At 46.6% G+C, this 143,682-nt stretch overlaps 6 protein-coding genes across 9 annotated transcripts; 2 read left to right on the plus strand and 4 right to left on the minus strand.

Annotated features, from left to right (window-relative positions):
- Positions 1–21,160: 21,160 nt before the first annotated feature.
- ARAF (A-Raf proto-oncogene, serine/threonine kinase) lies at positions 21,161–29,348 on the plus strand (the record flags this gene model as incomplete). Of its 2 annotated transcripts, none has more annotated exons than XM_084259113.1 (15): positions 21,161–21,256; positions 21,428–21,531; positions 22,287–22,389; positions 22,477–22,631; positions 22,748–22,855; positions 24,232–24,373; positions 24,474–24,501; positions 24,579–24,724; positions 24,819–25,021; positions 26,686–26,862; positions 26,953–26,999; positions 27,506–27,624; positions 27,853–27,984; positions 28,869–29,003; positions 29,214–29,348. In XM_084259113.1, the coding sequence occupies 15 exons, from the start codon at positions 21,161–21,163 to the stop codon at positions 29,346–29,348; spliced, it is 1,830 nt and encodes a 609-aa protein (XP_084115239.1). The 2 variants fall into 2 exon arrangements, with proteins under 2 accessions (XP_084115239.1, XP_084115240.1); XM_084259114.1 differs by having other exon boundaries at positions 22,757–22,855.
- Positions 29,349–30,708: 1,360 nt separating this feature from the next.
- On the minus strand, positions 30,709–73,466 carry SYN1 (synapsin I; the record flags this gene model as incomplete). 2 transcript variants are annotated; one of them, XM_084259111.1, is made up of 13 exons in its annotated part: positions 30,709–30,844; positions 31,839–32,430; positions 32,538–32,625; positions 32,962–33,114; positions 34,392–34,494; positions 34,592–34,666; positions 34,752–34,894; positions 35,630–35,692; positions 60,271–60,360; positions 60,531–60,687; positions 62,236–62,327; positions 62,433–62,490; positions 73,090–73,466. In XM_084259111.1, 13 exons carry the CDS (start codon positions 73,464–73,466, stop codon positions 30,709–30,711), a joined length of 2,127 nt encoding a protein of 708 aa, XP_084115237.1. The 2 variants fall into 2 exon arrangements, with proteins under 2 accessions (XP_084115237.1, XP_084115238.1); XM_084259112.1 differs by having other exon boundaries at positions 30,779–30,806.
- TIMP1 (TIMP metallopeptidase inhibitor 1) lies at positions 40,330–44,481 on the plus strand (the record flags this gene model as incomplete). Its single annotated transcript, XM_084259118.1, is given in 7 exon segments — positions 40,330–40,408; positions 40,411–40,468; positions 41,258–41,385; positions 42,437–42,516; positions 42,678–42,804; positions 43,277–43,401; positions 44,216–44,481. Coding segments are annotated over 7 exon segments (768 nt in total). The 3' UTR covers positions 44,387–44,481.
- A 4,099-nt stretch (positions 73,467–77,565) lies between the features above and the next one.
- Positions 77,566–82,612, minus strand: CFP (complement factor properdin; the record flags this gene model as incomplete). The annotated part of the gene is made up of 9 exons (XM_084259116.1): positions 77,566–77,774; positions 79,097–79,208; positions 79,333–79,524; positions 79,772–79,945; positions 80,082–80,273; positions 80,391–80,561; positions 80,973–81,148; positions 82,310–82,460; positions 82,534–82,612. 9 exons carry the CDS (start codon positions 82,610–82,612, stop codon positions 77,612–77,614), a joined length of 1,410 nt encoding a protein of 469 aa, XP_084115242.1. The 3' UTR covers positions 77,566–77,611.
- Positions 82,613–88,502: 5,890 nt separating this feature from the next.
- ELK1 (ETS transcription factor ELK1) lies at positions 88,503–100,034 on the minus strand (the record flags this gene model as incomplete). The annotated part of the gene is made up of 6 exons (XM_084259117.1): positions 88,503–88,601; positions 88,685–88,786; positions 89,474–89,920; positions 90,576–91,025; positions 92,932–93,143; positions 99,983–100,034. The coding sequence occupies 6 exons, from the start codon at positions 100,032–100,034 to the stop codon at positions 88,503–88,505; spliced, it is 1,362 nt and encodes a 453-aa protein (XP_084115243.1).
- Positions 100,035–101,380: 1,346 nt separating this feature from the next.
- Positions 101,381–108,830, minus strand: UXT (ubiquitously expressed prefoldin like chaperone; the record flags this gene model as incomplete). Of its 2 annotated transcripts, XM_084259119.1 has the most annotated exons (6): positions 108,528–108,830; positions 107,497–107,578; positions 107,309–107,376; positions 106,936–107,043; positions 101,648–101,711; positions 101,381–101,434 (listed from the first exon to the last, which is right to left on the minus strand). In XM_084259119.1, the coding sequence occupies exons 1-6, from the start codon at positions 108,623–108,625 to the stop codon at positions 101,381–101,383; spliced, it is 474 nt and encodes a 157-aa protein (XP_084115245.1). In that variant the 5' UTR covers positions 108,626–108,830. The 2 variants fall into 2 exon arrangements, with proteins under 2 accessions (XP_084115245.1, XP_084115246.1); XM_084259120.1 differs by lacking the exon at positions 106,936–107,043.
- Positions 108,831–143,682: the final 34,852 nt, after the last annotated feature.

Raw genomic sequence — 143,682 nt, forward strand, 5'->3', positions numbered from 1 at the left:
GAACCTGCGCCGCAGAGGCTGCGGGCAGCTTCCCAACCCAGCGCTCAACCGCTGCGCCACCGGGGAGGCCCTGTTTTAATTTAATGTTAAATATACTTTATATCTTAGAAATAAGCTTAAGAATACTCCAAAGTCTTCTGAATATACAAGTTTAGATATAAATTATGTATTGTCTGGAAGTTTGATAGTCATTGTTTTAGATAGTTGGATTTTATGTTGTGGTAGTCATGCTGTTATATTAGTATTGCACAGGTATAACTGATCATTCTCCACCACAAGGATAAGTTTGGAGTGGCGTCACAAAGTAGAGTCTACAGGTCTCAGTGTCTAGAGAGTTTTAAAGCATAATAGCCACATGTATTACAATAAGTCTTAAATTAAATTTTGAGGATTGTTGTAAATATTTGAAAGAACTGGCAGTGCGTTCTACCTGCTTATTAGAAGGTTTTGAGGGCCTCCCCGGTGGCGCAGCGGTTGAGCGCTGGGTTGCGAAGCTGCCCGCACCCTCTGCAGTGCCGGTTCGATCCCCGGCTGCTCCCCAACCACCGGAGGAGTGTCCCGCATGGCGCGCAGACCTCTCCTGCCGCCCGCTGCTCCCCTCAGCAGTGTACTTCGGTCCTTCTGCCTGCTCTGCTCCCTGCTCTGGCTCTGGTGAATTCTCTCACCCTCCCGCGCTTATGACTGTACCCAGTGCTTGTATGTATGTATGTATAAACCAATAAATCAACCAATCAACAAATAAATAAATAAATCTTTAAAAAAAAAAATTAAAAAAAAAAAAAGAAGGTTTTGAAAAGGTTTAAATAATTTCATGAACAACCTTTTATATTTCATTGAACATAAAGCTGACAATTCCATAGCAGGACAAAAACTTTTTAACAAGGCTACCATTTAACTTAAATGTGTTCATTCTGGCTTTCACATGCATAGAATTTTATTCTTTGAGCTGCAGTAATAAAACCTTCTGCTCCTAAAAAGTCCTAAGAGGGTATTCTGTATACTCTGCCTTGTTCTATTTTCTGTAAATTGTGTAGGTAAACACATGCACAAAAACAAATTATTTATTTATTTAAAATGTGAAGTGAAAAATAGACTTTCTAAGGTAAACAAAAACACAGGAAATTTGATATTTTTTAAAAGATTTATTCACTTATGCATATAGGAACTAGGGTGTAGGCCAGAGGTATGGGGGGAGGTGAGATGATTCACCAGAGACAGAGTGGGGAGCAGAACAGATGGGTCTACTGAAATACACTGCTGAGGGGAGCACTGGGCCGGGGATCAAACTCATGTTGGAGTGGCTGGCCATAGTTTGATAGCACTGTGTCTTTAACCCCTGCATCATCAAAGAGGCCCCCAAACACAGGGAATTGTTAAATTTACAAGTTCTGCAGAGAGAAGGAAAATAATACAGGTCACAAATTTGGCTATACGCAAGAAAGGAAGAACATTAGAAAAAAATAATTAAAGCAAAAGAAAATCTTTATTTTTCTAATTCCTATCTGATGTAATAATTAACTGTACAAAGTGGTAATGACAACAATAGACTAGATGATCATATCATATGGATAAGTGAAAGGAATGTTACAAGGTACAGGAGGGAGGAATAGGGAATACTCTTATAAGGTAGCTGCAGTGCCCATGAAGCAGTATAGCATTATTTGAAAATGGACTTGGATCAGTTGTGCTCTAGAATAACCACTAAAATCTTTTTTCAAGAAGCATAATTGATATGCAAAGAGAGAATGAATCATACAAAATGCTCAACTAAAACCAGAGAAGGTAGAAAATGAGGGGAAGATTTAAAAGGAAGAAATAAAGAACAAGTGCAAAGAATACAATTACAAACATAGTAGATTTCCAGTGATAATGATGTTGTCCACAAATGATGTCCAGTGACATCAACACTCACTCTAACATAAATGGTCTATAAATATCAATTAAAAAACAAACTGTCAGAGTGGATAAAAAGGCAAAACCAAACTATATGTTGCCTACAAGAAACCCATTTTTTGAAAGATGTATTTATTGGGCCTCCCTGGTGGCGCAGGGGTTAAGACGCAACCTATGAAGTAATCCGCAGCCACTGCAGCATGAGTTCGATTCCCAGCTGGCGAGACAGACCTCTCCTGTCTCGCCCGCTGCTCCCCTCAGCAGTGTACCTATTCTGTTCCCCGCTCTGGCTCTGGTGAATTCTCTCACCCTCCCGCGCTTCTGACTGTACCCAGTGCTTGTATAAATAAATAAATAAATCTTTTAAAAAATAAAAGTAAAGCGATGAAGAAAGATAAACCAGGATAACATGAATCAAAAGAAAGGTATGAGTTATATTAATTTCAGACAAAACTGATTTAACAGCAAGAAAAATTATGTGGGATAAAGAGTGGTGGGCCTCCCTGGTGGCACAGCAGGTTGAGCACAGCACTATGAAGCTGTCCGCAGCCTCTGCAGCACAGGTTCGATTCCTGGCCAGTCAGGGAGATACCCACATGGCGCAGCAGACCTCTCCTGTCTTGCCTGCTGCTCCCCTCAGCAGTGCTTTCGGTCTGTCTGCTTGTTCTGCTCCCCTCTCTGTCTCTGGTGAATCCTCTCACCTTCCCGCGCCTCTGACCTCTGACCCAGCTCTTGTATAAGTAAGTTTAAAAAAGAGTAGTATTACATAATGATGAAGAGATGAATTCTCTGAGATGACATTCTTAATATGAATGCTTCTTACAACAAAACATCAAAACACATGAAGCAAAAACTGATAGAACTTCAAGGAAAAACTAGACAAATCCACTATGATAATTGGAGACTTCGACACCCCCTATCAATAATTGATCCAGCAGTCAGAAAATCAACAAAGTAGAAATCACTGTTTGCTCTCAGGTCACAGTGGATTGAAATAGAAGTCAATAACAAAGAGATGGCTAGAAAATCACAAAGTATTTGGAGGTTTAAAAACACACTTCTAGGGGTCTCGCTGGTGGCCCTAAGGGTTAAGTCTCAGCACTATGAAGCTATCAGCAGCTACTGCAGCACAAATTGGATCCCTAGCCAGGGAGCTACCCACATGGCTCAACAGACCACTCCTGCCTTTCCTGCTGCTCCCCTCAACATTGTATTTCAGTAGATCTGCCTGTTCTGCTCCCCACTCTTGTCTCTGGTGAATCTTCTCACCCCCACACACACACCTCTGGCCTCCACCCGAGCTCTTTTATGCATAAATAAATAACTTTTTTTTAAAAGAATTTATCTCTTTTTTTTAAGATTTATTTATTTATTTATACAAGCACTGGGTACAGTCAGAAGCACTGGAGGGTGAGAGAATTCACCAGAGCCAGAGCGGGGAACAGAACAGGCAGACTGACGAAGTACACTGCTGAGGGGAGCAGTGGGCGCAGCAGGAGATGTCTGTGCGCCATGTGGGACCCTCGCCTGTGGCCAGGGATCGAACCGGCACTGCAGAGGCTGCAGGCAGCTTCGCAGCCCAGCGCTTAACCACTGCGCCACCAGGGAGGCCCAACAAAATAACTCTTTAACCAAAAAAAAAAAAAACCTCTAAATAACACATCAGTCATAAAGAACTCTAAAGAATTTCTGAAAATTTTTGAAGTAAATGAAAATTAAATAAAACTTATCACAATGTATAGGATACAGTGAAAGCAGTGTTTAGAGAGAAATTTATAATATTAAATGAATATATTAGATAAGAAAGATCTAAAATCAATCATCTAAGCTTCCAAATTAAAAATAAAGAAAGGCAATATAGACATAATGCAAGTATAAGACAAGGAATAAAAAATTAGAGCAGAATTCAACGATATTGAAAATAGTACAAACAATAAAGAAAATCAACAAAACCAAAACCTAGTTCTTTGAAAAGATCAATAAAATTGATAAACCTCTAGCCAGGCTGACCAAGAAAAAAAGAGAAGACACAAATTACTAGTATCAGGAATGAAAGAGGGGCCATTGCTACTGATGCCATGGACATTAAAAGGGCAATTAAGGGCCTCCCTGGTGGCGCAGCGGTTGAGCGTTGGGTTGCAAAGCTGCCCGCGGCCTCTGCGGCGCCGGTTCGATCCCCGGCTGCTCCCCGGCCACCGGAGGAGGGTCCCACATGGCGCGCAGACCTCTCCTGCCGCCCGCTGCTCCCCTCAGCAGTGTACTTCGGTCCTTCTGCCTGCTCTGCTCCCCACTCTGGCTCTGGTGAATTCTCTCACCCTCCCGTGCTCCTGACTGTACCCAGTGCATGTGTAAACAAAATAAATAAATAAATAAATAAAAAACATGCCTCTATTAAAAAAAAAAAAGGGCAATTAAAATGTTACAAATAACTAAGCTCACAAATCTGATGACTTAAATATATGGACAAATTTCTTAAAAGACACATAGTTATTAAAGAAATTGAATAATTAATAAACTCCCAAAAGGGAAAGCACTAGGCCCAGATGGTTTCACTGGCAAATTTCACCAACATTTCAGGATGATACCAATTCTCTACAATCTCTTCCAAAAAATAAGAAACGCAGGGAATACTTCCTAATTCATTCTGTGAGGCCATCATTACACTAATAGCAAAACTAGATAAAGACAGTATAAAAAAGGAAAAGTATAGACCAATGCCTCTTATCAACAAACATGCAAATATCTTCAACAAAATATTACTAAATTGAATACAACAAATGATTATACACCAAGACTACTGGGATTTATTGCAGGTATGTAAGAATGGTTCAACATTTGAAAATGAATTTATGTAATCCATCACATCAACAGGCTAAAAAAGGAAAAATCATATATCACTAGGTGCAAATAAGCATTTGACAAAATTACTGATAAAAACTCTCAGCAAAGTAGGAATATAGGGGAACTTCTTCAACTTGACAAAGAATATTTACAAAAAACCTATAGCTAACATCCTACTTAAGGGTTAGAAGCTAGAACTTTACCATTAAGATCAAGAACAAGGCAAGGATGTCCCCTCTCAACATTGTACTGTAAGTACTAGGTAACACAATAAGACAAGAGGTATACTGATGGAGAAAAAAGAAGTAAACTTTTGTTTATAAATGACATGATTATGTAGAAAAATTTACAGAATAAACAATTCTCCTAGAATTCATAAGCAATTAAGCAAAGTCACAAAATGTAAGATTAATATTTAAAAATCAATTGCTTTCTCATGTATGAGCAGTGAACAATTGTAATTGCAACTGAAAACACAACACCATTTACATTAGCACCCAGAAAACCCCACTTAGTCATAAATGTGACAAAATACATACAGAATGTATATGAAAATTAAAGATGCTCTAAATCGAAGAGATATTTTCTATTCACGGATTGGAACATTTGTTATTAATATTTTGATTCTCCCCAACTTGGTCCATAGATTCAATATAATCCCAGTTAAAACCTCTGAAAGTGGGCCTCCCCGGTGGCGCAGCGGCTGAGCGAGGGGTTGCGAAGCTGCCCGCGGCATCTGTGGCGCCGGTTCGGAGGGTCCCACATGGCGCGCAGACCTCTCCTGCCGCCTGCTGCTCCCCTCACCAGTGTACTTCGGTCCTTCTGCCTGCTCCGCTCCCTGCTCTGGCTCTGGTGAGTTCTCTCACCCTCCCGCGCTTCTGACTGTACCCAGTGCATGTATAAACAAAAAACAAACAAACAAACAAATAAATAAAACATGCCTCTATTAAAAAAATAAATAAAAAAAAAATAAAAAATAAAAAAAACCTCTGAAAGTTAATCTGTAGATATTGACAAACTGATTCGAAAGTTTATATGAAGACACAATCCCCCTGAATAGCCAAAGTAATACTGAAAAAGAGGAATAAAGTCAGAGGATTGACTATCAAATTTTAAGACTTACTATTATAAAGTGCCAGTAATTAAGACAGTGTGGGACTGATCAATAAAACAGAATGAAGAATGCAAAAAAGAAATCCACACAGGGGCCTCTCTGGTGGTGCAAGGGGTTAAGACGCATCACTATGAAGCTATCCTTAGCCACTGCAGCACAAGTTTAATCCCTGGCCAGGGAGGTGACCCATACTGACGCAGCAGACCTCTCCTGACACGCCTGCTGCTCCCCTCAGCAGTGTATTTCAGTCATTCTGCCTGTCCTGTTCCCCACTCTGTCTCTGGTGAATCCTCTCACACCCCCCCTCTGGCCTGTACCCCAGTTCCTGTATGCAAAGATAAATGAATAAATAATAAATAAATAATCCATACAATTATAGTCAAGTGATCTTTGAAAAGGAGCCAGAGGAATTCAAAAGAAAAAGAGGCCCTCCCTGGTGGTGGAGGGGTTAAGATGCAATCTATGAAGCTATCTACAGCCACTGCAACACGAGTTTGATCCCCGGCCAGGGAGCTACCCACATGGTGCAGCAGACCTCTCCTGTCTCGCCTGCTGCTCCCCTCAGCAGTGTATTTCAGTCAGTCTGCCTGTTCTGTTCCCCACTCTGTCTCTGGTGTATCCTCTCACCCTCCACACCTCTGGCCTGTACCCCAGTTCTTATATGCATCAATAAATGTTTTAAAAAAAGAGAAAAAGATTGTCCTTTCAAGAAGTGGTACTGAAACAACTGGACATCAGTGAGAAAGAGAGAGGGGTGGGGGAGGGGGCACTCTAGACACAGTCCTTACAACTGTCACAAAAAGTAACTCAAAATGAATCTTAGACCTAAGTGTAAAATTCAAAACTATAAAACTTACATAAGATAACATTGGAGAAAAATCTAGGTGACCTTGGGTTTGGCGATGAGCTTTAATATATAATACTGTGCGGGCAGGATGGGCACAGGACAGGTTCTTTATGATTTGTCAGACCAGGTAAAGCAGGAGTGCTAGAGCCCTCGGTGGCTGGCTCAGGCTTTTATTGAGCCTTTACATGTAGTGCAGCAACCAGGTACACGGCATACAGGGGTGCGGGGGGAGGGGCAGGAGCAAGCCCCCGGCCTGTCTTCACTCTGGGTTTTGGCTTCTTTCTCCCCTTCCCTCTCCTGCTTCTCTCTGTGGCTATCTCAATACTCCTCCCATGGCCCACAGAAGTAAATAACACAACAATGTAACAACTGCAGGTGCCCTATCAGGCACGGCAATCCTAATTGCGGGAGGGCAGAAAAGCCTGAAAACCATTTACCCTACAAATACCAAAAACAAAATGCATGAAAGAAAAAAAAGAATATGTTGAGCTTCATTAAAATGAAAACATTTGCGCAGTTCTTTTTCTTTAAGACTGCCTGTCGGTGTCTATACGGGACTCTCTTTTTTTCCTTTCCTCAATAAACTAGCTGTGTGCTGATAAAAAAAAAATAAGTTTGCTTTGAAAATGAGTGAATGAAGAGACAAGCCACAGACTCAGAGAAATACTTGCAAAACACTTACCTAATAAAGGACTTGTATCCAAAGTACACAAACAACTCTTTAAGACTCAACAATAAGAAAACAAACACCCCAACTAAAAATGGGCAAAATAGAGGAAAAGAACCTAACCAAAGAAGATATACAGATGACAAACACGCATATGAAAAGATACTCAACAGGGCCTCCCCGGTGGCGCAGTGGTTGGCTGCGAAGCTGCCTGCAGCCTCTGCAATGCCGGTTCAATCCCCGGCCGCTGGCAAGGGTCCCACATGGCGCACAGACCTCTCCAGCTGCGCCCGCTGCTCCCCTCTGCAGTGTATTTCATCAGTCTGTCTGTTCTGCTCCCGGCTCTGGCTCTGGTGAATCCTCTCACCCTCCTGTGCTTCTGACTGTACCCAGTGCTTGTATAAATAAATAAATAAATAAATAAATATCATTAAAAAAAAGAAAAGATACTCAACATCACATATCATTAGGGAAACGCAATTTAAGACAATAATGAGATACCATTATATAGCTCTTAGAATGGCTAAAATCCAAAACTGGTAATACCAAATGCTCACAAGCATACATAACAACAGGAAATCTCTCAATCATTGCTGATTGGAATGCAAAACGGTACATCCACTTTGGAAGACAGTTTGGCAATCTCTTAAAAGCTAAACTTCATCTTACTATACTAACCAATGGAATTGAAAACATGTCCATACAAAAACCAGCACATGGTTTCAGAATCCTCCTTCATAACTGCCAAAAAAATGAAAAGGAAATTTTCTATAGGTGAATAGGTAAACCATGATAGTCATATGATGGATTGATTATTTAGTAATAAGAAGAAATGAGCTATTAAGCCATAAAAGACATGGATAAATTTTAAACGAATATTGCTAATATTCTTTCATTGCTAATGAAAGAAGTCATTCTGAAAGTATATTTACTACTGTATGGTTTCCAGTTTGTGACATCTTGGCAAAGGCAAAACTATAGACAATAAAGACCAGTGGTTGCCTTGGGTTCAGGGAACCGGGGAAAGGGATAAATAGGTGAGGCATAGGAGATTTTTTTAGGATGGTGAAATTATTAAGTATGAGTCTGTAATGCTGGAGACAGGCCATTGTGCATTTGTCAAGACCCATAAAACTGTAAATTACAAAGAGTGTAGCTTGTTGTAAACTATGATTTTTTAGTCAATAACAACCTACCAGTATTGTTTCATTATTTGTAACAAATGTGCCACACTAAGGTAAGGAAACTACCAGTTGTAGGGTAAATGGTTTTCAGGCTTCTCTACCCTCCCACCACTAGGATTGCCCTGCCTGATGGGGCACCTGCAGTTGTTACATTATTGCAAACTGTCTTGTTTACGTCTGTGGGCCATGGGAGGGAGTATTGAGATAGTCACCGAAAGAAGCAGAAGCAAGAGAAGAATCAGGAGAAGATGCAGGAGAGAGAAGGGGTGAAAGAAGCCAGAGAAGCCCAGAGTGAAGACTTGTGGGGAGGCTTGGAGGCCTCCTGGCTTCCCCCCCCATCCCTGCCTGCTGTTTACCTGTTTGCCACACTACATGTAAAGCTCAATAAAAGCCTGAGAAACCCAATGAGGGCTCCAGGACTCCCCCTTCACCCATCTGCTGCATTATAGATAACCTGCTCAGTGGCCGGTCCTGCCCCTACACCAGTGCAAGAAGGTTATGGGTGTCATGGGTACATGAAACTCAATGTACTATTTGCTCAATTATTCTATCAATCTAAAACTAAATTTTTAAGTAAAAAATAACCAACCAACTATAAGGTTTGACCATATTATTCTCTTAGCCATTATGAAGTCTGTTTGTCAAGGCAAGAAGATACAAGATATTTATCTGAGTTATTAGCTTGATAAACTATAACTTCTAAGTATTGCTATGTATGGGATGCAACCTGTATTTGCATTCTTGCTTTAGGATCCGCTAAGGGAGGGCTTGGATTGTATAAATGTTCTTGTTAAAGAAAACTAAGTTTGAGGGGCGGCCTCCCGGTGGCGCAGCAGTTGAGCGCTGGGCTGCGAAGCTGCCCGCAGCCTCTGCAGCGCCGGTTTGATCCCCGGCTGCAGGCGAGGGTCCCACATGGCGCGCAGACCTCTCCTGCCGCCCGCTGCGCCCCTCAGCAGTGTACTTCGGTCCTTCTGCCTGCTCTGTTCCCCGCTCTGGCTCTGGTGAATCCTCTCACCCTCCGGCGCTTCTGACTGTACCCAGTGCTTGTATAAATAAATAGATAGATAGATAGATAGATAGATAGATAGATAGATAGATAGATAGATAGATAGATAGATAGATAAAATAGTAGGCTGGGGAAGTGTGCCAGCATCCAAAAAAAAAAAAAAAAAGAAAAGAAAACTAAGTTTGGGAGACCTGTTCTACCAGACATCAGAATATATGCAAATTAGGCCAGTATGGGAATGGTGCAGGGATGGACAAGCAAATGGATGAAGTTGAATGAAAAGCACAAAAGCCTACCCAACATGGACCCTGGGTCCAAGATTCAAGGTATTATTACAGAGCATTTGGGAAGGGTGAAGTGGTGTGGGAAAATGGTTCTGGGTCCACCATATATCTATATTAAAAAAACTGACATTACATACTAAATATCAACTCTCAGGGCATTATAGAGCTGAATAAGGAAGGCAGAACTATAAGGCCTTGAACAGATAAGACAAGAGAATGTCTTCATGACTTAGTGGTAAGGAATTCTCTGTAAACAAAGATGCCAACTCACAAATCTTAAATAAATGTGATTATTTTATAGTATTTAGAGATTTTTGTTCACCAACTTATACTATAAAATTAGAATGAAAAGACAACATTAAAAAATATTTGCAACCTATATAGTTATGAAAAGTTCTATTATCCAGAATATGAAGTTTTTGCAAATCAATATAAAAACAGGCAACCCAATGGAAAAGGAGCCACATAGGCAACTTGTAATTGAGGAAATTCAGATAGCATGCAAACATACGGAAAAGGGCTCTGTTTTACTAGTAATAGGACCATTGCAAATTAAAGCCACAGTATTACTGCCCTCCCCACAGATTGTCAAGTATTGTAAAGTTTGCCAAAAACGTAAATAGGTGCATCTTCATTGGAAAGAGATTAGCATGAGGGATAGCACTCTCCAGCACCCAAAGATGCAAAGACACGTCCATCTAGCATAGGGAGACATCCCTCAGGATAAAGGGTAATGGGCTGGCTGGAGCCTTATATGTGGCTCATGTGAGTGCAGGGATTTCTCTAAATGTTTCATGTGGTGCACATATCTCAAACCCCAGTAATTGACCAGTGGGTGCCCTTTTTTAAAGGAAATTTTGCAAAGGAAAGACATTGAAAATATTCAGTATACAAATTAGCAAAGCCTGGAGTGTTGATCAGAGATAATGACAGATGAACAGCCAAGAGTTGCCTTTACGGGCCAGCCTAGCCCCAGAGCTTTCCCTAGGGATCGGCCAAGGCTGTCCTAGTGCCTGCACAATAGACTTGTCGCTCTGTCCAATCTGGCCTCTCCCTCTCCTCTCCATGTGCACTCCTGCCTAACAGCCTGAGCATTAAACCCCATCACAGGGCCTCCCTGGTGGTACAGGGGTTAAGCACAGCACTGTGAAGCTATCCACAGCCTCTGCAGCACAAATTCGATTCCTGGCTGGCCAGGGAGCAACCCACATGGTACAGCAGACCTCTCCTGTCTCACCCGCTGCTCCCATCAGTAGTATATTTCAGTGGATCTGCCTGTTCTGCTCCCCACTCTGTCTCTGGTGAATCTTCTCATCCCCCACACCTCTGGCCTGTACTCCAGTTCTTGTATGCATAAATAAATAAATATTTAATAAAATAAAATAAAATAAAATAGGGCCTCCCTGGTGGCGCAAGGGGTTAAGATGCAACCTATGAAGCTAAAAACAGCCACTGCAGCATGAGTTCGATCCCTGGCCAAGGAGCAAACCAAATGGTGCAGCAGACCTCTCCTGACTTGTCCGCTGCTCCCTTTACCAGTGTATTTCAGTCAATCTGCCTGTTCTGTTCCCCACTCTGTCTCTGGTGAATCCTCTCAATCCCCCGCACCTCTGGCCTGTACCCCAGTTCTTGTATGCATAAAAAAATCTTAAAAAATAAAATAAAATAAAATAAAATAAACTCCATTGCAGGGTCTACTTCTTAGTCAATGCAATCTGCAATATCACCTTTCTCTCTTGCTGCCTACGTTGTCAAGTTTTAAAGGAAATAACAAACATTGCAACTATCTGATCAGATGGATGGGTTTAAGGCTTCAAATTCTTTCAAGGAATTTGAAGCCACGGCTTACTGCAAAGGTAACCTGAAGGGCTCCATACCTATCATTCAAATTGAAATTGTAGTTAAAAATCTTCCTTTCTACAAAGAAAAACCCAGGCTCAGGTGACTTCATGGGTGAATCTACCAAGTATTAAGGAGGAAATAATAACGATTCTACACAAACTCTTCAAAACATTGGGAAGATGGAAATATGTGCCCACCAATTTTATGAGGTCAGAGTCACCATAATACAAAAAAATCAGACAAAAACATTATCAGAAAATTAAACTATAGACCAATATCCCTCAGTAACATGGACGCAAATATGCTTAACAAAATTCTGGCAGATCAAATTCCATAATATGCGAGATATATTATAATATGTTATGACCATGTGGGGCTTATCCCAGGAATGCAGAATTGACTTAACATTGAAAATCAATCAAAGGAATTCACCACAATGACCACAAGGACAAATTAGTAAACCATGTGTTTATCTAAAGAGATGCAGAAAAGCATTTCCACGAAATAGAACATTCACTCTTGATAAAAAATTCCAAAAGATTAGGATAAAAAGAAACTTCATCAACTTTCTAAAGGGTATCTGTAAAAAGGAAAGGGAAGGGAAGGGGTGAAGGGCTTTTCAAGACCAAAGCACTGGCTGAGCTGGTAGCTGTAGGCCCCCAGGATTGTTAAAACATCTGTCAGCACTGGGACTGAGACTTCTGAAATGAAACTAGCCTTCATATTGAATTCTTTGAGGTGTTTACTCTTTCATACTCCTGTTAGTGTCCTTGAACTTGGATTATACAAGTCTGCCAAGGGACAAAGATCTTTACTTTGATACTTTAATAATATCAATGCTGATTATAGTGGTAGCAGGAACAGCTAACAATTATACAGCCATTAATGCGATAGGCATTATGTGAAGTTTGATATAATTAGTTCAGAGAATCTTACAATAGCTCTATTATGGAAGTACTTTTATTAAAGATAAGAAAACTGAGGCACCATGAAGGGAAACAATTCATTCAAGGTCACACAGTTAAACACCATGATTTCAGGACACTCACACACTCTAAGTAGACAAATGGTCCAGTCCTAAGGAATTCTGGGTAAATTCAAAATTGATTTTTCTCACAGCACGTGATTGTGCACAATACTTATATGGGTGACACAAAAACTATGAGGAATTCTTTTATATATACAAAGTAATATATATACATATAATAGTACAACATACATCTTATCAAGAATGACATAGCAAAGATGACGTGGGTCATTTATCCAGAAATTATGAAAACTTATTTTGTGTACATTTGTCTGAAACCTCATTTACAATGGCTTTATAAATGGATAAAGATTTGTGGAATATATGTGATATAAACCAACACATATTTAAACTTTTTATTCAGCTATGAAGAGCCTCTGGGTCAGTGTATATGTGATTGGAATAAATGTGTCAAACTTGACAACATTTCCTACCTAATGCATTTCTGATGAAAACCAAAAGTATACATTTCAGAATCACTTCTTTTGAGAAAATTACTTTTGGGGTATTAGTTTAGTTGATTAATTAATGATCTGAAAATGATGGCTGACATTATGGAGTTTTCTACCAGGTGGGGCCAGAAGTGCTTGTCACTGTCCATGGCATCTTAAAGGTGGCCCCACTGCTAACTTTGCAGGTTTATATTGATTCCTTTACTTGACAATTAAATATTTTCATGCTTGTATTTTGTTTTCTTTTTTTTAAGATTCATTTATTTATACAAGAACTGGGGTACAGGCCAGAGGCGCGGGAGGATGAGAGGATTCACCAGAGACAGAGTGGGGAACAGAACAGGCAGATTGACAAAATACACTGTTGAGGGGAGCAGCCAGAGAGACAGGAGAGGTCTGCTGTACCATGTGGGTCAGCTCCCTGGCTGGGGATCAAACTTAAGCCACAGTGGCCTGGGATAGCTTGATTGTGCTGAGACTTTAACCCCTGTGCCACCAGGGAGGCCCTGTTTTATTTCTAAAAAATAATTATACTCACCAGAAGTTTTTCTCCTCAGGGTAAATCTTTGAAAACAAAGTTGCAGGGTTATTATTTGGTTTAGTTCTATTTTTCTTTTCCCCTAGCTTTATTGAGAAATAGTTGACAATTATTTTTTTCTACTCATCTGATCTTGGGTTTGGAAATTGAGAACATACAATCCTGGACATTTGTTTCACTTTATGAAAAATGAAAGTAGTGTATGCAGTATATGATGTACTTTTAAAATAGTAACTTAAAACAAACGGACCCTGTCTGTAGGTTCAATGGTGTGTTTGTCATCAACTTGGACGGTAGGGATAGCAAGTTCAAATCATTGCTCAACGCATTTTGTCAGAAAAAACTTTTTAATAAGGAAAATTACTGTTAAACATAACGCTTAGGTTCACTTACTTGTGAATTTCCCGCACTTCTGACCTCAGGGTTGTGTATTAAAAATCTCTCCAAGAAATATTCCTAAGTGGAAATTTCCAGGCTCTTCTTTGGACGGAACAATACAGTTGCCTTGCCATTAATTTAAAAGTAGCGTTAATAGCTGGTTAGTCGCAAGTGTCAGGCCCGAACCACCTCCCATTGGCTGAGACAGCCCAAAGCCCACCTCCTCTGCATAGCTATTGGTCTGTCGGTGGCTCCTTGGCGTCTGAAAGGCCGCGCTGTGCAGACTCCTAAACGCCGGTTAGGTAGAGCCCATCAAAGTCGGCGGCATTTCAAAGCCCTCTGTCGGTGGCATTGCTATTAACAGATCTTGCTGCCGCTCGCTGAGGCCTGTAGTGCCGGGTGGCTCACCATAGACCGCTGCAGTGGCCCAGGGGAGTCAGACCCGTGCGGCACCCACCTAAGTCTCGGTCAGCGCCTCAGTGAAATGTATATGCCTGGTGGTCTCTGAAATGTGTGGATGAGAGGGAGGCAGTACGGTGGGGTCGCGGAGAAGGCCTTCTCTTGGCGACTAACTGCAAGGGCTGCCCAGGGCGGTGGCGTTGGGAAATGGGAGTGGCAGATTTTAGAGGAAAGCCCAATGCACGCAAGATTGTTGGGGTGGCTCCAAGATGCCTTAAGGAGGTGCCCCTGGCCTGCAATCTCTCTTAATCCTTTCTACCAAAGCTGAATTCCTGGAGCTCTTTCTTGCCTCTATCCCTCCCATTAGAGCAACCTGAACCTCAATTTGCTCAGCTCTGAAATGGGTGGCATTACAACAGCGGGCTGTGAACGCTTCAGATTTTGAGTATATATTTTTGGGACATGTTTCTAAGAATTTTAAATCAAAAATGAAAATCAACAACCACTTTCAAAATAATTTTAAAATTCCAGGCTTCCCTGGTGGCGCAGAGGTTAAAGTCTCAGCGCTATCAAGCTATCCCAGGCCACTGTGGCTTGAGTTCTAGCCCCGGCCAGGAGCTACCCACATGGTGCAGCAGACCTCTCCTATCTCCCCTGCTGCTCCCCTCAGCAGTGTAATTTCAGCAGCTCTGCCTGCCCTGCTCCCCACTCGGTCTCTAATGAATCCTCTCACCCCACCCCCACCCCACTGCACCTCTGGCCTACACCCCAGTTCTTGTGTGCATAAATAAAATAAAAATCTTAAAATCATTTAACAATTACTAGGTGGATAATTTTGAGGAGGGGGAGTGTCCGAAAACTATATAATCATCTAGTTCCATTTTAACTTAAAAATACATGGTGCGGGCCTCCCTAGTGACGCAAGGGTTTTTTTGTTTGTTTGTTTGTTTGTTTTTGTTTTAAAACCATTTACTTACAAACTTTAATTCAGCAAAGGTCTGTGTGAGAGGATTGGGGAGTGGACACCCTCCCACCTCCTGGAGTGGACAAGGACCCCCATTGTCAGGGGAGGGAAGCTGGTGACCCAGCTGGCTTGGCACAGGACCCAGGGTCACCACAGGTGTATAGGTCCTGCTGGTGGGCAGGGGCAGAGCTGATCTGCCTGGAGTTGTTGGTTGCCAGCAATGGACCAAAGGGAGGCCAGTTCCAAATGATATGGCCTAGGAATGATGAGGTGGAGATAATCTTTAACATGGGGGAGAGAGCAGAGGCTCAGTGAGATGCATGACTACCAGACAGACAGCAGAGGACTAGTTTAAGCTGGTAGAGAAAAGCACCCAAACCTGGGGGGGGTGGCGGGGTGAGGAAGGGAGGAGGAGGGTAAGGAATGGTAGGGTTGCTGGGCCAAGACCAAGGCTTTGGCCTTCTGTCCCTAGGGTGGGGACCCTGGGTAGAAAGGTCCTAGGCCAGAGCTATTTGGTCCTGAGTCAAGCTTCCGGAGCTTGGCATCTGAGAGGCTCTGGCCAGCAGGGCCTGGGGCCCAGCTTTAAGGCATCAGAAGGCCAGGGGACTGGTTCAACCTATGAACCTATTGGCAGCCACTGCAGCACGAGTTCGATCCCCGGCTGGCCAGGGAGCTACCCACATGGCGCAGCAGATCTCTCCTGACTTGCCCGCTGCTCCCCTCAGCAGTGTATTTTGTCAGTCTGCCTGTTCTGTTCCCCACTCTGTCTCTGGTGAATCCTCTCACCTCCCGTACCTCAGGCCAGTACCCCAGTTCTTGTATGCATAAATAAATAAATCTTTAAAAAAATAAAAATACATGGTGCTTCTGATGGTTTTAATGTGGTGATGATGAGGAGGAGGAAGATGAGGACGATGATGATGATAAAAACCCAAGTCAAAAGTTCCTATGCCCTTCCCAGTCATTCTCTTGCAAGGCAACTAATCTGATTTCCTTCACTATGCATTAGTTTTGCCAGATTGACAATTTCACACAAATGGAATAATACAGTATTTCTCTTTTGTACCTGGCTCCTTTCACTCAGTCATATGTCTATGACTCATAGACATAGTTTGCTCCTTTTCCTTGCTCAGTAGTATTCCTTTACCCACTTGTGTGTTTCTTGGTCAATTCTTTTGTGGTTGGGCACCTGTTTCCAGCATTTTGTTATCGTGAAATAAAACTATTATGAACATTTCATACAAGTTTTTGTGTAGCATGTGGTAGCATGTGGTACATATTTCACCCAAACTGATTTCGCAAATCCTTTTCAACTCTTCATTGATGTCATATTAGCACCTTGAAATAAACCATGGTGGAAGAATTTACACCACAGTTGGTGAATGCTATGAATTAGACCTTTCTTCCCCTTGAGAGCTGGTTGTTAAAGAATTACCAGTATACCATTTTAATTTCTTTTTTTTTTTAAGATTTATTTATGTATGTATACAAGAGCTGGGTATAGGCCAGAGATGCGGGGGGTGAGAGGATCCACAAGAGACAGAGTGGGGAACAGAACAGGCAGACTGACTGAAATACACTGATGAGGGGAGCAGCAGACGAGTCAGGAGAGGTCTGCTGTGCCATGTGGGTTTGGATCTAACTAGTGCTGCAGAGGCTGTGGATTGCTTCATAGTGCAGTGCTTAACCCCTTGTGCCACCAGGGAGGCCCACCATTTTGATTTCTTTGGAGTAAATACCAGCAGTGAGATCACTGGATTGCATGGTATGTCTATGTTTAACTTTATGAGAAGCTGTCAAACTGTTTCCAAAGTGATTGGACCATTTTACACTCCCAATAGCAATGTAAGAAAGTTCCAGTTGTTCCATATTCTCATCAATAGGTGGTATTTCCATCTTTTTCGGTGTAAGCCATTGAACGGTAAAGATACAAACAGGAAAGAGCAATGGGATATGGAGTTTATATGACAGCCCAGTGAGCATAAGTTTGGACTTTGTACTGCCAGGATGGGCCACAGAGCAGGTTATCTATTATCCATCAGATGGGTAAAGGAGAGTCTTGGAGCCCTCAGTGGTTTTCTCAGGCTCTTATTGAGCTTTAAATGTGATGTGGCAAATAGGTACACAGCAGGCAGGGATTCTGGGGGGCCAGGAGGCGTCCTGGCCCCCCAGCAAGTCTTTACTCTGGGCTTCTCTGGCTTTCTTTCTCCCCTTCTCTCTCCTGCCTCTTCTGCTTCTCTTGGTGACTATCTCTATACTCCTCCCGTGGCCCACAAAAGTAAACTAGACAGTTTACAACAATGTAACAACTGCAGGTGCCCCATTAGGCAGGGCAATCCTAATGGTGGGAGGGCAGAAAAGCCTGAAAAACCATTTACACTACAGTCTTTCTCCTTAGAAGCAGAGAAAGCACTCAATAATACTAGTTGAATTATGTTGCAGCCCCCTCACCTAGGGACCTTCCTCACATCTTTCCTATTTCATCACAAAGGGATGCTGAGCTCCAAATATTAGAATGCAGTCACTTCAAACACAGCAGGACAGTCATACTGTTGGGGAAATAATTGAAAATAAAATCTCATGTCAACCCAGTTGTATCCTCTCCAAAAGAGTAGAAAAGAATGAAACAGATTTATTATCAAATAAGCAATAAGCCAGGTTTCAATGCAAATCAGAAACAATCCACAGGAGATTGCGGGGACAAAGGACTTTCATCCTTTTATATAGCCAGACAGAGACAAATCCTTCCTAACATGTTCCCAAGAAAGGTAACTTGTCCTTAAGTTAAGAAAAATTGATAGCACCGTTTGCTACACAGATGCATCTTACATGCAGCTAGTAATTGGGGTAGCCATCTGCCCTTATCCAAAAGAAAAATAAAGCTCATATCTTTGACAAACTGATAACAACTTGGAGCCAGTTGCCTAGGTCAAATTCCTAGAGACGCAGAGCCAGGGCACTATCTGTATTGCTATTTACAGTTCGGAGATGGTTCCAAGGCCTTTAGAACAGCATGCCCGGGTTGTAAAACTGGCAGGAAGGTTATTTAGCTTTTTTTTAAGCCTCATAGATTTTTTTTTAATGAGGCAATGTTGGTTGGTTTAGAAAACTATGTAAGTTTCAGGTATACAGCATTATTATAATTTGGCATCCATATAAAGACATGGAGTATATATACAGCCAAACAGTGCTTGATGACAAAGATATGTTCTGAGAAATGCATTTTAGGTGACTTTATAGTTACAAGAATATTACAGCGTGACTACACAAACCTAGCTGGTATAGCTGATGACACACCTAGGCTACAGTGTATAGCCCATCTGGACCACTACTGCATATGTGTTTCAGGTCATTAAGTGATAACACGGAATACTACTGGGCTAAAAAGAAAGATGAAATCTTGTCACTTGGGAAAACATGGCTGGGCCTTAAGGGTACTGAGTTAAGTGAATTAAATCACATTGTGAAATACAAGTATCACTTGATTTCATTAATATGTGGAATATTAAGAGACCACTTAACTTTAAGAGATTTTCATACATCATACAAAGAGACAGAGGAAAAATTAACAATTACAAGTGTCTACTCCATGACATCAGAGAAAAGTCAACTTCTAAAAACTTTGTTTTGACCCTACAATACTTCTATACGTTTCCATATGCTTTGCCCCCCTGCAGGTCCATACTTTCCTCCCATCTTCACCTGACCATCTTTGACTAATCTTTCAAAAACCCTTATCAACACTATTCCTAAAGGAAACCTAGCAAAACAGCAGGCCACTCCTCCTAGGACTGGAGCCCAGTCCCAGTCACATCACAGACCCGCTGTTATTAAAGGCTGTGACTATAGCCTTTTGGAATTGGAAGACGTTACAGCTAATTTAGTTTGATTCCAACCCATTTCAAAGATGGTTAAGACTTTTTAAACACAGGAAAATCCTAAATGGGTACTTAAGGGTCTGGAGCACCCACCCCAAAAGGGACGCTTAAGGAGTTTTCGCCTAGATTCTTTAACCCCTAAAGTCAGCATCAAGAAACCAAAACAAAAGTCTGCTTCATTCCGCCTTGGTAAGACCGAGGTTAAAGCCCCCGGTACGGAGGTTTCCTCCCGACAGCGCCTGCGCAAGTCAGGACAGGCGAACTTGCCCCGACCCAGACGTTTCAGGTAGCCCCTCCCAATCCGGAACACAACGTGCAGTCAGCCAGTCCTGCCTTGACAGGCGTGACTCTGATCCAATAAGAATGGAGGGTTGAGTGCTGCGGAGCCAATGGTGTAGACGTGCCCATGGGACAGTGGAGGCGGACTCTGCCAGGAAACAAGAAGACAGGCCCAAGATGGAGGCAGCGGCAGCCGTAGCGGCGTGACAGGTGAGGGCGGGCCCGACAATGTTAGGATTTTGGGGCGATCGCCGGACACCTGCAGGGGGCAGGGGCCGAAAGCTCAGCTCCAGGGTGGCTGCGCTTCGGCCCCGTTGTCCCCGTCCGGAACCGGAGGAGTGGTTTGACCCGGGGCGAGACCATCGTCGACAGCGGAGGGGGGGGGCGGTGGTGGGGAGACAGGGATAGAGGTGTAAGGTCGCGGGGGATGGTTTCGCCCGTCGCGTGTGGCAGCGCGCCTGCGCAGAGCCGGGAGGCCTTCGGTGGGCGGGGCCCAGCCGAATGGGCCCTGGGTTGCAGTGTGTTTTGCCAATGTTTCCTTTTAACCTTCTTAGGTATTTCGTGACCCTGCCTTACTCACTCACTCCAGGGAGTGCGTGAAAACGCGGCTCACCCCGCGCTCCCCTTATTCTGGATCAATGGCCAATCCACTAGGAGAGTGTTTGAGGCTTCTCCCATTACCCCTCAATGATTAATATGTCTGTGGACTACCCCCCCCCCAATTGGTTGTCAGGGGGAGTTTTGGAGCCCTGCTACTTTACCCTCATTTATTTCACTTCTTCCATTACCCCTCACTGATTATTATGTCTGAAGCAGCCCCCCCACCATTGGTTGTCAGGGAGAGTTTTGGAGCCCCACCACTTTACCCCCATTTATTTCACTTCAACAATGTTTGGTGATGCACCATTATCTCGCTTTTCCCCATGACACTATCTGGTGCACCCGGTAATCCACTCTTCTCCCCACCATAGACCATACTGACTTCTTTTACATCTTCCTTGAGCATAGTGTCTGCTGAGCCCCTAGAAACTCCCATCACAGTCTGGTGACTCCCATTAGGCACCTAATACTTTGTGGGTCCACCATCATTACAGACAGGACTTTGGGATGCAGTATATGGTGCAGTCCTCATTTTCTCCAAATTAAGGGAAATAGCTCATCACCCTGCCTGTGACACCTCCCTCACCACAGTCTTTGGTAAACCCCTTTGCCATTAAAAAGCCAGGATAGCCTGTTTGTGTCCATTATATGCCTGACAGCCCCTGAGCAGTGTGCTCACCGAGTCTCTTATATTCCTGTGTCCTCCAGGTCAGCACATGCTGCCTCCCCTTGTGTATGTGAATTGTCTCCCCATCCCACCCCTCCTGCGGTGAATGTGAAACCTTGACACTTGGAAATTAGGCTACAGTGGGTTTCATGAAGCCTGAAGATTGACTTTTTTTCTGTCCCCTGCCATTTAGCTTTCAAACTATTGGTTTTGGTCCTTTGGATTCCTTCCCTTTCTTCTAGGGCCCCATGGCACCTGCCCAGCCCCGCCTCAGCCCATCTTGACAAAGTCCTAGGCTCCATGGAGCCACCACGGGGACCCCCTTCCAACGGGGCGGAGCCATCCCGGGCAGTGGGCACTGTCAAAGTGTACCTGCCCAATAAGCAGCGAACAGTGGTAAGTCTGATGGGGGCAAAACTGGCGGGAGTGAGGATGGACCCAGTTGTTAAGTCCTGAATCTGAAGGGTGACTAGGGCTGGGAGAAGGCCTTCACAGAGGGATGGGAAAGTTGTCTGGGGTTTCTGTTGGGCACTGAGAATCCCCACATGTGCATACCCACACATACAGGTGACTGTCCGGGATGGCATGAGTGTCTATGACTCGCTAGATAAGGCCCTCAAAGTGCGGGGTCTCAACCAGGATTGCTGCGTGGTCTACCGGCTCATCAAGGGGTAAGTGTGGCATCCCTACCCCTGTGGGTGCCCAGCCTTCCATCCCCTCCTCAGAGCCCTTTGACGCCTTCTCCACTGCCCTGGAGTCTCCAGTGGTCTTCCTTTAGTTCAGAGAATCAGTGAGTCTCTCCAGCCTTTGTTTCATTGCTTCCTTAGTTCATTAACCTGTAAGGTCAGCAACTCATTCTCTCCTTACCCCCACTAAGGCCTCACCCTGCTGCAACACTTCCTCCAGGAGTTCACCTAGTTTGTTCCTTCACTACTCATCAGTTTGTCAGCCCTCTCCTTTCTGTTTCCCCATTCTCTGCTGAGTTGGACCTCCTGACCTTCCATATAGTCCTCTGTTCTGGGCTTCCTTATTATTTTTATCAATTCACACATTGCTTTCTGTTTGTTGTTTCAATGCCTGTTTCATCAGCCATCTTTTCAAGGACCTGCTTAGCACATCTGAGATTTAGTTATTTAATGCCTCATTTGCTCCTCACCTTGTGGTTAGGAATGTGGACTCTTCACATCGTTCTGCCATTTATGATCCCCTGTGGCCTTGGTAAAGTCACTAGCCCTCTGAGCCTCGGTTTCCCCATCTGTAAAGTGGGGGCAAGGACAGTAACTAGTTCCTAGAGTTGCTGTGAGGAGAATGAAGCATGCCAGAGATTACTGCATGGATGGCACGCTGAGAGGGAGTTTGGGGGCTTCCCTCCTTCTTCATGGCCCCTGTCCACACTCCCACTCACTCCCTTCCATGCCTCCTATAGGCGAAAGACTGTCACAGCCTGGGACACGGCCATTGCCCCCTTGGATGGTGAGGAGCTCATTGTGGAGGTCCTCGAAGATGTCCCACTGACTATGCACAATTTTGTGAGTACAGGATGGATGGGGGGCCAGGTGGTGGGAGCAGGGGGGGTCCTTAGCCAGGCCTCATCCTTTCCTCTTCTGTGGCAGCAGGTACGGAAGACATTCTTCAGCCTGGCCTTCTGTGACTTCTGCCTTAAGTTTCTCTTCCATGGTTTCCGCTGCCAAACCTGTGGCTACAAGTTCCACCAGCATTGTTCCTCCAAAGTGCCTACAGTCTGTGTCGACATGAGTACCAACCGCCGACAGTGAGCCTGGCCTGGGGTGGGTGGGGGGTGGGTGGCTGGGGGGGTGGGGCGGCTGAGGCCCAGTCATAATATTCTTACAGACAGCTGACCCATTCTCCTTGTTCTACGCCCTCAACACACTCAAGGTTCTACCACAGTATCCAGGATTTGTCCGGAGGCTCCAGACAGCAAGAGGCTCCCTCCAGCCAACCCCTGAATGAGCCACTAACCCCTCAGGGACCCAGGTAGGGATGTCTTAGCCAAAGGGCTGCTGTTGGGAGAAAAAGATCTGAAGGCTCCTATAGGCCCACAAGCTATACATTATTCATTAGTTTACTCAACAGTTATTTATTGAGAACCTGCAAGTGTGAGTAAGGGGATGGAGCTGTGGGATCTTGGGCAAGTCACCTAATCTCTCTGGGCGTAGGTTTTCTCATCTGTAATGAGGGGAAAATGATATTCCTTACCATGTAGCATTCCAGTAAGGATTAAATGAGTTAAGATGTATCCAGATACATGTGTTACAGAATAAATTCCTCTTATTAATTATATATAGGGATAGATAGATAGGTGTTAATATATGATATAGATACATTAACTATATTACCATATCTGTATGTATACTGTAGATATCCAGCTTATGAATTCTTCCAGTATAAGCAGGCCTTTTAATTTTGAAATACATATTATCAATTTCCTTTTATTACTCCTTTATCATAAGTATTCTAATACTACAGTATTTCTATTTGAAAATATATGAGTGCTGTAAGGTATCATAAGTTTATAGAATATACATTTTATATGCCTATATTATATATTTTATAATGTCTGCAGGGTGTGTTTATGTTGTTGTATGCATTTTGTTTAAAATATTTTCATGTAATATAGAATATACATTTTTATGTAATATATAAAATAGTAAAGTAGGACATTATGTTATTAACTGGTGTGTCATTACCCATGAATTTCATTTTTTTTATTCTATGAATTTTATTTTAGGACAGTGAGGGGAACATTAAGAAATACTTTTATAACATTTTAATATATATAACATATGTATAATGTGATATAATAATATATGTAACAGTTATAGGTTTATTTTAAAACACTGTCATTTTAATATCAGTGACATATATGGTGTATGGTTTGAATAGTGCACACAGCTATGCAGTATCATGTATTTTCTTTCCCTACTATCCGTGTGACTTGCTGTCCCTGCTCTAGGTCTTTGCTCAGATATCACCTCTCAGAGGATCCATTGACATCTCCAGTGACGCTTTCTGTCTCCTTATTTTGCTTTTTGTTTCCTTAATCGCAACTGTTCACCACTGAACATACTAAAGAGTCTTTGTTTTTTATTTCTCTCTCTCCCTTCTGGAACATCAGCCCACAAGGGCAAGAACTTTTGTTTTGTCCACAGTTTTATTTCCACTACCAAAAGTGGTACTGGGCATGCAGCAGGCACTCAACAAATGTTTCCTAAGGGAATGGATAATAATAATGACAGTGGACACTGGCTCTGTGTGGGCTAAATACACATTTCCCACAGGGCAGTGGGAGGGATGGCTTGACTGGTTCTCCAGTTCCTGGGTCAGTGATTTCATGGCCTTTCCCCTGCCAGCCCCTGCACCCAGCACTGTGGCCCTGAGCACTTTCCCTTCCCTGCCCCGACCAATGCCCCCCTCCAGCGCATTCGCTCCACATCCACCCCCAACGTCCATATGGTCAGCACCACGGCCCCCATGGATTCCAGCCTCCTCCAGGTTGGTGTTGAGGGGGGCTGGCCTGGGGGTGCCCTGGGCAGAGGGGAGTGCCTTTCCTGTTGGCCCCCACATCCTCTCTGATACCTCCCTCTTCTTCCAGCTCACTGCCCAGAGTTTCAGCAATGATGGTGAGCATCCCTGCCTGCACCCTGAGCCCCCCACCCTGGCCCACTTGCCTCCACTCACATCCTTTCCACCACCGTAGCTGCTGGTGGTAGAGGTGGTGGCGATGGAGTCCCCCGGGGGAGCCCCAGCCCGGCCAGTGTGTCCTCAGGGAGGAAGTCCCCACATTCCAAGTCCCCATCAGAGCAGAGGGAGCGGAAGTCCTTGTCTGAGGAGAAGAAGAAAGTGGTAAGCTCCAGGGGGATCTTTTAAGGAGGGGCACCACAAATGGTGTGATGAGGGATATGGGCAGCCCCTGAGATACTGCCCATGTGGCCCACAGAAAAATCTGGGGTACCGGGACTCAGGCTATTACTGGGAGGTGCCACCCAGTGAGGTGCAGCTGCTGAAGAGGATTGGGACGGGCTCCTTCGGCACGGTGTTTCGCGGGCGCTGGCATGGTGACGTGGCCGTGAAGGTGCTCAAGGTGGCCCAGCCCACAGCTGAGCAGGCCCAGGCCTTCAAGAACGAGATGCAGGTGCTCAGGTGAGACTGCGCCTGGGTGCAGAGGGGGATGGGCTGGGGAAAGGCCGAGCTGGGGACTTGCTGCACTTTACCTGGGCTTGTGTTGTGCTCTAACCATCCTCCTAAGTTGTTTCCGCATCAAGGATGCCCCTGCCCCCTGGGAGATAGGTATGTGTAGAGGACCTCTGATGTTATTGTTTGTGTTTGGGTTAACATTGATATTAATTAATGACTCTGCTTCCAAAACATGGTCTTCTTGTTGGCCTGCTGTGAAGTGGGTGTGACCAACCATAGGACATCTGTGTCATTGCATGCACTGGCATGTTAGCTACCCCACCAGTAAGGCTGGCATCCTCCTTCACCCTCCCACTCCTGCTGCAACCGCATCATCAGCACTGTTAGTTGCATTGCATCCTTGTTACTAATCAGCTATAATAATGTCATCAATTAAAGAATCATAACCATAATTTAGTCATGGTTTGATGATTGTAGTTGCTTTGCTGAATATATTGTTAATACTGTATTAATGCATTTGCGCTGAGAAGCCTGGGTGTTCCCTTCTGAATACTGGAGTTACTCTTCCTCCCCAGTCCCCCATGTGGGCTCCCCCTGGCTGGTGGGTACAGCTGTGTCACACCGTTGATGTTATCATAATCTCTTGTGGTGGTTTCATGTTTATCCTCATAATGGATGCCACACTAAGAAAACTCTTCCTCTCTGTTCCCCTCTGTGAAATGGCAGTGACTTGAGCGTGCCATTCTGTGCCTTCCCTGATAATGTTAACCTTGGCCTTACCCCTGGAAGCAAGTGCACGTGCTCTGTTGTCAGTTCTGACAGCAAAATGGCAGAGCAGCGTTGATGCCACCTGCATCATAACTGTAATTAATACTTCTACAAGGAACAAGGGCTCTCTTCTAATCAGGGTGGCTCTCCTCCTATGCAGTGGTGCCGTGAGGTAGGCCCAGCTACTTAGCAATAAAACGGAGAGTGAAACTGTCGGTGCTTGTTTGTGTCTGGTACTGTTGTAAGTGCCTTGCAGCTGATTTACTCACTCCTCCCAACACCCCTCTCAGGTGTTACCAGATAATTATAATTAATATAACTTTCCAAGTTTTATAGCTGGGGAAACCTGAGACACAAAGAGGCAAAATGTCCTCCTTACGGTTGTGCAGTGAGTACCTGGGAAAGCCTGGATTAAAACCCAGGATCTAACTTGTAGCCAAACCCCAAGCTTTTTACACCTAAGCCCCTCATGATTAAGAGTGGATTATCACATGTCACTAGTATTTGTACCTGGCATCTTGTCAATATCATGCTGATACATCTGTGAGGGGGGAAGTTTGGCATTGTGCTTTCTCGCCTATAAAAGGGTCACAGGCCCAGGTCATGGTCAGGGGTAGCGGTATGTGGGTGTTAGATGGTAAAGATACTGTTGGTGGCAGAGTGACAGGGACCTGCTTGTGTTGGGAGACTTCGATGAGGAAGCTCGAGACATAAGCCCCCAGCACAGAATCAGCCCAGCAAACATATCCTACAAATACATTGAATCTGACCAGTCTCACCCTGAGCCTCCCCAGACAGAGTAGAAGTAATAGCAGAGGCAGCAGTAAATGGCGCCACAGCTGAAGCTCAGAAGTTGCTCGTCCTCCCCAACTCCCTCCCTGACACTGCCTTCCCTGCTGCAGGAAGACACGCCACGTCAACATCTTGCTATTCATGGGCTTCATGACCAGGCCGGGATTTGCCATCATCACACAGTGGTGTGAGGGCTCCAGCCTCTACCACCACCTTCACGTGGCTGACACACGCTTTGACATGGTCCAGCTCATCGATGTGGCCCGGCAGACTGCCCAGGGCATGGAGTGAGCAGACTCCTGGGCACTAGGGAGGGGGCTGGGGTGGGGAAATGAGGTAACCCCCGGCCAACTGGCCACCTGCTTCCACCCCCACAGCTACCTCCATGCCAAGAACATCATCCACAGAGATCTCAAGTCTAATAGTATCTACCTGTCCCTGCAGCGGGGTGGGATGAAGGCCTGGAGCAATGGCTCTTGTGAGAAGCTTTCTGGAGACCAACAGGGAGGGGCACGTGTGGCATAGTCCCTGCCGGACGGCAGAGCTGTGGCTGGTGAGGGGCTTTAGTGGGGGGTCTCTTGGGCAGGAGAGTCAGCTGTGGCTGGTTCAGATGCTGTTCTTGGGGAGCTCTGGTCAGGGTCTGAGGTGTTATAGTTTAGAGGGCATACAGGGTGTTCCTGATCAGGGTCACAGGTATGGTGGGCCTGGGTGCTATTAGAGGGGCTGTCTGGCCAAGAGTCACAAGGAGGCCAAGTATAGGGACATTCATTAGAGCTTTCTACCCGAGTCTAGGTTGTGGCTAGTGTAACATTGGGGGCTTCTGGTCAGGGTCAGAGGAGTGACTGATGGGGGAGGGTTGATGGGAGCCTCCTAGTCAGGCTGAGAGGCATGGTTGTTGGGAGACCCTGTACTGGCCCTTGACCCTGGTGGACATCTTCCTACACGAGGGGCTCACAGTGAAGATTGGTGACTTCGGCCTAGCCACAGTGAAGACGCGGTGGAGCGGAGCCCAGCCCTTGGAGCAGCCCTCGGGTTCTGTGCTATGGATGGTGAGTTGTGCCAGGGTGGGCCGGGGGTATTTAGGGATGTGGGCTGCTGGGCTGGGACATGGTGGGCTGAGAGGGGATGGGACTGCCTGTGCTGGGTGTGTCTCGACTGCTTATCTTTTGCCTCGTGAGCATGGCCCTGAGTTGCACTCTGTTGGCCAGTGGTTCTGAGATGATGGGCTAGCCATTTGTGACCACTGCTGTCTCCTTGTCTGGTCTGACCTATTGAAGGCGGCTGAGGTGATCCGTATGCAGGACCCGAACCCCTACAGCTTCCAGTCAGATGTCTACGCCTATGGGGTCGTGCTCTATGAACTCATGACCGGCTCGCTGCCCTACAGCCATATTGGCAGCCGTGACCAGGTGAGCCACACACCTTACCCACAAACATTCCTCAGCCTCTTAAACCCCAGATCTTCTCCTTTGCCAGATGAAGAATGCCATACTTCCCCCAGAATCCCCACATTTTCTGGGCTGAAAACCCAAAGTTCCCATAAAGGCCAGAATCTCCTGAATTCCCTTACCCAAAGTCCCTCTATGTCCCAAAATTCCCAGAAGGCCTCTGGACCCCTCGATACATGCAGTCCTCTGGCCTGGGTATACAAAGTCCTCCAAGTCTCCAAAGCCTAGAATCTCATTTCTTCCAGAAACAGACTCCCTTGATGTGTCTGGAATACTCACAGGTGCCTGCAAGCGTTAGGCCTGGGGCATCCAGCAGGTATCACACTGCTCCAGGGCCCAGACTCACTTCTCTGGATTCAAGGCCAGCATTCTCCCAGGCTTTCAGAAATCTAGGCTCTAGATGGTAATAATCTTAGGTCCCTGAATACTCACGGCCCTATAGGACCTATGAACCCATAGTCCTGTAGGTCCCAGACCCTCACAGAAATTTAAGTGCTTGAGGGTCATAATTTAGCTCCCCCCAGACCTAGAACTTCGTGTTTCCTCCAGACTTGGTACTTTCCAGGCCTTTAAGCCCCTCAAACCCCCTAGAAACCTGTGGACCCATAATTTTCTGGGCACCAGAAAAGTCCTTTACTTCCCCAACCTTAAATCCCTCTCCTAGCAGAGAATCCTCCCAAGTCCTCAGAGACCAGATTCCATGGATCCACAAGATATCCACAATTTTCCAGACCTCAGTACCCAGAATACTCCAGTTCCCAAAAGGAGCTACCCAAGACTTTGAAGACCCAGAATTCCCTGGGCCTCCCAGCCCAGACCACTTCATTTCTGTTGCCCTTCCCCAGATAATCTTTATGGTGGGCCGTGGCTATCTGTCCCCGGACCTCAGCAAAATCTCCAGCAACTGCCCCAAGGCCATGCGGCGCCTGCTGTCTGACTGCCTCAAGTTCCAGCGGGAGGAGCGGCCCCTCTTCCCCCAGGTGGGCTAGGGAGGAGGGCTCTGGGATGATGATTCCCAGGTGCGAGTGTGGAGGACCACGTGTTCTAAGGCCCAGGAGGGAAATGGGGGGAGCAGGGAGAGTGAGTGAGTATGTGTGTGTGTGCACGCACGCGCATCCCCCCCATCAGGCTCTGGTGTTGGAATACCGGTAGGGCTCCAGATACCCCACCTCACCTGCCCCTGCCCCCAGATCCTGGCCACGATTGAGCTGCTGCAGCGGTCACTCCCCAAGATTGAGAGGAGTGCCTCGGAACCCTCCTTGCACCGCACCCAGGCTGATGAGTTGCCTGCCTGCCTGCTCAGCGCAGCCCGCCTTGTGCCTTAGGCCCTGCTCCCGGCCACCAGGGAGCCAATCTTCAGCGTGCTACAGCTAGGAACCCTGCTTACCAACCAATCAAAGGCCTGTTTCTACCCTGATACTGCCTCAGGATAACCCCATCCCCACCCTGGGAGATGAGAGGGTTCCTAATTGCTTTTCTAGTCCCTCTGGAATTGGGGGGGGGGCCCAAAACTGAGATTCCCCTGCCTCCACAATTTGGTTTCCTCTTGCCTCTGAGGATACTTATAAATTTGGGGTCTCCTCCATCTCCAATGGCTGTGATTTGGGGCAGCCAGGTTCCACTCAGAACTTTGCCTGATGTGCCTTCCACTGGATTTTTGGGGTCCCCAGCACCCCATATGGATTTGGGGGCTCCTGCCCCACCATTGAAGGACTACTCTGTTAAACAAATTCTGGGCCTTTGCTTGTTTATTTTGCTTCCCGACTCTTCTCATGGGGTTCAGAGCCGCTGAGGGATGGGGGTGTGTCCAGGCAAGGAGTGGGGGGGGGGAGTGCGGACCACACAAACAGCGCCACTGCACGCATCACCACAGGCGGCACGATGAACGAGGACCACATATGCCAAGCACGGCACAAAAGGAGGCCACGTCAGTCACAGACACAGACATCACGGCAAAGGTGGGAAGTAGGGGACCACTGGCCTTCCATGTGCAAAGGACTTTGGGAGGATGGTTGGGGTTTGCATATTTAAAGACAGCTGTCAAGAGGCAGGAAAGTGGAATGGGGGTCCCTGGGAGAACTGAGGGGTCCTAGCAGTGGGAGGAGCTCCTCCCTGTGTGTGGAAAGGGGGTTGGTGTGTGTGTGAAGAGCGATCCTGTGGGACTGGGTGGTGGCATCTGAAGAGGTGGATCTCCAGAGGGATGGGAGATCCATGGAAAGAGATTCAAAGGTGAGGGCGTTGAGGATTTGGGGACCCAGTGTGCTTGAGAGATCTGGGACCAGCAGTAGGAGTTTCCAGGGACTTCAGGGCTCCAGGAGGAGACTAAGTGGTGTTAGTGCCAGAATGGGTTGCCTGGTATTTAGGAGCTTCCAGGAAGGAAATTCAGCTGGGATTTAGAGTGGGTCTGTAGGAATTTGGAGGTTCTAAAATTGAAACTGTAGGTCTAGGTCTTGAGGTGACCAGGAGTGGGACGCTAAAGGACTTGGGAATTCCAAACGTGAGAATTGGATTTAGGACCAGGAGTGCGGTTTCCCAAGGGACTTGGGCATTCTGAGGAGTGAGAAGAGGGATCTTGGTGAACCAGGAGAGGACTTCTCAAGGGATTTGGAGATTCCAAAAGTGAGAAATGGATTCAGGGCCCAGAGAGGGTTTGCCCAGGGATTTGGGGGTTCTCAGGGTGGGGTGTCAGTCGGAGAAGAGGCTGGCGAAAGACTTCCTCAGGCTGCGGATGGTCTCAGCTTTCACCTCGTCCTGGCTAAGGCTGGGCCTGGGCGGGGCTGGCTCTGGAAGGTTGAAGGCATTGGTCAGAGACTGGGATTTGCTAGAGAGAGACAAGGTGGAGGCATGGGAGGAAGGGGGGGAAGAGGAAGGGAGGAAGGGGAGAGAAACACAATGTTACCCCAGGCCCGGCCCCAGCCCTGCCCCTCTGGTCCTGGGGCTGTGCCTCTGACCCTCCCACCCACCAGTGGAGGGTTCTGAAGGGTTCTGAACTCTGAAGGGTTTTTAGACTGTCGGGGACACCCTGGATCAGGCTAGGAGAACTTGGATCCAGAGTGAAGAAGTCTGGGATTTAAGGGAAGAGTCCTGGGCTGAATCTTCTCATCAACCTCTAGGCTAGGCTGCGAGGAGTCTGATAAAGAAGGTGAAGATGAGGGAAGAGGTTTCCAGTGTGAGGATGAGCTACCTAGAAGGGAGGTGTGGGGGGCATATCTAAGGGAGCACCATTGGGTGGGACAGGAAGGACTTGAGCTAGGGTGGGGGGAGGTCTGGAATGAACCAGAAGAGGCAACGGTGTGATGATTTGGGAGGAGGCTGAGATGCACCAGAAAGGACCCTAGACTGAGAATAGGATGAGGGCTGGGGAGGGTGACGTGACAAAGAGGACTGTTAATTGGGCCAGGAGGAATTTGGAGGATCAGTTGGGAGGAGTCAGGTTGGGTGAGTCTGACAGGGAAGCCTCTGGGATGGGCAGAGGAGCCTTTGGTGGCAAGGGAGATGCCGAAGTAGGGCCATGGGATGCCTGGTCTGAAAGGAGGGGACTTCTCAGGGCCTAGTGAGAGGAATCCGAACTGATTTCTTAGGATTTCCTTGGGATTCTGGCATGGAATGTTGGATGGAGGGAGAAGGGCCCGGGATGGAGGGGAGGCACCTCTGGATGGGAAGGATCATAGCCTGGGGAAGGGAGGACTCTGACTCAGACTGGAGAGTGCCCCCTCGACCCCCAGTCTGTGGAGGCTGGGACTTGAGGCTGCCTTCCTGGTGCAGGAGCCGGCTTTGTGAGCAGCTAGGAGAGGGCTGCTGTGGAGTCCCCTTACTTGAGCTGGGGGTGCGGGGGTCCCCCGGCAGCAGCGGTGGCAGGTGGCGGCACATCCTGGCTGGGTTTCTGGGCCAGCTGTGGCTTGGCGGGACGTCCAGCGGGGCCTGGGCCACTGGGCCGCGGCTGCTGCGTGGTGGGTGGCCCAGTGCGTGGCATGGGACCCGCCTGGCTAGCCTGGCGAGTGGGGCCTGCAGGACCAGGAGGCTTCTGGGGCGGGCCCTGGCGCTGTTGGCCACCAGGCGGCGCTCCTGAGGCCTTTGGCGGAGCCTGACCGGAGACTGAAGTCTGGCGTGTAGCCTGTGGGGGGCCCGCCTGGCGCTGGGGTGATGGGGAGGCTGGGGGACGGGCTGCAGGAGGTGCCCCGGGTCCTCCCGCCACTGGCCGGGATTGGCGGCCTTGACCCTGGGTCAGCTGTGGGGCCTGGGATGCAGGCTGCTGAGGCGCTGATGTGGGACTTGGTAGGCGCTGGGGCAGGGGGCTGCCAGCTGGGGGTCCAAGACCGGAAAGGTGCTGCTGGCCCTGTGGGGGCGGGCGCTGCTGCAACGGAGGTCCTTGGCGTTGGGGCCCTGGGCCAGGCTGTGGAGGGCCGCCTGAGGGAGAGAGAGAACACACACAACGCGTGTGAGAGAGCAGCTGAACGGAGGGGGCAGAGGGGGCTGCTGCGAAGGCGGGGCGAAGGAAACCGTCCCTCACTTACCCTGTGGAGGGGGTCGTTGCTGAGCCAGGGGCCCAGCAGACTGCTGGGAGGTCTGGCGGCCCAAGGGCAGGGCCCCGGGGGATGGAGTCTGCACCAGAGAAGGGGGCAGGAGAGGTTAAAAATAGTTACCAGCTGGAGCATCAGCCAATCAGAGCGGCAGGGTGTTGCCACATTTGTGGCTGAGCTGAGGGGACATCAAGGGGTGGGGACCAGTTCCCAGGGTAGGGATGTGGAGGCACTCAGGGGAGTCAGGGTAGCAACTACTTATTTTTTTTTTTTTAAACAATCGGTAATTGCCATCACTTGGGTGATGGTGAGGCTTGGCTGCTGATCAGCTCTGATAGAGCATGACCTAGGGCCGCTCATCTGTCACAGCCCCCTCCCCCAGGGCCCACCCCAGGCCCAGGCTCTGCCAGGGGCTGACCTGGCTGTGAGAGCCCCTGCCTGGGGAGGCGTCCCGCTGCTGCTGCCGCTGCCTGGGCAGAGCCTGGGCCATCTTGTTGATCACCAGCTCTACAATGAGCTGCTTGTCTTCATCCTGGTGGTCACCGATGAGCGGCATGGAGGAGCCCACCACCTAGGGGAGGACAAGAGAGCCATTTAGGAGAGAGGCAGAAAGGACATGTGATGTTGACAGTAACCAAATGTTTTAAGTTGGCAAAAGGCAACATCCTGGCTGGGATGGATGAGCTGCAGAGGAGATGATCTTCCGTCTGAGAGGCGTTGGTTTTTGCACTGGGAGGAAGGCTGGTCTTTTGCAAGATACCTGACAGTCTAAGAGGTGCTCAGAGCAGGGCTCTCGTTAGGGCCTTCCACCAAATCCGGCTGCCATCCCTTTTTACGTGGCACCAAACTAAGGATGAGTTTTACACTTTTTGACAGTTGGAGATTTCATGATACTTGAGATGTACATGAAATTTAAATCCCTGTGTCCATAAGCAAATGTTTATCTAGTAACACAGCCGCGCTTATCTGTTTACATGTTGGCTGTGGCTGCACTGGGGGAGTTGAATAGCTGCAGCAGAGACTACATGACTCACCCAGGTAAAATGTGTGCTGTCTGACCCTTGACAGAAAATGTTTGCAAAACCCCGATTTATAGTTTGCTAGATGCTTTATCCTTTACAAAGAACTTTGTGGTTTACATGGTACTTTACATGTAGTTTACAAAGCCCCCTGCCCTTTACAAAGCGCTGTGGGATATATGGTGTGTTTAGACTTAGAAAGTGTTTTTCAAAGGGTGCCTTTGTTTACAAATGGTTTACCATGGATAAAACAGTCCTATTTACCAATCAGTCTGGATTTTCAAGGCATTTTACAGCTGATAAACTGCTTACTGTTTACCAGGGGCACCACTGTTTACAAAGAACTTTAGAATGTTGAAAGTGCTTTGCCTCCATAACAAGGACTTCCCAGTTTAGAGTTCCCTTTTCAGTTTATAAAGCCCTTTGCTCATCACCAAACACTTCCTAATTTATAAGGTACTTTACAGTTTACAGAGTGGTTTGGTTTCAATCGCCACTCTTTATTATAAAGTACTTTATAGTTTAGAAAGTGCATTGCCATTTGCCAAGGACCTTTCAGCTCACACAACACTGTAAAGCTTGCTGAGTGCTTTGCCATTCGCCAAGGCGTCTCAGTTCACAGAGCACTTTCTAGTTTACGAAGTATTTTGCCAGAGCTGTCCCAGTTCCCAGGCACTTTACAGTTTACTACAGACTTTGCCATTTGCTAAGAACCTTCTGGGCCAGAGGTTCCTCTGAAGAGAGTGCTTGACAGTTTACAGAGCATTATTGCCACGCACCTGCACCTGCTCCTCCCTCTGTGCCCCCACCAATCCCCGGGTGCACCCACCTCAATGATGTGGTCCCTTCCATCTTTGCCATGCAGTGCTTCCACTGCGCAGATGTCCAGTCCCCCAAAAATCTCTGAGCATGTATCCACCCACAGCTTGTACCTGCCAGGACATGGGACAGGGAGACCTGTCAGTTCCTGGTCTGGGTGGCCACACTCCACCCTCACTTCCCTGCCCAGCCTTAGCTCAGGCTGCCCACCTGTCAGACATCGCAATCTGCTCCAGCATTGCAGAGCCAGTGTTGGTCTTCCAGTTCCCTGACACTGACGTCCTCCTGGGGGACAAAAGAAGAGAGGCTCAGGGGAGCCTGGGCTGCATGGTGCAGCCCCCCCACCCCGGGCGTCATTCTCTCCACTCACATGTAGGCCTTGTAGTTCTGCCCTATCTTCTGGACACGCACGTCATATTTGGCATCGATGAAGGGCTCGGCAGTGGCATACGTCTTGGTCAGTGCCACAACGCTTGCGATGTCCTGGAAGTCATGCTGGTTGTCCACTTTGACCTGTGGGAGTGGGGCGGGGATCAGGGCCTGGTCATATGGGGCAGCAGTGGGTAGCGGGGTACCTCAGGGTGGGGGTGCATGCAGATGATGCAGGTGAGCTGAGGACTCAAAACCTTGGCATTCAAGCATGCATAGTGTGCGTCTCCTGGTGTTTGTTTGTACACACACAATGCTGGACGCATACACTTCCGCAGCATACTGAAGGCCATTGACTCACTTTCAGTGGGTAAGTCGTATGGTGTGTGACTTACATTTCAATAAAGCCATGGAGAAGTTGAGTGTCTATACAGACAGTACATACAGATGGGCACCCAGACACAAAATCAGCTGAACACAGTATACAAACATACACAAGCATGGACACATATGTACAAATTACAAGTCTGCCTTCTACATTAGACAGTGAGAAAATGAGGTAGGAGGTATACAGGGCCCCAAGACCCTTGAATGCAAAATATGTTGTGTGTGCCCAACATAGAGGTGTTCAGGTACACACACACACACAATGCAACAGGATGCATAAAACTGGCTGAATGTACAGAGGAAATTGGGCCAACAAAGTCAACTGAATGTAAGGGGGGAAATACAAAAAAGATAAAGAATACAACAAGACGCATCCTACAGGATTACCGGTGTGCACTGGTGGGATATATAGGCACACCTCCGCATGCACACGCCATGGCAGGAGCATGCGCCCTTTACAAGTGCACATGGACACCCCGCCAGGGAACTCACCTTGCCCATCCCAGAATGCGCATGCCCCATCTTCACAACCACAGGGTATGTTGTGCTGCTGAGCTGATAGGATGGAAAGGCAGTTGATCAGGGCAGGAGGGCCGATTGCCAGGGTGGGGGTGGTGCTTAGGGGCACCCGTCCAGCGGGAGCCACATTATGAGCCATTTCCCAGAAAAGGTGGGTCAGAGACAGGCTGGGACTGGGGCTCACACAGCACCTCTAAGGCCAGAATTGAACCCAGAGCTGTGCCTGTCCCTCCCTCTACCACCCAGACTTCCCACCTCTGCTTTCCCAGGCAGAGACATGTGATTGGGCGGTAGGAGGGGGACTTTGCGGAAAAGGGAAAGTTTGTTTTTACAATGATGGATGATAGAGGAGTGAGTGTGTGCATGTTGCATGCACAGGGTGTGGTGGTGAGCATGTAGCAACTGGATCCCTCAGCTAGCTTTGTATGTAAGCCTCGTCTGCATACACATACAACACACACACACACAGAACTCAGATCTATTCAGCCAAACCCAGAGATACTCACACAGGTTGAGACCCACAGGACGGAGACAACGATGAGCAACACAGGCTGCAGAGCCCAGCTCACTCTGGCTGCAGAGACCCACCCAGTCATTCATCCAGCCAGGTACTCAGGCACACGAGCCCCCTCTCCTAGCCCAAACCCATACACCAGTTAGAGGGAAACACATCACGAAGGCTCAGCCACGCATACAGAGGCATAGCCCTCAGTGGCACACAATGGAATTGGGCAGTGTCCACACTGCACCCACAACACTCAGACACACACGCAACACTCCTGGCACACGCACAATAGACAAAAAGGCCCACAGCACATAGAGTGGTACCCACACTCCTACATATTCGCATGACCCCAGAGACCCACCCACGCCCCTAAGCAAGCTAAAAGTCCATCTAGGGAGACATACCCCCTGCTTGCCGTGCTCCATCTACCCGCCACACCCACAATCCTCCGCCTACAGACCACACTCCTGGGTGTGTGCACATGCACATTCAGGGGACATACCTCAAGTGTTTGCCCAGCCTGAGCCAGGGTAGAGGGGACTGAGTTAGCCGAGCGCAGCCCCACATCACACAGGCACGTGGGGCTGCATCCCTCCTCCGCTGTGGGGTAGAGATGCCATTCCTTTCCCGGAGGGGCGGCTGGGGCGGCTGCAGTTCCCGACAGGCACAGGAAGCAGGCTTGGGGGTGACCGACTGACCTTCAGACCTCGCCCTCCCTCTGCACTCCCACCTTCCTCATTTCCCAGATGACTAGCGTCATGATGGGGCACTGTTGGGACAGGGGATCCGGGATCCTCTCGCTGGCTTTCCAGATAAACAACACTGAGGCTGCGGTGACATTAACTCCCGGGCACATCGCCTCTGACTGAGGTGAACAGCACATCCGCGATCGCGTGTGGAGCCCAGAGCTGCTGTACGGGAGCAGACACACAACTCCCACAAGCAACACAAATTGAGAAAGTACTTTACAACTGACAGACTGCTTTGGAATCAATCACGCCACTCTTCATCATAAAGTACTTTATAAAGTGCCATTTGCCAAAGACCTTTCAGCTCACACACACACTGTAAAGCTTGCTGAGTGCTTTGCCATTCGCCAAGGCGTCTCAGTTCACAGAGCACTTTCTAGTTTACGAAGTATTTTGCCAGAGCTGTCCCAGTTCCCAGGCACTTTACAGTTTACTACAGACTTTGCCATTTGCTAAGAACCTTCTGGGCCAGAGGTTCCTCTGAAGAGAGTGCTTGACAGTTTACAGAGCATTATTGCCACGCACCTGCACCTGCTCCTCCCTCTGTGCCCCCACCAATCCCCGGGTGCACCCACCTCAGTGATGTGGCCATGTGATGCTTCCACTGTGCACATGTCCACAGGGCTATTCAAGACCCTCAGGGCACACATACCCCACAGAGAGGAACATGTGCCACCTCCTAGCACACACACAACTCTCAGAGGCAAAAACATTCTCTCCCCCAGGTTTCTGGGCACCCCTTTTCATGAATCCTTCTTTTCTCCTCTCGACCTGAGCCTGAACACAAGCTGTTTGTGTGTGTGCCCCATGTGTGCATGTAGAGTCTGCACCCTGGGATCGCCTGGAACCCAGCGTTTCCATCTTGGCCTCTCTTCCTAAGGTCAAGCAGGGCCCCAGGCAGGTCACTTGAGCCTGCTCTGGGTCTCAGTTTCCCGATCTGTACAAAAGACAGAAGCAGACCCATGCATTTGGTGTGGAGGGGGCACTGTCACACTCTGCACACCCCAGCTGGGCTCACAGCAGCCCCGATGATAACGCACACAGCCGGACACTCTCCATGAGACCCAAGCACTTTCCAAACCTGCACAAGAACCCAGACCCACACGTCCCCTCACAGGCAGACAGGCAGCAGAACTCTGCTGACTCAGGTTTCGTAGTCACGGAGTGGCGTCAGAGCAGGGTCAGTGAGGGGCTGCCTGAAGCAGGACTTTCCCTTTTACGCCCACTTCTCCTTGGCCCTGCCACTGACTCAGCCCCTGTCTCATTCACTCTTATTCCCCGACTTTCACAATCACCTTGGAATTTCTGGCTTACTTGCCCCCCACCTTGGCTAGTGCCCCCATCACAGTCATTTCTTCACTGTCATTCCTGGGCAGGTCACTCACCCAATGTGCGTGTCTGGGTTTCCTTATCCAGATAATGAGAATAGGAACAGTCTCAATTCACAGCGACATCACCAGAAACAGATCAGTTACTTGGGGGAAAATGCTCAGCACAGTGAGTGTCTGGCATGCAGGAAGCATCAATCTTCAAAAAAGTGTTGGGGGGCCTCCCAGATGGCGCAGCGGGTTGAGCATGGGTTCGATTCCCAGCCAGTCAGGGAGATACCCACATGGTGTGACAGACCTCTCCTGTCTCACCCGCTGCTCCCTTCAGCAGTGTATTTCAGTAGATCTGCCTGTTCTGTTCCCCGCTCTGGCTCTGGTGAATCCTCTCACCCTCCCTTGCCTCTAACCTGTACCCCAGTTCTTGTATAAATAAATAAATCTTAAAAAAAAAGATGAGTAAACTAACACATGAATAAAAAAAAGAATTAAAAAAAGTGTTGGGCACCTGCGTGAGTATCTGCGGGAGGGTGAGAGAATTCACCAGAGCCAGAGCGGGGAGCAGAGCAGGCAGAAGGACCGAAGTACACTGCTGAGGGGAGCAGCGGGCGGCAGGAGAGGTCTGCGCGCCATGTGGGACCCTCCTTCGGTGGCCGGGGAGCAGCCAGGGATCGAACCGGTGCCGCAGAGGCTGAGGGCAGCTTCGCAACCCAGCGCTCAACCGCTGCGCCACGGGGAGGCCCTGGGCACCATTATTTTTATTGGTGTAGCACCCTTTCATTAGCCAACATTTATTACCAAGGAGGTCATGGGACTGACTGTGATATACTTACAAAGATTTTAGAACAGTGCCCCACACCTAATGAACACTCTCTAAGCGCTGCTGGTTTGGTGGTGGTGGTGGTGGTGGTGATTAGGCTGACTTACCCGAGATAATGAAACTAATTAACAGGAAGGTCTTAGAGACTGAATAAGATAATTTACACAAAGTCTTTAGGCAGGGTACACAGTACGTGCTCAATAAGTACTGCTATCATTGCTGTCACCATCATTATGGTCCGTCCTCCCTGAACTAAGAAAGGTATCCAATAACCCTCAGAGCCCTTTCCCAGGACCCCAGGAAGATTCAGGCAGCATCTGGAAGCTGGTGGGCAGGGATTGCCTCACCCCAACCCCCACTAGGGCCGTGGGAGTGTTGGTGGGGAAGGGGCAGGGCAGGATGGGAGGGGATCCATTTTCTACTGACTCACTGGCCTCTTTCACCACCATTCAACGCCCCCCCTCCCCAACACTCACCCTTCCCGCTTGCCAGCACTGTGCCCTGCCTGGGTTAAGATTCTGGTGCCAGCTACCCTAGGTTCAAATCCCAGCCATACAGTGTGAGCCTGGGAGAGTACTTCAGTGCCTCTACACCTTATATTTCCTCATTGGTAAAATGGGCACCCACCTCAGAGACTTATTGTGAGCTCTAAGTGGGAGGTATTATGCCAAGTGCCTGGGACACAGCTGTGCTATATAAATGCTAGCATTTGCCTATATCTTTGTCTTTGAGGGGGTTATGACCCACACTCTGGCTCCAGGCCTCCTGAAATCAAATTCCAGTTCTGTCCCTTGTTAACTTGGATCTTGGATAAGTAAGTTAAATTCTTCCGCCTCAGTTTCCTCACCGTGTGTTCCTCCTCCACTCACCTGCCTTATCTCCCTCCACTGCCTCTAATTAATTTCCTCTCACCTCCCCTACTCTTCGCCAGAATGCCAGATCTACCAGGAGAGAGATTTTTGTGGGTTTTTGGTGTGTGCTTGGCACGGGTAGGTGCACAATAAGTGTATGTTGAGGGAATGAACAAATTCAGGCTTCAGCCATGAGGAATTTGGGGGATGCGGGTGATTGGAGAGATTTTGGAGACTTCAGGGCAAGGCCCTGGGGGGAATCCAGCCTGCTAGCCCTCAGGGGAAGCTGCCTGGAAGGACGCGTGCCTGGGCGTGGGGGAGGAGGATGGCCCGGGAGGCCCAGGAGGAGGGGGAGGAGGAGCGCAAAACTCCTTTTCGGTGCAGCTCTCAGCCCGCCCCTTGGCGTCCACTGTTGGTGGGCGGATGAGTAATGCATCCCGGAAGCCTGGAGGCCTGTGGTTTCCGCACCGCCACCCCCACCCCTTGAGTGGACATTTATCCTCGCTGCTCAGGCCCTGCCGCCATCGCCGAGGACCCATCGCGTGGAGAGGCTGCAGCAGAGGTAGGCAGGGGCTTGAGGCCAGGCTGGAGCCTGTGTGCCAGACATCTGGCTGCCCAGCCTGGCCGGTGGGTACCAGGGCCCTGGGCTGGTCCAGGGGAAGTTGGTGGGGGCCTGAACTACCCCCATCTTCACACTCCAAACTCCTTGGAACCCTTCACATCCATTCCCAATCCCCCTAAACGCAGGGAGTTCTACCACCACAGATGCATCCGAAGCTGCAAACTCCCCTAGATTCCGTCATTGCCCCCAAGTCCCCCACCTCCAAATCTCTGCACTTCCTCAAACTCCCCTAGCACTCAATCACCCAGACTCCTAAATGCCCAACTCCCTAACACTCAGAACTTCTTCTGCTCCCTTATCCCTCAAGCACCCCAAATTCCCCAAACCCCCAACATCCTCCAAATTTCTCAACCTCCCTAATTCTTTCATCTCCTATATCTCTCAATATGCACAACCTTGAAATTCCCAAACTCCAGCTCCGCAAACCCCAACTTCCTCCCTCTAAACTCCTCAAACTTTTGATTTCTCCAGGTTGGGGGGGTGGGGGCCTAAATCCTCAAACTCTCCCTGCTCCTTTATTCCCCGACACCAAAGTCCCACAATCTCTTAACTCACCCATAATTCTTCAACTCCACAGGCCCCCTGACCCCCAAACTTCTCCAGGCTCTTCAAACCTTCAAAGTCCTCAAGCCCAAGTGAAGTTGCCTAACCCCCCTCCAGGCCTGTGCAGAGGCCTGGTGCCCAGGCCCTCAGATCAGCTGGACTGACCCCTCCTCTCCACCTCTGCAGAACCACCATGGCCCTCTTTGCACCCCTGGCCTCCGGCATTCTGATGTTGCTGTGGCTGACAGCCCCCAGCAAGGCCTGCACCTGTGCTCCACCCCACCCTCAGACAGCTTTCTGCAACTCCGATATCGGTGAGTCTGTGCCCCACTCTGCCCACACACTCTGTGCCTTGGTTTCCCTCTCAGTCCAGCAGGATGCACGATGTACTGGCCTCTAGAACAATTCCACTTGGCCCTGCCCTGACTCTGCTTTAGCCACAGTGGCATCCTCAAGCTTCCTTGATAACTTCAGACCCAAACCTGCCTCAGGGCTTCTTCCCTCTGCCTGGTACCAACACCCTTCCCCACAGCTCCACCTGGGTGGCTGTCCCAAGGTGAGGGAAGGTCACCTTCTCAGGGTGGCCTTCCCTCGCCACCCTGTTTAAATTTTACTCCCTGACTCTTGGTACTCCTGATCCCCTACCCAGCTGTGAAATTCCCCATCATACCTAATTCCTTCTAGCATCCCATATACTTATTGATTTTGCTTGTGTTTTGTCTGACGAGTGTGTGGTCCACCAGGGAAAGGACGTCTGTGTTCCGTTCATTCTTGTGTCTATAATACTCAGAGCAGTGCCTGCTACACAGAAGGCGCTCCAAAATACTTGTGGAGTGCATCAAAACATCATGAATATATGAAAAAGGCTTAAAGCACTATCTGGCAAAGAGCAGGCACACAGTATTAGGGTAGACCAATTACTGAATTAACAAATTCACGAATTAACGAATGTGTGCATTGCTGTCTAGCATCCAGCGACCCCTATTTAAGAATGGGGACTCCCTGGTGGCCTAGGGGTTAAGTCTCAGCGCTACTACCATGAAGGCCCACTGCAACTGCCCAAGTTTGATCCCCAGCCAGGGAGCCACCCACATGGCGCAGCAGACCTCTCCTGACTAGCCCGCTGCTCCCCTCAGCAGTGTACTTCAATAGATCTGCCTGTTCTGCTCCCCACTCTGTCTCTGGTGAATCCTCTCACCACCACGAACCTCTGTGCTGCGCCCCAGTTCTTCTACGCAAATAAAAATTTAAAAAATCCTTTAAAAAAGAAAAGAATGGGCTTTGCTATTATTGCTATTATTTTTATTTTATTTCACTGGCTCATGAGGTCCATTTGACTCATCCCTCCCTTCCTCCTCCCCCCAGTTATCAGGGCCAAGTTCGTGGGGACCTCAGAAGTCAACCAGATCACCTCATACAAGCATTATGAGATCAAGATGACCAAGGTATCTCTCACGCTCCCCACCAGCAGTTCCAAATATCTTCCTCCGAGTCAAAACAGAAGCCTCTGGCCACCGGTTGTCAAAAGGATGCCATGAGAATTTAGGGGAGAAAGTGGAGTGGGAGGATTGTGTCAATGAAAAAGACTTCCCCTTATCCTTGACAGATGTTCAAAGGCTTCAATGCCTCGAGGGATACCCCTGACATCCGGTTCGTCTACACCCCCGCCATGGAGAGCGTCTGCGGCTACTTACACCGGTCCCAGAACCGCAGCGAGGAGTTTCTCATCGCTGGTGAGGCCCTGCCCTCCCCCAGTGCCAAACCGACCGGCCCCCCAGCCGCTGCCTGGCAGCCTGGAGGGCGAGGCGCTGAGGGAACGGGCCCTGTGGAAGTGGGCACCGCCCCAATTTCAGCCTATCAGAGGATGGGGGGGGGCTTCTCCTAGCGGGGTCAACGCTCCAGGGTCATCTGTTAGACTCCCTGCCCCCCATCAGAAACTGCATGTCGCATCTCTCCCCTTCAGTCTCTCTCTCTGCCCACCCTCCACTCCCACTCCCTCCTCCTCCCCCTCTCTCCTTCCGCTCCCCCTCCAACCCCCTCCCTCCCTCCCTCCCTCCCTCCCTCCCTCCCTCCCTCCCTCCCTCCCTCCCTCTCTCTCTCTCTCTCTCTCTCTCTCTCTCTCTCTCTCTCTCTCTCTCTCTCTCTCTCTCTCTCTCTCTCGTTGTCTAACCCCCTCCTTTTTCTCTCTCTCCCCTCCGACCTCAGGACAACTGTGGAAGGGGAACCTGCGCATCACCACCTGCAGCTTCGTGGCTCCCTGGAACAGTCTGACCTCAGCTCAGCGCCGGGGCTTCACCAAGACCTACGCTGCGGGCTGTGAGGAATGCACAGTGAGTGCCCCGCCCTGACAGCAGGCCGTGGGCTCTCCCCCAAACCTTGGCTTATTTCTTGCTCCCCCTGGCTACTCTCTGCCCCTGAACCCCAGGGATGTCCCTGATAGCTCTTGCTGTTACCCCCAACCCAAAACTCTTCCCCTAGAATGTCTGGTTGTTCCCTTGGCCTGTGAGACCATGTGTTTCCTCCACCTCTGGCTGCTCCTGTGCCTCTAGCTCTCCCTTGTGACTATATTCTGTCGTCTCCCTGTCTGCTTTTGAGCCCCTGAGATTGTTTCTTGCTTCCCTGGAATGTTCTCCAAGAACCCAAAGAGCTGTTTTCCAAACCCACCGACTCCCCCAGCACGCTGGGTTGCTGCTCTGCATCTCTGTTCCTTCCGCAACCAGGGCCACCACACCGATTGCCCTTCTGGTTATTCCAAGGCTGTTCCCTGATGGCCCCCATGTTCTCTGAGCCCCGTGACTGTCTGAGTCTCCCTGACCCTTCCTTCCCAGCCACCAGCTGCTTCCTACTAGTGCTAGTTGTTTCCTACTGCTATGGTGCAGTTCCCTAAGAGGCCTGCCTACCTGCCCCCACAGTTGTTTCCAACCTCCTTTCTGGGAAACAGATCTTTTCCTGGCCAAAGTCATCTTGCTGAGCCCAATGACTGTTCCTTCAACGGGAGGGGCTTCTAGACTCTGTTCCCTGATGGGGTGACACCAAGTCTTCCCAGTAGCTCAATATTGAAAATTGAGGAGTGGAAAGTTCTGCTCTGTAGGGGAGGGGCAGGAGGCCAAGCCCTCAGAGATGTGCCTCCCTCCCCTCTTCTAGGTGTTTCCCTGTAGATCCATCCCCTGCCAACTGCAGAATGACACTCACTGCTTGTGGACAGACCAGCTCCTCCGGCGCTCTGAGAAGGGCTTCCAGAGCCGCCACCTTGCCTGCCTGCCCCGGGAACCAGGCCTGTGTACCTGGCAATCCCTGAGATTCAAGGATGCCTGAACCCTGCCCCCAGGGGGAGCCGCAGCCTGTGCAGTGTTCACAATGGGCTCTACTCTGGGGCTCTCTTCCCCCCAGACAATGAAATAAAGAATTGCCACCCAGCAGGCAGAGTCCCTGTGTAGTGTTTGCGAACAAACTCATGTGACCTGGTGTGAGCACCCGGGGACTAATGCTGAGGGGGTGAGGGATGCAGATTTTTTTTTAATTTTACACAAAATTTGAGGTTTTGGCATTAGCAGTGGGGACCTGCAACATCAGTAATGCTAATTTAATCTGCATTGTCAACTTCAACTTATTGGCTAATCTTTCCACACAGAACTTTAGCAGTTTACTAGGGCTCTCGAATCCATAATTTGCTCCATTGCTGGCTTGGGCAGATCCCTCTACTTGCAAACACTTCCAGTGGACAAGTTCACTGACAAATGCCCTGTCAGCTGGCAGACAGCTTTCCCGCTTTCCCCAGGTATTGTCCCTTGTTGTCCTGCTCCTTCCAACCCAGGTGTAGGTGTCCCTACCCTTAGGCTTTGTACTTGAGTGAAAGAGGAACCCCTCAGGTGATCCAGAGCCCTTCCCCCCACAGCCCAGCCAGGGACTCTGGAAGAAGGGGTAGCCCTGGCTCCCCACTCACAGCCTGCAGGAAATTCCCTAGGAGCCAGGAGCGGTTGGGTGTTTGGGGAATAGGAGAGATGGGAAGAAGGTGCAATCTGGAACTCTCCCAGCTCTGCCCTCTCCTCCTCTCCTCTCATCCTCGCACTCTTCTGACCAGCCCTGAAGGAAATACTGACAGCAGTGAAGTGCAGTAGGTTTAATACCCAAGATCAGCCAGGCACACCAGCCTCTTCCAACATGCTGTCTCCTTACCAAAACTGGGCCCTCAAGACCCACACCTCATCTTTCTGGGTCATCTTCCCCATAAAACCTTGAGTGACAGACATCTCCCCCCTCCCCCAAGAACTCCCTTCCTTTGCCCTTTCTGCTTCCATAGCTGAGGCCCAGGCCGGGCCCTTCCCAGGCCTTGGTTCCTGCCCCTTACACTCCAAAGGTCTTGACTCAGGGGAGGTCCCTGGAACCAGAATTTTAGATTGGTGCAGTCACTAGAACTGTCAGGTGTCCCGCTGACCTGCACTGCCTGGCAAAGGGCTCCAATCCATCTTCCTTGGTGAAGGAAAGGACCTCAGGCTCCCTCCCATCACACTAGCCACTGCTCCTACCATTACGAACCCAAGTCTCCAGAGAATTCTGGGTTAAAAAGCATAGGCCCCTAGAGCCCATGTTTCCCTGTCTCAGAGCCTTTGGCACACTTAGGAGGTTCCCCCTGGGTCCAAGAATCAGGATGGGTGGAGGTGGGCACACAAGTGCAGGAGACACCCACTGCAGCAACAATTCTACATTAGTGTGTCACTTTGGTGATGCCCTGGGAGGAACTGGACCTCACGGACGCAAAGAGCAAATGGAAGCCCTTGCTAATGGGTACAAGTGTAGGGGCAGGGCCTGGGCTCTGGCTTGGCCCTAGTGGCTGTGTTGCTATTGCTTCAGCAGCCTGCAAGAGTGTGACAGCTCCTGGGGCTTCCCTGGTGGCGCAAGGGATTAAGTATCGCCCTATGAAGCAATCACAGCCTCTGCAGCACGAGTTCAATCCCCGGCCAGCCAGGGAGCAACCCACAAGACTCAGAAGACCTCTCCTGACTCACCTGCTGCTCCCCTCAGCAGGGTATTTCAGTCAGTCTGCCTGTTGTGTTCCCTACTCTGTCTCTGGTGAATCCTCTCACTCCTCACATCTTTGGTCTGTACCCCAGTTCTTGTATGCATAAATAAATAAATCTTTAAAAACACACACACTCAAAACTCACCATTGGAGAAGCAAACAATCTAATTAGAAAATGGGCACAAGTCCTCCCTGGTGGTGCAAGGGATTAAGCACTGCACTATGAAACAATCACAGCCTCTGCAGCACGAGTTCAATCCCCAGCTGGCCAGGGAGCAACCCACATGGCGCAGCAGAGCTCTCCTGTCTCACCCACTGCTTCCCTCAGCAGTGTGTTTCAGTCATTCTGCCCGTTCTATTACCCACTCTGTTTCTGGTGAATCCTCTCATTCCCCACATCTCTGGCCTATACCCCAGCTCTTGTATGCATAAACAAATAAATATATCTTTAAAAAAAAAAAAAGAATGTGACAGCTCCTGACAGTTCACTAAACCCTACTACCAGCTCCCTGCACTGTTTTTTTTTTAAAGATTTATTTATTTATGCATATAAGAATTGGGGTACACCTATGTTTATAGCAGCACTATTTACAATAGCTAAGCTTTGGAAACAACCCAAATGCCCAAAAATAGATGACTGGATCAAGAAGATGTGGTACATATATACCATGGAATATTACTCAGCAATCAAAAAAGATAAACACATGCAATTTGCAGCAACATGGATGGCGCTGGAAGGGATCATGCTCAGCGAAATAAGCCAGAAAGAAAAAGAAAAATACCGGATGGTCTCACTCATAGCAGGAATCTAGAAAACCTAAATAAGGGACCAGGAAAAAGAATAACTATAAGAAAGAAAAAATCAAAATCAACAAACAACTATGAACCAGAAACACTCTACAGGGGGTGGGGGGCGGGGAAAGGAGGGCTTGGGGTCAAAATAAGGGGGTTGTAATTATAAGAGGAATATAAAAATAAAATTTAAATAATAATAAAAAAAGAACTGGGGTACAGGCCAGAGGTGGGGGGATGAGAGTATTTACCAGAGACAGAGTGGGGAGAACAGCGGATTGACTGAAATACATTGCTAAGGGGAGCAGCAGGCGAGACAGGAGAGGTCTGCTGTGCCATGTGGGTCACCTCCCTGGCTGGGGATCAAACTAGTGCTGCAGTGGCTGCGGATAGCTTCATAGCGCTGAGACTTAACCCCTTGTGCCACCAGGGAGGGCCCTCCCTGCACTGTTTGCTGGGCCCACCTGTTCCCTGAACTTCAGCTATTTTAACTCCTGAGAGGAAGGTGTAGTAGAAGATGGCAGGGAAGGATGGAGCCCAGTGTTGAGGCCATTTGCCTGCTGACCTGCCCACCTGCAATTGGTACCCTGACAGGGTTAACCACCAGGCCCGTCCAGGACAGGGCATAAGGCACCCCCTACCCTGACCCTGGCGGGATCTCCTGGCAGAGTATCTGTAGTCCTGGAGTCACTACACTTCCTCCCATTTATCCTTCTAGAAAATACATTAAAGTGAGCAACCCTGCCCCACCCTCACCCCAGTGTTTCATGAGTCAATGTGTAAGTCTTTGCTTGGAAGACACAAATGGCTGAGAGGAAATACTTGGGGGTGACAGCCCTGTGAGGTGTGCGGAATGGGGTTCAGCTCGGACTTTGCTGTCCTTACCCAGAATCCTTCAGAGGACTGCACTAGGGTTGGAGGGTACTGGATGGGTGTGCTCGCCCCTGGCATATTTTTTCAGGTCAAAACACATGAGATTCTCATAGCAATAACTTGATGTGTAATATTTGTAACAGTGAGTTCATCTCTAGACACGTAATGTAGTAACATGAGGAACATGAACCTGGAACCAGGCCATCAGCACTCAAATCCTGCCCCTGCCATGTCCTAACTCTGTGTCCTTGGGAAAATAATGTTGCTCTGTGTACTCCTGTTGCTTCAGTTTCCACTTCTGTAAGATGGGGATAAAAGGTGCCTAACTCCTGGGACCAATGTGAGCATTAAATGTCCAGAACAGTGTTAGGCACCTAACACTTAAAAGGTATTTATTGTTACAGGAAATAGTTGTGGCAAATATAGTTTAATGTACAACTCTAGTAATGTTCATTCTTAGCAGTGATTATTTACAGTATTGCAGGTACTGTTTAACATCAGGAATACTTTACAAAGCTGAAAATAACGGATAACGTGTAATGATACGTACAGAACATGTAATACTGTAATAATGTCACATATCCTGGAAACCTTAGTTTAACTTGTGATCCTGATAGTATCTCCCAGAGACATTATAAATATTTAATATGCTCATTTGTAATGCTCTTGTCACTATGGTACATGTACACTGCTTTCCAGGGTGCAAACCTCCCCACTGACAAAGACTTCTGAAAACACCCCTCCCTTGCCCCAGTCACAGCATTCCCCGCTGTGAAGTCCTTACTGTGGATTTACAAACCACCACGTTTATAAATCTCTACTGCTGTTAAGACTACAGGTGACAGGTCTCTTGGTAAATCCTTTCTTCGAAAAGTCCTCTCTCCTCATTGTACAAATTCCCTCTTCCATAAGTGTTCCACTAACAAATCTCTGTTGAGCTACCTCTTTTTAAATAAATATCCCTTCTACATATCCCCAATGATGATCCCCACTGACAATTCTCCCCATTCACCAATACCCAGCAGCACTCTATCACCCCCTCATGGAGCCAGTGAAAAATACCTCTCTTCATAACTGCCCATTTATTAGCATAGCCCCAATGGACCACTCATTGACGAATCTCTCTGTTCATAAGTAGGTTTCTGTGACATAATTCCCATTGACAAATCTCCCCATTCACACACCATGACCCACTGGCACACTCCCCCATTCAGAAACGCCTAACAAAATGTTCTCATTGATGAGCTCGCTCGTCAAATCTTCCCATTCAGAAATACCCACAATTGATATCTATCTCATTTGATAAGCCCATTTGAAAATATCTTCATTCATAAAACCCCATCTGGGGCCTCCCTGGTGGCGCAGGCGGTTGAGCGCAGCGCTGTGAAGCTGTCCGCAGCTTCTGCAATGCCGGTTCGATCCCCGCTGGCCTTGGAGCAACCCACGTGGCAAGCAGACCTCTCCTGTCTCACCCACTGCTCCCCTCAGCAGCGTATTTCAGTCTGTCTGCCTGTTCTATTCCCCACTCTGTCTCTGGTGAGTCCTCTCACCCTCCCGCACATCTAGACTGTACGCTGTCTCTTGTAGAAATAAAATAAAATCTTCAAAAAAAAAAAAAAAACCACCCATCCATATAGGCCCTATTGATTGATGCCCACTGATACATTTCTCCATTTTTAATATCTTCAGTTGGAAAAATCTCCTTGTTGGAACAGCTCCTCATGTGTTGAAACATCTCTCCCCACGAATGAGACAGATGAGGAGGTAACTTTCTTTAAAAAAAAATATTTATTTATGCATACAAGAACTGGGGTACAGGCCAGGGGTGTGCGGGATGAGAGGAGTCACCAGAGACAGAATGGGGGGCAGAACAGGCAGACTGACTGAAATACACTGCTGAGGGGAGCAGCAGGCAAGACAGGAGAGGTTTGCTGTGCCATGTGGGTAGCTCACTGGCTGGGGATCGAACTCGTGCTGCAGAGGCTGTGGATAGCTTCATAGTGCGGTGCTTAACCCCTTGTGCCACCAGGGAGGCCCGGAGGAGGTAGCTTTCTATAATAAGACCAACCCTTTCTTTTATCAATAGTGACTGGCATCTGCATCTCACAGTCCACCCCGAATGCCTCCTGTGCCAGTGGTGGTGAAATCCCCCATTTCACTGCAGAGCCCACGCTAAAGGAATGATGAGGGCACATGTTCTCTCTCAATGTAGGGGTAAAGGTAGAGGTGTTTTTTTTTTTTTCTTTTAAAGAAGACTGAACATCTGCACCAGAAACTGTTGGGACCCCAGATACCCTCCCTAATTGCCAAGCCCCACTCCTGTAGAAGGCTACAGGTATGATCTCTTAAAAGAGTAAACTTAACATCCACATGCCCAGGTGTATCTCCCTGTTGTTGGCTATTTATCATCCACTAGGCTTGGGCCTCCTGCTGAACCTTTGTGGAGAGCTGCAGCTCTGGATGGAGATGGGCCTATTGGTGCCAGGGGCCCCGAACTCAGTGTCCTTAGCTCTCACCACACTGCAGGGCCCCCCCACCCTGACCCCAGGCTCCTGGAAAGCAATAGTGTTAGATAGATGTTCCTTGAATCCTCTCTTGATTGGGGGTGCACTGGACTGGGGATAGGTAATGCTTCCCCTCCTGTGGCCCTCAGGCCCCTGCCATGAATCCTGTCTTCCTGATGGCCCTACTTTGCTCCTGGCTCTGTCCATACCTGTCGCTGGGTGAGCCTTCAGGTGCTACCAACCACACCTCTGCATTACTTGTATCTCAGACATAGGTAAATCTGCGCCTATGTAAGCCTCCAATATAGGGGTTCACACTAAGGTTCCAGAGGGTTGATAATGCCCCCTGAGATGGTAGAGTCTGGAGGGAAGGTGCTCTGCAGACTTTCACCCCCAAAAATTATGGATGCAAAACAGCTTGTTTGAGTGTCTGGACCCCAAGCGTTCCCTGATAAATTTCTCCTACCCTTAGTCCTTGTGGCTTAACCCCTGGGGTACACGTCCTCACTGAGATCATGCAGCATTATGAGTTCAAATCACCAGGATACCCTCCCCATTCTTTCCCTCACTTGTCTCGCCACCAATATATAAGTCCTGACCCTGCTCTGGAGTAGAGTGGGTCTCTGAGATGCCAAAGCTACTGATAGGACACTTAAGACCCCAGGCCCTCACTCCACAAATTCTCCTCAGTTCCAGTGTCCTTCTCTCTCTCCCTTCCTCATAATCAAGAACCTAAATAGAAAGAGCTCTGTGGCCAGACCCACCTACATGACCACTGAGAACAGCTGTGGTAACACCCATGTGGACAGGAATTCCTTGCCACAGGGCAGCCAGCCTGTCTCCGCCCAGGTACACTCCTGACCCTCAGGTCTCCTCCTGTCCCAGCCCTGGAACAAAGTACCCCCTCCCCAGGACATTCTCCCACCAAGGGCCTCCCACCCGAGAATACTGCGCTCCCATTTTCAGGCAATCACAGCCAATCCTGCCCTCACCGTACAGGGCTGTGTCTCTGGGATGGACTACTTGGGGTCAGTCTGTCTTAACCAAGGGAATCCAGTCACATTCTCGCCTGCCAGGGTCTATGCCCTCTGGGCTCTTTGAGGGACCGGAAGTGAGCGGTGGGTCCCTGCAAAGGGCTGGGGAAGAGGACATGAGTGAGGCTTCCTGAGCCGCTGTAGGAAACTGTGCCCCTGGGCCTTGAGTGTGCCCCTTGGGTATTCCTGCAGCCTCGTGCTCCGCCCCTTCCCTGTTGTCCCTGTTCTTTCTGCCTTCTGCTTCCTCTCCCCATTTCCTGCCCTCAGTTCCCCTGTGTTCCCTACATTCTCTCTCACCCTGCTCCTTACTCCTTGTGCGCTGCACCTTTCCTCATCCCTTTTCCACGCCCTGGCCCCTCTGCCTGTCCTTAGTACCTGTTGGCCTTTTCTTCTAGGAGCAGAAACTGTGAGGAGAAGCTTGTGGAGCACTTTGCCAACCACCTCCAGGTGCCCTTGTCACCCCTCCAATGCCACATCCCAGATCCAACCTCCATAGTGGCCATGGAGCGAGACCCGTTTGTCTGAGCGCTGGCAAGAACATGCAGCCATGAGCTTGGCCACCCTCCTGGTGACCCGATACCTGCTGCCCCATAGCCTGTTGCCTTGGCCCCAGACTCTACTTAGCCACAGTGAATGGGGACTTTCCACCTTCTGCAAACTCACAAACCTCGCTAAGCCCATCAACCTGCCCCACCTGCCCCCTCAAGCCTCCCAAAGAAAACTCTGATCAAATTCTTACATGCTGGGGATCCATCTGGTCATGTCTATTTCTTGATCTAGGGGCAGGTGACAGAAATATGTTTGTTTTATGAAAATTCAATGAGCTGTACACTTAAGATATGTCCCCCTTTCTGAACTTGTCATATTACAATGAAATTAGCCCCTCAAAAGAAACCTCTTGTGGGCCTCCCTGGTGGTGCAAGGGGTTAAAACGCAACCTATGAAGCTATCTGCAGCCACTGCAGCATGAGTTTGATCCCCGGCCAGGGAGCAACCCACATGGTGCAGCAGACCTCTCCTGTCTCACCCGCTGCTTCCCTCTGCAGTGTATGTTGGTCAATCCGCCTGTTCTGTTGTCCACTGTCTCCAGTGAATCCTCTCACCCCCACACCTCTGGCCTGTACCCCAGTTCTTGTATGTATAAATAAAATCTTTTTTAAAAAAAAAGAAAAAAAAGAAACCTCTTGTAACCTATTGACATATCTCCCCTGCTCCTGCCTTTACTTCCTCAGTCACTCTTGCTCTCGCTACTTCCCACAGTCGCCACATCCCTGACCTTGTTGATCCTTACCCTGAGGAGCTTTCTCGATCCTCACTGCACAGGGACCTTGGATCCTGGGCCCAGAGTCTTGGGGTCAGAGTCTACTTGTCACATTATGAACCCTCTAGAAATATTTGCTGAGCCATAAATTACCTGGAGTGCAGGTAGCAAGGGGGGTGGAATTTCCTCCCCACAGCACCCCCCCCATCTAGGTCTGCACAATATAAGCAGATCACTAGATGAGTAGATCACCAGATGAGTAGATCACCAGAAGTGGGAGAGAAAAGAAGTCAAACTGAGCTTAACAGGGTCTTGCCATGTGCCCTACCCCTAACTGGTACCTATTACGAGGGCTGACCAGCCCTGAGGATTCCTGGACGTCTGCAACCTCGAAGGGAATAGCTGGGGTAGCAGAATCAGAGTCCTAATGTGTCTTGTGTCACAAGACGGAGGCTGGGCAACCTTTCTACCAAAGCTTCAAAGTACCAGGTGGGGGAAGGTTGTTCCTGCAAATCCAGACCTAGCCTTTTGCCCCCGTATGCTGCACAGTGGGGTGGGGGACAAAAGAGGAAATGGAGGCAGCAAGCTGGCCGGTGAGAAGTCTAACCCCTCTGACACCCTCCACCACCATTACCCACCATTAACTGTCTTCTTTCTGACCTCTGAAGTTCTGTTCTTTCTGTCCCTGACAAAAATAGCCTCTACACAGCTAGAGAACAGCCAGGAGGTATAACTGTCCTACTAGATATCAGGAATTAATGAGAAAATATAGTTATTAAGATTGTACTGCAGCGGTACAAGTATAGAGGAAGCAACCAAGGGACTAGGACAGAGAGTCCAGAATCTGTTCCACAGGTATGTGCATTTTTAGTATATGACAAAAGTGATATAGGAGATCAGTAGGGAAAAAAGGGTAGCCTATAAGGAAAAAGATGAAAGTGGATCCCTACCTACTTCACATTGTATATGAAAATCAATTTCAAAGAACACATAATAAAGTTACCTGCTTGCTATGTTGAGCACAGTGTTATGTAAGTGGGTGGAGGTGATGACTGTTCTGTAAGGCATGTAGGGAAACGTTAAAGGATGCATGTACCTAAGATGTTTGTAAGAGGGCTTAAAAAAGAGGAAATCAATTTCAGACAGATGAAGAATTTCGCTGTCAAAAATAAAGATTGTTAATTTTGTCATCTACTAAATGTCTATATGTACGTGAATCTATATTTGGATTTTTCCTTTTTCTTGCCTCAGTTTGTCAGTCTGTCTATCCATGTGTCAACATTTTACTGTGTAAATTGGAAAAAAAAATTGTAATATGTTTGCTGGCAGAGGCTTTAGATTGCCTGCAGGCTGGCCACTCCCTCCCCAACAGTCCCCCAATACCCCCCCACCAGCTTTTCTTTTTCAGGGTTTTCCTGGTTTTATTCTTGCATATTCGCTTTCCCATATTAACTTTATTAATAACCTGTCAAGCTAAAGATAAAAACTTATAGGTATATTTTTGGGGATCACATTAAATTCATAAATAAAGGACTAAGAAGGGGAGCTGACATCTTTATGATGTTAGTTCATCCTATCCAAGCACAAGGACTGTCTTCCCATTTGTTAAGTCTACCTTTGTATTTATCTTTGTATCTGTATTTAAAATGTTTCCTTATTTATTGCACTTATTTGTTGACCCAGCTTTTTGTCTTTTTTTCCTGTAATAATAAATGGGACTTTTTCTTCCATTAAATTACTATCTTGTTATTTGTGTATGTGAAAACTACTGATTTCTGTGTTTATTTTGTATTCTATATTAATGAATTTTTTTATTATTTGAATTAGCTTTACTATTGGTTCTGTAAGGGGATTTCCTGGTACGCTTTCATATTATTTATAAATAGAAATATTTTATGTCCTCTTTACCATCCTTACTTCTATAATTGCTTTTCCTAGACTAATTGTGTTAGTCTAATACCTCGTAGTACAATGTTGGAAAAGAATGGAGAAACTGGGCATTTTGCCGTATTCCTGGTCATAGTGGAAATGCTTTTAATATTATCCTATGGACTTGATGATAACTTTAGGATTGAGGTATACAGATTTCATCATGTTAAAGAGGTATCAGTTGATTTTTAAATGATTTTTTTATCAGACTGGGTATTGAATTTTTTCAAAGACTTTAAATATGGGAAAGTGCATAATTTTCTCCTTAGATCTAATAATACATTGTATCATATTAGTAAATTACTTATAATGAACCATCCTTGCATCCCCAGAAGAAAACTCACTTAGTTGGTTATTAATGCAGTTTTGAAGTCACTTGCCTATATTTTATTTAGGATTTTTGCATTGCTATTCATGGATGAAATTGTCTATGTTTTCCTGCTATCAATGTTATAATTATTTTAGAAAAATAACATGGAGGTTTCTCTTCATTTTATGTTCCCTAGAACAATTTATATGACATTGGGATTAACTGGTCTCCAACAATTTGGTAGACTTCCCCTGTGAAATGATCTGAGCCTGATGCTTTTTTATGGGGTAGCTCCTTAATAACTTACTCTACTAATTTTTTGTAAATTGATCTGTTAAGTTCAAATTTTGGTTAACTTTGCTTCTCACGGAAATTTTCCATTTTACCTAGGTTTTAAATTTTATCAATGTATTCCTTTTTATATTTTGACTTTTGGAGTCATGCTAATGTTTTACAGTTAAAAATATAAAATTAAATCAGCATCAGAGGGACAAAACTAAAATTTCATAGAAAGAGAAAAAACTATATTTGAAATAAAATGAATACTGAATCAGAAATAAAATGAACTAACCCAAGTAATTTTTTAATATAGTACTTTGACTGCCCTCATCGAAAGACATAAAAAAGGCAAACAAACCTCAAAGTCTATGTTAGTAGACTTGTTTTTCACATGGTGTGGTTCAGATTCCAAAAATACTTTCTATATATTGTAGAATTGAGCGAATAAATAAATATATTGGTGTTGCAGGTTAGGATTGTTGCTGTTAGAGAAGAGAAATATAAATATAGAATGTAGGAAGGCTAGGAGGAAACCTATGATGTGTTAGATTAGAATCAAAGGTATTAGCATAAATATATATATATATATATATATATATATATATATGAACTTCCCTAGTTCTGCACAGTGAGAGGTCCTAGAAGAAACAGGGACATTCTAGCAGTGATGAGTATATCTAGCTCTCAGATCTTCACTTTGAAATGCCATTATCCTAGGTCTGGGGAATGGGGAAGAACAAGGTATTCCTGGAGGTGATGTCAGCAAAAATGTCAGAGTCTATAAAAATTCTCTCCTCTATAAAAGCAACGAGAATACTGGCAAAACTTATCAAAATCAATTTTGTCAGAACTCTAGAAATTGATCAAAAGGTTACAATTCAGAAAGCATTTATTTTTAAAAAATAGTTGAATATCAGTAGGAACAGCAAATTTTGTTGTATTTGAGCATACCCTGTTCCCATTCCCTTCTCCCCACATCCACAATAGCCTATAAAATCAACAGTCTTGCAATTTTTATGAAAACCAGCAGCCTAGCAACCACTGGAGGAGGTAGAACAGGGTTAAAGTTCCTCAGAAGCACCATTCCTAGGGTATTATCATTATTTGACCTTTCTGATATTTTTCTAGAAAGTTCCATCATGAGACTTTTGCCTTTTGACCTGTCTCAGAGTCCACCCAGTATGAACAGCTTTCCTTGGGGACGCTTTCCAAAACTATTCAGCAGCAATTGTTTAACATAGAATTTATTTGAGCCAGCAACTACAGATGGGACCAAAAAAACAAACAAATAAAAACCAAGGTAACCAAAAAAATTAACAGGAAAAGTTGGGTAACAAGATTTCCACAGAAGGCTTTGTAAAGTTCTGAAATATTTCTAGGAATCTAGAAAGCCACAACTATGCATAAGGTTGTGTGCATGCCAGGATCTCTGACTGAACTTGAGGCTCTGCATAAGCAGGAAGTGAGGACTAAAGCAAAGTTGTAAACAGCCTGCCTAAGCATTGAAGGCATGCGCCAGCATGTACACAGAGCCCATCAGCAAAGGTTGGGGGACTTACTTGTTACAGGCATTTTAACAAATATCTGTCCAATGTTAGCTGACCACTAACTCAGGGAGCAGAGATTTCAGTGGCCATATATGACAATTATTTACAGATTCCGGAAAGTCACTAAAAAAAGAAAAACAAAGAGCAACAAAGAGCAACAAAAACAAACGCCAAGGAGTGGGAAGCATCTGATATCTAGAGTTGCCTATTATATTAAACAGTTCAGTTTCCAACAAAAATCTATGAGATATGTAACGATGAAACAGTTCCCAAATACAGAAACATAAAGCAGTCAATAGACATTGCCCCTAAGGAAGCACAGATTTTGGAATTAATAGACTATAAGTGAGAATTTAGAGAATTTTCAAAGATCTAAAGCAAACCTTGTCTGAAGAACTAAGTGAAGGTATGTGAATAACGTTCTAACAAATAGAGACTATCAATAATGAGATAGAAATTATAAAAAACAGAAATTTTGGAATAGAAAAACACTAACTAAAATGAAAAATTCACTAGAAAGGCTCAACAGTACATCTGAGCTGGCAGAGGATGAATCAGCAATCTTGAAGAGAGTTCAACTCAGATTATCCAATCTGAGCAACAGAAAGGGAGAAAAAAAGAACAGAGCCTTAGAGACCTGTGGAAGATCACCAAGCATATCAACATACACATAATCAGAGTCCCAAATGGAGAGAGGAGAGAAAAAGGTGCAAGAGAGAACAGGAGGAAATTTGGGGAATTCACAAATATGTGGAAAGTAAAGCAACATGCTTCTAATTCCTAATGGCTCAAAGAAGATATTAGCAGGGAAATCAGAAGATACTTTGAGATGAATGAAAATGAAAACACAACATGCCAAAACTTAAGGGATGCCGAAAAAATGCTGCTTAAAGGGAAATTCATAGTTGTAAATCTGTATGTTTAGATATATAAAATCAATAATCAATTTTCAATCTTGAGAAACTAGAAAAAGAAGAGCAAAGTCCAAGAGCAAGAAGAATGAAAGAAGTAAAGATTAAAGTGGAAAAAGGGGAAATAGAGAATAGAAAACTAATAAAGAAAAGCAAACTAAAAGTTGGTGGGGACTCCCTGGTGGAGCAAGGGGTTAAATCTCAGCACTATGAAGCTATCAGCAGCCACTGCAGCACCATTTTGATCCCTGGCCAGGGAGCTAACCCACATGGCACAGCAGACCTCTCTTGTCTTGCCTGCTGCTCCCCTCAGCAGTGTATTTCAGTAGATCCGCCTGCTCTGCTCCCCACTCTATCTCTGGTGAATCCTCTCACCCTCTGCACCTCTGGCCTCTACCCCAGTTCTTCTATGTAAAAATAAATAAAATCTTTAAAAAGTACAAAAATTGGTAGCTTGAAGATAAATAAAATTGACAAGGCTTTAGACTAAGAAAAAAAAGAGTAAATTAATTATAAAATCAAGAATAAAAGAAAGGATGTAACTAATAATCTTACAGAAATAGAAAGGACTATAAAAGAGTATTTATAAACAACTATATGTCAAGAAATTAGAAAAACCTAGATGAAACTGACAAATTCCTAGAAATAGAGAAATTACCAAAACTGACTCAAGAAGAAATGGAAAATTGGAACAAACCTATAATAAATGAAGAGATTGAATAAGTAATAAAAAGCACTTTCTGCAAAGAAATGCCCAGGATTGTGTGTCTTCACCAGTGAATTTTATCAAACATTTAAAATGAATTAACACCAATCCTTCACAAACTCTTACAAAAGATAGAAGAGGAAGGAATACTGTCCAATTCATTCTATGAGTTTAGTATTGCTCTGATACCAAACCAGACAAAGCATGCTGTCTTATGACTACAGATACCATGATTCTCAACAAAATATTAGCAGATGGAAAGATTCTGTCTCATGACCAAATGGGGTTCATCTCGGGAATGCAAGTGAGTTTCAACTGGCATGAAAATCAATTAATGCAATTTCCTTTCTCCACAAAATAAAGGACAAAACCCACACAATTATGTCAGTAAACATAAAAAGCATTTAACAAAGGCCAACATCCTTTCATAATAAAAACACTAAACAAAGTAGGAATAGAAGGAAACTTCATCAACACTTAGATATCAGTTAATATATGCCAGATGCACTGTTCAAACCATTTTACATTCATTAAATAATTTAAATCTCACACCAACTCTGTGAAACAGGAACTACTGTTAGTCACATTCTACAGATGGGTAAATTGCAGTACAGAGGATTTAGGTAATGGTCCCTATATTAAAAAGCTAACAAGTTATGGAGTTATGATTCCCATACAGAAATTCCAGCTACAGAGTCCATGCTCTTAGCTAGCCAACTGTACTGTCTCTCAAAGAGTATGGAATAATAATAATGATAAATTGGATTCCAAAAAACAAATTGTTTGACCTTTATCTGTAAAAAAAACTTATAATACCATGAACTTCTATCGGTTAACATGATATATAATACTGGTAAGACTTTTCAGCATTAGTAGCAATGTTTACTTAACCAAGTTGATAATGTTGGGTCAATGTTAGTATTTAATTGCAATTAAATTCATAAAACTGGTGATGACATTATATATATATGTAAACATAATTTGTATCATTTGTAAAATTTAGTAAAATTGGATGGCACTAGTAACAGTGGTTCAGTTTCTACTTGAAATTGTGGCACTCATAATTTATACTCATAATCATTAACTTTTATACTAATATTATTTATAAATTTATTGGAATATTAACCATGTTAATAATGATTTCTATGAGTAACTATGATATAATTCAAAACAGAGGGTTCATAATTTATATTAGCAACCTTAATTTGTAACAATGGTAATAATTTACAATAATATTTTATAATATTTGTACTAAAGTTTAATTTCTTTTAGTAATATAACTTAATTTACCACGTACATACTAATCACTTATATTGATAATCTTAATTTGTAACATGGATAATAAATTGTAATATTAGTCATAACATTTGACATTAGTAATGATAATATAATTTCTATTATTTAGTACACTATAATTCAAAACAGACACTTGTATTGAGGCATAATTTGTAATATTGGCAGTAATTTGTAATAATAGTTGTAATCCTCAATGACACTAGTAATGATTATCCAATTTCCATTAGGAGTTAACATTTAATTCATAACACTGGTACTCATAATTTACATCAGTAATAATAATTTTTAATAGGGATAATTTGTAATATTGGTGATACCATTTTATGATAAAAGTAACCAATAATCTAGTTATTTGTAAACAATTCAATTTATAACACTGTTACTGATAATATTTATTGTTAATCTTGATTTGAAACATAGGTAATATTTCTACCAGGAAGAATATTTCATTATGTTGGTAACAATGACTTGATTTCCACATGCAATAGAATGTGATGTTTATTTACATTAGAAATCACTTTTGAATACTGGTGAGAAGAGGTACTATAAGTAACAGGATCAATTACTTAAATCACTCTTGTAACCACACAAGTAAATTCATGGCACTAATAAGCCCTCACACGACCAGCTTCACCCTCCACCCGCATGTGGCCGTGGTGACCAACCGCCCATGGCAATATTACTGCAATGGGCGTGATGTCTTTCCCTCCTCTCCACTCTACTTTCCCCAGACTCACCATCTCTTTGTGATTGGGGTAGAAGGTCTGGTCGATTAGAGGAAATTCCTCTGTCCCCAGTTTCTTGTGCAGTCGAACCATCTGGGCAAACTATGAGAGGCAGTAGACACAGGTCAGCAAGTCCTTCACCTGGAGGGAGTCTACAAACTGGGACTCCAAGCTGCAAACTTCCTCCGTTCCCCCAAATCAGAGTGATTTCCAAATCCCACATCAGTACAGGAACTCTTCCCTTTGCCAGCAGCGCGCTCCCTGTCACTTACCACCCAGGGCTTGTCACAGAAGTTGTAGACAGAATGCAAAGAGTTAACGCTGGGGATTCCCGCGTACTGCAGCCCGATCACTAAACTGCGGTAGTCCCCATTGCGCGCCATGCTGAAGGCGTGCTGGCGGATCAGCACAAAGTCCGGCTTCAGAGACCTGGGGTGGCAGGAGCAAGAGTGTTGAGGGTTCCTCACCCCCCAGAACTCCCCACCATCCTTAGAACAAAGTCCGAGTTTTTAAATCTCAGCAGCTCCTAGACATTGTAAGGCGATTGCCCACCTGCTTGCACCTGCACAGGCTATTCCCAGCGTGCCTCTCCTCTCTATTCTTTCCCCATGTGGTACCCCCTTAAACCTTTCCTATGTTCATTCTCTTTTCCTCGCTAAGGTCACCTTGCAGCTCACCGGCTCAACTCTCACAGTTCCCTGGTCACAATCTCTCAGACGACCAGCTGTCCTCAAAGCATGCTGCCCAGAGGAAATTCTAAGCTCAGGACCTGGACAGGGGCTGCTCCCTCTGCCTGAAACACTTCCCGCCTAGATACTGCACGGATCACTCCTTCACCTCCTTTAGATTTCTCTCCCAGTGCCTCACACTGCCAGAGTCCCCTCTCCGGATTGCAGGCAAGGCCACCATCCAACAGTCCCTACATCACTTTGCTGTTATGTATTTTTTCTTAGCACGTTTACATTTCTTATTTGTTTATTGTGTGTGTCCCACGGCAAGTAGAATTAAAGATTCATGACAGTAGAGGGTTTGTTGGGGTTTTTTGTTGTTGTTCTTATTTTTGATCTTTTTTGTTCACTACCAGGTTCAGGACATACATTAACTAAATATGTAATAAGATATTTAGTACAGTGCCGAAAGCAGTACCTGACATGCAACAGATGATCAGCAAATGTGATGAATAACTGAAAAGTTTGGCTTGTGGTCAGCTGGGATCCTGGGCTCCAGGAATTCTCAGAAGAGAAACAACTTCCCCACATTCTGTGCTTAAGTTCTTTTTTTTTTAAGTTGAAATATATTTGATATATAACATCAGCATGCTGATTTGATACATCTATAAATTGGAGCACCCCCGTTGTAGGGCTAGTTAGCACCTCTACCGTGTCACCTAATCTTTTTTTGTGGTGGGAATAATTAAAATCCAGTTTCTCAGCTGTTAAATAGTTTCTTAGCAAGTTTGATGATTCTAATAGAAGGCTGTCTATACTCACTACACTGTGCATTAGATCTCCAGGACTTTTTTATCTACCAGTCATAAGTTTATACCCTTAAGTGTTTCTCCTGTTCTGCCACCCCTCGGTCCTGGTAACCACCAATTTACTCCTGTAAGTGTGGCTTTTTTAGAGTCTTCCCTAACACGATATCATCATAAAGCAGGTCCTCGAATAACATCTCCTTCTACACCACTGAAATTATAATGATGAGAAAAAAACAAATCCAGGCGGTGGTGAAACATTATTCAAGGGCCTGCTTTCATCATGTGTAGTTTCACTTAAAGTTGACGTTTCCAAGAATCTATGAACCACCCCAGTGAGGACTTACTGTATTTGTCTTTGATTGATATCTCACTTAGCATAATGTCCTCAAGGTCCAACTATGTTGTGGCAAATGGCAGGCTTTCCTCCCCTCTCCTGGGTGAATAATATTCCACTGTCTTGATGCCTCTCCCATAACACCACGTTGCCTTTTTATACTCACCGCACGACCTTCACGCCATTCCGGAGAACTTCCATGTCCACAGAGAATCCCCCATTGGCGTGAGCCACAAGGTTGAGATCAGAGAATTCAGCCTGGGAAGGACACAAAAAGGTGATTCGTTCACATCACATAAAAAACGACCACTCAGCTTGCAGTCCGGACAGTTGACCCCCCCAGGCCTACTTGCCCCAACTAACCTGTTCTACTTTAATGTCAATTTCTCCATGGATCTTTTTCCCTTTGAAGTGTTTCGCCCTGGAGAAGAAAAGCAGTGCACATCCATCAGTGCTCATATCTCAGGGAAACAAAACCCAGGCCAGTCCTTCCACCCCTTTGCCACCTAGAGAAACCATAAAGCACTTATAATTGTTGAAATACTTTGAAAAACTCATTCGTGTTTGTGAACAATCAAGTCGCTTCAATCCTCATGGGGATGCAGGCATGTCAAAGGCCACCGCAACTGTTAAATAAGCCCTTAAGTCGGAGAGCAGGCGTTTCCTGAGTATAGCTTTCGCGTCACCCTGCTATTGTAGATGTTTTTGAAAAGCTTTGCAAAATGAGGAGTGCTCTGTGAACTGCAGCATACTTTCCCACTGCATGGGGGTTTGTAAATGGCAAAGAACTTCAGGGAATGTGTGCATAGGAAGAGTTCTGGACCTGGCTCCCTGCCCACATCTGCGCTGCCTGAAGCGCCTCTGCCCTGGCCCTTGCCGGGGAAGAGCACGTTCGCCTCTCGTGGCTGCGTGCAGTGAAGGACGCAGCGGTCGTGGGTGGGCAGCTGTATCTGAAAAGGACGAGCAGATTGATGGGTGCAGGCCGGCTGTGGTTCTGAAGAAGGCAGAGCTGGCAATGGGGGAGGGGAGGAACGCCGTTGAGGGTGAGAGGGAGCTGGGAGAGGGAAGAGCTGGGAGAGGGAAGAGCGGTCCAAGCAGCAGCGGCAGGCGAGTCACAAACTGCTCTGTCACTGTCCCTGAGCCCATCCCCAGCTGGGCTCAGTTTCCTGTGGCCTCATCCCCCAGGCCCAGAGTCCTACCTGACAGACTCCTCCACACACAGGAGTCCACCCCCAATCAGGTTTCTCCTGGAAGGGGGAGGAGGGGAGGCCCCACTTCTGGGGCCACCTACACGCACACAATCAGGGTCTCTGCCATGCCCAGAAGGCGTCAAGCACGGCTATTTCCCTCTCTCCATGTCTCCCTCCCTCCTTTCTCCTGCTCTCTCAATCTCTCTCTCTCTCTCTCTCTCTCTCTCTCTCTCTCTCTCTCTCTCTCTCTCCCCTCTACACATACAGACACACACCACTGCAGCTGACACTCTCCTCACAAGGGCTGGAGAGAATTTGCCTCATACCCGCACATTTTTCACGCATAAAATGATGAGTGTAGAGTATATCACTATTTTACAAGCCTTTTGGGACCATGGATGTAGTGGATACTATGGTGCTGTGCTCAGATGGCCCCTTGAAGGCCAGTGCACCCTGACTATCAGCTGCCAACAACTCACAGCTGTGTCCTACTGGGAAGTGTCTTCCGTCACGGGAATTGCCTTGGCCAAGGTTAAACCTACTTCAAGCAGCCCATGATCTATATTTGGTCTATGTGTGGGTACAAAAGTCAGCCTCTTTGCCTCAGTATGGGCTGACTCTGAAGGACCTCCCCAGCCCCAGAGCTCCCCCTAGGATCAGCTGAGGCCTGTGACGCAAGCACTTTGTGGACCAGCTTCTCTCTCTGCCTGACCCTGCCTTCCTTACAGGTGTCTAACACAAAGGCACTCTCCGATAAGCCTCCCTCATGCAAATCTCTGCCTCAAATCTGTTTCCAGACAATAGTGGGCTAGAGAAGTCAGAATACAAAGAAGACTCTAACGCAGTTCTGGAGCTGGGTCACCCAGCAACCAGCAGGAAATGAGGAGACATCATTGGTGGGGGGGGGGAGGTGGTGGTGGGGGCACAGCAGAGAGACATGCTGTAGCAGCACAGAGCACTCTGCAGCAGGTCTGGGCTGTGGTGCAAGCGAGATGCCACTGGGGCCTTGTGATCTGGCTGATCCCGTGATACTGGAGGTGTCGGTAGTGGGAAAAGATGCAGCGTGGAGCTTATTCTCTGGAGTGGGAGAACTATGGTGCCAGCCCCTGGGGTTTTGGAGCAGCAGTGACTTACTGATGGTGGACTCTAGTGACATACTGGTGGAAGGGGATGTGCCAGCTGGTGACATATCCCTGGTATTTGAGAGTTGTGAGGGAAAGGGTAACCAGACTTAATTGACTATTCACTAAGTATCACTGATTAGCAAGACCTGACACCCTCAACGTGGATAATCACTGATTCAAGGCAAAATGTAAAAGACAGAAGACTTCCCTGGCTCTGTTTCGGGAAACTCCAATGTTCTGCAACCAGAGGGCAGACAGAGGGGAGGGCTAAGCTTAGGACTTAATTATAAGCATAAGCAAGCTTCTGAGGAGGCTGAATTCTCAGCTCCGTCATTTCCCATGCTAGACTCAAGACTCTAATAAGACAAGAGTGCGACCCTGAGATTGGGATGGGAATATCTGGGGAGATACATGCAACAGCTTAAACTTACAGATTCACCTGAATCCACTAGGCCTGCAAAAGTAGCCCACTCCTCCTTGCCAGACTATAGACCTCTCTGCTTGAAGATAATGCAGAGACCTCAGATGAAGCAGGTGACTTAGAAGACAATGCTTGCCCCTTTCAGAACCCAGCCCCTCTTCCCTCTCAGCAACCAGATCAACAACCAGAGTCAAATCCTAGCACAACCAACTTGAGGTGTTCGAAGCTTGCCTAAGGAAGGAGAGGGATGACATGCAGAAGCAGCTAAATTATCTGGCTAATACAGAGGAAAGTACTCATGGGACTGGATCCTGAGGACAATGGGTCGAGGGGGCAGAGTATGAAGTTGGAGCACTCTCCTAGGAACTTAAAACTCTGGCACGGACCCTAGATGCTGCTGCTGACACACTTCTAGATGATTTATGGAAGCTTGGGGGAACAATAGCCCACAATAAGTGAAGCAGCAATGCCAGGACACCCATGGCCAGCTGTGGAGCAAAGGTTCAAAGGGCTGAGAGAAGCGAACACATTACACTGGATACTTTACTCCCTGGAAAACCCACCAGCTGACTATGTTCTGTGGGAGGGCCCAGAGCAGATTCCCAGCTTGCAAAATCAATAAGGAATATGCACCAGCCATGTTGAGAAGTACAACAGAGGTAAGGTAATACACGAAACCCTGGCTCAGGTCCCACTCATAGTGGGTCTGCAGATTCACCCAGTGGTCATGTCTCCAGTTCACAAACATGTAATTGGAATGGACAGATCTGTAGTTGTCAGAACCCCTCCATGTGTTTCTTGGCCTGTGGGGTAAGAAATGTTGTACTAGGCAAGTCCAAATAGACGCTTCTGAAACCACACTTCTGTCCCCTGATCAAAATAGTGCTGCATCTATCCTATGGGTGATGGAGGAAATTAGTGCCACTCTGACAGATTTCAAGGATAGAGGGGTCCCATCTTATCTCCACTGAATGAACTAGCTCAGCCCTTGAAGAGGCTGGATGTGTCCTGGAGAATGTTTGTAGACTGCTGCAAGCTCAACGGACTGTAGCTAGTGCTGGACAAGCTGCATTATTTATTGAAAGACCTCAGGTATGGCAGGTGGCTGCTGATTAAGTGAATGAGTTCTTTTCGATTCTGCTCAGAAAAGATCAGAAACCGTTCACACTCGTGGGACTGACAATATTTGTTGATGGGTTTCCCATAGGCCTAAGCTAGCTCTTCACCCTGTGTTGTAACACAGTCCAAAAGGGGCTGGACCATCCGGATGCTCCAAGGGGCCTTACACTGGACCATTGTATCAGTTGCATCCTGCTGCCTGGCCTGATGAGCAGGAGATGGCAAGCACATTGTTTTGATAAGACATGAGCATTCCAGAGGGTGGGAGATAAACACTGCAAAGTCTCAAGAGCTTGCCACATGACTCGAATTTTTAGGGATCTGTCCAGGGCATATCCAGGCAAAGCCTGAACAGCTGGTCCAAAGAATAAAACAAAACATGGCACCTTGTGCCACCCACCATGAAGAAAGCAACACAACACCTGGTAGGTCTCCTTAGATTCTGGAAACAGCATATTCTATACCTGGAAAATATTGCTCTGATCTGTATTTCAGGTGACATATAGGCGGCCATACCTGAGTGGGTGACAGAGCAGAAAGGGGCACTGCAGCAGGTTCAGGCTGTGGTATAAACAGTCCTGCTACATAGGCACAGATCCTGTGATCCTGGGGGGTGTCAGTAGTGGGAAAAGATGTAGTGTGGGTCTCTCTCCTCACTCTGGGTTCTGGAACAAGGTCATGCCATCTGCAGCAGAGAATTGCATGCCTTTTGAGAAACAAATCCCGGTGCAGTCCTGGGTCCTGATAGAAACAGAATGTTTGACAATGAGGTGCCAAGTGACCATGCATCCAGAAGAGTCTGTTACAAGCTGGGTCCTACCAGGCCTACCAAGTAAGAAAGTCAGATGGGTCCAGCAGCCAAGAGGGAGCCCAGGCAGAACCACGCAAGCTGCCTGAACAGGGAACCCAGGTGCCTTGTCACCTACACTGTTGCTTTAGTGCCTCCCTCACTTCACTGAGTGGAATTCTTACAACCAGTAGATGAAGGAAGAAAAAGCCTAAGCATGGTTCACAAATGGCTTGACTTGGCATGTGGGTGGAAGCCAAAAATGGACAGCGACTACATTCAAGCCCCTCTTGGAGTGGCCTTGTAGGACAGCAGCAGAGCTCTTGATTGGCAGAGCTTTGGGCTGTGTGCCTGCTCCTCCGCTTTGTGTGGAAAGAGAAATGGGGCCTCCCTGGTGGCCTAGGGGTTAAGTCTGAGAACCAGCACCACAAAGGTCCACCGGGACAACCTGAGTTCGATCTCCAGCCAGGGAGCTACCCACATGGTGCAGCAGACCTCTCCTGCCTCACCTGCTGCTCCCCTCGAGTGTGTTTCAGTAGATCTGCCTGTTCTGGTCCCCACTCTGTGTCTGGAGAATCCTCTCACCCCCCGACACCTGTAGCCTGTACCCCAGTTCTTCTATGCAAAGATAAATAAGTCAAATCTTACAAAAAGAATGTGAAATGGCCCAAGATTGGAATATATATTCCCCCATGAGCAGTGATGAATGGCTTGGCTGATTGGCCAAAGTCCTGGAAGGAAAAAACATTGGAAAATCAAGACAAAGAAGTCTGGGACACAGAACTGTGAGTTGGCATACGGGAGAGGGCAAAAAGTGAGCAGTGAAGATCTATGTATTGTGTGTTAACCCCTGCTGGGCAGCATCTATCATGGAAGTGGCACTAAGCAACAGGTAGACAGAATGAGTCAGCCGGATGATGTCAGCCAACCTTTCGAATTAACCACCACAGTGCTAGCATACGGGCACATGAATGATGTGGCAAAAGTAGAACTCAAGTCTATATATGGCCCCTAAGAAGTATTGTTGCATGTCCAACCTGCCAGCAACAGAGAGAGCAACACTGAGGTGTCAGTAGTGGGAAGTCAGCAGTCAGTTACTGACACGGCACCACCCCTCAAGGAAACCTACCAGCCACTTTGTGGTAGCTGACTATATTGGTCTCCTTCCACCCTGGAGAGAGTAATGATTCATTCTGACTGGAATATTCTATATATGGGTTTGCCTTTCATGACTGCAAAGCCTTAGCCAGCATCACTGTTGAAGGGCTCACACAATGTTTAATCCACCAGTATGGGATCCCACATAACATTGCACCAAACCAGAGAATGCTTTACAGTAAAGGAGGTACAAAAGTGCACCCGATGTTGGAATCATGTGATGATCTCATCCACCACCCAGAAGCTGCTGGCCTGATAGAGTGATGGAACAACTTGTTGCAGCCACAGCTAAGATCCCAGCTTGGAGAGGATACAGTGCAAAAATGGGGCATCGTCCTCCCAAACATAGTATATACCCTAAATCAATGACCATTGTTTATACTGTGTCCCTAAAAGGTAGAATACATGGGCCTGTACATTCACAGGTGAAAGTAGGAGTGGCCCCAACTAACCATCAAACCAGTCATCAAATTTTGGAATGTGTGTTTCCTGTTTCATTAGGACTCTGCAAGGTTAAATGTCCTGGTTCTCCAAGGGGGAACCCTGTCACCAGGGGACACAGCAAGGATCCCAGTAAATTCTAAGTTATGACTGTCATCTGGACACTTCAGGCTTCACATGCTAATGGACGTGAAAAGTCACTGTCTTGGCAGGGGTGCATGACCTTGAGCTTCAGAAGGAGGTGGGGTTGCTGCTGCTGCACAGTGGACAGGGAGGGATAAGTTTGGCATCTGTTGATGCTCTTTGCTCAACTTCGATGGCACATGCACAAGTACCACAGCCGCAGTCTGAGAAGGCCATGGGTCGTCTAAGGGCTAGGGGCTCAGGGGTCACTCAAGGATGAGGGAAGGGGCCATTCACCAGGTAAGCCACTGAGACCCAGAGAGGTGCTAGCTGAGGGTAAAGAATCTAGAACACATAGTAGAGGAAGGAGACAATAAATAGCACTTACGGCCTTGACATCAACCGAGGCCGTGGACGTTGGTGTGCGCTTTCAGGTTACTCCCTGAAAACAAAACCAACTAGAACCCTGGACATGCTGTTCCCAGTTGGGGCAAACACTCTAAGAAACAAGTGAATCTGAGCAGTACAAGGGGTGGATGGTGTGCTCCATCCGGATCCTTACCACTGCCCTTCGAGCCTTCACAGCTCCCCCTTAGCTCCTGGGAGTATCTGTCCTGAGGGCTCGCAGCGCTGTTCCTGACTGGGCACTGCCCTCCGCAGCAGGTGTTTGTCTTTCCTAAGATGACACCTCCTCCCAGGGGGCAGTCTGACGTCAATGACTAAGCAAGAATCCAAAATCCTGCCCCCCCCCAACCTCAAGTGTAACAACTCTGAAGGGTCATCCCAGCTCCAGGGCCCCCAGAAGCCTGGCAGCAGCCTCTGTTGTGGCTGTATCATAGCTCAACCTTTCCTTCTGCCAAATCCTGCTTCCCCCACTCCTCCCCCGCAACAGGTGTTGTTCCCAAGAACTCTCCCCAACAAATCTGCACATAAATCTCAAAGTCTCAGGGTCTGCTTCCAAGGAAGTCTAAGAAAAGAAGCCACAATAAGAAATATATTTTATATAACCCACTACATAGCTATTTACATAATAACCCACCCTATATATGTAATATATATTATATAAGACACATATACCAAAAATGCAGGATCCTTATACAATATATAACATATTATATATCACATGTTATGTGTAGATGCATGTAGAATGCATACAAATATACATATTTAACTGGAATGAAAGTTTCAGTAAATAATTACTCTTACTATGTGCAATGGAATACAATATTTCCTATTCTTTTTTATTCTATTTCATGAAGAAAAACATATGCATGCATATATCTCATAGGCTATAAATCTATTATCTAACAGATGCACTACACATGCTATATGATGTACAGTCTTGATTATCTCTCTCATTGGAGTAACAGTTTCGCTAAATAAGCCTTCTAGTCACTATGTGCAATATTTTCTGGAATCTTCTATTTTCACATATCTTAGTTCGTGAAACAATGAAATGCTGATCACAAGTCATTAGGGGACCCACAGTCTGCAAAGCATTGGGTTAGATTATCTGTAAAGAGGCGAGATGAACCTCCACTCAGAATGTATAACTTTAAACCACGGAGGACTTGCTGCCCAGGAGAGAATGAGAGTGGTGAGGGAGGCAGACTGTCCTGAGGCGTGCAATTGATTACAGATTTTGCACAACAACCCCTTTATTCCAGGCTGAACCCCCTAAAGCCTGCGTGTTGCTGGATGCCTGTGAACTGGGGATGTAGAGGCCTCTGTCCCCATGGTGGCCATAGGTGCTCTCCCTTCGCCCATCACACCCCGCCTACAGTGGACACTAAATAAATGTTTGTGACATCGACTAGAAGAAACCTTTTGAGGAACAGTTGGACAAAAGGGGGCTTGTGGGATGCAGAAGGGGGAGGGGAAGAACCTTTCACTGAATCAGCAGGTGTTCATGCTTGCTTGCCCAACATATTACAAGAAAAAAGGGTAAACTCTGGTGTTGTGATTATGGAAAAGGGGAGGTCCTTGTCGGTATGCGGTAGATAACTAATGTGCTTGGTGGAATGACGGGAAAAGCAGCAAAGACTCTACCTGGAGGGGTGGAGTAGAGAAGGGAAGTCTAAAGGAAAGTGCTTACCAATATACAGCAGGGGTCTCATTAAGGTTTGTTGACTTCAATGGAGCAAATTTAGCCAGAAAGATAACTCCTGAGCGAGTGGATCTTATGAAGGAACCACAGCGTGTGTTCAATAAATGCTTCATGGATTGATGAAGGAAAGATGGATGTAGTTGTCTGAACAGAATGCACTAAGAGATTAATAAGTGCTTTTTGGATTGAGGGAAAAAAGGGTTGTTGGGAAGATGGCAAATAAATGGGGGCAGAATACTTGGCCAGAAGACAGTAGGTGCACATCATAAGCTTTCAGAATCGTGTGGTGTGACAGGCAGGAAGGAGGTTGTTCAAGGGGGAATTAGGCTACAACAGGGAAAGGAGAAGAGACACCTAGCATGGGATTCTTGGCAGTATACAGTAAATGCTCATTAGATAGTTGTGGATTCGAATGTAGGAAAAGGTATACCAGAAGAGAATCCAGTTGGCAGTTGGGATTATAAGGGAGGGAAAGCAAAGGAACGGAAGGGTTAGAAGTAGGGGAATTACAGCGGGGCTTAACAAACGCTGGCACAGAGTGTGCAATAACTCTGTGTAAAATGAATAAATGGCTCCAAATAAGAGAAAGGCTGATGGTTTAGGGCTCCTGGGTATAGGGGTGAGCTAACCAGTAAAGAACTGGTACCCAGTAAATTCAGGATGAAATACACCCCTCAAGAGAGCTCTTGAGACAGGTGACACTCAATAAACTCAAACCAGGAAGAAGGACGTTGAGAATGGCTATTACAGAGTAGGTGCTCGGTCACTGTTTATTGGCTTAAATAGAAGGAAGGCCCTTTGGGATGTGGACTTAAGAGTGGGAGAGGACATTGTAGGGACACTAGAGGGAGTGGAAAAGAGGTAGCCCTTATAAGTTGGGCTCTGGATTTACCATAGGAAAAGACCCTGGGGAGAGAAAGGCCTTATGGTTGATGCAGGTTCTTCTATGGCTGATGAAGGGGAGCACCTACATACAGCAGGTGCTGCACACATGCTCACTGGATCCACTGGAATAAAAGGATATTGCAGGTGTGTGTGTGTGTGTGTGTGTGTGTGTGTGAATATAGAGCACACAGAAGGTATTCCAAAAATGCTCACAGGAGCCACTGGAGGACAAGGTCTTTGGGGGAAAGTGATTACAATTGAGTACCCGGCTGCTAATGAATAAATGTTCACTAGACTCATTAAAAGAGGAGGGGGTCAGGGGTGGGGGCTAGAGATGGGCTGCAACCACTGGATCCGCTGGAAAAAGGGGAATAGGGACACCAGAGCTTGATCTATGTAAGCTTGATTGTCTATCCGTGGGAGGAAAGACCTGTGTAGAAGGCACAGAATCAGGCACACAACAGGTGCTTCACAAATGCTTCTAAGGAGTAATTAAAAAGAAATGGTCTTTGGAAGGAGATTGAAATGGTGTACACAGCAAGTGCTAGGTATCTGGTCACTGTATTCATTGGAGGTAAAGGCCTTTATGGAGAAGACGGAAGGTTGTGTCATGCAGAAGGTGCTCAATTCATGCAGACTGAAGATGAAAGAGCACTGGGGAAAGGGTTAAATGATTGGGGTAAAAGCAGGCACTCAATAAATGCTTGCTGAATACACTGAAGGAAAGTGCCTTTAGAGGTTTACACAGCAGGCGGTTGATTAATGCTAGGTGGGTCTACCAAAGGAACAGTCTTTGAAGGAGTAGCTTGAGAACAGATGATAAAGGAGACATTCAATAAATGCTTTCTAGATCCACTGTAGGAAAAGGATTTGGGGGAGTGAGTCTGAAGATGAGTCACACACATAAGGTTCAAAAATGCTCATGGAAGTCATTTGCGGAAAATGGTATATTTGAGAAAGGGGTTTGAGGATGGGGCATACATCAGTCACTTAATGTGTCCTACCTCCTTTGGAGAAACAGGCCCTTGGAGAGGGGGCGCATAGAAGGTATTCAATAAAGGATCACAGGCTCCATTAAGAGCAATGCTTTTGGTGAGATGCTGGGGTGGGATACACAGCAGGCACTCAATCAATGTTTACTGAATAGTTTAAAAGGTCTTTCCGGAGAGGGTTGGGGTGGGGCACACAGCACACGCTGGATACATGCTCACAAGATCTATTTGGGAGAAGGCCTTAGGGCAAGGGTTAAGGAGAACAAGACACACATCAAGCTCTTAATGAATGTTCACAAAATTCATGGACGCCAAAGGCCTTGGGGAAGGGCTCTGTGATGAGGCACACTGCAGGTACTTGATAAATGCTTACAAGATCCATTAGAGGACAAGGTCCTTGGGGCGAGGGCGGGGGAGGGGGGTTGAGGCAGGGCACACAAGGCTCTGAAATGCTCACAGACATTTGAAGCAAAGGTTTTGGGAAGGAGGTAAACAGCAGGCGCCCGATAACTGCTCCCAGTACCGATAGAGAAAGCGGGGTTAAGGTGTGGAATGGGGGCAAGGGCGGAGTACGCAGAAAGCACCCAGGAAAATAATTTAAAGGGAAAGGGTATATATGGGCAGGGGGCCCAGCTGCCGGGAGCACGGGGAGACGTCCATGGCGGTGGCTTACCAGTCGGTGTGGGGCTCGTCGATGACCAGCAGCACCCTGGCGGCGGCGCCCCCGCGGCCTGAGCCCCCAGAACCGCCGCCCACCTGCTCGCTGAAGGTGGCGGCCGCGGCCGCTGTGGTCTGCTTAACCGCGTTGGACAGCGACGAGAAGAAGCCACCGCCCCCCGACGACCCGGGGCTTGGGGCAGCCGGAGAAGCCACCGGGGCGGCCCCGGAGGCCCTCTCGGCAGAGGCGGTCGCGGGACTGGGTGTGGCTCCGGGGCTGGGGGCAGAAGGCGGCGGCGGGGGCGGCTGCGGGCGCTGCAGGTCTGTCATGTACCCATTTGGCAGATTGGCCATGAAGTTGCTGTCCGACAGGCGGCGCCGCAGGTAGTTCATGGCTGCGGCGCGGGGCAGGGGGTCCTAGGAGCAGTCTGATCAGGAGCCGCGGGGGCGGACCGCGCGGGACCCGGGAGCACAGCTGCACTCTCAGGCACGACGCGACTCTTCGGCTGCCCGCTGCAGACTGAGGCAGCGCTGAGTCGCCGCCGCCGCAGCGCGGATGGTCGCGCCCGTACCCCCCTATCTGGCGCTCGGCGTGGTGCAGTCCGGCTGGGCCGGCGGCGGCGCGGACGCGACCAAGGCGACCTGGAAGGGGAGTTTGCGGAGGAACGGCCAGTGACGTCAGCGCGCCTTCAGTGCTGGGGCGGCGGTGGCGCGCGTCGGCAGGCGGGGGCGAAGGCACTGTCCGCGGTGCTGAAGGCGGCAGTGCGCACGCGCCACGCCGCATCTTGTTTCCCTCTCGCCCCCCCCCCCCATTGGGGATGCGCAATTTGGGGAATGGGGGCGGGGTGGGTGCTTGTCCAGAGCGTTAGGATGGGTGGTCAGACAAGCCCCCCCACCCTGCTTCATCCTGGTCTTCACACTCGCCCTCATGCAGGACCCTCGGTAGATACTCGGATTCCTGTGTTGATATTCACCACAGAAGGCATTTGGGGGGGGGGATGGGAATGGGGGCACACCCGGTGACACAGAAGTAGAGAAGTAACCCCCTCACAGAGAGGGTTGGGGGGAAGGTCACACTCAGTACCCCGCGGGGAAATCAGTCTCCGACGTCCACACAGGCTTGAGCAGAGAGAAAGGTGCGTGGGCGGTGAAGCCTGCATCAGACTGGCAAAGGTGAGCACTTGGGCGGAGTACACACCCTTGCCCCCCGGGAGCTGGTAGACAGGAGGCACACAGGGAATTACACACACGTGGGGACACAGACACACACACACACACACGTAGGGAAACACACAGAGCCATGTACATAGAACACAAGGATCCTGGCATCTACACATACACACATAATCCCAGGGTAACACACATGGGCATGCATGCATATACACAGTATAGGCCTGCATATGCACACAGCTACACTGACACAGAGACCCAGGGGAACGCACACAAGCGTGTGCACCCCAACAGAACACATACCCACTGACAATCCTGGACAAACCTAGGGCTGCTACACAGACATATTTCCTGAGGATCTAGCCTTGATGTGTGCCCATCTCCCTTTCCCATCCCCCCACATTTGGTCCATATGCCCCATCCCTTCACCCTGGACACAGTCAAAACCCACAACCACCTGTTATTTATCAGTGCTCATATTTGCCTCCCCCTACACCCAAGAAATTTACACAGAGGGACAGCTATCCAAGGATATGCCTGCAGCAAGTGCCAAATGTTTGCCACATGAGTGAATGATCTTTATAGTCCAGGCAGAGATAAGCTGTGGAATCCATCTGTCAACCCCTGTAAGATTCTGACCACTATGAAAGCACTTATTTTTTTTTTATAAGTAATCATTTGTTGACAGTACCTAATACTTGACTAAGTTGTTTACAAACATTGCCTCATCCAACCCTCATGATAATACTATTGGGCGGGCAATATCATTTTCGTTTTATAGATGAGGAAATCTGAAAACTCAAATTTCATTCCCAAAGGGTCATGTTCATTTTGTAATTTGTGCACTTATTTTTTTTTTTCTTTTAAGAAGTGCCAGGAGTAAGTGCCAGTGCAGCTGAAACAAGGTGAGAAGATTGTGGCAGATTGAATCAGAAATGTTAGCAGGGACCAGATTGAGCAGGGCCTTGTGGGCCGCGGTGAGAGATGACTGTGGACCAAGTGAGGTGGAAGAAGATAAGGCAAGAAGCAGGCAGATTTGGAGTCTCATCTACCTGCAGGATTTTCAGAGTTGTCATCCACTTATCTGTTCATTCTTCATTCATTAAACCATTGGCCTGTTTAAATGAGGCAAAAATAGTGTGGGGTCTGAAGTCAGAGTGCCTGCATTCAAACTTGGGCTCCATCATGGCATTGGGAAAATAACTCAGCCCCTCTGAGCCTTGGCTTACTTCATCCATAAAAATTATCACCTTCACCCTCTTCAGAGGTGAAGGGGAGTCACCCTCTATCTTTGAATGTACTGTAACTTCTCAGGAATCCATTTCCTCTCTTCTAAGGATGATCTTTGGCCAAAGTCTACAGGAAATCCTCTCCCCCAGGACTCAGATTCCATCCCCTCTTCCCCTGGGTTCCCACAGTTCCAAGACAAATATTTTCAAGCCATCCTCCATGCCTTCCTCTACCCAGTCAGCTTCAGTCCCACCTCCAGGCCTTTGCTTTGGCCACCCTCTCTTCTGGATGCCCTCTCTGGCATTCCAGCTCCCAGTATTCCTCACAAAACCAGTATTGACCAAGATTTCAAACTACATGCTCTCCAGTTTTTTGCTCAGTAACTGAAGCAAACAAGCTGTGCTGGGCCCATGGTGCCCTCTCTGGGGGACAGGAGCAGCTGCAAGTCTACAGACTTTTCTGGCTTCTCTGGCAACCAGAAGTCGGGATCTTCAGGAATCTGTCAGACAGTCTCTTCCCAGGGGCTCGGTTCCTAGTATTTGTAGTTCCAAGTGTCATTCCTTTTCTCCAGACATTTTTTTGGTAGACTGTTTTGCAGAAGTGAGTATTCCCCCCAGGAGTGTCTAAACTCCCCAAGGCAAGAGTTAAGGCTCTCCGGTACTGTCTCTATCTTCCCCAGCAGGACTGAGTGTATAGAAGGGACACCAAGAATGATTCTTTGTTGTGCATCAGTGAGCCACAACTCTGAAACACATCCTCTGACATGTTCATAATCAGCACTGTCCCCACGTTTATAAGATATCCATAATATCCATGCCACTTTAATATGCATGCACATAATACATAGCTATGGTGCACACAATTATAACTTCATGTACACTCTACATACACTCAGTACCTCCCAGACAAGAGTGCCCTGACAGTCTGGGTGCTGCAGATCTGCCATGCACAAAGCAGAAGTCCGAAACCTTGCTCCTGACATAGTGCTTCAGGAATGTCTAACCCACTATCTTTCTGTGCCTGTTTTCCTTTGTAAAATGGGGATAATGATAAAACTGGACCTTCTAGGTTCATTGTAGATGAAAAGAATTTATGCTATGGAAAGTCTTAAAATACTACAAAGGCACCGGGCAAGTACTGTCTCAGAATTAGCATTACCATAATTATGATTTTTATGATTTGTCTCATCACAAGAGGCCCTGTTTTCAGTAAGTGCTAATTAGTGCTCAATAAATGAGCAAATGCTAAGAGCATTAGTGTCTGGGTTTGTTCTCTTGGCTGTGGAGACACTACCATGCTGACTCTTCTCTATTACCTATGATGTCCAGCACTATTGTTAGTATACAGTAGGCGTAGATAAGTGTCAAATAAACGTTTAAATGAAAGGATCACCCATTCTGAATCTGTTCTCTTGCTCAGATGTCCTCTCCTTTTAACCGTCCTCCACCACCCTGATGCCCAGACTTAGCTGTAGTATCCATTAGATGCTAATTAGTGTTGAAAGAACAAACGCTAGAGGAACCTGTGTCTGGTTTGGTCTCAGGGCTCCTCCACGCAAATGCTGACTTTAGCTTCTCTCAGCCCCCACTCCAGCTCTGAGCACCTCATAGGCACTTCTTCGGTCCGCCCCCCCCTTCCCCCTCCCGGAGCTATTTGTCGACACTAATTGCAGCATTGGAATTGGGCTGTTGGGAGTGGGTGGGTGCAGGTGCTCTCGCAGCGGGGTGCCAACTTCAGCCACGCCTCTGCCGCCATTCAACTGTGGATTGACAGGCCAGCCAAGAAGCTCCTGTGGGTGGGAACCTAGGGAGCTCAAGGAGGCGGGGAGACAGAGAATAAGCAAGCCAATCAGGAAGCCCGGAGCTCTGCAGAGGGATGCGCTGGGTGGCCCCAGGGCATTGTGGGTGGGGGGGGGGGTGCAGACCTTGGGGATAAAGCAGCGGAGAAGGAAGTTGGAGCTGGTTACTTGCCTGCCAAATTGTGGTCACATTAAAAAATAAGAGTTTTCCACAACAGTCCACTGTGAACTTAGCTTACACTGTGCCCTTTGCCCTAGAAGATGCTATGGCCCCACTCCTGGGGAAAAGGCTGGTTTATTGAGCTCTAGGAGGTTGGGGTCAGAGTGGAAGAAAGGGGTATTAGAGCTTATCTTCGGGGTCTTTGCAGGCAGGCACGTGTAGACATGGCCGTTTCTCCTCCACCATCATCTTCTGCCCCTGCAGCTCCTCACACAGTGTTGCTGGTTTCCCCCAGAAGGTTAAGTTCTTCTCATCCTGCCCTTCCACGGTGGTTAAGGTGAGCCTGGGACATTGGGAAAGATGGAAGGGAGCAGCTCAGAAAAGGCAAGGATACATTCGGCAAACTGTGCTCAACCCTATTTGCTTTAGCTGTGAGATACTGGGTCATTTCTGTATCTGCGCTTGCCTGTTTCTCTCATCTGAAAAATGGCAATAATACCTACCTCACTGGGCTGAGCGAGGATAAATGAGCTCATTCTGGGAACATGCTCCAAGTGGTGGCTGGTACACAGCAAGTGCTGGTAATTATTACCTGTTGACACGAGCTACCTTCTCTTACCTCCAAAACCCTTTATATCTCTCCCTACTGCCCACTGGAAAAAAAAATCCAAGTGCCTTGCCCTGGCATTCGAGGCCTTGTTGAGCCCAAATTCCTGCCCCAAGTCAATCCCTCCCTTTCTCTTCCACTAAATCCAGACTCGGTCCCATGTCCAGAAGGCTCTTTGCCTGGATTATTTCTCCCACTAAGAAAGCCCTCTATTCACTTCCACCCTGACTCTTTCAATCAGTCCCTTCTTCATTCTTTCCCTCATCCACTCAACATCCCCAACATCTTCAGAATCTACTCTAAACTCCACAGCTGGAGATCACTGCCCAGATGGCAGCCCTTCGAGAGTTGGAAATAGTCCACTCAATCTCATAGCTTGACATATGTGGAAATAAGGAAGGGATGAGTGCTTTAACCCTCTCCAACACATGGGTCGCCCTGGCCACCTGGAGACACTTTGGGCAGCTGGCACCTATATCCAGGATAGAATGCTGTTCCCAAGCTCGTCCCCCCAGGGATACCAGGTCCTCCTCCTGCATCCAGGCTGAGGCGGCAGTCAGTCCCCTTTCCATGCACCAACCATTCCTCATATGCCCTCAAGGCCTTGCCCACCTGGAACCCCTGGGGGGTCCATGGGATCTGTTGTGCATCTGCATCTGTTGCCAAAAAGGGTTTAAAGTGCCCTGGGGCGGTGAGATGGGAAGTGAGACATGGACTCATCCACGGAGGCATGAAGGACTGAGGGACTGAGTGAGCAAATGAAAGCTGGGGTAACCGAGAGTGGAACAGATGGTCACACAAAGGACTGAGGGAACAGGAGAACGGCTGAGGGAGCAAATGCATGACTGAGGGTACAGAGTCTAATTTTCCCCTCAGTATCTTCTTCCTCAGCTCCTTTCATCTCTCCCCTCTTCCTGCAGTGGAGCATTTTCAGCTCAGCAAGGCAGGCCCCTTAGACCCAGTGGTGGGAGCTCTGGTTGGAGGTAGCTGACTCCCCTGCCTTGACTGCTGACAGTGATATCACGACCCCCTCCTAGGCACACTGGCCCCACACTCACGAGAACTTGGGGAGTGGGGCTGTGCAGAGGCGCTGGCGGCTGCGGAGGGGGTTGGGTCCACATGGGGGCATGCACAACCCCCAGGTACTCCACTCTGCCCATGAGCCTTTCCCTGCAAGGAGAACGGGTTATAGACTTAGTCAGACTTAGAGGTGGTGAAAGGCTGCAGGAACTTGGGGTGCACGGCAGAATAAGAAAACTGCTGTGCTGGTGTGGGCTGGCCCTGGGGCACTCACAGCGGCAATGCTGGATATTGTAGCAGTTCCGGATATCCTGTTGTTGCCCAGTACATCGCTGTCCATCAAACTTGCGGCCCTTGCAGCTCCTGGAGCGAGACTGTTGGCCCTGGATTTCTTGACAGCTGATGTATTTCATGCCTGGGCGGGTACAGGTGCTCCACTGCCCCCAAGGCCCCCACTCTCCATCCACTGCAGAGACACAGGCAACAGGGACTCACACCAAGGCAGGGAGCCAGTGTGGGGGCTCAGAAGAATGAATGGGGAGGGGGGAGGAGGTGGGAGTGATCAGATGAGAGAGTGGGGGATCAGGGGCAGAACCAAGGCATCAGGGCCAGGAATGGACAGATGAGAGTCAGGAACAAGGCAATGGCAGCAGAATGGGATAGAGGAGAACAAGGGAGCTCAGGTAGGAAATGGTGCATCTGGAGGTTCTGACCAGGGCAGGACATGGTTGTGTTGCAGAGGTGAGTCCGGGTGGCAGCACCAGCACATAAGGGGCCCCCATGCTTGGGCACAGGGTGATCACACTTTCGTTGTTCCATGGTCTGGCCCAAGCCGCAGGTCACAGAGCAGGGGCTCATGGGACTCCATTTTCCCCAGCCCCCAGCCACTGTTGGGGAGGGGAAAGGAATTAGGAGAAAGGTCACCTTGATCCTCACCCTCAGCCCGTAGAGCTCCACATTGGCAGGGCAGAGAATTTGTGCTCAGATCAAGAGCTGCATGTCAGAGGTCTTATTTCTGCATACCTGGGCAGGGTGGCAGGCCGCTGCAGACTCGCTGCTCATAGGGTGATCCTACGCAGGGGTTCCCAGGAGGCTCCTTGGACGGCTCCGGTGCAGAACAGGTGCGGCTCCGCCTCTCCATAGGCACCTGGGGTCCACTGTGGCAGGAGCCCGAGCAGGGGCCCCAGGGGCCCCAAGCAGCCCAGGCCCCGTGTACTGTGGTGGGGTGGGGGTATGCCAAGTGTGGGCACGTGTGTCAAAGTCCTCCCATCCTGACAGTTCCCTGCTGTAAACCCCCAGCACCACCAGTGCCCCATGGCTGCCCTCACTCACTCGGGCAGGGCTTCTTGGTGTCACAGGCCTCTGACTCATGTGCTTCTCCTGGGCAGTGTCCCCCACATTTGGGGGTGGGGCGATCACATGTTCGACGTCGGGTTCGGGTCCCTTTGGAGCAGGTGACAGAGCAAGGGGCCCAGGGCCCCCAGTCAGACCAACCGCCCATTTCTGTGGGGGGAAAGAGGGGCATGGGATGGAGGTGTGGGAGTCACTGGGGTCCCAGTCTGCTCATTTCCTTCACGTCAGTTCATCCTGTCCTCCGCCACACCTGGTTCACCATCACTGCTCATCTGGACTATTGCTTCCCCCCTCACACATAGTCCGTCGTCCTGACAGGGAGAGGGAGCTGGTAGAATTTGAGTCGGATTATGTTCCTCCTCTGGCCGCAAACTGATCACCATGGTCCATGAGGACCGGCCCCCTCTGATCTCATCTCCCACCACCCTCCTCTGGCCACACCAGCTTCCTCCTTAGCACCTCATAAACATCAGGCACAATCCCACTCTCTGGGCCTCTGCCCTGACTGCTCCCAGTGCTGGATGATGGGCAGCCCTTGCCCGCTGTGCTGATCTTCCTCACCAGGACAACATGGCTGGTCCTCACAGGCCTGAAGCTGCCACTCGAGAGTCCCAGGCTCCACCTTTTCAGGGCACTGCCCACCCCAGCCTATGCAGCGCCGGTGCCGCAGCTGGGAGCCCTCGGTGCAGGTCACTGAGCAGGGGGCCCACGCAGACCACAATGACCACCGTGGAGATCTGCAGAGAGGAACGCATTGTGTCCCATCCAAGTGAGAGCTGGCGAGATGGTGCATGGGACAGCAAGGTGTGGGCAGGTATGCAGGGCTGCTGGATAAGTGTTTGTGGAATGGATTGATGATACCTGTTCCTAGGGGTACTGGAGGATTGAATGGGAAGAGGTGGGCATGCAGTAAGTGTAATAAATGTCATTTACCTTTATGATGTGGAGTTACACTTTGAAGACCCCAAGGACATTGCCAGGCTCACAAATGTGAAGAGTAGGAGCTCAGAACAGCTGTTAGATACCCACCAGGCCACTGCAGTACACAGTAGCAGGCAAACAGAAAGTGCTTTATAAATAGAAGCCATCATCCCAATGTGCTCAGAGACCTCCTCAGAAATACCCCAGATGCCAGATCTACCCCCAACCTCTACATAGCATAATGCTATGGAGGTGAACTGCTAACACGGACAGGGGCCCCACCCTATGATGTATCTGGGATACACAGCAAAGCAGTTAGAAAATACATCACGTATAGAGAGTGGGGCTCAGTACATGTAAAGTGGCAACACGATGAAGAGACTAGAGCTCCCCTCGGAAGTCCTTAGCTGGCCCTCACCCCTGTGATGCATCTGCTATGCTGGAAGTGCCCAATGGATATGAAGTATTATCAGTATTAGGGGTCTGGAGCTGCCCTCAGAATTCCCCAAATTCTCCCACCCCACAATGTGTGTACACAGTAAGCACACAATAGAAATACCTGTGCTGCAAGCCACCCACAGTGCTTGATAAAGAGGAAGTGTTCTATCTCTGGTTTCAACTTGGTGGGGGAGGGGCATTTTATCCTGCAGGGTGCATGTGGTAATGTCTGCAGGTATTTTTCCTGTGGCAACTGGAAAGGGCGGGGGGGGGGGGGGTTTGGAGGGAGTTGCTACAAGCATCTAATGGGAAGCCAGGGATGCCACAACACATCCTGCAATGTACAGGTTAGCCTCCCCACAATGAAGAATTTTCTGGCCCCAAATGTCAATAAATTTGAGGCTGAGAAGCCCTGAGCTACAGTCATGACAAGGGCCTTGGAGCCCCCCTGGGAATTCACAGAGAAGGAAAGAGCCCAGTGCCGGGTTGCCTTATAGACAGTCCCTTTTGCCTCCCCCCAAGCCCAGGCTCCTCCTAACCTGCATGTGTGGCAGAGCTTGCTGCCGGGCTCCTGGAAGGCATAGGCAGTGTTGAGACAGCAGTCTTCAACACGGATGTTTTCCCCCAGGAGGCCCTTGCACTCGCCCGAGGATTCCTCATACTGGGTGAAGCAATGTACAGGACCCAAACCTGTAACAGGGCAAGGGGTACATGGTTAGGGATGTAGTAGATCCGGGGGTCAGTAGGGCCCTCACTCACTCACCTGTGGCTGGTAGCGTGAGCAGCAGTAGGAGCAGCAGTGGCAGCAGTAGCAACCCCAGGACGTGCGCTCCGGCGGGCATGTTGAGCACTGCGCCCCTGCAGCCTGCCTGGCTTTATGTGGTCTGACCTGCACCGGAATCAGTGGGAAAGAGGAACCAGGGGCAGGAGGAACTGGGAGGCTGAAGGGCAGGCAGCAAGGGGGAGGGGAGGGCACCGTGCAGGTCTCTTCAGCGCACACCTCTGCCGTCACCTCTGCTCCTGAGCCGCCTCCTCCCCTCCCTACTTCCCTGCTCACTCTTGGTCCCGTTTTGTTTGTCTCTCTATCCCCAGTACCCTGCGCTCTGCTCAGCATCTCTTCAGCACTCAGTCAATGCTCCTTGGACAAATCTTACTGAGGGAAAATGGAGCAGAGGCGTTTGGAGCAAGACGGACTTCCTGGCTGACCTCGGGCAAATCACTTCCAACCTCTCAGAGCCTTAGTTTCTCCACCTGTAAAATGCATAACCTCTACCACAGGGACAGGGTGAAGCTCGTGGGGGTTTTGAACAAGGGTGGAGTGAGTGTGGCGTGTTCCCCCTCATGGGGTGGAGCAGGCATTGAAGTAGTTGCTTCATTTTCTATTCTGACCTAACTGCTGTCCTCTTTCCTGAAAGTGAGGTTCTCTGCGGTCAGCATGTGGAGGGAAAGGCAGCACAGGGAAGTGAGAAGGGGAAGTGACAAGAGTGTGGGGAAGATTGGGTGAATTGGGGTTACCCACTGTCCTGCCCCAGCTGGAGATATCTTCAGGGCCCTGCCAGGGTGGGTTGGCCAGGAAACCACTCGGTGATATTTCATCAGAGTCACTTGGGGAGATGACACCTCCCCCCCTGAGCCTACATCACAGTGCTTGTTGGGAAGATTGAGAGCTAAACTTTTAAAAAAGTCTCTAGTGCAGTGCCTGGCATGAAGTAGATGCTCTGTGTCTGTTAAATACATTTATTCAACATTTACTGAGCATCTATAGGTGCCAGAATCTCTTCTTGGCATTGGGTGGAACAGAGAACAAGACAATCCCAAATCCTGGCCCTTAAGGGACTTAATGATCTAAAACAGGAGACAGATGAGTGGCATCTCCCTGACAGAGGCATTCCCCAGCCATTCTTTTGGATGGGGTCCCATCACCCAGCGGCTCTCAAACCTCAGTGTGTATCAGAATCATCTGGGAGGTTAGTTACATCAAGGGTTCCTAGGCTCCACCCATTTCTGATTCTGTGAGTCTCAGGTGGGGCTCAAGAACATGCACTTCTAACAAGCTCCCAGGAAATCGCCCAGATGCCGCTGGCCAGGGACCACCCTTTAAGAAAGGGTCCTTCTAGTCCCTGATCTCACTTTACTTTTCTTTGGGGGTCTCACCTGGAAAAACGTTTTTATGTATTCCTTATTTTACTGTTTTTTTTTTTTTCAAAAAAAGATTTATTTATTTATGCATACAAGAACTGGGGTACAGGCCAGAAGTGTTGGGGAGGGGTAAGAGGATTCACCAGAGACAGAGCAGGGAACAGAACAGGCAGTCTGACTGAACTACACTGCTGAGGGCAGCAGTGGGCGAGCCGGGAGAGGTCTGCTGTGCCATGTGGGTTGCGCCCTGGCCAGGGATTGAACTCGTGCTTGCAGTGACTGCGGATAGCTTCATAGGTTGCGTCCTAACCCCTTGCGCCACCAGGGAGGCCCGATCCTTATTTTACTCTTAATTCAGCCCATTTTCCATGCAGTTAAAACTGAGCTCTGCAGACCTATTTTCTTTTAATAAGCCCTAATGAGTGAAATTCCAGAGCCTGTTTTAAAAGCAGAAATCGTTGTAATTAACAAGAAGGAGCCTATAAAAGATAGGGAGACAATTCCCCTAAATTCATGGAGGGAGAAATAACATCCTGCAAATTAAAACAAGACCAAAGAGTTTGATTTGGTCAGGTGTTAAAACAACTTTCCCAAGAACACTGGTCTTGTTTTATTGATGATAAAGTGTGTTGACATTGGTGTTCATTACAGATGTATTTGGTTTCCCGATAATATAAGCCTGTTTTTGAGAGTGTGCTTTGAACAAAGAGGTCTTGTTGATTCTAAGACTTCAAATACCAGCATTGTGTTATCTTGTGAAAATGAACTTCCCAAGAAATCTGTAATTCTAGTTGGCTGCTTTATCTAATCACCTGTTGCCCTGGTAATAATGTTATCATTGATATTTTCTTTGTTCCTAAATTGTATAAATACTCATTGGATTCCCTGTGGAAGAGGATTGTGTTCCCTTTCTCCCACACATTTGGGCAATAAAATGACTCTGCAGATTTCTTATTTAAACAAAGACCAGGAGAGTCTTGTCTCATTTAATGGTGCTGCTACCACCTGATACAATGCATTTGTCTGTCTGTTGACTGCTGCCCTCCCTAAAACACCAGTTCCATGAGGGCAGGGATTTTTGTCTGGTTTGTTAACTGCCATGTTGGCAGGGTGTAGCTGGGCACCAGCAAACAGTAAGTGCTTGGTAGAGATGTGCTGAGTGAATAAGTAAAATTAACAAAACTTTAGAGATTCTGGTAAGGGCCAAAAGGAACAGTCTGGGTGGGAGGTAAAAATATGGGCATCACTGTGGCGAGGTGGGGGATAATCAATGTCTTAAAGAGGGAAGGAGCCTAAGGCAAAGTTCAGGGGAACTCCAACATTTCAAGTTTTGGAGAACTGGGAAAAGCCAGACCTGGGGACCAAGGAGGAAGGGCCTATGGGGAGGAAGAGGATAAAAGGAAGAGGACTTTCCCCCTAGGCCGGGCATAGTTGATCTGTGGTCTCTCATTTGGTCTCAATGTCGCGTTTCTTTCACAAAGTTACATACGCAGCTCTGGATTTACAGCCTCTGCGATTATCTCTTACCAAGAGGCTCACATACATACTGGCAACAGTCTCGCAGACATTTCTCCATCACTCACTCGGAGTATTTTCTCTGCCATTGACTCCTGGCCTTACCACAGGCTCCTACTAACAGTTTCACATTCATAATCATGTCTTAGAGCCTGCTTCATTCAGCAAATATCACCAGTATTTACTCTCACCAGCATTTTTCACATACACACAGTCACACCCTTTGATGTTTCAATCACTCAGTCAGGCTACCATTTTCTCACAGGCTCCAATGGTCCCTGAGTTAAAGGCACCACTAACTAATCTCTCATGAAGTTTACCACACACACAAAATCACCATCTCTCCTACCTCTTCTCACTCAAGCCCCCATTTCACACACCCACAGTCCCTGGTTATAGCTTCACACTCATGCACAGCCACATAAGTACCTCAGACACTGCCACAGACACCTAATCTCACAGTTCTTCTCAAGTGGCTTCCAACATAGCTGCTCCTTGATGTGCAAACTTTAAGAAAGTGTATTGCAAAGAGTTTTACACATACCCACACGATACATTTCTCAGACACGTGGTCAGTCACCCATGCACGGTCACCATCATTTTTATCTCAGTCATCTTCTGTCATTCACAGTCATTCATTCACAACTGCTACTAGGCGTTTAATAAGCTCCACACATTATGTCTCACAGCCCATCTCAGTTGTCCACACCATTGTTTTCTTCACACAGTTTATCAAAAATGATTACAGCCTTGTTGATTTCTTGCACACACTGACACATATTCTCACACTCTCTCACAAAAATAAGAATCTGATGTAGTCTCCAGTGAAATGTTCTGCAGACCCACATACTCACACAGTGCTCAGTGGTCCATTCTCTCTCACACAGCTGACTTTGTTATTGGTATAATAGTCTTTCACTCACAGTTACCTGACCTCTAAAACTGTTTCAGTCACTCTCACCATCGTTTCTCTCATACTTTCATAATCCCTGAACCTGGGGGCTAGACTGTAGTAGTGACTGAAAATCAACGTGCTGCTAGCCTCAGGCACACATACACAATTACAGCCTCTCCTATCCTTCCAGTCAAAGCCTTTTTTCCTAATCATTACTAGTCTCCCATGAACACTTTTTCACACAATCATGTGTCTTGTCTCAGTCACCCATTTGGCCTCACAGCCCCGTGCTCTCAATCAAATTCTCACATATACACACCCATCACCTTTGTTGATACAACAGCCTGACATGAAATTTCATGATTCCAGCAGTCACCTGTTTACATATAGTGATGTTTCTTACCTCCACACGGTCCTTAACAATCTCTACCACACTTTCATGTCCATGGAGGCTCTCACATGTTATTTTTGGTCATTCAGTTGTTTTGCTCATTCTCAGCCTGTCAAGCAGAGACTGATGTGCCGTCCCTAATGCCTTCCCATAAACATGATTTCAAACACATGCCACCATTTTCTTAACGGTACCTTAATCACTCATTCAGCCCTCCAGTGATTTTCTGACATAAGAGTCGCAATTTCTCACACAGACACAATGTCAAGTTTGTCAACTTCCACTTTCTCACACTCAGTATCATACACCTTCACACAATCACAGCTTCCCACATTTTCTCTCTTTTACACACCTGGCTACCAATGTGCAGTGTCTACTACTGTTTCTTAGACACGCCATCATGTTCTCTTTCACAATCAGTTTCACACCCTCACCCCCTTTCACACACAGTTATGCCTATTACACTCAGTCCCAACAGCTTCGGGGAAAAAATGCTAGCAGCCTCTAGTATCACCTTTAAAAATATATATTTACAGGAACAATTCCCCATTCTTGGGGACTCTTAGAAAAAAAAGATCCATATTTAGGGGAAGTGAAACAAACAGTGGAGACAGGTGTAGCACCGTCCCCCAAATCACCAACCCCCAGGTCCCCAGGCCCAGGTCGGGCCAGTGCTGACAGGAGGGCAGCCCAGGCGTCCTGTGAACCCACCCACTCCAGCCTGGAATTCAGACAGGACAGGCGCTTTAATGTCCCCCTTTCCTCCCTCCCAACTCCAGGGACACTTAGAGGGTCCTTTGTACCCGCCCGCAGGAAATTGGGGGGCTGGGAGGGAGCTGAAAATACACGTTTGGTATCAAAAATAAACACATGGGGGTGGCAGGAAGATCCCCCCAATCCCTTCCTTCCCACCCACCCCATCTCAGATATAGGAAGAGATGTCCTCTCCCTTGTTGAAAAGTCCCATTTAAAAATAGATTATACTATCAAAATGGCAGGGAGTGGGGGACAGGGAGACCTGGAGTACTGGCTGGAGAGGCCCCCCAGACGGGGACCACTCCCCCAAAAAACCCTCCATTGGGAGGTAACAGGCAGGACCCCAGGAGTTTGGCAGACACAGGAATGGCTTCTCAGGGGGAGACGAACAAAAGGGGCATTCCTCCCCGGCCAAGAGGTGTTTGAAAAAGGACAAGCTGTCTGAGAAAGGCTCGGGAGGTGGAAGCGCCTATTCCAAGGGTGTGAGTCATCCTTGGCCAAGACTCCCAAACCGTTAAACAGCACAAATTCTTCCTGGACCCTTGGGTACGGCCAGGAATAATAAACTACAACAAGCTAGCTCTTCTACTCACACCCAGAAACGGAGACAGGGCTCCCTCAGCTCCCCAGGGGCAGGCTGAGAAATAAATAAAGAAAGGTCCTTCTCAAGCCAGACCCCGATTGTCTCATCTTGGGGGAAATGTGTGGAGATGGGGGAGATGCCCTCACCACCCCCCTGAAAGGGTTGGGCCAGGTTCCTCCCAGTGGCCTTCAAAAAATAAATAAATAAACCATCCCCACCACTGGAGTAGGGACGTGTAAGGGCGGCCACCAGGGGACTGACAAAGAGAGAAGTTGTGTTTTTCGGTGGAAGGGTTATTGAGAGAACCTTTTCCCTAAGAATCCCCACTCCACCACGACCACAGAACGAGTCTGTCGGATGAACTATGTATCTCCTTGATACGGCTGGCTGGAGAGAAGTTCAAGGCATGGATGGAGTAACCCAGGAAAGGGGTGGTGGTGGTGGTGGTGGTAGTCATGGCTTCTGGGGCCCTGGGGAGAGCACCACGGGGGTGGAGAGGCCATCCACGCTGATGGAAGGGATGTGCACCTGGGCGCTGCCACTGGAGGGAAACTGGGGACAGAAATAGGGAGAGGTCATGGATGGGGCCAGTCAGGGTCTTGTACCCAGTCCAGGATGTGGGGAGGGGATCCTACCTGAAAGGAGAGCTTGGCCGGGCTACGGGGTGCAATGGGACTCAGTGTGCTCCAGAAGTGGATGCTGGAGGGCAGCGAGCTGGGTGTCAGCAGCACCGGGGTCTGCAGGAAAAAGGTGATTAAAGCTCCCGTGAACAGAGGGAAGGTGAGGGAAAAGAGAAGGAACTTGGATCCAGCTCCAGCAGCCTTCCCATTTAGACTTCTGAGGTCACTGCCCCGAAGTGCACAGACGTAGACCATGACTAGTAAGACATGCCGGTGGCATCTCTCCAACTTTACACAGACACCATGTCCCCAGTCCTGAGAGCCCACCCCTCAGCCTCAATGGGCAAGACCACCCACAAGACCCTATCCACACGCTGGTTTCACACCTCACAAGTCACCATGCCAACACAAGTCACCATGTCAACCTCAGGTTCTTACAGCAGACCCTGCAAATCTCCCAGAAAATCCCAGACCAAAAACCCCTGCCCATGCTTCTCATGCCATGCCCCAACTCAGTTTCCAAGAAAACTCAGGGGGCGGGGAAGGCCTCAGACCCCACCTAGAAAACTCCCGGTCCTGTCCTTCATTTGGACCATGGTCCTGGGGCTTGGAGACTCGCCAGCCCTTCACTAAAGCACCCCTGGCCCTTCAACCTGGCCTCGGCACAGCCAATGCCACTCACAGGCGCCACCCTCCCACTCACTCAGACAACCGCATTGGCCCTCGTGGCGTAACCCCTCCCACTCGCGCCGTGCCAATCCCACTAGTCCCGGCTGCCAGCCCCGCCCCTCTGCCTGCACTCACCAATGTATGCGTAGGTAGCAAGGATGGCGTCAGCGCTGGCCCAGGAGCCTGCAGACCAGAGCCGGCTCCCGATCCTGGAGTCCGCTCGGGTCCCGGCCCACCCAGCAGGCTCGGGCTGAGTGGAAGCTCCAGATCCCGGGGCTTCCGGCCCTTCTGAGGTTGAGCGATCTCCGTGCTGGAAGGTGCGGAAGCAGGGAGGCCGCCCACCTGCGCAGCTGTCTCCATGATGACCGCGGGCAGCCGGGCTGGTACGCCCTCTGCAGGAGGGACTTCAGCGCCGGCCTTAGGGGCTTCCGGCCCAAACCCCACCTCGGCACTGGATGCGGCTTCCAACTCCTCTTTGGGCCGGTCCACTTTCACTTCTGGGGGCAGTGGCCTGCCCAACCCCGGCTCCACACTCAGCTCTTCTGATTTAAGGTTTGGGGCCTCGGGTGGGGTCAGGATGACCTTGGAAAGGATTGGGTGCATAAAGATTGCCACGGGAGCCAAGCCAATGATTTCCCTTAGAAAGGTGATCTTAGTGCTGGGGACATGACTGCACACTGGGACTGGTGCTCCAACAGGACAAGGGAGCTCCAACTCGCCAATGAAGGGGGACCTCTTCTGGGGCAGCTTCTCCTAGCTGGGGGTAGGGCTGCCCCTAGGGCTGGGACTCCTTGGGATACCTCCCTCGTTTACTAAAGCAGTGGTTCTGAAAAATCTGCCTTAGAGATCAGCAGCATCTGCCTCGTCAGGAGACTAGTTAAAAATGCCAATTCTCTGGCCCATCCCCAGACCCACACAATCAGAAACTTTGGTTTTTTTTTAAACAAGCCCTCCAAGTAATTCTGATGAGTGCTAAAGTGTGAGGACCAGTGCATTAAACAAATATGTTCAGGGCACCTAGTACATGATGAGGGTACAAGGAATCATAGCACGTATCTCCTGCCTTCTCAGTGCAAGCCCAGCTCTCCTCCCCATCCCCTTCTCCAAGGGGACTTCAGTGTCCTTCCTTCTGCCACATTCCCTTTAATAGGACATTTATGTCCCTTCTACCGCCCCATTCCTCATTTGGGAATTGCATACCCCTCCTCTTAATGATCTTCCATATTCCAGTCCTTACCTGAAGAGGCAGGCAGGCCTCCTCAGCCTCCAAGCAGGTCTCCAAGGGGCTGGGACTGGTGCTTCTGCTCCCCGAGGAGGGTACTCCTGTTCCTGCTGGGATGGTGTTGGGGAGCACTGAGACAGGCCGAGGGTGAGTGGGTGGCTGTGACTGTGGCTGCAGGGACTGGATGGTGAAGGTGGAATAGAGGCCTGAGCGCATGTACTCATTCCTGCTGCTGCGTGCCAAGCCACCTGGGCCTGCCATTCCCGCACCCTTGGGTGTGCCTGGCTTCCCAGAGGCAGTGTCCCCGGGGATAGCATGTATAGCAGTGGGGGCCACATTTGCCACAGTAGAGGTGATAGCCATCTCGGGTTGGGGCAGGCAGTCCTCAGTAGAGCACCCTGCGACCTCAGGGTAGGACACAAACTTGTAGACAAACTTCTGGCCGCTCACTTTGCGAATGATGTTCTGGGAAGGACAGAGACAGGACAGAAGGGCTTAGAAGAAAGGGCCAGGGTGGAGGGAGGGTATAGATAGAGGTGGGTGGAGGGGTGTGTCTCCTGTGTCTTTCTTCCCACCTACCCCTTTCCTGTCTTCTTACATAGCCACTCCTCTCCACCTCCTCACATATTCCCCCTCCCAGCCCATTTCACATCTTACCCATCTCTTTCTCAATTTGGGGGCTCCTCCCTTTTCCTCCTGCAGCTTCTACTTCTTTTTCCCCATCCAGATGCCTCGCTATTGTTTTCCAGTTTCTCCTCCACAATTCTTCCTTTAGTCTACTGCCCTTCCTCTCCTTCCCATCCATTACCCTCCAAGTCTCCCTCCCTCCCCCCTTGGCCCCACTCTACAATGGCACCCCTCTAGGAGAGTTGGTATAGGGGTAGGCTTTCCTCCTTGTTCCAGGAACTAGGGGTATCTGTGGGTTAATGGGGCAGGCCCTGGGGATGGCTGCCAGGACATGGTAAGACAGGAAAATAAAATCATTAATATAAATGTTGAAAGAAACTAAATTAATGTAGAAGAATGTGGTTACAAATTATTACTACAGAGGATCATTTAAAGCTATTGACAATGGTGTGGAACAGGACAAGGTCACGAAGGAGGACAGGATGAGGAATCTCATTCTTGACACTGTTATGGATGTTTAAGCTATGGTGGCTAGCAAACAAAGTAACTGAGAATAACTACACAAAAAACATTAAATCACTGGTATAAATATCGGGGGGATAATCTTCAAGTTGGCTTTGGTGGGTCACAGATCATGTTTGGGGTATTTTGAGGGTAGGTCTGGAGGGTGTCAGGAATGTTGTGTGGTCTCAGAACACCAAGTGATACTACTGTTTTGGCTATTTGAGCTACAGGTATCAAATATGAAAATGGAATAGATGCTACAAATGATTGGGGGTGCACAGCATAGACCTAAGGCTGTTCTGGGGGACGAGAGGCATCAGAGGATACGAGGACACCCTGGGGACATCTGTAATGATGATCAGGTGTGTCAGGACTGAAAAGGAATTAATGAATATTGTTTTGGAAGTTTTAGGTCAATAAGTTTAAAAAAGAAGAACTGCTATAAATATCGGGGGTAGAGCGAGAATATCCAGTGTGGGAGTCTGAGAGGGTAAGATGAGGATCATTGTAAGTTTTAGCTGTAGAAGAAGATGGCAAAATAATTGATTTAAAGAATGGAGTGGACCAGTGTTGCCTGGAGAATCCAAGAGGAAAGGGTGAGGAGCTTGCATGATACATGCCGTTTGGGAGGATTTAGCTAAAGTAATGAGAGAAGAAAAGAACTGATAAAAATGTTGAGGGTCCCAAAGGAGGAGGTAAGGAAAGGTTAGTAAAATGTCGTCATAGAGGTCTGGATATTAGGAATAAGAGTCTTTTGGAATCTTCATTCTTAAAACTGTTATGGATGTTTAAGCTCAGGCAACTAGCTGTAATAAGAGCAGATTATTAAATAACTGGGGGCACCCAGAATGGGCCCAGGGGTTGTAAAGGAGGAAGAATCATTATTAATAGTGTTTTGAAAAGTTTTAGTTATAGGAATAAAGAAAATGAAATTTTATGTTGGGGAGGGGCAATGGGACAGTATGACTTTTGGAATCTCAGAAAGGGGGGTGAGGGTGGGTCCGTATTTAATATTGCTATGAAGGTTTTGGCCAGCACAGTAGGACCAAGAAATGAAATGACTGAGCTAGATGGGAAATGGTGTGTGTGGGGTGGGGGCAACAATGGACTCAGAGTCCCACAGGGTGGGGGAAGGATACGAAGTGGCCAATCTGAGTATGGTTTTCAAAGTTAAAGCCATTCAGACAATAAAATGAAATAACTGCCATCGATGTCCAGGTGCCCAGCCCTGACAACTTACCTTGTCGTAGTAGTAGCGCAAGGCCCGGCTAAGCTTGTCGTAATTCATGTTGGTCTTGTTTTTGCGCAGCCCCCACAGCCGGGCGACCTCCTCGGCATCCACCAGCTTGAACTCACCACCATCCCGTGAAGTCCAAGAGATGATGTGGCCATTGCCTTGCTCTCTCAGCAGCTGCAGCAGAAACTGCCACAGCGTCACAGAGGGGTCCATCGCTGGGGAAGCACTCACGCCATCCCAGGGGTACCTGGAGGGCAGAGGCTCAGAGCTGAGAGGCTGTGGACACATGAGGGGGCAGAGGTCAGCAGGAAGAGGATTTCTTTCTTGCCACCTTGCTCCCACCTCTGTTCCGGAACCCCACCTTCATTCCCTAAACACCCTCAGGCTAAATTCTAAGCTCCTCTGCTGGCCTTTGGATGACCTGTCATGGAATGAAACTTTTAGGACCCGAGGGTAGTTGTGAATTTTTTTGCATGTGGGACAAACATGACTCTTTTGGGGGCCTGAGGGCAGACTGTAGTACACACAATAATCTCCCCTCCCTCCCCCCAAAGGTGTCCACATCCTAACCTGTGGAACCTGGGAGTATATTATATAACATGGCAAAAGGAACTTTGCAGATGAATTTAAGATTACGGACCTCAAGATAAGGAGAGTATTCTGATCCAATCACACGAACAGGCACAGGAACCCTTAATAAATCAGGAGACAGGAAGGTAGCTCAGCAAGATACATTGACGGGAGAGGCAACAGAGGGTAAAAGCATGGGAGGGACTTGCCCTGCCAATGCTGCTTTGAAAGTGGAAGGGGGCTCTGAGCCTAGGAATGTGGTGACCTCATAAAGCTGGGAATGGCCCTCAGCAGCCAGCCAGTGAGAAACTTTACTACTACCTCAAGGAAGTAAATTCTGCCAACAATCAGGAAACCCATCTTCCCCTGGAGTCTCTAGGAAGGAATGCAGCCCTGTGGACACCAGATTTCAGCCTGGTGAGACCTAGGTTAGACTTGTGGCCTATAGAACTCTGAGATAATAAATCTGTGTTTTTAAGCAGCTAAGTTTGGAATAATTTGTTACAGCAGGTATAGAAAACTACCATAATGGTCCATATCAAACATCAAGTTTTCCAGGAGGTTCCATCTGCTGGCCCCTTGCAAAGGCTGTTCACTCCATGTGGGGTTTCCTTGCTCATAGTTTGAGTCCCAGCCCAAGGGGCCTTGCCTTTGGGAAGCCTTTCTGCAACTAGATGCCTCCTCTTGTCTGTCCTCTACCCCACACTCTTCGCACCTATTTCTGTCTCTATATGTCCTCCTTCTTGGTAACAGTAATAACATTTACTGAGCGCTTAGTCCCTGCCAGGTGCTATTCCAATTAGATGCATATGGCCCATGGTACAGTGGCCCAGGCTCTGGAGCCCAACTGCCAGGGTTAGAATCCTTGGAACCCGGGTTCTGCTACTATATATTGGGGCACATTCTTTAACCTCTCTGTGCCTCCTTTTTTCCATCTGTAAATAAGATTAAGAATACCATCTCGTTCAGAAGGTTGTTACATGGATTAAATACACCAGGGGCACTAGTTTCTGATTTGCTTGTAATTCCTTATCTGCTATTCCCAAACCCTAAAAGCTCTAAAGGCAGGAGGTTTCTCTGTAACCCTTTGGACAGCAAAACCTGATCTGGAATGAAACAAGGCCCTTTCTGATTTTTACTGATCCTCACTTAGCATGACTGTTAATACATTTTGCTGCGGAAATCTGAATGTGGCTGATTATGAAGCCCACTAAGGGTGTTATGTAACACCTTCTGTGCACCTTGTTATCATTCTAAACTCTGAAAAATTCGAGATTCTGAAACACATCTGGCTCCAAGGGTTTTGAATGAGGGCATGAAGACTTGTACTGTTCTTCTTTACAGGCATTGATTCACTCATTCCTCAGCCCAACTCTGAAGAGCAAGGTATTCTTAATATTGCTGATTTACAAAGGAGGAAGTGGAGGCTCAGATCTAAGTGATGTCTACAGGCCACCCTGCTCTGAGGCAGAGCCAGGATTTGGACCCAGGCAATTGGGCTCCAGTTGTTTTGGCTTCTAATCTTACATGAAGCAAAACGGGGCCTTTACTGCTCCCTCAGCATGTCCCACAGAGGACAGGACCTTCCCTGTCCTCAGAACTGCTCTCTTTCCTGAGAGTGCATTGGAAATATACATGAATTTCCTGTTCCTTAACAAGCTTTCATCAATCAACTTCACTAGCTGGGATTGCTGGGTGGGGTTAAACATAAGACCTTCTAAATCAGAAGGTTTCAAAGAACCTCCCTCTGTCATTTGCAGCTTGATTCTTTCATCTGTAATGAAATATACAGTGTGTTCCTCTTCTGTCTGGGCTGTTCTGAAGTTCACTCAGCAGACCCAATTTTAGGCAATTATACAAGGCACAAAGCCATGAAGCATCCAGATCAGAGTGTCTGGTCATCGGAGACTTCATTGAGCTTATTGTGACGGTCTGCTTGTACCACAGGCGCAACGAGCTCAGTGTGACTCCTGGTGGAGAGGACAGGCAATTTTACCAGTTCCTCTTTCGGCTGCAAGAGAACCTACCAGTGAAGGTACAATCTTAATGATCTGCTTCAGGTCTCAACAGCACACAGTTCTTGTATTTTGCTTATTATCGTACGTCCCATGTAACCCACAATAAGAATTCTAGTAATCATCCTTCCTCAGACCTGTGTTTATATGTCTCACCTCATTCACTTAGGAAGCATTTATCGAGCGTCACCTGTGGGCCAGTACTGGACATATAGTAATGCGCAAAACAGACCCAAAAAAGCCCTGCCCTGGTGGAAAACACATCTCAGTGGGGGAGACAGACCAGAAACAAGGTAAGCAAGTAGAGAATATATCAAATGGTGACAAGAGCTACGGACAAAAATGAAGCAGAGTAGTAGGAATTGTGATTTGTGAGGGGTAGTCGAGGAGGTAGTCACCGATGAGGTGACATGTGAGCAAAGACCTAAAAGAGGTGAGGGAGTCGGGCGGTGACCACCAGGCAGAAGAAACAGACAGCAGGACGGGCCCTGAGACTGGACACTGCCAGGAAAGTCAGAGGAAGAGAAAGGAGTGCAGTGAGGTTGGAGAGGAGGGAGCAGGACATGGAGCAGAGTGGCAAAGGGGGCCAGACCAAGTGAGACATTATGGGCCCTGTAAGGACTTCCATTTTGACTCTGGGTGAGACCGGACCCACGGGAGAGTTGTAAACAGAGAAGGTGATTTTAACAGCATCATTCTGGCTATTGTGAGAACTGACTGGAGGAGCTGAAGAGGCTACTGGAATAGTCCGAGTGAGAGATGGTGGTGGTAGCAGCAGAACTGGTAGAAGTGGCTGAGTTCTGGATAAGATCTGAAGACAATGCAAAAAGGATTTGCTGATAGATAGCATTGTGGGTGAGAGAGGCATCAGGGGTGATTCTAGGTTTGTGGCCTGGTCACCTGGAATGTGGGAACTTGGATCAAATCAGATGGAAGGGCAGGTTTGTAGAGGAGATCAGCAGGTCACGTTTGGAGATGGTTGGTCTTAGAGGCTTGTTAGATACCTATGCATATGCGATGAGTAATAATATTAACTTGAAAAACACAAACCCGTCATACAACCCTGACTGTGCTACACCATTTTCACCAATTAACTCATTTAATCCTCAAACTAACACTACGGGTTGTAGGAATTATTATTACCTCTCATTTTCCAGATGAGGAATGGAGGCAGAGAGGTTAACTCACTTACCAAAGGTCACACAGATGGAAGTCGGCAGAGCTGGGGTTCAAACCCAGGTAGTATGACTCTGGTTAGCGATCCTAGCCACTTACAACACCAGCTCTTGATGAAGAAAAACAGAAGGGTAAGATCCTAGAGGGTGTCAGGGATGCTTTTCACACAGGGTAAGCAGGGAGGACTTCCCTAAGGAAGAGACATTTGAGCAGAGACCTGAGAAAGCCGCAGCAGCAACAAGGCATGCTGACATCTGTGGGAAGGGTGTTTCTGAGAGAGGGAACAGCATGTACAAAGATAAGCCTGGCATGCATACTACATCACAGGCAGCCCGAGTTCATCCAGTTCCCACCTCTGAGCATAGTAGGTGCCATTCTCCCTGCCAGGAGTGCCCTTCCCCCTTCTCACACCTGGTTGACCCCTTTATTACACAATCATCAAATTCCAGCATTTCTCGGGCAAAATTAATTCTTCCTTGGTGCGGTCCAATGTGCCCAATAACCCTTGCAAATCTGGTCTCTCTGGGTCTTCAGTCTCATACTCCTCTGCCCTGTTCTAGCTGTGTGACCTTGAGCAAGTTACTCAACCTCTCTGGGTCCGTTTCTACACCTGTAAAATGGAGATATTTACCCTCAAAATAAAATATCCTTAAAATATACCTACTCTCAGAAGCTTCTGTGAGGGCTAAATGTCAACATATGTAACTTAGATTAGTAGCTCAGGCACACATTAGACATTCAACAAATGCTAACATTAGCCAGTGTGTCATCCTTCTCCGTCCCTAAATCCCTCCCGTCCAACCTTCTGGATTCCCATAGTCTATACCATTTGGCTCCTCTCTCCTCTCTCCACTCTATTCCAGCCACACTGGCCTCTGTCACATTCCTTGGACATGTTAGGCATTATCTCATCTCAGGGCCTCTGCATCAACTGTTCCTTCTGCCTGCCTCCCACCCTGACCTCCTTCAGGCCTAAATTTGACACCTTCTAAGTAAGGCCTGTCTTGTGCCCAAGATTTCAACCACCCCCATGGTCTCTTCCTACTTACCCTGCTTTCATTTTCCTTCTTAGCATTTCTCTAAAACACTGATTTTACCTGTATTTCTATAGTCAATTGCCCTCAATTCTAGCAAGCATTTGTTCCATCATGGCAGGAATTTCTGCCTGTTTTGTGCCCTCCCATATGCCCTGCACCTAGAAGTGTGCCTGGTATTCAGCAGGTGCTCAGTAATTGCCTGCTGAATGAACAGTTACAACTAACTAGCCTTTTAACCAGCTCCCATACGCCCTCTTCATCTCCACCTGCCCAAGCCCCCCTTCGTCTAAAATGATAATGAGCCCACATTCATATTCATACAATCGATCTTACTGAGCAGCTACTATGAAAAAACTGTAAGCCCACATGGGACTCCAATTCTGATGGGGAGGCAGACAATAAATACAGAAACTGGTAAATTATACCATGGGTCTGATAATGATAAAGGGCATAAGGGCAAATGAAACAGAGAGGGGCCCGAGCCCAGCAAGGTTGATATCTGGAAAGACCCCTGTAAAGATCGGGGGTAGAGTGTTGGCATAGAGAAAAGAGGCAGCACAGACACCTTGAGCAGGCTGAAACTCCTCTGGTGAATTTCAAGAGGGAGAATAGTGTGGCTGGAACAGAGTTGAGGTGGGGGGGGTGTAGCAGGTTGCTGTTTTATTACTAAGTCACAGGTATTCTTTATTTATGCTGCAGAGATTCTAGTTCTGACCACCCCCAATTTTACAAACGAGGAAACAGGGGCAAAAAGTGGTTAAATCATCAATCGAAGGTCACAGAGCTGCAAGGACTGAGGATGGATGGCTGCGAGACAAGGTGTGGACTGGAGACAGCTCCGCAGGCAGAGGGCACAGGCCAAAAATGGCTTGGTGAAGGGAACTAATTTGTTTTTTTAAGAAGTAGGGTCTTGTGTGGAATGGGATGAGGTGAGAGGGGGGATAGTATCAAAAATTATGCTGTGTTCTGAGGGGTAACAGAAACTAAGCACCCACTGGGCCTCCTCTGAGTGTTTAACTTCCCTATGTCAGTTTCCTCATAGGGCTATGCTGAGAAATTAAATGAATTCTTTATTAGAAAGCACTTTACCTGGTACCTAGTAGGTGCTCAATAAATGTTAGCTCCTAATGGTATTATCACCATTACTAATTAATTCATTTACTGCAGTGAGGCAGAATGTTTTAATTGTTAACAGTGTGTATGGAGGTGTATGTTCTAGAGTAAAAAACGAGCACGCAGGCTGGTCCGCTATTAAGAAAGGTGGTAGAGGCAGGGAAGGCCACAGACTAATCCACCACAAGGAAAAGAGGGGAAATAAATAAAAGCACACAGGCTGACCCTCCTGGAGAAGGGATTACAAAGCACCGACCAGACTTGAGAGCTTGAGGGGGTGGAGGGTGAACCCAAGTCCACAGGCAGTAAGAAGGCCAATGAGCAGATCTGCTGCAAAAGCAAGGTGGTGGTGAGGGAAGGGGCAAGAAAACCCCACTGACTCTTACACAACAGTGGAGGCTGATTAAAAGGAGAGAGGGACAAGGCCATAGACTGGGCTACTGAAAATGGGGGGAAATAAAGCACTAAACTGACCCACTATTAAAAGGAAAGAAGCCCACGAAGTGGAGTGAATCTACCAAAAGGGAGGAGAGAGGGCAATGGACTGATAAGTAGGGGGATATGACTACAAGCATGCCGACTGATCCACTGTAAAATGGGTGTGTGTGTGTGTGCTAAAGCCAAGGACTGATGCGATGGGGGGTTTGGAGGAGGCAGAAATACAAATTCACAGATCAACTCACAATTATGGGGGGGGGTGAGCTCAACGCCGTGGATTGATTTACTAGAAGGAACAGGAGGGATGAAACAAACAAGATCACAGACAGGGTCCTGAAAGTTGAGGATGGAAGAGACACACTCAGACGCACCTACTGTCAAGGAGTTGGACAATGCTAGAGATTAGTCTCCAATAAGTGGGGGTGGGGGCAAGACCACGGACGAGTCTACTGTAAGGTGGGGGGAAATGTAATCACGCAGACCGATCCATTATAAAAAAAGGAGGGGGGATTAGGCCATGGTCAGTTCCACTACAAGGGGCGAAGGGAGGGGACAATGCCACTGGCAGGTCCACCACCCGTGGTGTGGCAGTGGGGAGTCGAACACCAGCAGGCCACCGGCCAAGCCACATCCCCCCCGTGCGGGGGCGGGAAGGATACGTGGGGTCATGGACCCGGCCCTTTACCCTCCAAGCCCCGGGCTCACCTGTGTGTAGCGCAGCGGCGGTGTTAGCAGCTCCGGGGGGCGGGGGCTCCATGCGCGGCCCCACCGCCCCCCAGGCCTCGGCTCCGAGGCGGCGGTGGCGGCGGTGGCGGCAGCGGCAGCGGCGGTAGCACCTTAGAAGCCGCCCCTGCGTTTCCCCACCGCTCACGTGGGCCTATGAAGGAGGAGCCAAGCGTTCCAAGGCTTGAGGATTGGCCAAAGCGTCACGGATCCATGGCGCGGGTTCCCGGGTTTGGGAGGCGGGCCCTGCCCCACAGAGCTTTGCAGCGATTGGCCCAAGGGGAACAGACGGAACGCAAATGGCCGCCTGGGTTCCGAGGGGCCTGTTCGCCGCTGGCACTCAATCCTGATTGGCTCAAGGAAGACACCGAGCCCAGGGGCGATTGACAAGACTCATGGGGCGCCTGCCTCGCCCTGATTGGCCTGTAAGAGCCTGATGGGAGGCAGCCAGCTTCCGCGGAAGGGGACGGGTGGGCCTGCTCTCTGCTGGTTGGCGGACGAGGGACTCCTAGACAGCTGCCAAAACACCAACGGGGCGGTTCTGCACTCCACGCCGCTCGGCGGAAGCAGGACTTGTATAGGAGTGGGCGTAGCAGCCGGCAAGTTGGGGGTCGGACCAGGGCTCTGCGTAGGCGGGCAGGCCAACTCTACAGTGATTGGTTAGAAAAGACAAATTTAGAACCGAGCAGAGGTAGGAGGGCAGGACAGCTGCCAGACGTGCTAAGGAGCGCTGAGTGGCGGAAACCAAGTGCCTATGAGGATGGCAGGGTCGAGCTGCAGTTAGTTATAGAGGGGCGGAACCTGGCTCTACACTGATTGGCTAAAGTTGGACTCAACCTGGAATAGGGCCGGGCCGGGGAGGCGGGATCCGGCTCTGCGCCCATTGGTGGAAGCTGGGACTCTTTAGAAGCCGGCCTTGGCCGTGGTTGGGCAGAGGCGGGCGTGGGTTTTAGGGTACCTGAGGAACGACTAGGGGTGTGGGAGAGGGGTAAATCTCAGGACCTGGAGTGAAAGGCTAGCTGCCTAGGGCACGAATCTCTACCCTGCATCGGCTCATTGGCTACGGTCATTAACTCAGAGTGTGCACAGGAAAACAGACCGAAGGGTCAGGGGGCCCGGGTTGTCAAGGAGACAGAATATAGAGGGCACCATAGAAAGTGAAGTGGTAAATGCTGCCAGGCAACAGGCTGGAGGCGGGACTAGAGGGGACCTTTAAAGGTTCCACACAGAGACTAGATCTCTGGGTTTCCTCATAACTTTGTGCTTTAGAAACAGGGTACCTTAGTAAGCAGCAAGGGTTAAAGGGGAAAAGAAGAGCCATGTGACTCAAAGAATTCAGTCTCTTTAATATGAAGCGGGGGAGTGGAGTGGGGGCAGAAGTCAATGGTGAGGCATCTCCGGGAAATTCTGCAGACCTTGTAATTCTCTAAGCCCCTGAAAAAAAGAAAATGAAAGACATTGAATGGAGGCTGGGTTCAGGCCTCGCCCCAGGCTTGCTCTGATGCCCCCACCCCGCTCAGAAACAGCCTGGCTCTAGCTTGGCTGCAGTTTAGAAAGAAATATGGTCTCTGGCTCTCTCCCTTCCTCAGGTCACTGCTCTAAACACACATGGAAGACAGAGTCTGGGATGGGGTGAGCTGTTCTCACCTCTAGCAACATGTGGATATGGGCCTTGATATTCATGGAGTCCTTGGTGAGGCTGTCGCTGAGCCTGGAGAAAAGAAACAAGAAAAGGGCCAAGTGGGCCCCACTTATGATCCTGAGGGCCATACTTCCTCATCACTTCAAGAACTACCTACCTCTTAGGTGACTTCCACATCGCAGGTGGCAGGACACCTGGCTACCTGACCAGCTCCTATGTAGAGAAGCCTGGCCACCATCTGGACTGCACTGATCCAAAGACTTTTATTGAATGCCTACTCTAGGCCAGGTAGTTTTAGGTACCTGGGAGACAGCCGCAAACACAACAAAAAACTTAGCTCCATGGAGCTCAAATTCTTGTTAAGAGGGACAAATAAATGATGGAATAAAATATGAGTATGTTAGATGATTATCAGTACAATGAAAATTTAAGCCATGAGGGAGGATAAGAAGTGTAGCAGTGGAGGCTGCAACTCTTACAGTGTTCGGGATGGCTTCATTGAGAAGCATTTGGGCAAAGATTTGAAATGAAGAAAATTGTGTGGACATATGGAGTCCGAATGTTCCGGACACAAGGTATAGCAAATGCAAAGGTGCTGAGGTGGAAGTGTATCTGGCACATTTAAGGCACATCAAAGAGGCCAGTGTGGCTGCAGAAGAAGTTAAGAGGGTGGAGGAGATGAGATCAGAGTCAAGCAGTGGGGGCAGGTGTGTGAAACCTACAAGGCCTCACTTTTATGCTAGGACTCACTTTTATGCTAGGTGAGATGAGAGCCAAAGGATGGCTGTGAGCAGAGAAGGGATGTGAACTGACAAAGGAGTAAAAAGATCCATCCTTCTGATGTGTGGAGAATTAGCTAGGGCTGAAGGGAGAGTAGAAGCAGGAAGTCCAGTGGAGAAGCTATGCAGTAGTCCAGGTGAGAGATGGAGACAGAGACTACAGTTGCAGCAGTTGGGGTGATGGGAAATGATTGGATTTGGGATATATTTTCAAGGTAGAGTCAACCAAAGGGTTAGATGTTGGGTGTGAAAGAGGACTCTGAAGATGTCAAGGTCTTAGCAACTAAGAAGCTGGAGTTGCTTGAAACCACTCTGGACCTGGACTGCTGAATTACATAAAACAATTCCTTGTGTCTAAGACAGCTTTGATTGGTCACCCAAAAGAATCCTGATACAAAGGAAAAGGAAGGCCTTTCTGAAGAATGAGTAAGAATTAAACGATAGGAGGATCTTTCCCACATAAAGCCAAAGAGGCATAAAAGAGCTTTTTGAGGAGCAGTGAGGAGACCAGAGTAACAATTAAGTAAACGGTGGAAGGAAAGTGATACAGAGTCCAAGAGGTAGGAGAGGGCTAGATAATGCAGGATCTGGATGTGCCAAGGAATGTGCATTTCATTGTGCTGGGTTATCTGTCAATATAAGAATCAGTTTTAGGGATGCATGAAACTAAACACTCTAAGGAAAGTAGAAAGTCATAACATAGAGTGTTAAATTGGAAACAATTAGTATGAATCCATTTATAAATCCCTATTTCCCAAATATATATTTTCAGTCCAGACTACCCTCCTGAACTTCAGCCTTGACAGCTGCTCCTGACCTATCTTCTCCACTGCAGATAATGGCAACACCATCCTTCCAGTTGTTCAACCAAAAACCTGGACTCCTCTTTCTCTTCTTTTTTACCACTCCTCCCACCCATGCAATCAAACATTTAAAATCACAACTGCTCCATCCTAGGTGACGTTTCTTATTCTCCACAGCATTGTCAGCCTGTGACATATTATTTCATTTATTTATTTTTTGTCTGTCTGCCCTGACTAGAATGTAAGCTTTGTAGGGGCAGAGATCTGGCCTGCTTTCTTCCTTGATGTATCCCCAGGAACCAAAACCATGTGTAGCACACAGTAGGCACCCACTGTGTGTTGAGTGAATAAGTGAATGATTACTGCACTCAAAGGAACCTGAAGTCCTCAAAAGATAGTTGAGTGTATGTTTGAGGACAGGAAATAGTGGAGTGTGGTATTGTTGCCAGGAAGTAAGAATGCTTTCAAGAGTATCTGGGGTGGTGCTCTAAGAACAGAGGCTTGAACTTAATCAGCTTCTAAAGGAGAATTTGAACATCAAAAAAGAGAACAAAGTTAGCTTATGGTACAAGCTGAATCTATAAAACGCTATGAGCACAACACTTAAAAGGAGAAAAATGTAGGGCCTCCCTGGTGGCGCAGCAGTTAAAGACAGTGCTATCAAGCTATCGCCAGCCACTGCAGCACAAGTTCGATCCCTGGCCAGCCAGGGAGCAACACACATGGCACAGCAGACCTCTCCTGTCTCGCCTGCTGCTTCCCTCAGCAGTGTATTTCAGTAGATCCACCTGTTCTGCTCCCCACTCTGTCCCTAGTGAATCCTCTCACCCCCAACACCTCTGGTCTGCACCCCAGTTCTTGAATGCATAAATAAATAAATCTTTAAAAAAAGGGAGAAAAATGTAAAGTTCTCCAATGCTGGTTGTAACGTAAAAGGGATGTTTAAATATTACTACTGATTGACTATGTAAAGTAGTATTAATAGTCATTACATGTCTACTTATCTGTGCAATCAGGAAAGAATATACACACAGACCAGATCCACTCCCCAAACAAAGAGATACTAAAAAGGGGAAGGATTGACAGGTAGTTTTGGTTCCATAAAATAACTTGCAAGAATGTTAATTCAAAGTAACAAAGTATTTTTATTTTTATTATTATTATTTTATTTCAGAGGCATACCTCTGAAATTTTTTTTTCAAGATTTATTTATTTATTTATACAAGCACTAGGTTATAGTCAGAAGCGGGGAGGGTGAGAGAATTCACCAGAGCCAGAAACAGAACAGGCAGAGTGACAAAATACACTGCTAAGGGGAGCAGTGGGCGGCAGGTGAGGTCTGCACGCCATGTGGGACCCTCGCTGGAGGCCAGGGATCGAACTGGTGCTGCAGAGGCTGTGGGCAGCTTTGCAGCCCAGCGCTCAACCGCTGCACCACCATGGGAGGTCCTTTTTTATTATTTTTTTAAAAGATCTATCTATTCATGCACACAAGAACCAGGGCACAGGCCAGATATGCAGGAGGGTGAGAGGACTCACCAGAGACAGAACGGGGAACAGAACAGACTGACTGAAACACACTGCTGAGGGGAACAGTGGACGAGATAGGAGAAGTCTGCCGCATGTGGGAATCTCACTGGCTGGCCGGGAATCGAATCCGCGCTGCAGAGGCTGTGGACAGCCCCACAGTGCTGTGCTCAACCACCTGCACCACCAGGGAGGCCCCCAAGTATTTTTAAAGAGGAGAGTGAACTACATTGATTCAAATCCCCATCTTCTAGAAAGATTAAACTTCTACAGAGTCCTACTAATGATAAAGTGATGAGAGATTCAATCACATTTCTCATCATACTAATAATAAACCAGTTCAATATATCAAAAAGACAAAGGGGCTGGCCCTGACAACTTAAACCACCCCATTTTTGGGAAAGATAGCAAATCTCAAAAACTTAAAATCTATCTAAAACATTTAGGAATTTTGCAATGTAACAAGGAAAGCTTTGTTATTAAAAAAAATCAACTTGGTTTAAACAGCCAAGAATTCAGAACTGCACCAGCCAATGAAAGCACATCCTGCAACCAAACTCTTTCCCAGTGATCTGATCATTAAGACCAAGAAGGTCTGAGGTTCTTCTGGGCCTGCTAACTCTGACACCCTGGAAAACTTTGGAAAGAGAAGAATTACTGAAACTCTAGAGGAAGCAACTCTGGAAGAAATGAATATAGGGATAATAGAGACAAATGTGACCCATAGGAATTTTAAATGAGTGATATTCATACTGGTGAGGTGCTATTCATCTAAGTGTGTTGCTCAGCCTTCCCCTCCCTCCCTCCCTCGGAACTATGCTCCACTCTCTTCGAAATTCCCCTAACTCAGCAGGCATGCTGGTGCCCTTGCCAGGAATGGTCTTTCTCAGCTAGCCTCATGGCTTGTTCACCGGACTCAAATATTCCTTCCTCTGGGAAGCCTTCCCTAGCTACATGTCAAACTTCTCATCCACACTCCCAATTTCGCCTCTTGCATAAAACCTTAAACTCAACCGGGGCCCATACTTTCTCCCCATATCACCTCCCTATCACCATTTACAGAGATCTAATTGACCCCTCACATCAATTTATTTCCTTTTACATTTATCCAACAAACATGGAGTACTACTATATGCTATGCACTAGTCTAGTCACTTGGGGGTACAAACTATATCTTTTGCAAAGTTTATATGCTAGTGGGAGGAGGCAATGAACACTACAACAAAGTAAATTAGATAGTAAACATTAGGAGGTCCTAAGTGTTAGGGGAAAAAAAGAAAACGGTAGAGTAAGGGAGGGGAATCAGAAGTGCCAGGGGTTGCAATTTCAAAGTTAGGTTATAAAAGGGCTCATTGAAAAGTGACATTTTAGGGCCTCCCTGGTGGCGCAGGGTATTGAGTGCAGCGCTGTGAGGCTGTCCGCGGCCTTTGCAATGCGAGTTCGATCCCCAGCCAGCCGGGAACAACCCACATGGCACAGCAAACCTCTCCTGTCTTGCCCGCTGCTCCCCTCAGCAGTATGTTTTGGTACATCTGCCTGTTCTGCTCCCCGCTATCTCTGGTGAATCTTCTCACCCCCTGCAACTCTGGCCTGTATCCCACTTCTAAAAAAAAAAAAATGACATTTTAGCAAGACTTAAATGGAGCGAGGAGGAAGGATGCCATACATGTACCTGGGGAAAGTGCTATAGGCAAAGAGAACAGCCAGTACAATAGCCCCAAGGTGGGACCATCCTAGGGGTGTTTAAAGAAGTCTGTTAAAGGTCAGTGTGGTGAGAGTACAGTGAAAAGCACCTTCACAGAAGGTGAAGTCAGAGGTAACTTGTTTTATTGTTACTGATTTATAGGCTGAGAATCCCCAGATCTGTTCAAAATTGTAGTAATGTATAATGGTATAATCCTTCTAGAATGTAACCCTCAAGGAATCCTTCTTGTCTTGTTCACTACTTTCTCCCCACCACCAACTACAGAGCCTGGCATATAACAGATGCCCAATTAACTATGAAGACCATTAATGAAGTGCTTATTATGTGCTACACTTGGGGGAGGGCTTTGCAGCCCCACTTTCCTCAGTCTGAGCTCCAAGGAAGAAGGGAGATGGGTCCCACAGGCAGCCATGGGAAAAGAGAGATGGGTTTTGCAAAGGGTGGTGTTTTTAGACACTATCCTCATGGAATGGACTTACTCTGTGAGGAGACAGCTCTTACGATCAATGAACTTCAGAGCTTCTGCCAGTGTCAACTCCAGGAAAAAGCCATATCCAAGGGCAACATAGATCCGGGAAGTATCTGGGCTGAGGACAAAGCAGAGGAAGAAGAGAAAGTCCTTATCATGTTTCTCACACCACACAATTTAAGATTTTTTACTCCCCTCTTCCCTCCTTCCCCAAATTGAGGCTCTAAGGGACGGCAGGGGTTTTGTCCTACTTTATTCATTGTACATCTCCAGCACCTAGGACAATGTCTGGTATGTACCAGATACTCAAAAAAAAATATTTGTGGAATGAAGGAAGGGGGAAGTTGAACCCTGTGGGCTCAGAGGGGTGGGTAGACACTCACACAACTGTGTCAACGAAGAAGTTACAGCCCAAATCCACCTGCATATATAACTCCGAGTGATTAGCTTCCTGTGGGGCCAGTGAAAAAGAGGTAGGGGTCAGTGGTCAACTTTTGGGTCATGTGACAGATTCTGGTCTCTTCCCATCCTTCTCCCTCGCCAAAAAGGTACCTAACCCTGGAGTCTTTACCTGGAGTCGCTCAATGACATTTCTCAGTTGAAGGTATTTGGCCAGCTGCTCATAAACCTTGTCCCGATGGTCCAGCACCTTTCTGATATGACATGATGGGACAAGAATAAAACGGTGACCAACAGGAAGCCCTGTCCCTCTTGGGATACATACTATCATGATCCTAGACCCTCATTCACCTAGGCTAAAGTGTGTTTTAGTGCAGAAGATCTGGACTCTGGTTGGACTGCTTGGGTTTGAAGCCAGGCTCTCCATTTTTATTAGGGGTGTGACTATAGAAAGTAATAACCTCTTTGGGACTCCATTTCCCCATCCATAAAATAGGGCCAAGTATAGTACTTTAGAGAATCATTAAGAAAACTAAATGAGTGTTCACCATAAAGCACAAAGAATGGTGCCTTCCAAATAGTAAGTTCTGTATTTGTGTTAGTCATTACTTATTAGCAGTAGTATTGCACTCCATTCCCAATACCTTCCTCCAATCAGAATATCCTGTTCTCACCGCTGAAAATCCTCCATTCCTTTTAGGGTACTCTAAGTCCCAGTTCTGAACAGAGTAATAATGACAGTGATAATAATTTTCATACTCATAGAGCCTCTAGTATCCATGTTAAATCCTTTACAAACACTGAACACACGGAAAACTCAAAACCGCCACTTGCGAAGGTCCCATTAACTTCCTCATTTCACGTATGAGGAAACTAAGGCACAGAAAAGCGAGGCAAGGGCCAACGTGCTCACAGATGGTGGAACGGTCATGCCTGGGCAGGAACCTGAGAACTCAGGCTTCGGAGATTTAGCTCTTAAGCATGAAGCAACATAGGCTGCGCATGCGCAGACACACTCTACCGAAGCTCGCCCAGGCGCAGCCAAAGCGCACCCCGGATGTCGCCCCTCCTTCTTCCGTGAAGGGCGCCAGAGGGCTGGACTCTGAGCGCCTCGCTCACCAATCAGAAGGCTAGACCCTGACTCCGAAAGTCCCGCCCACCACGTGGAACGTTCCAAGCGCCCCGGCCGGCGCTGTCACTCACTGCAGGTCCCGCTGCAACACGTCACTGATGAAGGCCTCATAGCGCAGCACTTTCTCCCCCGTGGTGTCCAAAGCCCGCCGCTTAGGGGGCGTCGCCATGATGGGCTCCTGAGGAATGGGGAGGGGGTAGATCACGTTGACCAGAGTTTGGCTTCATGCGCAATACCTCTGTACCCTCTCGACGTAGGGAGTGGGCTCGCCCAGCTCATGCTGGGGGTTCCTCCTTCTGCCCCTCCCAACTCTGGGGCCCCGCCACCCAGGGACACCCAAATACGGCCATTACCTTAGAGCCACCGGCTATAAGAACGGTTGGTATGAACCAGGGCTTCCGGGTGGCGCGGGTGTATGACGTATGATAAGGGCGCAGGCCAACCAAATAGCCAGGTGGGGAGGGGCGGTCCTGAGCCAAAGAAAACAGCAGAAGTGAGGAAGGGAGGGGCTGGGCGCTGTGGAATCTGCTGAGATGGCGGAGTTGTGGAGCGTGGGAACAGGGACTGCGCGTCTAGCCGTGCGTGGCTGATGGGGGGGGGGGTTTAATAGGATTTGGCCGATTAGGGAGAGGCGGAGCGCACAGGTGGAGGTAGAGGGAGTGGAAAATTTAGTATTTAAAAGCCAGAGCTTGGGAAGCAGAGGGGTCAGAGTTGCGCATGGTTCTGGTGTGTAAAAAGGCGAGTACACCCCTGTGATCTGTCCCCTGGATTTTGAAATTCCACATGGGAGGATTGGGTTAGACTCCGGCAACATGAATGAATGTGAGCATTTAAAAAGTTTGAAATGGAGACAAATTTTCCAAACTTCGTCTTTGATAACGCCAACCCCGCGACCCACAATCCATAATTGGGCTTCAGGCAGATATTAACAATGCTCCGTGTCCAGTCACTTCATTTAATAGGGGCGTCAAATGGAGGGTCGCTGAAGTCCTTTGCCCAAGATCCGCTATTTGTAGTTAGAAAGGTTCTTATGTTTTTATTTAAATGTGTAAGCTTTTTAAAATTTATTTTTGTTAGTTTTTTATGCGCTCAAGTTACTGAATGGATTTATTGATGCAGCAACAAAGTATATGACTGTCTCTGTCCCACCAGATAAGCGCTCTCATTTCCTTTCTTACCTCCCGAGGGGAAAGAGCATCACTAAGAAGATAGTATCTGAATTGCTGACCACCATGTGATAGCAAAACCTCCACCAAAACCTCCAGATATTTGTGTCACAAGGATGGATAGGCTGACCCTTGCCCACTCCCCCTGTCTACTACCTTGTACCTCTAGATAAACACCCATCCTCTGGTCTACTGCCCTCCTTCATTTGTCAACGAATTGAAATACTTTCCTTCTCCTCAAACTCTTGTTTCCTTTTATTGGCCTTCTCCGCTGCCAGGAGCCCTTGATGTCCAGCCCCCGGAGCTCCTTATCACCCTCCTGGACACTTGGTCTCAGGCGTTCCCCACTGTGCTGAAGCTTTTCAGATAGCACTGCTCCCTGTACTCCAGATGTGTCCTTGGGCTGGAAAATTAACTCAGAGCAGACAGACCATAAAAAGATGTGTGCAGATTTCCTACTATGCCATGCACAGTGTCCTACCTAACCTCCTCTCCCTCCCTAACTGCTATTTGTGTCACTATCCACAACCAAGCTATTCCCTCCTTCCTCTCTGATAATCACCATTTTTTTTTGGGGGGGGGGCTTTCCTTGGAATTGATTCAATAGTTCATTCCTCTTTATTGCTGAGTGGTATTCCAAGGTGTGGATGACCTGACCATAGTTTAACCATTCACCTGTTGAACAATATCTGGGCTGATTCCAATTTGTGGTTATTACAAATAAAGTTATTAGGAGCATCAGTGGATAGGTTTTTGTGTGGACATAAATATTCACATCTCAGATAAGTGTACAAGAGTGCAATTGCTGGGTTCATATTCAATGTTATACAAAATGGTCAAACTTTGTGGCTGTTCTATTTTACTGTCCCACCAGCAATATATGAGTAATTCAGTTTCTTTACTGGGTCATCACTACTTTTGAAACTGAAGTCATTCCGATAACTGTGTAATGATATCTCATGGCAGCCTTAGTTTTCACGTCCCTGAAAGCTGATGCTATGGAACATCTGGTTGTCACTCAGATATTCGTTGTGTTGTCATTCAGATATTTGTTGGTGAAATGACTTTTCACATCTTTGACCTGCTCCATATCTGACCTGCTCCATTTCGCCCCTTCTTAGACAAGTTGGCAGTCCCCCACTCCTGGGAGTTCACCCTATCGATGCAAGCCTTAGTGAGGATGCCCACTTGTCAGGGTGCACTACAGCTCAGAACTGGCCTTGAGCTACCCTCCAGCCTCAGCTTAGCAAGAGCTGGGACTACAGACCCATCCTTATTCAGTACAGTGCTGCATCTCCCAATCTCTAATGAGGGTACGTGCCCCTGAGTCAGTAGCTGTAGTGGGTTCTGTGCAGCAGCCACCCCTTCCTCCCTTGAGTTGCACTGCCCTAGAGTTGCTGCAAACACAGTTCAATTAAAGTTTTTCTTAACCTTTCTGCTGGACTGTTGCTCCTGTTTCATACTGCAGTTGTCTATCTCTCAGGTGTCATTAACTTTGTTTTGCTGCAGTTTAGTTGGGACTCTATGGAGAAGGCTAGCTTAGCATCGCCATTCTGCCACCGACTTGTTGCACTCCCATTTTGCCTTCATTTTTGAAGCTTAGATTTGCTAGATATAGGTTTCTCAATTGACAGTGTCTTTCCTCCAGCAGTATGAATATTATCCCAGTCTTCTGCCCCACACTTTTTTCTGAAAACATGTCAGATTTAATCTTATTGTGCTTACTTTTTAAGATTCACCTATTTATGCATACAAGAGCTGGGGCACAGGCCAGAGAGGCGGGAGGCGAGAGGACTCACCAGAGACAGAGCGAGGAACAGAAAAGGCAGACTGACCGAAGCACACTGCCAAGGGAAGCAGCGGGTGAAGTCAGGAGAGGCCCACTGCACCATGTGGGCTGCTCCCTGGCCGGCCGGGGATCTAACTCGTGCTGCAGAGGCTGCGGACCACTTCACAGTGTGGTGCTCAACCCTTTGCGCCACCAGGGAGCCCCTATTTTAGTTACTTTTTAATGTAGTGTTATTTTCTCTTGCCAATTTCCACATTTTTCCCTGTGTTTCAACAGTTTCACTATGGTATGTCTAGTCTAGGTGTGCATCTGTGTGTGTGTGTGTGTGTGTGTGTGTGTGTGTGTGTGTGAAAACAGGACATTTTATTTATTTATTTAAAAGATTTATCTATTCAGGCATACAAGAGCTGGGGTACAGGCCAGAGATGTAGGGGATGAGAGGATTCACCAGAGACAGAGTGGGGAGCAGCACAGGCAGACTGACTGAAACACACTGCTGAGGGGAGCAGTGGGCGAGAAAGGAGAGGTCTGCTGTGCCACGTGGGTTGCTCCCTGGCCAGCCGGGTTCGGAACTCGTGGTTTTGTTTGTTTGTTTGCTCATCTTCTGACTTGCTTGGACTAATTCTAAGGACTCTGTTTCTTAAGTGTCTGGTTGCTTTTGTTTCTGCTCAGTTTTTACAAAAATTGTCTTTATTATTTAAGCCTGGCTTTGTTGGGGTAATCCCTGGGTAAGCGTAGCTTAGTGGTCAGCCATATGATTGGTCAGAGATTACAGTTCAACATGTTCAGGTGGTAAAGGAGCTATGCTTTGCTAATGGATCTGCATGTAGCTTGAGGAATACATTCAAAGTGCAGCCATTTTCCCAACTATCTCCTGCCTTTTCCTTTCTACATTCATAGTGTTTTAAGCCCAGCTAGGGCTGAGTAGCTTTCTCCAGTTTATCTAGAAAATTCAGGCAGATTTGCTCATATGTTTGCTGTTCCAAACCACTGGGGATAAGTACAACCTGATCAAGGCTTTTCTGTTTTTTTTTTTTTTTTTTTTGAGATTGTATGTATTTTTGCATAGAAGAACTGGGGGTGCAGGTCAGAGGTGGGGGGGGTGTTTCTTATCCATTTCACATCCCTGCTAGATTTATGACTGATCTTTTTCTTGCTTGCCCTAATCAGTGTTGAGACCTCAGGCTAACTGAACTTTCCTGATTGTTAGCTACTGAGATCACTGTTGTTTTCAATAATGCCCTTAGGCATGGAATTGTTCTCCCTCTGAACTTGGTGTAGAGCTGCTTATTCTTTGGGCCTGCTCTTTCCTAGTGAAACTTCTGTGTCTGACAGCTACAGGAAAGAGGAACAACTCTAGATTAAAACAAGAGTCCCACCATTCTGAGATTCAGTAGAGTATCAGTAGATTATCTTGAATAAACACTTCCCAATATGTGATATGACTTTGGCCCATTTCCAGAGTTGCTATTCCCTGGTTTTGGCAATTTTGTTCACTTTTGTAATTGCTTTTTGGGGAGAGGATTTACCAAGTTCCTTACTTAGCAATTCCATAAGTCTCTCCCTTCCTTCAACTACATGCCAGTATAAATACAGTTTAGATAAGACTAATTTATGCATGCTGACTTAGAATCAAGATGAGGGGCCTTCCCTGGTGGCGCAGGCGGTTGAGTGCCACAGGCGGTTGAGCACCATGCTGTGAAGCTGTGCGCAGCCTCTGCAGCGCAGGTTTGATCCCGGCCAGCCGGCAAGGGTACCACATGGCGCAGAAGACCTCTCCTGTCATGCCCACTGCTCCCCTCAGCAGTGTACTTCGTCAGTCTGCCTGTTCTGTTCCCCGCTCTGTCTCTGGTGAATCTTCTCACCCTCCCGCGCCTCTGGCCTGTACCCTGGTTCTTGTATAAATAAATAAATAAATAAATAAATCTTTAAAAAAAAGAATCAAGATTAGGTCCATCACTGATTAGTCACCAGGCAGTGTTTGTATTTTTATGTGTTTGTTTATATATGTGATGATTGTGATATATAAGAATGAGTAATGTCACTTTATTTCCCAAAATGGAGGATAATGGTTTGAATGGGTAATATTATTGAAATGGGTAATATTATTACTCTCCCTTATTAATTGTGTCATTATTTCAGGGGCTAGTTTTGTCACCTTTTTTCATGTTACTTCTGCTTAACATTCTTTTCTCTTATCTAGGCTCCCCAAAATGTGGTGTTCCATTAATATGCCTTATAGCAGATGAACTATTGCCTCCTGACTATGAATTTCTGAGGTTAATACAATGATGGAACTTGACATGCTCAATCAGATGGTGTGTTTAAAATATATTCATATTTACAAAAAGAAACTAGACATCACTTTTCCTATACTACTGCTCTCTCTTTTTTTAAAAAAGATTTATTTATGCATACAAGAACTGGGTACAGGCCAGAGGTGTGTGTAGGGGGTGGTGAGAGGATTCACCAGAGACAACATGGGGAACAGAACAGGCAGATTGACTGAAATACACTGCTGAGGGGAGTAGTGGGTGAGTAAGGAGAGGTCTGCTGTGCCATGTGGGTCTCCTCCCTGGCTGGCCGGGATTGAACTTGTGCTGCAGTGGCTGCAGATAGCTTCATAGGCTGCATCTTAACCCCTTGTGCCACCAGGGAGGCCCTATACTACTCTTAAACAGTTACCTTAGATTAGATGACAGGAATAATTTTGTGCTTTTATTTTTCTGTAACCAACTGGAAAAATAGTGTCACATTCTAGCATGCTTGAAATTTTGAATATTTTGATATTAAAATTATGCTTTCTAAGATGATTTACTAAAAATTATTCTTCTAGTAGCAGAATGAAAATAAGTTTTGAGTTTATAGAAGGTGAATATATTATTCCTGAATACTTTTAATTCAGCAAAGACTAATTTTAGAATCTCAAGTCTGTTTTCCTTAAATATTCTATATTCAACAAGTTTTGAAAATGCTTCATGGACATTGTAAATTGAAGATAATTTCTCAAATTTATGGTCTACCATTTAAATAAAAAGAACTCATATAACTCAATAATAAGAAGAATCCAATAAAAGATGGACACCGGAACTTAATAGTCATTTTCAAAAAAAAGATGTAATGGATGGCCAACATTTGAAAGTTGTTCAGCATCACTAATTATCTGGGGAAATGGAAATCAAATGAGATAACACAATGAGATAACACCTTGCTGCACCCCCCCCTGCAGTGACCCTCAGGGCTAATGGCTGTTGCCATGGTCCCTGAGGTCCGGCGTGGGCAAGGAACCATGCGCGCAGGGGGAGAACAGCAAACTCCCTAAGATGCAGAGAAACTGAATGCCTGCCAAGAAATAATGACCATCAAAAGCGGCCACAAAGATGATTAAAAGAAATGCTGACCACCTGGAACCTTATCTCGCTTTCTCAAGGCCCACAAACTTTATTCTGCTACAACTGTCTTTCTAAAATCTTTCCTTTTTCTGGTCATTGATTGCTAATTAAAAAACATACGTAATTTAATAATTAGGCTAATGCAAATGAAACATTACTAAACACTGTTATAATAGAATTGTTAGTTTAATAATCTTTCTATTATGTGCTTAACTTTAGTACCTTTGATATTAACTGCATTATAAAATAAATTCACCCATGATAATTAATTATGAGTAAAAATGATAGTTAGTGCAACTAGAAAATAATTATATAAAACAGTAGAAAGAATTTATAGCCTGTCCAATTAGGAATGAGGCTAGGTCCAGATGTAACTTCGAACATAAATCACTGCCCTGTCAATTAAGCTAAGTCTATGAGCAAACTGATCTCTTTGATGTTCACTGTTCCTATGCTTTTAGAAAAACATATATATACTGACCACTAGCTTAATAAAAGCGCACTCAGATTTACACTCTCTCTTGAAGTATGTCTGTTTGTCATTTCTTTAGCCGAATCCCTGACCACCCTGCGCAGTCTCTCAACCCTGAGACGGCCTCATCGTCTACTGCTGTGCTGGTCTGCGGCAGGTGGCGCCCGAACGTGGGGCCCGACTTCAAATTTTGCTGAGTTGTCCACCTAAACAAAGAGGTGAGTAACGAAGAGGTTGCGTTGGGTAAGCTATCTCCTTCTTAGTGTGAGTGTGTGAGTGAATTTTTCCCTTAATAATACCCTCTTTTAAAAGTCAGGGATAGGATCCTCACTGGAGCGTCCGGAGCTCGCTGATAAAGGGTGATCAGTTTGAGACAGTGAGTTGTTTTTCTAAACTTGAAAACATACTCGTGGTGCTGAGTGTGTGTGAGAGTGCATGAATACGGCTCCACGGCCTTAGGGCTACGGAGTCTGAGTGGGCTGCACCCGCGGTTCCCGTGGAGGACGTCATACGGCATAACGGTCATCTGCTCCTTGGAGCAGCCTGGTCCGGGATTTATACGGACAGACCTTAGCTAAGACGCCTCCGCAAGTTCCCGCGAGGGACACGGGCTGGACAGCACAGTTGAAATAAAGATCTTGGGTGAGTGAACAAAGCACCACGAGGCCATGGGTCAAGCACAGACCAAAAACAGAAATCTTTTTCTTTCTATACTGAAAAATATGATTGAAGCACGCAGTATTAAAGTAAAAAAAAAAAAAACAAAAAAAAAAACTTTGTTGCAACTTTATGAATTTATAATGTGGGTATGCCCATGGTTTCCAGAAGAAGGCAGTTTATCACTAGAAACCTGGAAAAAAGTAGGAAAAGAAGTACAAGAATTCTATGCCCTTCATGGCCCATTACTAATTCCTCATCTACTTTAATTGGTTTAGGCATGGCAGACAATGTAGCTCAAAGCTCTCAGCTTTTACATTGGCAAATGAATGAGCATTCTGGTTTCTTTCAGCCATATGTGATTCCTTCCTTACCCTTTTCGTTATGGGGCCGTGATGTGATGGAATCTATGGGGTTAACTCTCACCGCTCCTGATTTAATTGATGAACAGGCTTTTTTTTTTTAGGGGCCATTGCGGAAAATTTATTTGCTGATAAAATTGCTTGGAAAAACAATGATCCTGTCTGGATACCTCAATGGCCCCTTACATCTGACAAAATCCAGGCTATACATGACATTGTCTCTGACCAATTACAAAAAGGGCATTTAGAGCCCTCTAACAGTCCATGGAACACGCCTGTCTTTGTAATAAAAAGTCAGGAAAATGGAGACTTCTTCAAGATCTCCGCTCAATTAATGACACTATGCATGACATGGGAGCGCTTCAACCTGGACTCCCCTCCCTTGTAGCTGTTCCAAAACAAAATCATATCATAATTATTGATCTGCAGGACTGTTTTTTCACTATTAAACTTCACCCTGATGATTCTCCTCGGTTTGCCTTTAGTGTTCCATCCGCTAATTTTAGCCAACCCTGGCAACGCTTTCAATGGAAAGTCCTGCCTCAAGGCATGAAAAATTCTCCTACTTTATGTCAAAAATTTGTTGATCAGGCTTTACAAGCTACCAGACATAAATTTCCTGATGCATATATCATTCATTACATGGATGACATTCTCCTGAGCCACTCCTCTAAGGAAGGTGTGGAAACGCTTTTACAATGTGTAATTACTGACCTAACCTCCTTTGGTCTTGTCATTGCTCCTGACAAAATTCAGCGTGATCGACCACTTAACTATTTGGGAAAAACTATTCATGATGATTTCATCATGACTCAAAATCTTCAAATCCGCCTTGATAAACTTTCCACATTAAATGATTTTCAAAAGTTACTTGGAAACATTAATTGGATTCGTCCTTATCTTAAAATTACTACAGGTGATTTACACCCTCTTTTCCAGATTTTACAAGGAGATCCTAACCCTAAATCACCTCGGTCCTTGACGCCCGAGGCCATTTCAAAATTGCATTTGGTTGAACAAAACTTTCTGAAGGTAGAGTTTCTCAAATTGATTATTCATCACCATGGGAATTACTTATTTGGCACACAATCAAACAAAAATGGTCACATCTTATACATCTATGTGTGCATTTCTCATAATGAAAGGGCTGACACGTTCTAAAGAATTGTTTGCCAGGCTTCCTGCCACTATTACTGTCCCATATACTAGAACACAGTTTGAATTTCTGCTTCAAAATGATGATGACTGGGGCATAGCCTTGCTCAATTTTCCTGGTCAGGTCAAATTCCACCTGCCACAGCACCCTATTTTAAAATTTGCAACGGAAACTGCTTTTACTTTTCCAAGAATTATTTCCTCACAGCCTCTGCATGGAGCTGCCGTTGTTTTTACTGACGGTTCCTCCTCTGGAATTTTGGCAGTATATCATCCTGATCAACCTCCTATACAGCGTTCTCTAAAGGAATTTCTGCTCTCCCGCCCAGCCACCTTTTTCCAGTCGTTACTAAAGCTACAACTGTATCACATAAAAATCTTGTTCATGAAAGTTCCCTTAAATGCTTCCCCCGCGGCACTAGATCAAGGGTCTGAATTAGAGAAAATAAATAAAAAACTCAAAAACTTATGGCTGTCTGTATCCCTAAATAACATCAAAGAGGACTCAGCTGACAGCCCCATATTAATAAAACAATTGCCTGAACAAATAGGTCGTTTTTGCCTGGCTGGAGGCAAAATGAAAGATGCAAAACAAAAGGTAAAAGAAAAAATAGCCTGCAGTATTAGAAAAAGTGATCAGGATTATTGGGATAGTGAAATTGTTTTTCAAAAGCCAAAAGTTAATTCTAGAGCCAATACTGACCTCTTTGCAGAGGCATCGGCTCCCAATTATGAGACCATTCCAAAATCCAGCCCAAATTTCCAGCTCGACCTTGGCTAAAATTGTTGAAATAAAAATAAAAACTCAAAAACAAATAAGAGATAATGTGTCATAATCTTAAATGAAACAAACAAACAAACAAACAAACAAACAAAAATGCTCCAATCTTTTCCTGTTAATTATTTGGGGAGGAGGCTAGGTTCCCCCTGGTGGAGTTTTGCCATTTGTTTCTTTAAAAATAAATAAATAGATAAATAAGGCATTTATAAATTCAAAGTTCATTCACAATTGTTAGTGATAAAAAATTGTTAAATATGAGTGTATGAGACTATATGACTATAATATGAATAAAAAGTTTTTATTAAAATAGTATAAACCCACTGCAGTGGGCTGGTGGGGGCTGCCCTTGATCTCAACAAGCAGCTGCCTGGACTTTTTCTCCAGTGTTGGGATCACTGACAGGTCTCTACTACCTTCCTGCTGTGGGGAACTAAACTTTTCTATTATCCACCTTAAATAACTATTTTGGTTCATTCTACCAAAAAGTTCCATTTCCCTGTGTTTCTCTGATTTTAAAATCTACATTGTCTTAGACAAAAACTGCTGAGTTACTTTTGACCTGCTGACAAGCTATACAGAATGCTTATTGGTTGAATAAAAGCTTTTAATTTTACTTATGGGACCTGTAAAACATTAAGTTTCTTGTTAAAACAAACTAACCTGGTAAAACATAAAGTGATAATACAAACATTTTTGAGCTACATTCTAAACCTCAAATTTTACAGGCAGACTGTAAAAATTTACCTCTTCTCCTGTTCTCTAGATAACAGTGTTCTTTTATGTTTTAAAATATGACCATTCCCAGTGACATAATGTGTTAACAACCTAAAGCCAAAGAATCATTTCTTAAAAAAGTAAACTCCAAAAATATTTTCTTATCAAAAAAGTTAGTAAAAACTGCCGTGACTGCTGTGGTCTCGAGCCCAAGGTCTTTGGTAATAATTAAGATTAGACACTTATTCTGTGTACAGATTTTAGCTGTTAACTCATTAAAAACCTCAGTATCTTCACACATATTGATAAAATAACTATGTTTCAAAATATATGCACATGGCCAAAATTTTAAATGTATATCAAGAGATCTCGGTATCTGTTTGTCTTTCTTTGTGTTTGTTTTGTTTTTTACCTCCGGAGGACTAATTATAGATGGCGCCTTTATAAATTATCATAAAACAAATCTTGAGATCTTGATCAAACAATTTTTTAATAAACAAAAACTAGTTTAAATTTTATGATATAATTCAAAGCATATATGCCTTAAAGTTATGTTAAGTATTAATACTTTGTTTAAATGTGTTTATTTCAAAAGAAATTTCTGGTATAAAAGGTACTTTTGTCTTTCCTACTGAGTCACATGTATGTAAAAAATGTACATAGTATCTATATAGTGCTCTGATTTTTTTGTTTTTTATTGATTTGCCTAATTGCTTCTTTATTAGCCAGCCTAGAAAAACCTAGGTATGTGCCATTATGTTATTAACAGCCATGCAAAATGCAATTCCAGTCATAACAGAAACTAAAGCTACAACTAAACTTTCAGGTTTACTTTTTGCACCTATTTGTGAAAGCTAAAAATTCTAATGTCATATTACCTTGTGTGTTCACATTTAAGTCATCTAGTTCAAAGAGATGACAGTATTATAATATATTATAATGCCTTACTGCTAATGAAAGATGTGACAATCCTAAATCAATGTAATGTGAAATGTGTGTTTACAAAAAAAAAAAACAAAACATGTATTAAAAATAGATATTTTAATGGTCTTAAAAGTAAAGTAATAAGTGTTAAAACAAATATTAAAAGGTCTAAAATAATTAAAAGTAACAAAGCTAAGTAAAGTGTAAAACATCTGAAAAAGGAATTTTAGGAAAACAAATTTTGTATACTCAAATGATTTATATTATTTTAGTGTTTTGGGAACACATTAGCTGAAATAATTTTTGGTTAATAGTAACTGAGTTATAATCTAATGGGTTGTTTCAAAACATGTACTTATACACTAGCATTGGGTATAATCTTGGCCCTTGTCTAGGTTAATAATGTTGGGTACATAATGTCTTTTAGTGTCTGAAGAACTAAGGTTTTTGAGATGACAATTAAAGGTTATGATTTAATTGTCAATATTATCACTTAGGGCTAGAATTTTTATAGAGATTAAATATGGTTGTTTTTGCTGTTTTCTAGTATTTATGACACAGCTTCCCAAACATTTAATTAAAGTAAAATTTGGTAGCCTGTCATTTAATCAATTAAAGGAAATTTTGTGGAACCTCAGCAAAGCTTTAGAGACACTCCACAAACTCTCTCCCTTTCCTCCTGGGAAGGACATTAGATAAATTTATCCTATCTGGTTTACTTGGTAAAGTTACACTACAAGGGAATCACTGTCACTTGGGACAATGGTAAAACTCTAATATGTACAAAAATGTTAACATTGGCTTTCTTAAACAAAACCTTTCAATACCTGATATGTCTGTAAATTGTCAATGATTATTGTTGCCTTGCAATATTATATACTTCAATGGTTTAATGTCTGCAGGACTTGTTTCTACACACACACACACACACACACACAAAAAAAAAAGGGGGCCTCAATTGATTCAAAATGATAAACTTTTGAGAGTAAAAATTTTTCTACAAAGGACTGTATAGACTGTTGGAAATACACCTGATTTTTACTGTTTTGTTTGGCATAACATTGAAAATGTTTTTACATTTTGCCTTGATTCAACAAAGTTTTCTTGTTTTGACTAACCAGACTCTACAGCAATGTTTTATATATATATATATATTTTTTTTTTTCTAACAGAGCTAACCTTTTGTGTGACTTTGAGTACAGTTCTTCCAGGGAGTTGACATAGAGCTAAACTAAAATGTGGAGAAACTGCTGCTTTGTTTGTAGGGTTCCAGTGACCTCTGAAAATGATGAGGAAGCTTGCCTCCATTGGCAGGACTAAATAACCCGGTTCCCTGAACAGAAAGCTCTGTCATAAAGCCTGAACTCTTTCGTCTTTTCACTGCCATTAATGATGTACACTTCAAACAACCTGGACAGGACACTGATAAGATCCCAGTGCATGCCTACGTTGGATACCCCTTCGTTATACTTCTGGGGAATGCCTCAGCTACACGCATTCAATTGCGTGGGACTTCTTACTCCATTCATTGTTCTGGCTGCATTGTTACTAATTGTATTATCCCCTCTCTTGTTCGTTTGTATCCTGTTGTAGTCTTACTTAAAAGACCCCCCTATGTTATGTTACCTGTTGATTTACATGATATGCCTTGGTATGATAATACTGCCATGCAAGTTTTAGATGAAGTACATGTTCTTCTTCGTCCTAAACGTTTTATTGTTACCCTTATTCTAGGCATTGCTGCCTTGATTTCTTTAGTTACCTCCTTGGTTGCTTCCTCTGTTGCTTTAGTTCAGGAAGCTAAGACAGCTTCTTTTGTAAATTACCTTACCAAAAACGTGTCCATGGCGCTGTCTACACAGCGGGACATTGACTACAAGTTAGAAAGAAAGATAAATGCCCTGGAAGAAATTGTTATTGCCATTGGAGATGAAGTTCAGCTGCTTAAGCAGCAATTATCCACTCGCTGCCACGTTCAGTTTCGTTTCATTTGTGTTACACCTTTGCGTTATAATTCCTCTCTACATTGGAATCTTACTAAACATAACCTATTGGGCATCTGGCATGACAATGACCTCTCTCATGACCTTGCATCTCTTCAGTCTGAAATCTCTGCTGTCAGTAAATCTCACCTAGATACTTCAGTCTCTTCCTTTGCCCATTCTCTGGCTTCCACTCTCCAATCTTTAACTCCTACTCACTGTATCATCTTGTTCTCTCCTTCCTTGTTCTTTCCCGACTTGTCCTGCTTCTCTGTTTGTTTATTCCCTTCTGTGTCCGCTCACTTCACAGGTCCATCTACCGCATCCAGTGTGACATGTATGCTTACCAACTTCGTTCTAAAAACAAAGGGGGACCTGCTGCACCACCCCCTGCAGTGACCCTCAGGGCTAATGGCTGTTGCCATGGTCCCTGAGGTCCGGCGTGGGCAAGGAACCATGCGCGCAGGGGGAGAACAGCAAACTCCCTAAGATGCAGAGAAACTGAATGCCTGCCAAGAAATAATGACCATCAAAAGCGGCCACAAAGATGATTAAAAGAAATGCTGACCACCTGGAACCTTATCTCGCTTTCTCAAGGCCCACAAACTTTATTCTGCTACAACTGTCTTTCTAAAATCTTTCCTTTTTCTGGTCATTGATTGCTAATTAAAAAACATACGTAATTTAATAATTAGGCTAATGCAAATGAAACATTACTAAACACTGTTATAATAGAATTGTTAGTTTAATAATCTTTCTATTATGTGCTTAACTTTAGTACCTTTGATATTAACTGCATTATAAAATAAATTCACCCATGATAATTAATTATGAGTAAAAATGATAGTTAGTGCAACTAGAAAATAATTATATAAAACAGTAGAAAGAATTTATAGCCTGTCCAATTAGGAATGAGGCTAGGTCCAGATGTAACTTCGAACATAAATCACTGCCCTGTCAATTAAGCTAAGTCTATGAGCAAACTGATCTCTTTGATGTTCACTGTTCCTATGCTTTTAGAAAAACATATATATACTGACCACTAGCTTAATAAAAGCGCACTCAGATTTACACTCTCTCTTGAAGTGTGTCTGTTTGTCATTTCTTTAGCCGAATCCCTGACCACCCTGCGCAGTCTCTCAACCCTGAGACGGCCTCATCGTCTACTGCTGTGCTGGTCTGCGGCAACACCTCACATCTGTTGGAATGTTTATCATCAAAAAGATAAGTGACAACGAGTGTTGATGAGGGTGTGGAGAAAAGGGAACCCTTGTAAGCTGTGGGTGGGCATGCAAATGGTGCAGCCACTATGGAATATAATGTGGAGGTCCCTTAAATAATTAAAAATAGAAATACCCTGTGATTTAACTATTCCACTTAGGGATATATATGTGAAAGAAATGAAATCATCATAGTGAAAAGATATCTATAACCCCATGTATTGGAAACAAATGTCTATTGCTTAACAAAGCGGACATGTTCTGAAAAATACATCATCAGGCAATTTTGTCATCGTGTGGATGCCATAGAGTGCAGCCACACAAACCTAGCTGGTATAACCTACTACACACCTAGTGTAACCTATTTGGAGCACTGTGGACTGTGTCCTCTGCTGCTGACAGAAACAAAATTAAGTGATCCATGACCATATACACACAGTGGAATATTATTCAGCTATAAAAAGGGAAATTCTGTCCTTTGTGACAGCATGGATGGGCCCTGAGGGCATTTTGCAAAGTTAAATAACCCAGAGAAGACAAATGTTGTTATGATCTTGTTAGGGGAGTTTCCATGTTCCCCACCCCCACCTACCCCCACTTAAATGCAGTGCCTTGGGCTACCTCCTGGAAATTAGGTGCAGAGCTGAGCAGCCAGGTGAAGCTATATAACATAGAAGGCAGGCGGACTGTAGGAAGGAGGCCTCTTGCTTCTCTGATTTAGACTTGCACCCAGGGAAGGGACTGGGGGAACTTGGAGGACATGTGTGGAGGAGAGACATGTAAAGACACTTGAAGGAGACACATGGGTGAGAGACATGGGGAGGCTGACAGTGGCTACTCTTCTTTTGATGTGTTGTCTCCTATTCTAGTTTTTTGGGAACTGCTTCGGAAACACCTTTCCTGTGGTTCCCGGCCAGAACGTGACTTAGACTCATGGCAGGCTTTCTGGCCTCAGCATTCCTGCTTCAGCCCGACCCTGCTTGTCTAGGCATTTACCAACAAGGAGTGGGCAATTTTCAGATTTTTTATTAGGAATACCCTTTATTCTTTTCTCTCTGTGCAATTCTAACAAAGAGCTTTTTTCCCCCTAATAACACCAATTCTAATAAAGAGCTTCTGCTCCAAGATTCTGCTTCCTTTGTCTTTATGTGTTGAATGGCAGGACCCCATTTTTGAGCGTGCACCCATTTGTTTGGGGTTCCTGGGTGCCCCTCAGTTGTGTGCTAACAGTCCCACTTATATGTTAAATCTGAAAAAAAAAAAACCCACCAGTTTGATGGCTGCCAGAGGTGGAGGCTGGGATGGACAAAGTGGGTGAAGGTGATTAAAAGGTACAAACAAACTTCCACGTTATATGATAAATAAGTTCTGGGGATGCATGGTAACTATAGTTAACAATATTGCTTTGAAAGTTGCTAAGACAGCAGAGCTTAGAGCTTAAAAATTCTTATCACAAGAAAAATATTTGTTACTATGTGAAGTGATGGATGTTAACTAAACTTGATGTGACAATCACGTCACAATATATTCAATACATTCAAATAATTATGTTGTACACCTAAACTATTAAAACACTGACATTAGGGCCTCATTGGTGGCGCAAGGGGTTAAGACACAACCTATGAAGCTATTTGCAGCTTCTTTAGTGCCGGTTCGATTCCCAGCTGGCCAGGGAGCAACCCACATGGCGTAGCAGATCTCTCCTGACTCGCCCGCTGCTCCCCTCAGCAGTGTATTTCAGTCAGCCTGTCTGTTCTGTTCCCCACTCTGTCTTTCATGAATCCTCTCATCCCCACACACACACCTCTGACCTGTACCCCAGTTCTTATATGCAAAAATAAATAAATCTTAAAAAAAAACACTGACATTATATGTCAATTGTATTGCAATGAAACTTGGGTGGGGGGAAGTTTGCCAATGCACTAATTTGAAAAGTTGACTTTTAATGATTTTTAAAAATGAGTTGCTGTACCAAAAATTCCATATTACTGCCAAACAACCTTTGAAAGCAAAATTGTTTATGAATAGTAGGAGGGTTTTTTTTAGGATCCTGGGATATAGAGTGATAACCACAGGATTTAAATCATAGCAGAAATGTACTTTTCTGAAGTACTATTAGTCTGCTCAATTCCTGCTAATCATATTAAGATATGAATGAATCTTTATAACTGTTTTCTAATGGACAATGGGCATAATTTAGTCTTGAACTATATTGAATGTTAATAATGAAACCATATATTTAATGCGTGGACTTAAATATTCTAAATACTCCTTTATGGTCTTTTTCCTGAAAGGACCATAGAATAAATATTTTAAGCCTTCCAGATCATATGGTCTTTGTCAAAACTGCTCAACTCTGCTGTAGCATTGAAAGCAACCATAGACAATATATTAATGAATGGACATGGCTGTGTTCCAATAAAGATTTATTTACAAAATAAGATGGCATGCCAGATTTGGCCTACGGGTTATAGTTTGCAACCCCTGATTTATGGAATTATTTTCTTTCATCTTGAAGAACATGAACTTTGCTTCAATTGATTCAAATTGGGAAGATTTTATTTATAAGAAAACTCTCATTCCAATGAACTATTCTGCTGTAACATAGGAAAATATGAATCTGTTTTTACAACATCCATCAGTGTGAAAAAACATATAATTCTGAAAACAGAAGAATTTGCACTAAGCTCATTATTCACCCATAACACTGGCAACTTTTGCAGGAGAGGTCTGCACGCCATGTGGGACCCTCCTCCAGTGGCCGGGGAGCAGCCGGGGATCAAACCAGCGCTGCAGAGGCTGCTGGCAGCTTCGCAACCCAGCGCTCAACCACTGCGCCACCGGGGAGGCCCTATACATAATTTTTTTAAAAAGACTACCATATTCATATCAAAAGAACCCAGAAACCAACTGAAGAAGCGTTCACTGATGAAATAAGGGGCAATTTGAGCATCAATAGGGATAATTGTAATGGGTTAAAGCACATTAAATACATTCAAATCCAAGAGTTTGGATTTGAAAAACAGCGCATAGGTCACATTTGGAGGTGCCAGCCAACCACCTCCTTAATTTGAAAGATGCTTAAGTAAAAGGAAAGAAACACTTATCTTGCTTTTCTTTTATTCTGTGTTTCTTTTCTTTTTTTTTAAGATTTATTTTATTTATACAAGAACTGGGGTACAGGTCACAGGCGCGGGAGGGTGAGGAAATTCACCAGAGACAGAGAGGGGAGCAGAACAGGCAGATGGACGGAAGACACTGCTGAAGGGAGCAGCGGGCAAGGCAGGAGAGGTCTGCTTGGCCATGTGGGTTTCTCTCTAGTCGTCCGGGAACCGAACCCACACTGCAGAGGCTGCGGACAGCTTCAAGTGCAGCGCTCAACCCGCCGCACCAGTGCGGAGGCCCTATTCTGCATTTCTTAAATGACATATGACTCAATATACCCAAATTTAGTTGATGAAAACAAGTTTTTCTCTATAAAATACTCCTAATAAATGAAGGAGTGATAAAACTAGAACATCATTGTATTCCATTCTGAGTTAGTGTAACCTTAGTGGAATAAGCCTGGGTTCTGCTGCCTGTCATTACCAAAAAGCCAATAAGCAGAGACAAGAATTGAATCTCTAAATGCTTTTATTTTTCAGATTACTTGTCATTGATCTGAGAGAAAGGAGAGACCTTTCTGCCCTCTCATCTCCAGCTGGCCTTTTGCTAATGCATTAAACAAAACCAATCTTAAACAAACAGTCCATCAGAACAGCCTGTCATGGTTGAATCAGTTTATCAGAACAGCCCGTCACAGTTGATGTTCTTGGTATTCGTCACACTCAGCCCCCAGGGTTTGTTATCAGCCTCTGGGTTTTCTTGACCTCGGCACATCCTGGCCTGCTGAGCTTGGTTAACTTCTGATGGCGTCAATGTCCAGCACTCATTTGGGCGTTATTGGGCAGGAATCTCAGTTCAAAGCAAGAGTTTTAAAGCAAACAGGTCATCGGTCACGTAGTGTGTAGAGCAGCCTGTGCTCCGTGTGTGTGTGTGTGTGTGTGCACATTCCTGTACTGGGCGTGGTGCCCTCCCGCCGCCTAGCCTGCTATCCTAACCAGGCAATATCCACCAATTACTCCTAAAATCTCAAAACAAGATAGAAAATTTGACATTCCAACCTGATGGAATGTCTTGACAAAAAATTTGAGTCAGAATCTTATCAATAGATCTAAACATCAGTTCCCCAGAAATATGGGGAACAGATGATGAACATGTAAGATATGTCCTGTGTACATTTGGAAATTCCTTCCAAATACATTCATTTGGAATTTCTTCCAGACTATCTCTTTTCACCAACAAATACATGCAGTCATGATGTGTGAGCCTTATTTATATCCTTATTCAAACAAACTATTTAAAGATGTATAAGACAACTGGAGAAATCTGTTGTCTTCGTTTTTGCTTTTCCCTAATGGACTTTATTTTTTAGAGCAATTTTAGGTTCAAAAGTAAAATAGGGTAGAAGGTATACAGATTTCCCACATGACCTCGGCACCCCCCCCCTACTTAATAGCCTCCCCTTATTATCCAACACCTCCAGCAGTGGTATATTTGTTACAATTGATAAACCCACAATGATATATCATTATCACCCAAATCTTTAGGTTTTATTTTTTTTAGTTTTATTTTTTTCTTAAGTTATCTATATTCTTACATTGTTGTTAATTTTTGGACAGTATTTGATTTCTCCCCTCAGGTGTATTCCGCTTGGGGAAATTTGAACCCAGGAAACTTGCTGATCTGGAATTATGACATTTTTAAGTGGAACAATGATGTTACAGTAATTATTTTCAAAGGTGCCATTATTTGGGAGAGTAACCTTAAAAGAAATGGTAGTATGTTAAGGATTTGCTTCCAAATAACCCCAGGGGGAGAGAGCAGGGGTACATAAGTTTCGTATCTTGTATTTGGCTGTTCTGTCTCAAGTCATAATAGCCCTCCCTTTTTTGAAAGATTTATTTATTCATGCACACAAGAGCTGGGGTACAGGCCACATGCACAGATGGTGAGAGGATTCACCAGAGACAGAGTGGGGAGCAGAACAGGCAGACTGACTGAAACACACTGCTGAGGGGAGCAGCAGGTGAGACTGGAGAGGTCTGCTGCACCATATGAGTGAGCTCCCTGGCCAGGGATCAAACTCAGGCTGTAATGGCTGGTGATAGCCTGATAGCCCTGACTTTAACCCCTTCAGCACCAGGGAGGCTGCCCCCTCCTTTAAAAAAAATTTATTTATTTATGCATACAAGAGCTGGGGTACAGGCCAGCAATGCGGGGGGTAAGAGGAATCACCAGAGACAGAGTGGGGAACAGAACACGCAGACCGACCGAAACACACTGCTGAGGGGAGCAGCGGGCAAGGCAGGAGAGGTCTGCTGCGCCATGTGGGTTGCTCTCTGGCCGGCCGGGGATTGAACTCGCGCTGCAGAGGTTGCAGATTGCTTCATAATGCGTTGCTTAACTCCTTGCGCAACCAGGGAGGCCCTGCCCCCTCCTTTATTAATGGAATGAATTTGGTGGAGAATTCTAGTCATTTCTTCCACTCAATGTTCCATAATCTGGATTCAGTTGATTTTTTTCATCATGGTGTCTTTTCATTTGCTTTTTCATAAACGTGAGCTAGATCCAGATGCTGGATTAGATTTAGGTCCATGTTTTTTCATTATGTTTCCTAAGTGGTGCTGTGTGCTTCCTACTGCCATGTACTCCAAGTGGCAAACCAAACTATCCCATCTTTCATGATACTGAGATCGATATCCAGATTCAGGGGTATTGACTCAGTTTTGAGTCAATGTGTAATTGTTTACAATAATATTCTGTAAGTCTTTTAAAGTAACTATTTTTTTTAAGATTTATTTATTTATGCATACAAGAACTGGGGTACAGGCCAGAGGTGTGGAGGGTGAGAGGATTCACCAGAGACAGAGTGGGAAACAGAACAGGCTAAAATACACTGCTGAGGGGAGCAGCGGGCAGGTGAGTTAGGAGAGGTCTGCTGTGCCATGTGGGTAGCTCCCTGGCAGGGATCAAACTTGTGCTGCAGTGGCTGTGGATAACTTCATAGGTTGAGTCTTAACCCCTTGCACTACCAGGGAGGCCCTAAAGTAAGTATTCTTTTTGTATTATTGTTCTCTCTCATTCTATTTTCCAGGTGACTTTCCTTTTTTCCTTAATTGGTTTTGCTACATGTTTCTCTTATAAAATAGCACTTTACATTTTAAAAGGCCTTCCCATGAGTAGCCTGGTCCATGGCCTGCTCACATCTTGCCCACCTTACCATTGGCTGATGACTGTGATGAAATGGGACTTCAGATTCCACTGGATCCACCGGGGATGAGGCTGACCTGGCCAGCTACATTCTCAAGCTGGAACTAATAATCTCGTTCTCACAGGCAGCAAGGTTGAGAGTCCTCTTCTCCCATGTGGGGTAAGACATGATTGCCCTGACTTTTCATTTGTGAATGTGTGAATGCGCAGATGGACAGGGAGGGAGGAGGAGCTCAAAATCTGTGTGTGTGTGTGTGTGTGTGTATGTGTGCGTGCAAGCATCCAGGCTTTTGTTTTGTTTTAATATTTTTTTAAAGATTTATTTATTTATTTATACAAGCACTGGGCACAGTCAGAAGCGCGGGAGGGTGAGAGAATTCACCAGAGCCAGAGCAGGGAGCAGAGCAGGTAGAAGAACCGAAGTACACCACTGAGGGGAGCAGCGGGCGGCAGGAGAGGTCTGCGAGCCACGTGGGACCCTTGCCCGGTGGCCGGGGAGCAGCCGGGGATCGAACCGGCGCCGCAGAGGCCGTGGGCAGCTTCGCAACCCAGCGCTCTACCGCTGCGCCACCGGGGAGGCCCAAGCATCCAGGCTTTTGGTTGCAAAACATGTGAAGCCTGGATTCTCCAGCCTCCTTCGCCCTGAGTTCCACTGTCTCAGGGCCTGACCGTCTCCTGAAAGAGATACGAGGAAAGAAATAATGGTTTCCGAGTTGGTAACAGATTTGTCACAGATCAGTTAGGATTGGATCCTTCTCCAAAAGTTAGGCATCAGGGATACTTCTCTGCTGCCCGACCAGGAGTTTCCTAAAATAGACTGTAGCAGACCTAGATTCCTGGTCAGGTTTTGCCAGGTCCTGGGCTGCTTGTGGGTGGGGAGGGACTACACAAAAATGCTCCCATTCAAACCCTTGCCCAGGCCAGCTGCTTTCACATTCTGGGCATCGTATTTTGCTACATGCTGTGGTGACACTACAGAGGAGATGCATATCTCTTTGTCTCAAGAAACCCATGTTCTCCCAGGGGAAATAATTGTTTCAGTTATTCCGTGTTTCATTCTTTTGATAGTGTTCATGAGACAGGGTTGAATGTTGGAGAAAGAGGAATAAACCTGGAAGAACTCAGGGTCTAGTACTGGAAATATCAGCTAAGGCACATGTTAGAGGTGCTATTTGCGTTGAGACTGAATGTGGTAAGATGCCTTGGCAGTGAGTGTGGACAGTCTTAGGGTAGGAGACTCCGCTAAATTTCCTCTAAGCCAGGTCTCCATATCCCAGGGCTAGCACCTTATTCATCTTCTCGTGACCATTAGAGGAGACGGTATGTCACTGAGACAGGATCTGTGATTTTGCTGGATCCAGCAGCTACTGAGTATGTGGCTATGGATTTACCTCAGGGAATTGGGACCTGCTGAGGACCTCATACAGAGATGTGACACCGAAGAGCTACAGCCATCTAGTAACACAAAGCACAAATGCCATTGCTCCTTTGCTTATGGGGACAAGTACTTCTAAAGCACCTGTTGTGTTCCTGGATGCGCACTGGGGACTGGGGAAATACCAGTATATGTGACAGAAATGATCCTTGCCATTGCGGGGCTTATCTAACCACTTTCTCATGGAAATGAAGACCTGTACTTTTCACTGACTTTTTGTTTCCTCCATGGTTAGAAAATGTTGGGGTCCTCAAAATGACTATCTACATTTGGGCATGAATTTTATTTATTTATTTATTTATTTATTTAATATATACATTTATTACATCATCCTTTATTTTTGTACAATGTATGGGCATGAATCTTAGACACTGGTGCTCTTTAGTAAACTGGGGGCACAGAATGACTATTTGAATTTGGGATCCTTTTGAAAAACTTTCATTCAATTGATGAGAATGTGAGTGTGCTTGTTTGCTGCTCTCATGGTCACACTTGCCTGATTTGAGAACCCCAGAGGGTGACGATGTCAGCAGCTGTCTCATCAGAGGTCTTATTACCCTCTGTGCAGTGGCCCAACATCATGCACTTTTCCCCACGGAGACATCAACCACGTATACCCAGCCCAACCTCAGAGAAAGATTTTTTTTTATTTATGCGTACAAGAGCTGGGGTGTGGGGGAGGGGAGAGGATTCACCAGAGACAGAGTGGGGAGCACAACAGGCAGACTGACTGAAATACACTGCTGAGGGGAGCGGCAGGCGAGACAGGAGAGGTCTGCTGTGCCATGTGGGTAGCTCCCTGGCTGGGGATCGGACTCATGCCATAGTGCTGTAGCCCTGAGACTTAACCCCTAGGCCACCAGGGAGGCCCAACTACAGAAAAATCTTTTGTGAAAGGAAGAGTTAATGGATGCAGCAAACTTCACTGTCGCCTTATTTTCAGTAATTGCCACAGCCACTCCAATCTTCGGCAACTACTACCCTCATCAGTCGGCAGCTTTCATGAAGGTAAGATCTTCCACCAGCAAAAAGATTAGAATTGCTCAAGGTTCAGGTGATGGTTAGCATTTTTTTTAGCAATAAAGTACATTTAAAATTAAGGTATGTACATTGTGTTTTAGCCATAATGCTATTGTACACTGAATAGACTACAGTGTAGTGTAAACATAATTTTTATATGCACTGGGAAACCAAAAAATTCATATGACCTTCTTTCTTATGATATTTGCTTTATTATGTTGGTCTGGAACTGAACTTGCAATATCTCAAAGGTATGCCTGTATGCACCCCATGTTTGTTACTTATAATAGCTAAGATGCAGAAACAACCTAAATGTAATATGGATGGATGAATAAAGAAATTGTGGTATATGTGGTAAATATATATAATTCAGCCATGCAAATGAACAAAATTTTGCCATTTGCAAAAATATAGATAGGCCTTGAGGGTATCCTTAAATTTATGCTAAGTGAAATAAGTCAGATGGGGAAAAACAAATACCCCTGTGATCACTCTTACATGTGGTATTAAAAATAAAAACCCACCATCAAAAAAAAAAAAAAAAGCTTATGGATGCAGAGAATGGATTGGTGGTTGCCACAAGGTGGAGGATGAGGTAGGAAAATGAGTGAAAGGAATTAAAAGGTAAAAAAAGAAAAATAGTTTAAATATAGAAACAGGCTGCAGAGAAAGATTAAATTTAGAGTATCTGCTCTTGGGCTGGTTCATGTTTTTGCTCCATCCTACCTGAATTGCCAGTCTAGCATTTGTCTCTAAGGGTGTGCTTATTTGCTCACTAAGTGCTTGGCATCCAAGTATATCTGGGAAGTCAGAAGAGACCAAAACAGTAAGAATCAACAGCAAGTTACAGGAGCACTGGGCTGGGAGCAGAGGCATTCTCATTCCTGCATTGCCGTAACTTTCTGGTAAAGGAGAGAAGCCTTTGATCCAGTGACAGAGAGCAGAATGACAGAAGTGCTGTGGGAAAAATGAAGAAGGAGGAGCAAGGGGTTTGGGAAATGCTTCCCAGCGGGGCAGGCCTCTGGCATCTGAGATGAGCAGAATGTTGACAGGCAAAAATAGACAATTATGAAACAGACATGAGAGGTACATGCAACACCCCCCCATCCTTTATAATTCTAAAATTGAAATAAAAGGAATACCATTCATTATTATAATTATGCCCACAAGTACATTCAGAAGAGTAGCAGGCCACACAGTTGAAAAGGGAGTAGAGGGACATTCCCTAGAAGGCAAAACCAAAGCTGAGTCTTCAGGAGTGAGCAGAAATTAGCAAAAGAGAAGGACAGTCTGAGCAGAGTCCCAAGATAGGGAAGCCCTTCCCAGATTGACAAGAGGGTGCGTATTCAGGATGCCCTGAGTGTTCAACACATGGATGGTCTGGGGAGAGGACTTAGCAGTTACAGGAAAGCAGACACTGTCATAGGGAACTCTGAAGGACGCCCAGAAGATTGAGGGAAGATTCCCAAGGAGCATAACGACATATTCTTCATCTGTGACCCGTTGGAAAGACAACCCAGGAGGCAGAAAGGATGACCAGGCACATCAAAGAGGCGGGTGGCCACTGTTATGTAAAATAAGGGAAACCTGGGCTAGGGTTGTGGAATCAGGAATGAAAGAATACAGCAGTAAAGAGACACGAAATTTTAGAGAAGTAGGTCTGAGTCAGATGTGAGGAAGCATTGATGACTCCTTTGAGGCCACAGTGAGGAAAAATAACTCAAAGGGAAGTTAAAACATGCCTTCCGCTTGGACACCACAAGCAGTGCTTAGAACGTGCATAGCCACAGAGAGGTAATAAAGTAGTCTTGCCTAATCCCCGGTTTCACGTTCCACAATTTCACTTTCCTGCAGCCAAATGCATGAGAACAGATACTATAAGGTATTTTGGGAGAGACCCCCACCATTTACATCACTTTTATTATAGTATATTATTATAATTGTTCTATTATATTATCAGGTGTCATTAATCTCTTACTATGCCTAAATTATAAATTAAACTTTATCATAGATGTGCATAGGGGGGTCTTAGAACATACCTCTCAAGAACTACTATTCTTTCTTTAGAGCTTACAGACAGCCTCTGAGTTGAGCTTGGATTTCTCAACTTCCTGCCCCAATCCATATACTGAATTATGAAGCTGGGGACACCAGGCTTGAAATAGGGAAAATAGCTTCTGAAGAAAGATCTTAACATTTTTTGAATTTTGCTTTTCTTCTCAATTATTAAACGTAACTCTAGTGTAAATTACTGCAGATATTTGTTCTTATCTTTAAGAAATAACAGGGAGCCAGACAGGTTACAGTAATTTGCTATTTTGCAACAGCACCAGAGGGGCAGGCTGCCTGATGCGTTTAAAACTGAGGTTGGATGGTCAAATTCTTCTCAGACTCTAAAGCATAAAAGAAAAAAATCATATGTAACTTTTTCTTTCAGCCTTGTATTCACAGACTTGGCAAAACTTTGAATGTTTATCTGCAAAGGATACAACCTGAGCAAGCAGGGAAGTGACTAACCTTGAGCTGAGCCCCAGACTGCCTGGGCCTGGGAGCTTGCAAAAATGAGGGGGTGGGGGTCAAAGAGGGACCGACCCAGACTGTACCTAGGGAAAGGATCCATTAACATAGAAAATCCAGTTATTTAAGGGATCCTCTCCATATATTGACCAATTTTGTACCCATCCAATAAACTTCAGTCAAGTCCATTTTACCCTTAGCCCACTCTTTAGCCATCAACATTTAACTCCTTTGGATCAGGAAAAAGACAAAACTTGCAGGCAAACCATAGATCTGAGGCATAAAGTAGGGGAGGAGGAGGGACAGGGCTCAAAACAAGGGGAGGGAAGAGCACAGGGACTGTGGTGATGGAGATGGTCCTGGGTGCTGTGGGGGTGGGGGAATTGGGACTCCACCTGAGGGGAGAAATCAAATATTGTACCAAAATGAACAATGATGTAAGAAAATACAAAAATAAATTAATAAAGAAAATGTAACTCCTTTGTTTTCTAAGCCACTCCCTCAAACCAATGTAAACCCCTTTACTTTCCTGGAAGACTTGGGGAAGCAGATTTGAATTTTCCTTCTGCCTCCTTGCAGAAGGAAGGTTTGCAATAAAGCTTTTTTCTTTCCTCAGAATCTGGTGTCAAGGTATTGTCCTCTGTGCCCACTGGGTAGAGAGTCCATTGCTCTGTTACACGTTCCTGTGATCAGCAGGGGCTACCAGACACCCTTGTGTACCAGGCAGTCACCTGGGCACTGGGCAGCCAACAGTAACCAAGACCAACACTGTCCTTGCCCTCATTTCTTGTGAGGAACACAGGCACAAAACAGGTGTAAGAGATTCAGGAAATATCCCTTTCCTTTTAATTTCAAATTACAATAAATGGAACATCTTTACTGTATAATTATGTCCATAAGTTCACTCAGAAGACAGGTCAGCCACCCAGATGAAAAGGAAGCAGAGAGACCTTCTCAGAACAGTGGTGCAAAAACTGAGTCTTGAGGGCCTCCCCGGTGGCGCAGCGGTTGAGCGCTGGGTTGCGAAGCTGCCCGCGGCCTCTGCAGCGCCGGTTCGATCCCCGGCTGCTCCCCGGCCACCGGAGGAGGGTCCCACATGGCGCGCAGACCTCTCCTGCCGCCCGCTGCTCCCCTCAGCAGTGTACTTCAGTCCTTCTGCCTGCTCTCTTCCCCGCTCTGGCTCTGGTGAATTCTCTCACCCTCCCGCGCTTCTGACTGTACCCAGTGCTTGTATAAACAAAACAAACAAACAAATAAATAAATAAAAACATGCCTCTATTTTAAAAATAAATAAATAAATAAATAAAAACTGAGTCTTGCACAGTGGTTGGGAATAAAAAGAGCAGGATGGTTGCAATCTTTCATAAAGACAACTTTTCCCTTATTTTACTTGTTCTAATATAGTTTCTTTATATCTATTTCACATCATCTCATTGTGTGTAATACTGGGATTTGTGCATCTTCACGGTGAATCAAGTCACTATGGAATGAACCTTTCAATTGTAATATTTTCTGTTTTAGTCTTAGTCGGATATTAACATAACCTTTATTTTTACTTGCATGTGCTTGGTAAATTTCCTTCCATCCGTTTACTTCAAACCTTCCTGTATTCTTATGATTTACTAGGTTTGGCATAAATGGCACATGACAAAATGTGTTAATTTTCATCCAAAAGGAGTGTTTGACTTGAAGAGTTTTTATTCATCATGTAATACGATATGAGCTTCAAATATTAGCTTATTCCTGCCTTGTTACATTTGCTATTTTTCCTGATCTTTCTATAAATTGTTTTCCACTTTCTCCACTTAAAGAACTGATTTATGTGTTTTTTGCTTGTTGCCTATCTCACTAATTAAAAAAGGTGCTAGTAAAGAGTAATAATATGAAATTATTCAAAAGAATTGGAAATAAGGGAATCTATTTTCCTTTCATACACAATAACTCAGTGATCAGTCACTCCAGTATGTGAAACACTGCGCCGCGGGCAAAAGAAGACACAGACGTATCTCCGTAGCTCTATCGCGGTATTCTGCAGATTGGCTCTCCGCAGCGATATGTTTTCTCTGTTATTTTCTATTCAAAAATGGGCGGGCTGGTGGCTCGGCAGGGGGTCTTGAGCAGGCGCAAAACCTAACACATGCCAGAAGGGGCGGGGCTACAGTTGACCTACGAGTAGGAAGAGACCCACCATCCTTTTCGCTGCACCTGCCACGAGGCTCTCCAGCATTTCGGGCCTACCCAGCACTGAGGTATTTTCGAAAGGGCTTTGGTGAGGGGTCGTGGGTTTCGTGATTGGAGGGAGGAGCGTGGGGTTCGCTGAAGGATATTTTGGGATCGATAACCTGGATCTTTGGAATGAGGATTGGGGTATGTTCAAGTTTGCTTCGAACACGCCTATCAGTCATTTCCATCTTATAGTCTCAAGATCCGCAGTTCATATGTATTTTTTTCGTTATTAAGTCCTCAGTATGTTCTAATTTCGGTTATTTTTCTTTGTACCAAGTGTTACGTAGAAGCGGCTTTTCTGTTTTTCAAAAGTTAAACCTTGTATTGATTTTAAACTACACTTATTCATGCCCTGTGTGATGTTTATTCATTGGAATGTTTTTTGATTCCTTTAAGACTAAGTCCAGGGTCAGTTTTTTAAAAAGATTTATTTACTTATGCATACAAGAGCTGGGGTACAGGCCAGAGGTGCAGAGGGTGAGAGGATTCACCAGAGACAGAGTGGGGAGCAGAACTGGTGGATTGACTGAAATACACTGCTGAGGGGAGCAGGATAAGACAGGAGAGGTCTGCTGCGCCATGTGGGTCACCTCCCTGGCCGGGGATCCAGCTCGTGCTGCAGTGGCTGCTGATAGCTTCATAGGTTGTGTCTCCCTTGCGCCACCAGGGAGGCCCCAGGGTCAGTTTTTCTTAATATTACATCTCTAGCTCGAAAATAGTTTGAGTTCTCCAACTGATTTTCTTATTCAAAACATGTATATTCTCTGCATGTTTGTTCACGTAATCACTAAAAGTAGTGATTTGTTTGCAAGCGTATATATATATTTTATTTGTATATTTATATATTTTAATATTTGTTTTTCCCCCGACTTTCATTTCTGTGGTTCCCAAAATGTGAGAGATTGTCACTTAAAAACATTAAGTGTTGGGCCTCCCCGGTGGCGCAGCGGTTGAGCGCTGGGTTGCGAAGCCGCCCGCGGCCTCTGCAGTGCCGGTTCGATCCCCGGCTGCTCCCCGGCCACCAGAGGAGGGTCCCACATGGCGCGCAGACCTCTCCTGCCGCCCGCTGCTCCCCTCAGCAGTGTGCTTCGGTCCTTCTGCCTGCTCTGCTCCCCGCTCTGGCTCTGGTGAATTCTCTCACCCTCCCGCGCTTCTGACTGTACCCAGTGCATGTATAAACAAAACAAACAAACAAACAAACAAATAAATAAATAACATGCCTCTATTAAAAAAACAAACAAACAAACAAACAAACAAACAAAACATTAAGTGTTAACATGGCACAAAATCCCGAATGAGGGATGGAAACATCCGGCAGGCAGAGTCCATTTTCGTGTATTTCGGAGTCGTTAACGGGGGACTTTGGAATCAGGATGGGGGTTTGTTCAAGTTTCCGTCGAAATATTTTTTATATTGCGCATTTATTGATATTTTATATTTTAATGATGTGTTATTTGGATGTTCATATATTTTGCTTATACTGTGTGTGGGGAGGAACACTTTTCTGAATAAAGACTAAAATTCTAGGTAAATTAGTTCAGAAGGATGAATAGCGTGACATATTTAGATGGGGAGGGGGCAGGGCTTGGCTTACACAGCTCAGCGGAAGGGAAGGTGAAACTGGTTACATGGGGGGAGGGGCATATGGGACTTAGCGAGTCTGAGGAGGTGGGGCCTGGCACGGGGGTGGGGTTGGGTATCCCCTTGTCCAATGTGTGGAGGGCACTGGCTGGGAGCCTCAGGCAGATATAGAGTGTGTCCAAGAGGACAGGGTCTGGCAGGGGTGCCTAGAGAGTCTAGGTGGACTGGGTGGGCCAGGAAGGTGGCTCAACATGCCAGAGCATGTTGTGGGGGGCATGCATGTTTCAGCAGGCTGGGCAGAGGTGGGCTTTGGGTTGCTGGTGCAGGATGGGCAGGGTAGCAAATGTGTCCTGGAAGGCAGTGCCACTGAGCCAGGCAAGTCTAAGGGGGTGGAGTCTAGTGTTGCTGGATTGATAAGCATGGTCTTATGCATTCTGGCAGGCAAGATGGATTAGCCCAGTGTGTCTGGAAAAGATGGGCAAGAAGGGCCAGGTGTTGCCAGTAATCCCCAGGTAGACAGGACCTGGTGTATCCAGGCAGGTACTTAGGCCCAGGCCACACTGGCCAGAAAGTGAGACCAGAAGGGTTGGGACATGGTGAGCCTTTCCTTACCTACTTAGTACTGACACAAGACTTCCTCCCACCAGCACGGGAACCCCACTTGTAACCCTTGGTCTCTGGTGAGCCCAGGACACAAGATGGATGGCAGAGTAGAGTGGGTGCCTAGCGCCTGCCTCTCAGTTCTTGCATGAAACACCCTGCAGACCTTCCCATGGTCCCACTGGCCACTGATCCCTCAACCAAAGCTTCCTCCACTGTACAAGTCCAGGCTTCCCAGAAGTCCAATGGCAGCTGTGACATTGGCACAAAGGAGGCACTTGAGACAACAACCACATCCTGTTGTCTGAAGACTGCCTCAGAACTGAATCCTATACCCAGACTCTTACATAGGGGACTTTTTGATAAGCAAAGCCTGATGAATGTGTGGCAGGAACACTGGTGGAAGCATGGGGACAGTGAGAGCAGAGAGGGTCAGCATTTAGGAAGTATTTAAGTTGGGGAGACCTGTCAACATTTTCCTGGTCTACAGCTCTAAATGAGTGCCACTGAGGAGTTGATGGTCCTGGACCCTTCACTGCAGGAGCAGGCAGTGAATGTGAAGAAAAAGGAGAATGTGAAGAAAAAGGTAGAGCGCAAGGTGACAAAAATGGTGGAATGGGGGGCATGGAGGCAGAGGTTGGGGTAGTATACAGGGCAGGGATACAGGGTTAAGGGACTGACATCAACTTCCCTGCCCCTGCCCTGCCCACTCTTGCCCCACAGAAGGAGGAGAAGAAGGAGAAGAAGGAGGAGAAAAAGAAAAAGAAGAAGAGGAGGAAAAGAAAGAAGCAGCAGCAGCTCACAGACAAGTGGAAACACTCAGAGAAGACAGATGCCGAGAACCCAGACCCAGCCTCGCTACGGCAGTGCCTGGGACCTAAGTGTGTGTATCCCACCAGGCCAGGCTCCAAGTACTGCTCAGATGACTGTGGCATGAAGCTGGCAGCTGAGTGAGTGTACCTGGAGGTTCAGCAACAGGGCATGGAGTAGGGTGTTATCTATGCTCTCTGTAAATCCATCCACCAATCCATCCATTCTTTTTTTTTAAAAAAAAGAGATTTATTTATTTATGCATACAAGACCTGGGGTACAGGCCAGAGGTGTGGGGGGTGAGAGGATTCACCAGAGACAGAGTGGGGAACAGAACAGGCAGACTGACTGAAATACACTGCTGAGGGGAGCAGCGGGCGAGTCAGGAGAGGTCTGCTGTGCCATGTGGGTTGCTCCCTGGCCCGGGATCGAACTCGTGCTGCAGAGGCTGCAGATAGCTTCACAGTGCAGTGCTTAACCCTTTGCGCCACCAGCGGGGCCCTCCATCCATCCTTATAGCCAACCACCCACCCAACCACCCAGCCTCATTCCACCCACCAACCCACTCATTCACCTTTATAGTTATTGACCCACTCACCTGTCACTCCACTCACCCATTCATCCACCATTCAACCACCTATCATCAATAGTCATTCACCCACTACTAATTATTCTTTACATTCCCTATTTGGTGGCTCACTCCTCCATTTCTCTTTTTGATGCTCTCACCTACCCATTCTATTCCTGCGGTCTTTCCTCCCAGCCGCATTTATGAGATCCTGCCCAAGCGCATCCAGCAGTGGCAGAAGAGTCCCTGCATTGCTGAGGAGCAAAGCAAGAAAGTGCTCGAACGCATTCACCGTGAACAGCAGGACACCCATGCCCGCCTGAAGTACATGGAGTACCGGTTCCATGAACTTGAGGCCATCATTCAGCACGGCAAGCAGCAGACTGTGTGTAGGGATGAGGAGGTAAGAGGGAATGGGTGGGGTGATATCTGGGTATCTTGCCTTACCCAAGCTCACTCTGTACTGCTTCAGTATTACCTGCAGAGTAACAAAGGTGGCAAGGATGGTGTAGACCTGAAGATCTTCTGTGTCTCCTGCGGGCAACCCATCAATATGAATGTCGCCCTGCGCCACATGGAGCGCTGCTTTGCCAAGGTCGGGGTTTTGGCTGGGGGCAGGTGGGGCCAGGGTGTCCGGCTGTGTGGAGTCCACAGGAAGGAGAGTAGATTTGGTTCCTGGCTCTACTCTTTTGTGCTTTTTTTCTATCCTTAGTATGAGGGCCAAGATTGGGGTGTCAGTCAGCAGTGAGGGGGCACAAAGGCTGGGCAGACGCAGGGTCTACAGGGCACAGCGTCTACAGGGGACAAATATGTGTTCGAGCTTTGTCATGGGAGGGCATGCAGCAGCTTTTATCTGAAGTTCTTCCCACCTGTATTCTTTCTTCCTAGTATGAGTGCAAATCGTCCTTCGGGTCACTGTACCCCACTTGCATTGAGGGGTGAGTGTTGGTACCAGTCAGGGTCAAAGACATGCTGTGAATAATGGGCTCAGATGCAGAGGTGGGAACGGGACAGGGTATGGGTGGGGTTGCGGACAGAGTGAAGTCAGGGTTCAGGGCAAGACTTCCCTCCTCCCCATTCTCAGTACCTCACTCTCAACTTCCTCTCAGGGCCACAAGACTCTTCTGTGATGTGTATGACCCACAGAGTAAGAGGTACTGTAAGCGGCTCCAGGTGCTGTGCCCCGAGCACTCTCGGGACCCAAAGGTGAGACTGTTCGTTTTCTACCTTATCCCCCTCCTTCTCGTTCCTCCTCCCTGCTGGCCTGCCTTCCTCCCTCCTCACCAGTCATCATGTGTCCTCTCTTCCTGATCACCCCATATTATCCTCTCCTCGCTGCCTGATTACCTATTCTTTTTTTTTTAATTTTAACTGTGCTATTTTTGTTTAATATTTTATTTTATATATTTTTACATCATTTTTTCATTTTTGCACAATGTATGCTTTTTCATCTTGGTTATATTCCCCATACAATTCCCACCCCCCTTATTTTGATGGTAATCCTTCCTACCCCTCCCCCCTGTAGTGTGTCTCTGGTTTATAGTTGCTTCTTGATTTTGATTTTTACTTTATTATAATTAGTCTTTCTCCTGGTCCCTTATTTAGGTTTTCTAAATTCCTGCTATGAGTGAGACCATCAGGTATTTTTCTTTTTCTTTCTGGCTTATTTTGCTGAGCATGATCCATTCCAGCTCCATCCATGTTGCACCTGCAACCCTATTTTTTTTTTAAGATTTATTTATTTATTTATACAAGCACTGGGTACAGTCAGAAGTGCGGGAGGGTGAGAGAATTCACCAGAGCCAGTGCGGGGAGCAGAACAGGCAGAGAGACGGAGGACACTGCTGAGGGGAGCAGCGGGTGCTGCAGGAGAGGTCTGCGCACCATGTGGGACCCTCGCTGGTGGCCTGGGATTGAACCAGAGCTGCAGAGGCTGCAGGCAGCTTCGCAACCCAGCGCTCAACCGCTGCGCCACCAGGGAGGCCCTCTGCACCCCTATGTTTATAGCAGCACTATTGACAATAGCTAAGCTTTGGAAACAACCCAAATGCCCAAAAATAGATGACTGGATCAAGAAGATGTGGTCCATATACACCATGGAATATTACTCAGCCTTCAAAAAAGATAAACACATGCAATTTGCAGTAACTGTGTTATTTTTTTCTGGAGGTAACATTGGTTTACAGTACTGTATATGATTTAGGGTATAGGCTCATACCTTTCGGGATGTATGTTACCACACCGTGAACACCTATTAACTTTTCTCTTTGCCTGACTGCTGTTTTATTCAAACCCTCTTCACCTGACTGCCCCCATCTATTTCTCTCTCCCTCGCTGCCTGACACCCTCCATTCCTCTGCTCCTCACTGCTTAAGCAGTCCCCACTCTTCTCCTTGCTTGGCCAACCTCCATTCCTTGCCCTCCCCGCGTGCCCACAAGCCTCCTCTCCTCCCTGCATGCCTGCCATCAACTCCTTTCTTCCTCACTTTCTGACTTCTCTTGATTCTTCTTTCTGCCCTACTGCCCCGATCATCTTCTCCCTGCCTGTCATCTCCCAACTCCTTTCTTCCTCCCTGTTTAACCCACCCCCTTCCTCCCATCACCCAGCCTCATCAGGCCCCCCTCCCCCGCCTTACCAAGCTGTTCATCTCCTTCTCACTGTCTGACTTGCCTTCATCCCCTCGCTTCTTCCTGTGGGACCTGTTTGTCCTTCTTCCTGCCTGATCATGTCCATTCCTCCATTTTTGCCTTGTTAACTTCATTCCTTCATTCTCTGTCTTGGTCACGTCCCTTTCACCTCCTCTTCCCTACCCAGCCGCTGGTTCCTCTCTTCTCTCCTACCCCATCACTTGCTACTTCTCCCCTTCCTGCCCAGCGGCCCTCTAATCCCCTACACTCATCATGTCCGCCCCATCACACTCCTCCTACCTCATCATCCCTCGTTCTGCCCCACAGGCAGCAGACGATGAGGTGTGTGGCTGCCCGCTAGTGCATAATGTCTTTGAGTTCACCGGTGACTTCTGTCGCCTCCCCAAGCGTCTGTGCAACTACCACTACTGTTGGGAGAAGTTGAGGCGTGCCGAGGTGGACCTGGAGCGCGTGCGTGTGGTAAGTGGTGATGCTCGGTGGGGCTGGGGCGTGCGGGAGAATCCTGGAGTCCCCCCTCACACTCACCTTCCACAGCTGCACAAGCTGGAAGAGCTGCTGGAGCAGGAGCGCAACGTGCATGCTTCCATGACTAACCGGGCAGGCCTGCTGGCGCTGATGCTTCACCAGACGACCCAGCACGACCCCCTCACCCCTGATCTGCGTTCCAAAGATGAAAACTGAGCTCTGCGCACCTAAGGTCCTACACCCAGTGCCCTGCATGAGGGAGACACTCCATGAATTCCTCACACACCTATCTCTCTGTCTGCTTCTTAGGGCATCTTGGACGTTCTCTGTGCTTCTGTGTTCACCATTTGGTCTCTTGACTCTGTCCTTAGGGGCAGGGTGTACTCAGAATTCTCCCATTTCTGTCCATCCCTCCATCTCTTTCTCCCT

The sequence above is a fragment of the Talpa europaea genome (assembly GCF_964194135.1).
Source record: "Talpa europaea genome assembly, chromosome: X".
Classification (NCBI taxonomy): domain Eukaryota; kingdom Metazoa; phylum Chordata; class Mammalia; order Eulipotyphla; family Talpidae; genus Talpa; species Talpa europaea.